Source organism: Salmo salar, chromosome ssa12 (assembly GCF_905237065.1).
Source record: "Salmo salar chromosome ssa12, Ssal_v3.1, whole genome shotgun sequence".
Lineage (NCBI taxonomy): Eukaryota > Metazoa > Chordata > Actinopteri > Salmoniformes > Salmonidae > Salmo > Salmo salar.
In genome coordinates, this window is record NC_059453.1 from 35,548,696 (window position 1) to 35,686,706 (window position 138,011).

General features: G+C 42.7%; 3 protein-coding genes and 1 long non-coding RNA gene across 8 annotated transcripts; 2 read left to right on the forward strand and 2 right to left on the reverse strand.

Moving 5' to 3' along the window:
• Nucleotides 1-36,168: 36,168 nt before the first annotated feature.
• Nucleotides 36,169-98,272, reverse strand: LOC106564821 (spastin). Of its 2 annotated transcripts, XM_014131250.2 has the most exons (17): nucleotides 97,915-98,272; nucleotides 94,225-94,308; nucleotides 90,317-90,400; nucleotides 81,988-82,071; nucleotides 79,957-80,147; nucleotides 79,460-79,599; nucleotides 78,979-79,072; nucleotides 72,670-72,744; nucleotides 70,454-70,525; nucleotides 70,141-70,216; nucleotides 69,827-69,918; nucleotides 68,049-68,128; nucleotides 66,153-66,195; nucleotides 65,961-66,040; nucleotides 63,693-63,763; nucleotides 63,551-63,591; nucleotides 36,169-36,468 (listed from the first exon to the last, which is right to left on the reverse strand). In XM_014131250.2, exons 1-17 carry the CDS (start codon nucleotides 98,270-98,272, stop codon nucleotides 36,343-36,345), a joined length of 1,791 nt encoding a protein of 596 aa, XP_013986725.1. In that variant the 3' UTR covers nucleotides 36,169-36,342. The 2 variants fall into 2 exon arrangements, with proteins under 2 accessions (XP_013986725.1, XP_013986726.1); XM_014131251.2 differs by lacking the exon at nucleotides 81,988-82,071.
• LOC106564823 (uncharacterized) lies at nucleotides 69,666-72,965 on the forward strand. Its single transcript, XR_001319553.2, has 3 exons — nucleotides 69,666-69,927; nucleotides 70,130-70,258; nucleotides 72,693-72,965. It is a non-coding gene; the product is annotated as an uncharacterized lncRNA (long non-coding RNA).
• Nucleotides 97,581-105,175, forward strand: LOC106564822 (protein dpy-30 homolog). 3 transcript variants are annotated; one of them, XM_014131252.1, is made up of 5 exons: nucleotides 97,581-97,620; nucleotides 99,066-99,106; nucleotides 99,215-99,262; nucleotides 104,631-104,773; nucleotides 104,966-105,175. In XM_014131252.1, exons 1-5 carry the CDS (start codon nucleotides 97,596-97,598, stop codon nucleotides 105,036-105,038), a joined length of 330 nt encoding a protein of 109 aa, XP_013986727.1. In that variant the 5' UTR covers nucleotides 97,581-97,595; the 3' UTR covers nucleotides 105,039-105,175. The 3 variants fall into 3 exon arrangements, with proteins under 3 accessions (XP_013986727.1, XP_013986728.1, XP_013986729.1); XM_014131253.2 differs by lacking the exon at nucleotides 97,581-97,620 and adding an exon at nucleotides 98,350-98,550; XM_014131254.2 differs by lacking the exon at nucleotides 97,581-97,620 and adding an exon at nucleotides 98,620-98,878.
• A 483-nt stretch (nucleotides 105,176-105,658) lies between these two features.
• Nucleotides 105,659-119,327, reverse strand: psn2 (Presenilin-2). 2 transcript variants are annotated; one of them, XM_045690430.1, is made up of 11 exons: nucleotides 119,192-119,327; nucleotides 118,679-118,853; nucleotides 118,051-118,271; nucleotides 117,077-117,218; nucleotides 116,794-116,861; nucleotides 113,233-113,453; nucleotides 112,541-112,639; nucleotides 111,836-111,904; nucleotides 108,902-109,024; nucleotides 108,461-108,576; nucleotides 105,659-107,455 (listed from the first exon to the last, which is right to left on the reverse strand). In XM_045690430.1, exons 1-11 carry the CDS (start codon nucleotides 119,212-119,214, stop codon nucleotides 107,300-107,302), a joined length of 1,413 nt encoding a protein of 470 aa, XP_045546386.1. In that variant the 5' UTR covers nucleotides 119,215-119,327; the 3' UTR covers nucleotides 105,659-107,299. The 2 variants fall into 2 exon arrangements, with proteins under 2 accessions (XP_045546386.1, NP_001133459.1); NM_001139987.1 differs by having other exon boundaries at nucleotides 106,773-107,455; nucleotides 118,679-118,843; nucleotides 119,192-119,299.
• Nucleotides 119,328-138,011: the final 18,684 nt, after the last annotated feature.

Genomic DNA, 138,011 nt, shown 5'->3' on the forward strand with positions numbered 1-138,011 from the left:
CTTATTAAATACTTTTTTCTTAACATAGTTGAATGTGCTGACAACAAAATCACACAAAAATAATCAATGGAAATCCAATTTATCAACCCATGGAGGTCTGGATTTGAAGTCACACTCAAAATTAAAGTGGAAAACCACACTACAGGCTGATCCAACTTTGATGTAATGTCCTTAAAACAAGTCAAAATGAGGCTCAGTAGTGTGTGTGGCTTCCACGTGCCTGTATGACCTCCCTACAACGCCTGGGCATGCTCCTGATGAGGTGGCAGATGGTCTCCCAGACCTGGACTAAAGCATCCGCCAACTCCTGGACAGTCTGTGGTGCAACGTGGCGTTGGTGGATGGAGCGAGACATGATGTCCCAGATGTGCTCAATTGGATTCAGGTCTGGGGAACGGGCGGGCCAGTCCATAGCATCAATGCCTTCCTCTTGCAGGAACTGCTGACACACTCCAGCCACATGAGGTCTAGCATTGTCTTGCATTAGGAGGAACCCAGGGCCAACCGCACCAGCATATGGTCTCACAAGGGGTCTGAGGATCTCATCTCGGTACCTAATGGCAGTCAGGCTACTTCTGGCGAGCACATGGAGGGCTGTGCGGCCCCCCAAAGAAATGCCACCCCACACCATGACTGACCCACCGCCAAACCGGTCATGCTGGAGGATGTTGCAGGCAGCAGAACGTTCTCCACGGCGTCTCCAGACTCTGTCACGTCTGTCACATGTGCTCAGTGTGAACCTGCTTTCATCTGTGAAGAGCACAGGGCGCCAGTGGCGAATTTGCCAATCTTGGTGTTCTCTGGCAAATGCCAAACGTCCTGCACGGTGTTGGGCTGTAAGCACAACCCCCACCTGTGGACGTCGGGCCCTCATACCACCCTCATGGAGTCTGTTTCTGACCGTTTGAGCAGACACATGCACATTTGTGGCCTGCTGGAGGTCATTTTGCAGGGCTCTGGCAGTGCTCCTCCTGCTCCTCCTTGCACAAAGGCGGAGGTAGCGGTCCTGCTGCTGGGTTGTTGCCCTCCTACGGCCTCCTCCACGTCTCCTGATGTACTGGCCTGTCTCCTGGTAGCGCCTCCATGCTCTGGACACTACGCTGACAGACACAGCAAACCTTCTTGCCACAGCTCGCATTGATGTGCCATCCTGGATGAGCTGCACTACCTGAGCCACTTGTGTGGGTTGTAGACTCCGTCTCATGCTACCACTAGAGTGAAAGCACCGCCAGCATTCAAAAGTGACCAAAACATCAGCCAGGAAGCATAGGAACTGAGAAGTGGTCTGTGGTCACCACCTGCAGAACCACTCCTTTTATTGGGGGTGTCTTGCTAATTGCCTATAATTTCCACCTGTTGTCTATTCCATTTGCACAACAGCATGTGAAATTTATTGTCAATCAGTGTTGCTTCCTAAGTGGACAGTTTGATTTCACAGAAGTGTGATTGACTTGGAGTTACATTGTGTTGTTTAAGTGTTCCCTTTATTTTTTTGAGCAGTGTATTATACATCATTTTAAAGATAAGATTCTCGTTAATCTAACCACAGTGTCCGATTTCAAAAAGGCTTTACGGCGAAAGCAAAACATTAGATTATGTTAGCACGTCACCTAAACAAGAAAAGCTAAACGGCCAAGTAAGGAGAGGCGTCACAAAACCACAAATACAGCTAAAATGAATTACTAACCATTGACGATCTTCATCAGATGACACTCCCAGGACTCAATGTTAGACAATACATGTATGTTTTGTTAGATAAAGTTCATATTTATATCCAAAAACCCCATTTTACATTGGCGCGTGATGTTCAGAAAATGTATTGCCACCCAAAACCTCCGGTGAATGAGCACATCAATTTACAAAAATACTCATAAACATTGATAAACTTTACAACAGTTATTGAAAGAATGATATATACACTGCTCAAAAAAATAAAGGGAACACTTAAACAACACAATGTAACTCCAAGTCAATCACACTTCTGTGAAATCAAACTGTCCACTTAGGAAGCAACACTGATTGACAATAAATTTCACATGCTGTTGTGCAAATGGAATAGACAACAGGTGGAAATTATAGGCAATTAGCAAGACACCCCCAATAAAGGAGTGGTTCTGCAGGTGGGGACCACAGACCACTTCTCAGTTCATATGCTTCCTGGCTGATGTTTTGGTCACTTTTGAATGCTGGCGGTGCTTTCACTCTAGTGGTAGCATGAGACGGAGTCTACAACCCACACAAGTGGCTCAGGTAGTGCAGCTCATCCAGGATGGCACATCAATGCGAGCTGTGGCAAGAAGGTTTGCTGTGTCTGTCAGCGTAGTGTCCAGAGCATGGAGGCGCTACCAGGAGACAGGCCAGTACATCAGGAGACGTGGAGGAGGCCGTAGGAGGGCAACAACCCAGCAGCAGGACCGCTACCTCCGCTTTTGTGCAAGGAGGAGCAGGAGAAGCACTGCCAGAGCCCTGCAAAATGACCTCCAGCAGGCCACAAATGTGCATGTGTCTGCTCAAACGGTCAGAAACAGACTCCATGAGGGTGGTATGAGGGCCCGACGTCCACAGGTGGGGGTTGTGCTTACAGCCCAACACCGTGCAGGACGTTTGGCATTTGCCAGAGAACACCAAGATTGGCAAATTCGCCACTGGCGCCCTGTGCTCTTCACAGATGAAAGCAGGTTCACACTGAGCACATGTGACAGACGTGACAGAGTCTGGAGACGCCGTGGAGAACGTTCTGCTGCCTGCAACATCCTCCAGCATGACCGGTTTGGCGGTGGGTCAGTCATAGTGTGGGGTGGCATTTCTTTGGGGGGCCGCACAGCCCTCCATGTGCTCGCCAGAGGTAGCCTGACTGCCATTAGGTACCGAGATGAGATCCTCAGACCCCTTGTGAGACCATATGCTGGTGCAGTTGGCCCTGGGTTCCTCTTAATGCAAGACAATGCTAGACCTCATGTGGCTGGAGTGTGTCAGCAGTTCCTGCAAGAGGAAGGCATTGATACTATGGACTGGCCCGCCCGTTCCCCAGACCTGAATCCAATTGAGCACATCTGGAACATCATGTCTCGCTCCATCCACCAACGCCACGTTGCACCACAGACTGTCCAGGAGTTGGCGGATGCTTTAGTCCAGGTCTGGGAGGAGATCCCTCAGGAGACCATCCGCCACCTCATCAGGAGCATGCCCAGGCGTTGTAGGGAGGTCATACAGGCACGTGGAGGCCACACACACTACTGAGCCTCATTTTGACTTGTTTTAAGGACATTACATCAAAGTTGGATCAGCCTGTAGTGTGGGTTTCCACTTTAATTTTGAGTGTGACTCCAAATCCAGACCTCCATGGGTTGATAAATTGGATTTCCATTGATTATTTTTGTGTGATTTTGTTGTCAGCACATTCAACTATGTAAAGAAAAAAGTATTTAATAAGATTATTTCTTTCATTCAGATCTAGGATGTGTTGTTTAAGTGTTCCCTTTATTTTTTTGAGCAGTATATATATACTACTCCTTAATGCAACCGCTGTGTCAGATTTTAAAATAGCTTTTGGCGAAAGCACATTTTTCAATATTCTGAGTACAGAGCTCAACCATCAAAGCAAGCTATACAGTTACCCGCCAAGTTCTGGAGTCAACTAAACTCAGAATTAGTATTATAAATCTTCCCTTACCTTTGCTGATCTTTGTCAGAATGCACTCTCAGGACTCCTACTTCCACAAGAATTGTTAGTTTTGTTCAGAATACTCCATATTTATGTGCAAATACCTCCTTTTGTTTGCACGTTCAGATCACTATCCAAAGGCATAATGCACGAGTGTAAATCCAGACACAAAAAGTCTAAATGTTCCATTACCGTTTGTAGAAACATGTCAAACGTTGTTTACAATCAATCCTTAGGGTATTTTTAACATAAAACGTCGATAATATTCCAACCGGACAATAGTGTATTCATTCCAGAAGAAAAATAAGTAACGGCGTGCTCGCGCATAACCAAGTCCTTTGTCCTCAGGCAGTCCACTGATTGACTGAGCTCCTATTCTCTGCCCAGTAACAGGAGAAGGATGAAACAACTTTCTAAAGGCTGTTGACAGCCAATGGAAGCCTTAGGAATTGCTACGTGACCCCACAGACACTGTAGTTTTGATAGGGATTCAAAAGAAAAACTACAATAGTCAGATTTCCCACTTCCTGGTTGGATTTTTCTCAGGTTTTTGCCTGCCATATGAGTTCTGTTATACTCACAGACATCATTCAAACAGTTTTAGAAACTTCAGAGTGTTTTCTATCCAAATCTACTATTAATATGCATATCCTACCTTCTGAGTCTGAGTAGGAGGCAGTTTAATTTGGGCACGTTTTTCATCCGAACGTGAAAATACTGCCCCCTATCCTTAACAGGTTTTATTGGGCAGGAATAAAAGCCTTGTCACCCTGTTGGTCTCCAGGACCAGTTGTGAAGAACAGGCAGAGCGTACTTTAAGCTTTTCTAACTGTAGCGACCCTGTGTTCAAACACAATATCAACCATTCCACTTCAGCATGTTTTCGACTGTGCCACGCAGGGCTACGGGCCGATGTTGAGAGTTCGCCATCCACTACGGGCAAAACTTGTGAGTCCTTGCTTTTCTCATTAGTTGGCTGCAGACAATGATCAGCTAGGGGGAAATACGATTTTTAACATTTTATGCTTTATTTAAAATTTTATAAAATATATGCAATGAATTTACCACCAACAGGTTTCTGTGCCAATGAACCACACAACAAATAAGCAAAGCATCACTACATACTGATTACTGGGGTGGCAGGTAGCGTTGGGCCAGTAATCGAAAGGTTGCTGGATTGATTCCCTAAACTGACAAAGTAAAAAATCTGTCATTCTGCCCCTGAAAAAAGCATTTAACCCATTGTTCCTTGGTAGGCTGTCATTGTAAATAAGAATTTGCTCTTAACTGACTTGCCTAGTTAATTAAATAACGTTTTTTTTAAACTATCAAATAGAGTATGTCAATCTCGACAAACAGGAAATGTATCACTCCCTACCCAGTTTCAAAGGCTTGGCTTGACAATCTCTGAATGTCATTCAACTTTCTGGTGTTTTGTAACAGATGTCTCTTTCCATTCCTCAAATGGCCAGTGCACAGTTTTTATGCTGGAATTATATTCGAGTGGAGTGGACAGACGTGTGTGCTGGTAGCATACAGGAGACTTTTGAAGTAGACTAATCAGATGAAAACATTGTGACTAATTGTGTTTATGACACGCATAAAGGGTTTCACAAGTTAATTTACAAATATTTATGCTATATTGAAATGTTATGTTTCTATGTGCAGAAAGAATAGCCGCTCGGATCGGAGACGAGGCAGAGCGTGCTTTAAGCTTTCCTGAATGACTGGGCAGGCAAAAGCATTAGCAGGCAAAAGACCATGTTCATAATCATTAGTGTTCCGCGTTGCCACTGTCTAATAACGGATGTAAAAAAAGAACGATAGCAAAAATTTGTTATGTAAAACTTATTTCATACTCCACATTTAGGGGGGCCACAAGGGGGTCCAAAATTGTTGTCACAGGGGCACTGCCCCCCCAGAACCGCCCCTGATCAGAAGTAAAAGAAATACAGCCAAACTCACCTGATACGGTTCCTTTTTAGACCTTATAAACTGTCGAGTACCAAAAACGGATCAAAATGGAATGAAACATTAAAAAAAGATACATAAAAACTATTAATTGCATGGTGGTGTTGTAGGCTAGTCTAGGTAGGACCATGTTATTGTCCCTAGACAAGTTCAATAGGGGAGCTTGTTGAGCTAGATGTCTCATGTCGTCATTGTTCTTTCATGTGTAATGACGCGCGTGGCTTCTCCGCTGCCTATCAGATATTCATCTGTTCTTGCGGATTTATATATAAAATTGGTGCAGCTTTGAATTATTTTTTTTGTGTGGTATGATTGCTAGTTAGCCTATTGCAGAACTGGACAAACGATCCACCTACCACTATTGTCACTAGGAATGTTAGATAGCGAGCAGGATAGACAGTTTGACTGGTATATACTCCCAAAAGCTAAAAAAAAGTTAGACAACCCTTCCCTATTGAGCAAGAGAGGCTCCGGAAATCAACATTTACAAATTTACTGGAAAAAGTGCTTATGCCTGCATCCTTCGCCACTCCCCCTCCTGCTATATAGGCTACTTTTTACCGTCACCTTTCCTCACAAAATAAACTTTTCTTCGGCTCTGTCACGGCCGTCGTAGGAAGTGGACCAAGGTGCAGCGGGTTGAGTGCTCATCTTAAACTTTTATTTAAATAAACTTGAACACTTAACAAAATAACGAAACGAACGACAGCTAAACAGTTTTGCAGGCTAACCCTAGCAGTGCAAAAACAACTTCCCACAAAACCCAAACAAAACACACCCCTCTATATAGGACCTTCAATCAGAGGCAACGAGGAACAGCTGCCTCCAATTGAAGGCCAAAAATGAAACATAGAACTACAAAGACTAGACTAGAACATAGAAATATACTAACATAGAACATAGCCCAAAAACCCCGGAAAACACTAACCAAACACCGCTCTACATAAACACACACCCCGAACCACATAAAACAAATACCCCCCTGCCACGTCTTGACCAAACTGCAATAACAGATAACCCCTTTACTGGTCAGAACGTGACAGTACCCCCCCCCAAAGGTGCAGACCCCGGATGCACCTCACACCAAAAAAATAAACACAAAATAAACCCCCCAAACTAAAGGGAGGGAAGGGAGGGTGGCTGCAGTCACCGATGGTTCCCTGCTACACCCCCCCCCCCCCCCAATCCTCCAGGCTCTGGCCTTAGTTCACCACCTAACCTGTCCACCCCCCTAAATACCTCTGAGGCACGTCGCTGTAGACCTCAGGCAGAAGGATGATTCTGGGAGCTCCGGACTGTAGGGCGACTCTGGGAGCTCCGGACTGTAGGGCGACTCTGGGAGCTCCGGTTCCGGACTGTAGGGCGACTCTAGGAGCTCTAGACTGTAGGACGACTCTGGCTGCACCGGTTCCGGACTGTAGGTCGACTCTGGCTGCGCCGGTTCCGGACTGTAGGGCGACTCTCTCGGCTCCTGACTGTGGGCCGTCTCTCTCGGCTCCGGACTGTGGGCCGTCTCTCTCGGCTCCGGACTGTGGGCCGTCTCTCTCGGCTCCGGACTGTGGGCCGTCTCTCTCGGCTCCTGGCTGTGGGCCGTCTCTTTCGGCTCCTGACTGTGGGCCGTCTCTCTCGGCTCCTGACTGTTGGCCGTCTCTTTTAGAGATGGAAGATGATTCTGTTGAAGTTACATTCAAATGTTATTTTCATCAAATATATATTTTTTGTAAATGCATTCCATTTGAGTTTTATAGCTATTAATGGTTGTGTCATGACATTGGCCTGTGGGTAAGGTTTATGACCCCCCCCCATAAATACCTTTCTCCCTTCCCCTCTCTTACTGACCCTACTGAAGGACTGCTGTCCTGTTAAATATAGAGAGTCTGGGAAAATCAAACAAATGGGGAAAGGAACCATATTTTGGTAATAAAACCAGTTGGAAATATGCTTGATAACGTAATGAGTATGGATGTCAGTTCATTGTCATCTGAGACATTATGACTGATGACAGGACGACATAAACTGTACCTGGGAAAGTATACACCCTCTAGTTATCAGAGTCACATGGAATTGTTATGCAATTGAAATGTTTGATATTGAAATTGTTTGTTAGGAGATTAAATGTAATTTTAGCTTCCAAATGAGAGAATTGGGTTTTCATAAGGAAAGTGCCCTGCTTGATCAGTGGCCCACCCCTGTGAAGAGGAGGGGTTATAAACGATGAAACACATCCTTCCCCCCTCTCCACTATATAAGCCTTTGACAAAAAGATAACCACGTGGTTCCAGCACGTGAGGTCTGCAGCCTCTACGTTAGAAGGACACACATGTCAAGAACAGAACTAAGCCAACCTCGGCGTGAGCTTTGGTTGTGAATGGTATGAACTTTGAGCTTATTCACTACAGAAGTGATACTTCCTAGCCGTTGAGTTAGCAGCGGCCGCTGTAGACGTGGGCTAAGAAAGGACGGACGACGGATCCAGTCTAACAGACGGACGAAGATACCACCACGTATCCAATTTACCACCAGAGACATTCTTCCAAGGACCGGAAGATCTGTTGGCCAACCCGGCCAGCATCTACGACCAATCTACCGAAGCGCAGCTCAGAGTAAATATTTATTGCATTTTCCTTTTCCAAATGGGCGGTAATTTAGAATGCATAAGATAATGTATTTACGATAGCATAGCGGCTGTTTGTTTGTTCCTAAATCTTCCCGCTCTTTCATTCAAGCCCAACGCCCTTTCCTTTGTGTAACCAGCTTTCATACAGGTTCCTTTCACCAGGGATGAATTCTGTATGACATCATTTGTATTCGGTGTATTTGTAATTCTGTGTGATTAGTTTAGGTATTTAGTAAATAAATAATTAAACCCAATTTTACAGTGCCTTCTCCACTAGTTAGCCCAGAGTATACTCTGCTTCCTAAGAATTTAACATTGTTCAATGATCCGAAAAGGGTCTGAACAGACACATTTGGCGCCCCCTGTGAGGACTCTAAAACTTAAACGCACGTTGGGTCATTTTGACGACATATGACGCCCCGTGCGAGGAATCTAAAATAGGATGAAGCTTTCATTTTGATTCAGCATATATAAAATTGAAAACCAGATTACATAATATACCAACTTTATTATATACATTATGGGAATTGTAGACCGGAATTATTGGTGCGTGTGTGTTCCGGAGAATCGCCTCCGTGTTGTGCTCTGACGTAGTCAGTGGGTAGCATAAACTATACATGTATGTATGATGGCTGATAAAGCTATCTGAGAAATAGCGCGTTTGGCCAAACGCAGTGCTATTTCTGCCTCGCGCGTTTCAGACGCGTGTTGGCTAGGTCATTATTAATTTCTCGAGCGAGGACAAAGAGCCAGCCGATTGAAATTTAGGAGAGATTAGCTTGACCAGCGATAAGTATCTCTCTGTCTCTCTCGCGTTTCGATGCGAGTAGACCACGGTGCATTTTGTTGTTTGCCGCGAGTTCCGGTTAAAACATCGTCAAATATCGCCGAAAAGGGTTTGAACATAATACGTTATAAGTAAAACCTTTCCCTTGCCAAGGGAATCCTATGTTGAGCATTTTTCCGGCATCAAGTAGCATTAGCTTGCTCGAGATGCTAAGCTAACAAAAGGGAAAACAGCCATTTTGTTTTGTGCCACATTGTAATTCATCCGACTTGAGTTGGATTTCAGCGTGTGCCAGCAGGGACCTCTGAAGAGTCACCAGTACTTTCCTTCAAGAATAATTAGTCAGGTGACACTCAAGTCGTTACTCGTGATATCCAGACGGATATCGATGTCTTATTCAATTGAACTAATAAGTGAAATTGCCAGATTTACATTCTCAAGTGGATCTTTTAAATAAGTTTCTAAATGAGACATTGTAATCTTTTTTCCACATTAACCTAGATGAATAAACCTCTCAGGTTAATTAAAGTTTAAATCCCAAATAGCCTATACAGGTTTGATTTATCATTACAATGGATCAATCAGTAAAATTTGGTTTTTGCAAAACCCATTCAGTAATCCAGTACTGACAGAAGTCCCGCCCCCGCGGGAATCCCATGTGGCTTCGGCCCAAGGAAGAAGTGTACCATAGTGGGGAGTGTTCCCAACATTTGAACTACTGTTTACACTTATGATATCCAATCAATGGAGATTGTATGGATTATCATCTCATTCAATTTAATAAGTTAAATTGTTGAACATACCTTAATGTTCTTGCAATCAAATGAGACACTTTTAAACTTCCCATATTAACCTGGATGAAGCAACCTCTCAGGTTAATTCAAGTTTAATACCCAGATAGCCTACCCAGGTATGATTAATCATTGGCATTGATTAATTAATTCAATTTGCTTTTGCAAATTCATTCACGTCCAACTTCCACATTACTGGTACAGTACTGATGGTTCGTCAACATCTATGAATAGATTAAACTTGTCTTTGCAGCTTCCAATGAATTCCAAACCCAAACATTGAAAAAAAAAATAGGAACATTTTTCCTCTAAATTTTTCTAATAATGTGCAAGCTACCAAAGGAGGTGGTCACCACTCCTCCGCTAATTAGTGAACCTCAACCCATAAAAGGATCGATCTCTGACCTCAGCAGGGATACCAACCCTAATTATGACATTAGCGAAAACACAGCCGAAATTGCGAACGCTCTCCAAAATCAACCATCAAACACAGGCTTTGTGACGGTTCTCTCCACTTTAGCACTTATGTATCGCCATCAAAGGTTGGATTCGATCCAATACCACAGTGCACAGCTGAAGCACGTGCAAGACATGGCTAACATGAGGGCAAAGGTGGAGAGAACTGAGCAACTATTGACAAAAGCAGGAAATGAAAACATTCTGCTAGCCGAGGAACTGCGTTTGAAATCGGAAGAATTAAAAGTAATTGCAAATACTTATGACGATGAACGAGCACAAACTCTCGAACAAAATCGTCATCTGCAGGAACAACTCGATTTAGCCAAAACTAAATACGATGTAGTCCACGCCAAACTAGATAAATCTGTCGAGTTATCTATAAACAGGAGCGCACAATTTGATAACATGCAGGCAGTTTTGTTGAACGTTACTCAAGGTAACAATGTTCTACTCCAAATTCTGCAGACCAAAGACGATCAGTTGATGAACACAATGACAAAGTTGGATGACAAATCAGCAGAACTTATTGAAGTCGCTGACCAAATGAATGATGAGAGAACTCAGGTGATGAGGATGGAAATATTGATTTCTAAGCAAGCAGAGGAAATCTCATCACTGAATCTCTCGCTCTGTACTCAAGACCTCTATCTGCAAACCATGACAGATAAGTTTGAGATCGAAAGGAGCAGGTGTGACACTCACGTGTCCAAAATTGGTACTCTAAGCGCTCAAGTGGACTCTGCAATGCAGCAGAAGACCACCCTTAGGTACCATCTGGAGGAAGTCCAGAATGGTCACGCTCTACAGCATGACTACCCATCCAAGCAACCGGAGTCCGGTACTCAAAGGAGTGAAGACGATGGGTTTCAGACATTGCCTCCATCATGTGTCCCTCAGTCTTCTCCTCTTGGCCATTCGGCACTGAGTAATATGGAGCCTCTTGGCCAACAAAGCCAAAGCTTGGCTTCTCCTCTTGGCCTGTCGGCCCCAATTTCTCCACAGGATGAAGCCAACCCTCTCCGCCCGCTTGGCGCGGAATACCTTGACAAACTCGTCAAGAATTTCCCCACCTTTGACCCCGTTCCAGGTCAGCCAAACGATACTGAGACGTTTCTAGCTGACATAGAGGACGCGTTGGGTGGCTACCCGAATGCTACGGGTTCTGACAGGGTTTACCTGTTGAAGCGAACGTCGAATAGACACGTGACGAGGTTCATTCGCCTACAACAGCAACACGTGCTAAATGACTACGATAAACTTGCCACAGCTTTGAAATTAGAATTCAGTGGTTCTGCGACTCGCAAACACGATAGCTCACTGGCTAGCACGGTCAAACAAGCTCGGAACGAACACCCACAAGCTTTCTATCATAGGCTTCGTTCAGTTTACTTTGGCCTACTCACGGAAACAGGAATGGAAGAGCTGTTACCATTCAAACAAATGTTTCTGTTGAACATGTATCCCACCTTCATTACCTACTTGGGCCCTGAAGCCCACGTTGGCTTGCCTATCTTACAACTCAGAGAGCTTGCAAGCACAGCTTTTGAGGCATCAAAAGCTCGCAACACTAAGAGCCCTGACCACTCGGTTTTGAAGTTTGACCAGGAGCACTCACTCCAGTTAGAGGGTGCATTATCAGGTATTGGAGCGTCGAGAGATGACGCACAACAACAGTTTCTACCACGAAACCATGATTCCAATAACCGCCGCGGTCGAAATAACTGTAAAGTACGTCGCCTTCAAAACGACTACCGCTACAATCGACCTGTTCGCTACGTTCCTGCACCCAACCCCCACAAAGTGTCAGAGCACAAGGGTAACAAAGGGTTGAAGGACGATCAAAACGTAGACCAATGTTCTCCAGAAGTCCCACTACGGGAAGAACTAAAGCGAGAACAATTTGAGAAAAGGGTAAAAGATAAGTCACAAGGACTAGACGGGGAATTACCGGACACCAGGTCCGCAGAAATTAACACCCATAGCAAGGACGTTAAAGTTCAAATTTCTCCCGCTCTCATTCAAGACCCTATCCAGGGCCCGCTTGATCAAGAAACAAGCCCCCGGGCTTTGTCTATAGACTCTGATACAAAAGTTGCGAAGAAAAAGGTCAAACGCTTCGTTAAAGCCAAGCCCACTCAAAATCGGAAAAGTCAATCTGCTTCCACCTTGAACAGAAATGGCACATCACGTCGTTGCGAACGACCACTCCACTTTGTGGGGAATATGTCCACTAACCACGAATCTAAACGGCCATACCTGGAAACAGTCCTGGAGGACTGCTTAACTTGTCATGCGCTAATTGATTCGGGTGCAACAATATCACTCATCTCTCAAACATTGTTTGATGATCTCAAAAGGGCTTTGAAGCCAACTAAACGTTGGTTAAAAGTGGAACGATGCGACACTACACCTCGAGGGGTCACTCAGACTACCTCGCCTCTCACATTGAGAGTCATGCTGAAACTACAGTTCAAGGACGTATCGCTCGTTCACCCTGGGTATGTTACCAGGCTCGAAACTGTACCCCTGCTACTTGGAGCAGACTTGATGGATCGATTACTCCCATTGATGGATTGGAAAACCAACCAGGTATGGTCACAGGCCACAGTGCCTTCTCCACTGACCACACTATCTTTCCCTAACGCTAGCTGCAACGCAGTCATTCACGAGGGGTATCTGTCGAAAGCACCCCTTGGGAAAAAGACGTTTAGAAACCTCTTGGTGCAGAATCCGATCCAAGGAGATATTATGATATCTCGACACATTCCATCAGCCAATCTGATTGACAATTCTTTTCATGATTTCGAGCCAGCTGTCTCTGTGAATGAGCAACTTCCCTCCTCCTTGCAGTCGTGCAATACGGTAGTTGAGATTAACTTCTCTTGCCCTTCGGACACTTCCGCAAGCACTGCGGCCGTCTCAGCAAGAAAAACATTGATGCGCAGAGTACACTCTGCTTCCGATGATACACCTTCTGCTTTGTTGGGGACTGTCACCCCTTACAATGACACTAATGGCGTCAGTCCAGCAACTGACCCGATGACTCCCACTGGTGAAACACTTTGCGATATCACAGACCGATATCCTCATCTCAGTTTGCAGGTACTGAAGAGGTTGCCACATGCGGACGCGGTGGTGACTGACAGACCTCGACAGCCACTGAGGGTGTTGAAGCACAAACACCAGGAGATTTGGTTGAAAGGTTACAGCCATTCTCATAATAACGCGGCCACTGACAACTCGTACAAAGGGTCCGACCTTTTCGTTTGCGCCTCGGACACCAACACCACCCGCTGGTGGGGGGGTCCCGAGACACAAAGGGGGGGAATAGTAGCCCAGACCCATGATGAGCCTCATCAAGGCCGGTGGGGGGGTCGAGACTACGGACAACACCGTACGAGGCCGCCAGAGCATAAATCAAATCTAGTTGTAAACTCCCCTATGAGAACAGTGAGGAGCAGACAGGCCCCTAGACGGGGATTATCTTAGAACACATCTAAGATAGTACTGAGGTGTACCACACTGGTCGTAAAGGAAGTCCAATGGACTTGTCCACCTCCAAAACAAATGGCATCAATAATCATTCTTTGCCATGTGTAGGTTCAACTACAATACAACTAGTAAAATGCTCCAATCATGTGTTCCGGTAGATAATATTTCAGAATAACTCGGTAGGATAACTGGTCCCCTTGAGTACCAGTACCAATACTAGCAACAGTCAGTCCAGCTACAATCAGTAAGAAGGTTAGAGATTTAACCAATCAAATTACCATTGACAACAGCGACATAGGAGTCACTCAGAGTGCAACACGTGGAGGGGAATCTCCAGTGCACTCTTCCAATGGTTAACACACATGTCACTAATAAATAGGACCCTCCATTCAGGAGGAAAATTATTAGAAGTCATGAACCATGATCACACCACGTATGACTGGTCCAATACTTAAAGAGTACTTCCGTCGTGAGGTTAGCTCCTCCGTGGATAACATAGCTATGAAATAGACTTCATACCTATCGCCACTACAATAGTGGAAGACACAGTGACTTGTAGAAAAACTACTACAGACTCCCTTGACACCAATTTTGACTGACCTCCAGGCATTGACCTGAAAATTACCTGACTACGTCAGACTCATTCTGAACAAGTTGTAATCTGCCCGGATACTTGGTTTTCTTCCCTTGACATGCGCGCTTGTGTAAGCATAAGCACACATGCACAACGGAACATCCAATTAGGATTTATGCTAGGACCACTTAAGGGCCCAAGCAATATAACAGCCTTAGTAAAGTTGAACATTTACTTCTAGGCCTTTGACTCTACAGCACTCACCAGTTTTCTTCCCAGAAGTCCATAGGTCATCCTGTAGACTGCCCAAAACTAGTGCCTTACAGCTGTAGACTTAGGATAGTACCCTAAGTGCCACCCCGCAAATTAGGAAAGCCCTAAATATGTCATTAGACAATGCCATGATAGGGTAATTTTGCCAAGACCATGGACGTAGATAGAATACAGTCCAATTAGATGATTAAGGTGGCATAACTATATTTTGTTTTGTTTATGCTTTCATTCATTTTGTTCATTTTCTTCGGCACATAGAAAGTGATAAAGCCATAAACAACTCCCCCATACAACCATCAGTTAGTGCCACAACGCTGCTCATTTGGGAGGAAATGTAATGATATATTTCATGAGTGTGTGTGCGTTGTTAACATCTGCCTAAGTTACTGCCCAGATATTCCAGTCTGGACGACCAGACGACGGGTCCGGAACGGCGATCCCAATCCGGACATCCGCTGCCGAGCCATGGAACGGACATCTTCATTTGCAGAGACCCTACCCGGGTCGACCACCAGAGGGGGGACTGCAATAGCAACCACCAACTGGACATCTGCTGCCCAGCCTTGGAGCGGACTTCTTCATTTGCAGACACCCTACCCGGGTCGACCGCCAGATAGGGACCACAACGATGATCCACAACCAGGACAACCCACGTTCATTTTTATGTTGGTTTATAACATGCAGGTTAATCGCAAGATTGAACCCAACATGGGGGGACTGTCATGACGTTGGCCTGTGGGTAAGGTTTATGACCCCCCCCCCCCATAAATACCTTTCTCCCTTCCCCTCTCTTACTGACCCTACTGAAGGACTGCTGTCCTGTTAAATATAGAGAGTCTGGGAAAATCAAACAAATGGGGAAAGGAACCATATTTTGGTAATAAAACCAGTTGGAAATATGCTTGATAACGTAATGAGTATGGATGTCAGTTCATTGTCATCTGAGACATTATGACTGATGACAGGACAACATAAACTGTACCTGGGAAAGTATACACCCTCTAGTTATCAGAGTCACATGGAATTGTTATGCAATTGAAACGTTTGATATTGAAATTGTTTGTTAGGAGATTAAATGTAATTTTAGCTTCCAAATGAGAGAATTGGGTTTTCATAAGGAAAGTGTCCTGCTTGATCAGTGGCCCACCCCTGTGAAGAGGAGGGGTTATAAACGATGAAACACATCCTTCCCCCCTCTCCACTATATAAGCCTTTGACGAAAAGATAACGACGTGGTTCCAGCACGTGAGGTCTGCAGCCTCTACGTTAGAAGGACACACATGTCAAGAACAGAACTAAGCCAACCTCGGCGTGAGCTTTGGTTGTGAATGGTATGAACTTTGAGCTTATTCACTACAGAAGTGATACTTCCTAGCCGTTGAGTTAGCAGCGGCCGCTGTAGACGTGGGCTAAGAAAGGACGGACGACGGATCCAGTCTAACAGATGGACGAAGATACCACCACGTATCCAATTTACCACCAGAGACATTCTTCCGAGTATGTACAGGAAGATCTGTTGGCCAACCCGGCCAGCATCTACGACCAATCTACCGAAGCGCAGCTCAGAGTAAATATTTATTGCATTTTCCTTTTCCAAATGGGCGGTCATTTAGAATGCATAAGATAATGTATTTACGATAGCATAGCTGCTGTTTCTTCGTTCCTAAGTCTTCCCGCTCTTTCATTCAAGCCCAACCCCCTTTCCTTTGTGTAACCAGCTTTCATACAGGTTCCGTCCACCAGGACGTTTTATGTATGACATCATTTGTATTCTGTGTATATGTAATTCTGTGTGATTAGTTTAGGTATTTAGTAAATAAATAATTAAATCCAATTTTGTATTGCTGATTCAACTTGTTAGCCAGGGTTCGTGAAGATTGCCAAGAATTTACAACTTTCATTATGAGACTGAAAATAAGATAAGGGTTAATATTACTAAGTATTTTAAGAGTTTATTCGGAAGATAACGGCTCTATAAACGTTCTTCCGTGGTGCCCCGACTTTCTAGTTAATTACATTTACATGATTAGCTTAATCAGGTAATATTAATTAGAGAAATAATTTTATAGGTTAGCATGTCATATCACTTAATCCGGCATAGCCAAAGACACGACAGTTGTTAACGTTTCTGTTTCACTCATCCCATAGACATACACTCACTGAATGAGACATGGCTTCTCTTTTTACTTTGTTGTCGCTCTCCAACAATGTTTAAGGCACAATCCGTACTATTTCTGGTTGCTAAAATTACTTGTCCTTGTGTGATATAAACATGTAGGAATTAGAGTATTTGAACAACTTTATCAACCCCAAGAATGAACTGTATTAGGTATTTTTAACTTATTACTCTGATATAAATTGTAAACAGATGTTGATGTAAAAGTGGAATTTCCAGCAATGTAAAAAGTCCAGGCCTAGTTTCCAGAGAAATTGCTGGCTGGCTGTCACAGTAGTCTTGAATAGCTTCTGAGTTGGATGAGGTTCAAAAAGGATTTTCACAGTCGGAGCTCGTTTTTGTTCAAGTTCCCAGATATCTTGAGGGCACTGAAGTCTGAAGTCGTACATGTCCAAGTTCCGAGTTCAGCTTCCGAGTTCCCAGTTGGTTTGAACGCGGCATCATACCTTTTATTTTATTCCATGTACAAATGTCAAATATCAGGCACAAGTATTAATTATACAAATGATCAGCAATCAACAACTTGCAATGTGTCTATCATGTCCAGATTCCCTTTTCCGCACTATATTCAAATGACAGTATGCATTCTACAAATGGTGGAATAGGCAAAATATGATAACACAACAACTGATGGCAGTAGCTAACTACTGTAGCTAACTAGCCAGCTAACCTCTGGAGCTAGTCAGCAAGCAACGCAAAAAGGATTGTATACGGGTTGGCATAACTCTAGCCAAACATTATATATATTTTTTAGCTAGTTGGCTAGCATTTATGAGGCTAGCAAACACGTTCCTCACACACTAGGAACGTATTTCCTCCACTGTTATAATGTAAAGGTGCCTCTTGGTCCCAAAACACAAGTTTTCTGGAAACTTGTGGGAGGGGTGCGGATGACGTTGCCCACTGTATGCATTTTTGGTAGCCTGATTTCGTCCAGACTGATGAGAAATCTGTACACAATGCATTCCTGACCACCTCCTGAAGTGGTCAGCCAGATCTGAACACGATCAGACCACAAATACACTTTTGTGAATCCAGACCTGTCTTTTCAATGCAATCTTCGTATTCTGATAGCAGAAGTCACATGTAAGTATCAAGTGTAGACATGACCAGAGACACAGGTGACAGGACTCGTGGCCCCGTTACTATGGTAACCAATCACCCTTAAAAGGGCAGCTGAACAATTTGTCGCTGATATTTCACTCATGTCACAAAAAATGAAATGAAATTGAGCAACATTTATTGTTTTAGAAACATTACAAAGCATGGTCATCTGTTTTTTGTGTGTTATTTCTATGTATGTATGTCACAAAAAAGATTTGGCTGGTAAAAAATGACTTGCTGGCAGATTTTTTTTCATCTACCTGCCACAGTGGCTGGTGGAACAAAACTTTTATTTTTTCCACTGGTCTCAAGATTATATACTCATTCATCAAACAAACTTTATTTATAGAGCACATTTCTTACAGTGAATGCATTGAACAGCTTCCTATCATCTCTTTTCCCTCTGGAGCAATACGCTGAGAAGGTTTGATGGGTAAAAAAAACACTATTCAACTGATGTTAAAATACTTAAATGTATCATTCCTTCTGTCCTTCTCCCTGCCTGATCTGACAAAGTTGGATTGGTGCTGGAGACTTTATCTATTTATACACACTGATTACTTAGTTCAAGATGGGAAGGAAACAGTAGCACTTGTAACAAGGCTGCATTTTAAGGGGATTTCCTCTTGTCAGTATAGTTTGCAATGGAAAGCAAATGAGTAGCGTGAGATGATCCAGATTGGGGCTAAAAGGAGGAGGAGACTATGGGTGAATGTTTATTTCCTAATAAGGTCTGCTGCATAATGTTTTTGACCAGAAATAGATTTGGATATGAAAACGCCACATTAGACAACTATGTTCCGTTAGCAGTTTGCTAAAAGGCATGAAGCTCAAAAGGCTAATTATTCTTCTGAGTCTCAAGCAGGGCATTAAATGAACACCCAACACATGCGAGTAGATTTAGGTATTGGCTGGTAAAAATGTATATTTCACCAGCCACGTTGGCGGGTGGTCATCTTGTAAAGCTCTACTGTGCAAGCATTACATTTGTGAATAAAAAGTCAAAAGTCAAGTATGTGCACGTGTAAGTTAGGGTAAGAAAATGCTGCAGTAGTTGTTTTCAAAGTATTTCTGCTGTTTTGTTTCATAGCTGGTAAATGCACAAATATATAGGAATCCTATGTCCCACCTCGCAGTAACACAGCCTGGCAGGGGAGCTATGCACACTGAGTGAAGTGCTGATAGATTCATTTTTGGAGGCGCTGCGCACAGGTGAAAGTCTACAAAAAAGCTATGATCCGTTATTGATGTCACCTGTTAAATCCACTTCAATCGGTGTAGATGAAGGGGAGGAGACATGTTAAAGAAGGATTTTTAAGAGACCATTGAGACCATTGAGACATGGATTGTACACTACCGGTCAAAAGTTTTAGAACACCTACTCATTCAAGGGTTTTTATTTTACTACTTTCTACATTGTAAAATAATAGTGAAGACATCAAAACAATGAAATAACACATATGGAATCATGTGGTAACCAAAAAAGTGTTAAACAAATAAAAATATATGTTATATTTGAGATTCTTCAAATAGCCACCGTTTGCCGTGATGACAGCTTTGCACACTCTTAGCATTTTCTCAACTGGCTTCACCTGGTATGCTTTTCCAACAGTCTTGAAGGAGTTCCCACATATTCTGATCACTTGTTGGCTGCTTTTTCGACTCATCCTAAACCATCTCAATTTGGTTGAGGTTGGGTTATTGTGGAGGCCAGGTCAAATGATGCAGCACTCCATCACTCTCCTTCTTGGTCAAATAGCCCTTACACAGCCTGGAGGTGTGCTGGGTCATTGTCCTGCCGAAAAACAAGTAATCGTCCCACTAAGCCAAACCAGATGGGATGGCATATTGCTGTGGTAGCCATGCTGGTTAAGTGTTCCTTGAATTCTAAATAAATCACAGACAGTGTCACCAGCAAAGCACCCCCACACAATAACACCTCCTTCTCCATGCTTTACGTGGGAAATACACATGCGGAGATCATCCATTCACCCACACCGTGTCTCACAAAGACACGGCGGTTGGAACCCAAAATCTCAAATTTGGACTCCAGACCAATGGACAAATTTACAGCAGTCTAATGTCCATTGCTTGTGTTTGAGTTTGAGTTTATTTTATTTTTACAGGGACAGTGCACATTAATCAACGTTTCAGTAAAAGTGCCGGTTTTAGCCAGCCGGCTAATTTTCAACCGCAGTCCCTGGGCAGGTTATTAAAAACAATTACAATATAGACAATCATTGAACAGTGAGCACACGCAGAGTAACATAGGACAAGCAAGACATAGCATACAGACAGAGCAACATAGGACAAGCAAGATGTAGCATACAGACAGAGCAACATAGAACAAAAAGCAACAAGACAAAATCTATAAAAACAACAAAGTGTTTCCACACCTCACAAGCTACAGACAACAGACAACATGGAAAGCGGCAATACACAGCTAGGGATTATGTTCACAAGTCTGATTGACCTTTAGCCATGTCTTCATGCATTTTGTGAAAGTGTGATATGTGGTGCAGTTATGTGTGTCTGATGGCAGTGTATTCCAGACATGGGAAGCTCTCACAGAGAAAGCAGATTTACTAAAGGTGCTTTTCCTTAAGGGAACTATACAGTCACCTCTCATGGCAGACCTTGTGGATCTGCTGCCATATGTTTGGGTTTTCTGTTTTACAAAAATACTGAGTGGAGGGGGAGCCAGGCCATTTAGGATCTTGAATACAAGACATGCGTCGGTGTATTGCACAAGATTTTCCCAACTCAGGAGCTCATGCTTTCTGAGGATGTAACAGTGATGATGGCTATTGGGCTTCCTATCGAGCACTTTGAGAGCCTGTTTGTAGACAGACTGAATAGGTTTTAATGTTGTATAGCAAGCTTGGGTCCAACTAGTCAAGCAGTATGTTAAGTGGGGGAGTATCATCGATTTGAAATACAGTTTTGCTACCTCTGTGGTCAAACAATTTCGTATAAATCGGAAATTAGCTAGGTTGAATTTGGTTATTTGAATTACCTTTTTCACATGCTTTTTAAAAGAGAGGTTGGAATCAAGGTACTTAACATCAGATACCACCTGGAGCTTCTCCCCTGACACATAGACATCTGGCTCAGTAGCATCTGTTGCCCTCTTTGTGAAGAACATGCAAACTGTTTTTTTGTCATTGAGATGCAAACACGAGTCACTGAGCCACTTTGTAACCTGGACCATTACAGTAGTGAGTTCTTGTGCAGATTGTTGTTTGCTCTTTGCATGCACATATATCACTGTATCATCTGCATACATTTGAACTTCAGACCCAGTGCAGACGGAAGGCAGATCATTAATGTACAGGCTGAACAGGAGGGGCCCCAGTATTGACCCTTGGGGCACGCCCACATCATAGCTAAGAGTGGGCGACAGCTCATTGCTCACTCTGACACACTGAGTTCTGCCTTCAAGGTATGATTTCATCCATCTCAAGGCATCGGGGGAAAAGTTGAACTTGGACAATTTTGTGATGAGAATCTCATGGTTAACAGTATCAAAAGCCTTCCTTAGGTCCAGAAACACAGCCCCAACAACTTTGTCCATCTTGGACTTCACATTTTCCAGAAGAAAGCAGTTGGCCGTTTCTGTGGAGTGTTTCGCTCTGAAGCCAAACTGCATGGAGTGTAATGTGAAGGGGCTGTTGTTGAGGTGGGAAATCAGTTGTTCTGCTACACACTTTTCAACAACCTTCGACACTACAGGTAGTATACTAATGGGCCTGTAGTTACGTCAGCAGGGTCGCCCGATTTAAAGATGGCCGTTATTATGGCTGACTTCCATACCCTTGGAAACACCCCCAGACCAATAGATGTGTTGGTGACCTTAGTAATGGGGCCAATGAGTGACTCTTTTTAGTTTTTAAGAAAGGTAGAGTCCAGCCCAAACACATCTTTGGATTTATAGTTCTTTAGTGAGCTAATCACCTTGTTTACCTTTGACTCAGAAACCTCCCTTATGATGAAGACAGGTTGAGCGTCATTCACTAGCACTGAGCCCAATAAACCAGTGGAGTGGTTCTGTGTCAGTACCTTGACAGAGTCAATAAAGTAGGAATTGAAGGCTATTGCTATTTCGACTGCATCCTGTGTTAGATTGTTATTCACCATGATTTCTAGTCTTTTTGCAGTATTACTATGGTCTTTCCCTGTTAACTTTTTTATATTCTCCCAGATCAATTTAGAATTTCCCTTTGCCTCACCAATTATGTTAATAAAAAAGTTTGCCTTGGCCTGTCTGATTTCTTTCATCACCTTATTTCTCAACATGGTAAACCTACGTCTGTCATGCTCTAATTTGGATTTTAGGGCTGTTTTTAGAGCATAATCTCGTTCTTTCATCAATTTCCAAATTTCTCCATTTAGCCAAGGAAGAGTGCTCTTTTGGCCAGGTTTGGATTTGATTTTCTTTAGGAAACCATTTATTGTAGCCTGGATTGTGGATAGAAAAACCTCACTATCAGCTTCCACGTCTGTATAGGACAAGAGATCATTCCAGTTAATTCCATTAATTGCTTTTTCAAAATAGTTTAATTCACTCTTAGGTATTCTTAGTTGATCCGGCTTTCTAACAGTAGAGAGCTTAAACCTGCTCTTAGACAACTTTCTGGCTATAAGTGTCAAATTGTTTCTTGGCCCAAGCAACTCTCTTCTTCTTATTGGCGTCCTTTAATAGTGCTTTCAATGCAGCAATTCGACCATGAAGGCCTGATTCACACGCACTCCTCTAAACAGTTGACGTTGAGATGGGTTTGTTATATTTGAACTCTGTGAAGCATTTGTTTGGGCTGGAATTTATGAGGCTGGTAATTCTAATGAACTTATCCTCTGCAGCAGAGGTAACTCTGGGTCTTCCATTCCTGTGGCAGACCTCATGAGAGACAGTTTCATCATTGCGCTTGATGGTTTTTGCAACTACACTTGAAGAAACTTTCAAAGTTCTTGAAATGTTCTGTATTGACTGAACTTCATGTCTTAAACATCAACAACTCATCCAGAACGCCGCAGCCCGTCTGGTGTTCAACCTTCCCAAGTTCTCTCACGTCACCCCGCTCCTCCGCTCTCTCCACTGGCTTCCAGTTGAAGCTCGCATTCGCTACAAGACCATGGTGATTGCCTACGGAGCTGTGAAGGGAACGGCACCTCCATACCTTCAGGCTCTGATCAGGCCCTACACCCAAACAAGGGCACTGCGTTCATCCACCTCTGGCCTGCTGGCCCCCCTACCTCTGAGGAAGCACAGTTCCCGCTCAGCCCAGTCAAAACTGTTCGCTGCTCTGGCACCCCAATGGTGGAACAAGCTCCCTCACGACGCCAGGACAGCGGAGTCAATCACCACCTTCCGGAGACACCTGAAACCCCACCTCTTTAAGGAATACCTAGGATAGGATAAAGTAATCCTTCTAACCCCCCCCCCTTAAAAGATTTAGAAGCACTATTGTAAAGTGGTTGTTCCACTGGATATCATAAGGTGAATGCACCAATTTGTAAGTCGCTCTGGATAAGAGCGTCTGCTAAATGACTTAAATGTAATGATGGACTGTCGTTTCTCTTTGCTTATTTGAGCTGTTCTTGCCCTAATTTACACTAGGTATTTTACCAAATAGGGCAATCTTCTGTGTTTACATTTTACATTTATATTTTAGTCATTTAGCAGACGCTCTTATCCAGAGCGACTTACATTGCATACATTTTTTTTTTCTTCCCCGTACTGGTCCCCCGTGGGAATCGAACCCACGACCCTGGCGTTGCAAACACCATGCTCTACCAACTGAGCCACACAGGACCAAGTGAGCCCCTTATCTTGTCACAACACAACTGATTGGCTCAAACGCATTAACAAGGAAAGAAATTCCAAAAATGTACTTTTAAGAAGGCACACCTGTTAATTGAAATGCATTTCAGGTGACTACCTCATGAAGCTGGTTGAGCGAATGTCAAGATTGTGCAAAGCTGTCATCAAGGCAAAGGGTGGCTATTTGAAGAATCTCAAATATAAAATATATTTTGATTTGTTGAACACTTTTTTAGTTACTACATGATTCCATATGTGTTATTTCATAGTTTTAATGTCTTCACTATTATTCTACAATGTAGAAAATAGAAAAAATTAAGAAAAACCCTTGTATTCTAAAACTTTTGACCGGTAGTGTATATGTGAGCCATTTTAAAGGTGAATGGACAAGACAAAAGATGTGTCTTTGAACGGGGTATGGTAGTTGGTGCCAGGCGCACCGGTTTAAGTGTGTCAAGAACTGCAACGCTGCTAGGTTTTTCACACTCAACAGTTTTCTATGTGCATCAAGAATAGTCCACCAACTAAAGGACATCCAGCTAACTTGACACAATTGTGGAAAGCATTAGAGTCAACATGGGCCAGCATCCATGTGGTACGCTTTCGACACCTTGTGGAGTCCATACCCTGACGATTTCAGGTTGTTCTGAGGGCAAAAGGGGGTGCAACTCAATATTAGGAAGGTGTTCCTAATGTTTTGTACACTGTGTATATTCACATACATACTTTTTGTATTGACATCACATGACTTCCAAACATAATCACTAGTTAACCTGTTGGGGCTAGGGGGCAGTATTTTCACGGCTGGATAAAAAAACATACCCGATTTAATCTGGTTACTAATCCTACACTGTAACTAGAATATGCATATACTTATTATATATGGATAGAAAACACCCTAAAGTTTCTAAAACTGTTTGAATGGTGTCTGTGAGTATAACAGAACTCATATGGCAGGCAAAACCCTGAGACAGATTCTGACAGGAAGTGGATACCTGATGTGTTGAATTACCTTTAAGCCTATGCCATTGAAACACACAGGGGCTTATTAATGTTTTGGCACTTCCTATTGCTTCCACTAGATGTCACCAGCCTTTACAAAGTGTTTTGAGTCTTCTACTGTGAGATCTGACCGAACAAGAGCCTTGGAACGGTGATGGCCGATTAGACTCTGGTGCGCGAGGTCATGTTGGGTACCCTCGTTCCAATACGTTTTAAAAGAGAATGCATTCGTCCACCTTGAATATTATTCATGTTCTGGTTAAAAAAGGCACTAATGATTTATGCTATACAACGTTTGAGATGTTTGAACGAACGTAAATATATTTTTTCCCCTCGTTCATGAAGTGAAGTCCGGCGGGCTTAGATCATGTGCTAACAACACGGAGCTTTTTGGACATAAATGATGAGCTTTTTTGAACAAAACTACATTCGTTATGGACCTGGGATTCCTGGAAGTGACATCTGATGAAGAGAATCAAAGGTAATGGATTATTTACATAGTATTTTCGATTTTAGATCTCTCCAACATGGCGGTTAGTCTGTATCGCAAAGCGTATTTTTCTGGGCGCAGTGCTCAGATTATTGCAAAGTGTGATTTCCCAGTAAGGTTATTTTTAAATCTGGCAAGTCGATTGCGTTCAAGAGATGTAAATCTATAATTCTTTAAATGACAATATAATATTTTACCAATGTTTTCTAATATTAATTATTTAATTTGTTGTGCTGACTTGACTGCCGGTTATGGGAGGGAAACGATTTCCTGAACATCAACGCCATAGTAAAACGCTGTTTTTGGATATAAATATGAACTTGATAGAACTAAAAATGCATGTATTGTCTAACATAATGTCCTAGGAGTGTCATCTGATGGAGATTGTCAAAGGTTAGTGCATAACTTTAGCTGATTTTATGGTTTTGGTGACGCCTGTCTTTGAATTGACAAAACATTACACACAGCTATTGTCAATGTACTCTCCTAACATAATCTAACTTTATGCTTTCGCTGTAAAACCTTTTTGAAATCGGACAACGTGGTTAGATTAAGGAGATGTTTATCTTTCAAAGGGTGTAAGATAGTTGTATGTTTGAAAAATTAGAATTTTGACATTTATTTGGTTTCAAATTTGCCGCTCTTGAAATGCACCTGCTGTTGATAGGGTGCACCACGGGTGGCACGCTAGCGTCCCACATAGCCCCAAGAGGATTTATGCACCAAAAGGGATTAGGCCCTAAATACTCCAGTGAATTTTTATTAAACCCATAATGGACACCCCAAAACATGTTTTAATACTTTAAATGACAGAATTAGTCAATTATGGTAAAAGTCCACTCAGTGGTCCCCCAAAGTTGTTTCAGAAGCTTCTCGTCATTCCACAGCTGGCTACAACATTATCCTGAGTCATGTTCATTCGGCACAAAACCTAAGATAACAAACCTAGACTTGTCCAATAAGAAATGCTAATTTTCATTTTGCGATGAAGGACGTTTTAAAACATTTCCCTAATGAACACGACCCTACTCTTGGTGTTTGATTTGTCCTGGTTGGACATGGCTGCTATGTTTGGCTTTGTTGCCTCAGACACTGAAATGTTGACAATTCTCTCAGCCCTACCCGATATGCCTCATTCTTGGATGTGGCAAGTCAATTTACTTAGGCACCATCCAGCTAACTTGACACAACTGTGGGAAGCATTAGAGTCAACATGGGCCATTATCCCTGTGGAATGGTTTCGACACCTTGTAGAGTCCTAATAATGCTGCCAAGAGGTAACATGTTAAACTAAACAGTAGAGGTCGGCCGATTATGATTTCATGCTGATACCAATTGGAGGACCCAAAAAGCCGATACCGATTAAATCGGCCAATTTCTTTTCTTTATTTGTAATAATGACAATTACAACAATACTGAATGAACACTTATTTTAATATAATACATCAACAAAATCAATTTAGCCTCAAATAAATAATGAAACATGTTCAATTTGGTTTAAATAATGCAAAAACAAAGTGTTGGAGAAGAAAGTAAAAGTGCAATATGTGCCATGTAAGAAAGCTAACGTTTAAGTTCCTTGCTCAGAACATGAGAACATATGAAAGCTGGTGGTTCCTTTTAACATGAGTCTTCAATATTCCCAGGTAAGAAGTTTTAGGTTGTAGTTATTATAGGAATTATAGGACTATTTCTCTCTATACCATTTGTATTTCATATACCTTTGACTATTGGATGTTCTTATAGGCACTATAGTATTGCCAGTGTAACAGTATAGCTTCCGTCCCTGTCCTCGCTCCTACCTGGGCTCGAACCAGGAACACATCAACAACAGCCACCCTCGAAGCAGCGTTACCCATGCAGAGCAAGGGGAACAACTACTCCAAGTCTCGAGTGACGTTTGAAACGCTATTAGCGTGCACCCCGCTAACTAGCTAGCCATTTCACATCGGTTACACCAGCCTAATCTTGGGAGTTGATAGGCTTGAAGTCATAAACAGTGCAATGCTTGAAGCACAGCGAAGAGCTGCTGGCAAAACGCACGAAAGTGCTGTTTGAATGAATGCTTACGAGCCTGCTGCTGCCTACCATCGCTCAGTCAGACTGCTCTATCAAATCATAGACTTAATAATAATATAATAAACACACAGAAATACGAGCCTTAGGTCATTAATATGGTCGGATCCGGAAACTACCATCTCGAAAACAAAACGTTTTTCCTTTCAGGGAAATACGGAACCGTTACGTATTTTATCTAACGGGTGGCATCCCTACGTCTAAATATTCCTGTTACATTGCACAACCTTCAATGTTATGTCATAATTACGTAAAATTCTGGCAATTTAGTTCGCAACAAACCAGGCGGCCCAAACTGTTGCATATACCCTGACTCTGCGTGCAATGAACGCAAGAGAAGTAACACAATTTCATCTGGTTAATATTGCCTGCTAACCTGGATTTCTTTTAGCTAAATATGCAGGTTTAAAAATATATACTTCTGTGTATTGATTTTAAGAAAGGCATTGATGTTTATGGTTAGGTACAGTCATGCAACGATTGTGCTTTTTTCGCAAATGCGTTTTTGTTAAGCGCATTTGCCTTCCCTGTGGCTTCCCTGTGGCTCAGTTGGTAGAGCATGGTGTTTGCAACGCCAGCATGGTGTGTGCAACGCCAGGGTTGTGGGTTCGATTCTCACGGGGGGCCAGTTCAAAAAAAAAAAATTATAATAATAAAATGCATGAAATGAAATGTATGCATTCACTACTGTAAGTTGCTCTGGATAAGAGCGTCTGCTAAATGACTAAAATGTAAATCATCCCCCGTTTGGTGAAGTCGGCATCTTTGTTAGGAAGAAATAGTCTTTACAGTTCGCAACTAGCCGGGTGGCCCAAACTGCTGCATATACCCTGACTCTGTTGCAAGAGAAGTGACACATTTTCTCTAGTTAAAAGAAATTCATGTTAGCAGGCAATATTAACTAAATATGCAGGTTTAACCATGTGTAGTTAACTAGTGATTATGATTGATTGTTTTTTATAAGATAAGTTTAATGCTAGCTAGCAACTTACCTTGGCATCTTACTGCATTCGCGTAACAGGCAGGCTCCTCGTGGAGTGCAATGTAAAGCAGGTGGTTAGAGCGTTGGACTAGTTAACCGTAAGGTTGCAAGATTGAATCCCTGAGCTGACAAGGTAAAAATCTGTCGTTCTGCCCCTGAACAATGCAGTTAACCCACCGTTCCTAGGCCGTCATTGAAAAATAAGAATATGTTCTTAACTGACTTGCCTAGTTAAATAAAGGTGTAAAAAAAAAGAAAACGGCCAAATCGGCGTCCAAAAATACCGATTTCCGATTGTTATGAAAACTTGAAATCGGCCCTAATTAATCGGCCATTCCGATTAAATCGGTCGACCTCTACTAAACAGTATTCGGCCCAAAATTGATCCTTGAGGGGGAAAAAATGAGATCTCTATTTTTCCTGAGGCATGGTCACCCAGGGCAATAAAATATTATCTGTCAGTCAGATATGTCTTAATCCAGTTCAGTACTGAGCCTGAGAGGCCATCCCAATTCTGTAGTCTGTCCAAGAGGACAGTGGCGTCAGTGCCGTTTATGATGAGGGAGGATTTCTATTTTTTTTCATGGGCAAGGCCTTATTTCTATTAGGGGAATGAATACATCCCTGATCATAGCAGCCACGTATTCATTGTAGCCTCTATGCACTCTCCTTCTCTCACCTTTTCCCTTCGTTTGTGGACTTCAGTGAACAACACATCAGCTGTATGTGACCAAGCGAAAAAACCTTTCCAAGCCAAACCATGTCATAACTGCTACACACAACCTACATCGTTGTCCCCATATTAGCTAAAGTAACGTCCTAGTCAACATAGATAATATAACTAATGTGTTAGTAAACCAGCTACAATCATGCAGCAACGTTACAGTGTATAGTCAGTAAGCAGTTACACCAGTGGGCCCCGGTGGCAATAAATTAATGAAACCAAAAGCTTACCTTGACATGGAAGAGTTCCAGTGTTGCGTTGGATAGTCATAGCCAGCTAGCTAACATAGCATCCCTCTGTTTGAGCCGGGTGTTTGAGTAACTAAACTAGTCAGCTGTATTTGCTAGCTGAATGTGGAAAAAAATGACACTCTCTCTCACTTCTCCTTCAGTTTAGAATAAAATGAATTTGTTGAAAACTGTTCAACTATTGTCTTTCTCTCTCTTTGAGTCAACTAATGTTACTCACCACATTTTATGCACTGCAGTGCTAGCTAGCTGTAGCTTATGCATTCAGTACTAGATTCCTTCTCTCATCCTTTGATTGGGTGGACAACATGTCAGTTCATGCTGCAAGAGCTTTGATAGGTTGGAGGACGTCCTCCGGAAGGTGTCATAATTACTATGTAAGTCGATTGAAGAGGGTGAGAACCAAGAGCCTCCTAGGTTTGTATTGAAGTCAATGTACCAAGAGGGGGACGGAAGCTAGCTGTCCTCCGGCTACACCATGGTACTACCCTACAGAGTGCTGCTGAGGCTACTGTAGACCTTCATTGCAAAACTGTGTGTTTTAATCAATGATTTGGTGACGTGAATATATTTAGCAGTTTTATCTAAAAGGGATAACTTTTCAATGTTTTACAATTTTTTTAAATGAAAAACACGACTGGAATTTTTCTGGAATTATTACTGAGGAAGTCATTGAGCCATTTAGAAATGCTGCTTAGAAAAGGGAGGTTAGAAATTGGTCTGGAATTGCTGAGGGCTGACGGATCTAGTGTGTTGTTCTTAAGAAGTGGATTCACTAAGGTAGGTTTAAGTGCTCGTCACGTTGTCCACCTAAGCTTATACTCAACCTCATTGACAATATCTTATCTCTGAAGTACCCTGCAAACTCTTCACATTTAGAAGCGGAAAGCAGATCATAAGGGGTAGAGGGGACAGGATTAATAGGGCTCTCAATGGTTGGGAAAAGCGCCCTCTGATTATTCTGATTGTCCGATATCAATATGCAGAAATGAGCTCCTCAAGCATTTCAAATTGTAATTAGCAATGTGTTCTATTAAAATATCAAAGTGGACCTGTAATTTCGACTTCCTACATACCCATTCAGCCTTTCTACAGTTTCTCTTGAGTTGATTTATTTCCTCATTCCTCCAAGGAGGTTTCCGTTTAGGGATGACCTTTCTTAATTTGGTTGGTGCAGCAGCATCAATGGGTACATTTAACTTGGTATAAAAGTAATTTACTAGATTATCACAAGAGGAGGGTAGAATAGGCAGTGGCATATCATTTATAGAACCTCTTAAATTCTTAGCTACTTCAGAGGTCAGACAACACTTTTAAGAATACTCTCTAACATATTGCATTGTGGGAGTCAATGCAGTGGAAAATACACAGTAATGGTCAGACAGTCTGTGTGTACTCACTAGGTCCAAAGTATGGCCACGGTTGTGGGGCCATTGCATTCAATAGACTCAAAAATGTCATAGTATTGGTTTGATTATCTTACAGTGACTTTAGAAAGTATTCATACCCCTTGACTTATTCCACATTTTGTTGTGCTACAGCCTGAATTCAAAATGATTAAATATTTATTTTTCTCACCCATCTACACATAATGACAAAGTGAAAACATGTTTTTAGACATTTTTGCAAATTTACTGAAAATAAAATACCGAAATATCTAATTTACATAAATATTCACACCCGAGTCAATACATATTAGAATCACCTTCGGCAGCGATTACAGGAGTCTTTTTGGGTAAGTCTCTATAAGCTTTGCACACCTGGATTGTACAATATTTGCCCATTATTATTTTTTTTTAATTCTCCGATCTCTGTCAAATTGGTTGTTGATCATTGGTAGACAACCATTTTCAAGTCTTGCCATAGATTTTCAGGCAGATTTGAGGCAAAACTAACTTGGTCACTCAGGAACATTCACTGTCTTCCTGTTAAGCAACTCCAGTATAGACTTGGCCTTGTGTTTTAGGTTATCCTGCTGAAAGATGAATTAATCTCCCAGTATCTGTTGGAAAGCATTCTGAACACAGTTCTCCTGTAGGATTTTGCCTGTGCTTAGCTCCATTCCATTTATTTTTATCCCGAAAAACATCCCAGTCCTTAATGATTACAAGAATACACATAATATGATGCAGTCACCACTATGCTTGAAAATATGGAGAAAGGTTCTCAGTAATGTGTTGTATTGGATTTGCCACAAACATAGCACTTTGTATTCAGGACCAAAAGTAAATTGTTTTAGCCAATTTTTTTGCAGTATTACTTTAGAGCCTCTTTGCAAACAGGATGCATGTTTTGGAATATTTGTATTCTGTACAGGTTTCCTTCTTTTCACTCTGTCAATTAGGTTAGTATTGTGGAGTAACAACAATGTTGTTGATCCATCCTCAGTTCTATCACAGCCATTAAACTCTGTAACTGTTTTAAACTTACCCTTGGTCTCATGGTGAAATCCCTGAGCGGTTTCCTTCCTCTCCGGCAACTGAGTTAGGAAGGACGTCTGTATCTTTGTAGTGACTGGGTGTATTTATTTTTTTATTCACTGCTCAACTGAGGGACCTTACAGATAAATGTATGCATGGGGTACAGATATGAGGTAGTCATTCAAAATCATGTTAAACACTATTATTGCACACAGAGTGAGTCCATGCAACTTATTATGTGACTTGTGAAGCAAATTGTTACTCCTGAATTTATTTAGGCTTGTCATAACAAATGGGTTGAATACTTATTGATTCAAGACATTTCAGCTTTTCATTTTTTATTTATATTGTAAAAATTTTAAAAATCCACTTTGACATTATGGGATATTGTGTGTAGGCCAGTGACAAAATTGTAAATTCAGGCTGTAACGCAACAAAATGTGGAAAAAGTCAAGGGGTGTGAATACTTTCTGAAGGAACTGTATACGTAAATGAAATCACCTGAGATCACAATTTTGTTATAATTTGTATGAATGACGAACAGAAATTCAGAGAAATCAGCTAAGCAAGTGGGACATGGTTTTCGTGGTCTATAGAGGGTTTCGAAAAGCACAGATGGTTGACATTTTAACAATACAGCATGATGTTAAAAGGAGCTGAGGTGACCGACAGATGTCCCTGCCATTTAGTGCATTCGAAAAATAGTGACTGTCCCTCCACCTTTTTTTACTTGTCTCAAAGAATGACAAAAACTATAGTTCAGGGGAGAAGCTTCAATAAGACAAGTTTCAGTTTGAAACATACAGTTCTAGATTGTGCTCTGAAATAAGATTTATTAGAGTGATCTAACATTAAATAGTGCCAACCTCATTAAGACAGGGCTGCCCTGTTTTTAAGGAACCTGCCTTGAAACAGTTCATGCAACAGGCACAAGATTTCTCAACATTTGATCCAGGCTGTTTTTGTTGTGTTTGTTATCTAGATAACACCTGTGTGAAGCTAGCCACAAAAAGGATTAACCACGATAGAGGAATTTGCAGTTCACCTTCAAAATAAAAGTGTGTGTGGGGGGGGGGGGGGGTGTTAAACAGTAAATATGCTGAAAAGGCAGGGCAAACAACGAAACACACACCAAAAAATATATAGAAATAATTGTACTAAACTCCCACACGCACTCCCACACATACAAATCACTTCTTTCACGTCACTTCAGTAAATAATTCCTTTAAAAAAAAAACAGAGGCAATAAATTCTACAGACACTCCAGCTTTACATTTCCAAACTGCTATTGAAGAATCATTAATTTATAGTTGACACATAACTTAAATAGTAATATCGTTCAGCGACGTGTAACGCATTGCTGTGAATGAAGCATTTCTGAATAGGAGGTCCTGTATGTATGCGACATGTATGAGTTCCTTATTCATTTTATTTTTTTAAGACTTTGAGAGCATGGAAACCCAAATCACTCTAAGTCACAATGGCCCTGTAAACACTAACGTTGTACAATACATTTGACACAAGGTTTGTTCATTTCTTTTTACGAGTTTGTCTGCACACCCTTGTTTCACACAATCATGTCAAATCTGTTGTAAGCTACATCAGTTCTACAACCTGAGCATGTACAGGGCGAATGTCTGCAAAATGTTGCCTTGAACAAATAAGCAACGTCCATTTCGATGTCTTCAATAGTCTAATGTACACACAGTCTAACTTTTGCTGCCCCCTCTTGGTTTGGAGTGGGACAACAGCATTACGTTCAACGAGAAGGGCAGGGGTATTCAACTCTTACCCTACAAGGTCCAGAGCCTGCTGGTTTTCTGTTCTACTTGATCATTTAATCGCACACACCTGGTTTCGCAGGTCTAAAATCAGTCCCTGATTATAGGGGAACAATGAAAAAAAGCAGTGGAACTGGTTTCGAGGTCCAGAGTTGAGTTTGAGGGGAATAGGTGATTCACTTCAAACAATGAAGTCCAAATGTAGCAATGAAATATTTGTGTAAACAAGCAACAAATAATGCAGTGGTGCACTGTCAAGCGGAGCAAGCAACTGGTTGCAACACATCTTACACAATAAGTGTTTTTTTTTTTTTTTTTTACTAAAAAGCTAGAATCATTCACAGCAAATCCTTCTACACACAGAAACACATACTTTGTAAAGTGGGAGGGGGTATGCTGTCATATTTTACACAAATGCATTACAAAAGCCCTGATTTATGTTTGACATCGTAAAAGTAGCCTACTGGGCACAGACGTCAATTCAATGCCTATTCCACGCTGGTTCAACGTCATTTCATTGAAATGACGTGGAAACAATGTTGATTCAACCAGTGTGGCCTAGTGGGATGCTACTCAAAACAGTTTAAGCTGGTTTACCCAAAGGACACACAAGACCCCTTTTAAATCAGTTGCAGATAAAGTTAAACTGCATTGGGGATTAATTCAGAATGTTTATGCTGTATCGGAAGTGTGAATCAAGTTTAAATCAACACCCCAATGAGCTGTTTTCACAGACATTGTTCTATATTGATCCCAAACCACACCTGTAACAGTGTTAACATTCTAAGAGAAGCCACATTGTGGTGTCCCTATCTGTCATTGATTGAATTGGAGTCTTGATAGCAAGCATCTTGGCACAGTATTCCAATGCGTCTCAGTCAAAAGGCAGTGTCCATTTTAAAAACCCTCCCTAAAGAATTTTTTTTGCAGTTAGAGTGCAGTATAGCTGCAGTATGTTTTTTTTACTGCAGTAATTTTGCAGAATAACTGCATTCGGCAATTACTTCGTCAAAAATACCAGGCGACTGCAGTTACTGCCCTTTTAATGCAGTTTCAAAACTGCAATATTTTTTTGTAAGGGCTGCTGTCACTAAGGTGAATGGCCAGAGAAAAGGGAAGAAGCACCATTTTGTTTTGAAAACCAAAAAACGAAGGCACAGATCCATGCTACCATGCACACGACTAAGGCCTCTCTTGTTGGAGGGACGTCACACACAAACGTTATGTACAATGGGATCGTTATGTACAGTGCATTCAAAAGTATTCAGAGCTCTTGACTTTTCCCACATTTTGTTAAATTACATCCTTATGCTAAAATACACATTTTTCGTCAATCTACACACACCACATAATGACATAGCGAAATATATATTTTTTTGTGCAAATTTATTCAAAATAAAAAAAAGATATACCTTATTTACATAAGTATTCAGACCCTTTGCTATGAGACTCAAAATTGAGATCAGGTGCATCCTGTTTCCATTGTTCATCCTTGATGTTTCTACAACTTGATTGTGGAGTCCACCTGTGGTAAATTCAATTGATTGGAAATTATGATTTGGCAAGGCACACAGCTACCTGTCTACTGTATATAAGGTCCCACAGTTGACATTGCATGTCAGAGCAAAAACCAAGTCATGACGTCAAAGGAATTGTTCGTAGAGCTCTGAGACAGGATTGTGTCGAGACACAGATCTGTTTAAGGTTACCAACAACAACAAAAAATCTGCAGCATTGAAGCAAGAACAGCAAGAACACAGTGGCCTCCATCATTCTTTAATGGAAAAGGTTTGGAACCACCAAGACTCTTCATAGAGCTGGCTGCCTGGCCAAACTGAGCAATCGGGGGAGAAGGGCCTCGGTCAGGGAGGTGACCAAGAAACCGATGGTCACTCTGACAGAGCTCCAGAGTTCCTCTGTGGAGATGGGAGAACCTTCCAGAAGGAAAACCATCTCTGCAGCACTGAAGCCACTCCTCAGTAAAAGGCACATGACTGCCCGCTTTGAGTTTGCCAAAATATTTTCTGGTCTGATGAAACCTAGATTGAACTGTTTGGCCTGAATGCCAAGCGTCAGGTCTGGAGGAAACCTGGCACCAGACTGGAGTGAAGGTTCACCTTCCAACAGGACAATGACCCTAAGCACACAGCCAAGACAATGCAGGACTGGCTTTGGGACAAGTCTCTGAATGTCCTTGAGTGGCCCAGTCAGAGCCTGGACTTAAACCCTATCAAACATCTCTGGAGAGACCTGAAAATAGCTGTGCAGCGACGCTGCACCTGACAGAGCTTGAGAGGATCTGCAGAGAAGAATTGTAGAAACTAACCCAAATACAGGTGTGCCAAGCTTGTAGCGTCATACCAAAGAAGATCCGAGGCTGTAATCGCTGCCAAAGGTGCTTCAACAAAGGGTCTGAATACTTATGTAAATGTTATATTTTTAATTTATTTTTTATAAATTAGCAAACATTTCTAAAAACCGTTTTTTACTTTGTCATCATGGGGTATTGTGTTTAGATTGATGAGGGAATAATAAATAAAAAAAGCTGTAACGTAACAAAATGTGGAAAAAGCCAAGGGGTCTGAATACTTTCCGAATGCACTGTACATGTGCCTTGTCTCAAGGTACCGTTTTATTAATCATTTCAAATTGAAGGACATTTATATGTATTTTCATAAAATCACTGTGACTATAATAGTTTGGAAGACAACAGCCGTATCATAACACACAATAAATAGTTTATTCGAACAGTCATATGACCATTAGAGTTAAACTTGAATGGGAAGAAGAAAAAAAATCTGTTTAAAACACTTTTCAATCCACTGCCTCAATGGAGGTTCAGGGTTAGGACAGGGTTAGGACAGGGGCTGTGTGTGTGTCCCCTCTCGTTTCATGCACCTGTTGTGTCCCCATAGTCCTTGTTCCAGCGCACATACAGGTCCAGCGTCTGTGGTCCGACACTCTTCTTGATCTTCTTCAGTGACTCCACGAAATCAGAAAACCTGATATTCCTCACCTGCACAAAGGCACAGAACAATACAGTGATGAAGAGTGCAACAACAGCAGGGTGGTTCATTCATTCACAGCAAACGGAAGAAAACAGACAAACTGTGAGGAAACACTTGTCCAATGAGAAGCGTTCGTTTTCTGTAGAAAAAAGTTTTGCAACCATTAAGAGTTCAAAAAAATGTCACCTTTATTTTACCAGGCCGTCAATTAAGAACAAACTCTTATTTACAATGATGGCCTGGCAAGAGGCAAAAGCCTCCTGTGGGGGAGGGGGCGGGGATAAAAAAAAATGGACAACACAAATGGAAGATACTAGGTTGGGACAATATATAAAAACTGGCAGGGTTTATTAAATGTATATATTTAACTTTGTGAATGCTGCACGTTGTGAATGCTAAAAATACTTGAGCTTGCCTGTTGCAATGGAGGTCCTGCATTTGCTACAAATTTCTAAAAAACGTTTTTTTGCTTTGTCATTATGGGGCATTGTGTGTAGATTGATGAGGGGGAAAAAAACGATAAAATCCATTTTAGAATAAGGCTGTAACGTAACAAAATGTGAATGCATTGTATATAAGAATGCAGTTCATCAACTACAGCTCAGCCTTCAACACCATTGTGCCCTACAAGTGTATCAATTTTATTTAACTAGGCAAGTCAGTTAAGAAAAAATTATTATTTACAATGACGGCCTCCCAAAAGGTAAAAGACCTCCTGCGGGGACAGGGGCCTGGGATTAAAATAAATACAATATAAATATAAGACAAAACACATCACAACGAGACAACACAACACTACATAAAGAGAGACCTAAGACAACAACGTAGAAAGGCAGCAACACATGACAACACGGCATGGTAGCAACACAACATAACAATATCATGGTAGCCACACAACATGGTAGCAGCACAAAACATGGTACAAACATTATTTGGCACAGTCAACAGCACAAAGGTCAAGAAGGTAAATACAACAATACATCACACAAAGCAGCCACAACTGTCAGTAAGAGTGCCCATGATTGAGTCTTTGAATGAAGAGATTGAGATAAAACTGTCCAATTTGAGTGTTTGTTGCAGATCGTTCCAGTCGCTAGCTGCAGTGAACTGAAAAGACGAGCGAACCAGGGATGTGTGCGCTTTGGGGACCTTTAACAGAAAGTGACTGGCAGAACGGGTGTTGTATGTGGAGGATGAGGGCTGCAGTAGATGTCTCAGATAGGGGGGAGTGAGGCCTAAGAGGGTTTTATAAATAAGCATAAACCAGTGGGTCTTGCGACAGGTATACAGAGATGACCAGTTTACAGAGGAGTATAGAGTGCAGTGATGTGTCCTATAAGGAGCATTGGTTGCAAATCTGATGGCCGAATGGTAAAGAACATCTAGCCGCTCGAGAGCACCATTACCTGCCGATCTATAAATTATATCTCCGTAATCTAGCATGGGTAGGATGGTCATCTGAATCAGGGTTAGTTTGGCAGCTGGAATGAAAGAGGAGCAATTACGATAGAGGAAACCAAGTCTAGATTTAACTTTAGCCTGTAGCTTTGATATGTGCTGAGAGAAGGACAGTACACCGTCTAGCCATACTCCCAAGTACATGTATGAGGTGACTACCTCAAGCTCTAAAACCCTCAGAGGTAGTAATAACACCTGTGGGGAGAGGGGCATTCTTCTTACCAAACCACATGACCTTTGTTTTGGAGGTGTTCAGAACAAGGTTAAGGGAGAGAAAGCTTGTTGGACACTAAGAAAGCTTTGTTGTAGAGCATTTAACACAAAATCCGGAGGGGCCAGCTCAGTATAAGACTGTATCATCTGCATATAAATGTATGAGAGAGCTTCCTACTGCCTGAGCTTTGTTGTTGATGTAAATTGAGAAGAGCGCGGGGCCTAGGGTTGAGCCTTGGGGTACTCCCTTGGTGACAGGCAGTGGCCGAGACAGCATATTTTCTGACTTTATACACTGCACTATTTGAGAGAAGTAGTTAGCAAACCAGGCCAAAGACACCTCAGAGACACCAATACTCCTTAGCCGGCCCACAAGAATGGAATGGTCTACCATATCAAAAGCTTTGGCCAAGTCAATAAAAATAGCAGCACAATATTGCTTAGAATCAAGGGCAATGGTGACATCATTGAGGACCTTTAAGTTTGCATTGAAACATTGATAACCTGAGCGGAAAACAGATTGCATACCCGAGAGAATACTATAGACATCAAGAAAGCCAGTCAGTTGATTATTGACACGTTTTTCCAACACTTTTGATAAACAAGGCAAAATAGAAATAGGCCTATAACAGTTAGGATCAGCTTGATCTCCCCCTTTAAATAAAGGGTGAACTATGGCTGCCTTCCAAGCAATGGGAATGTCCCCAGAAAGGAGAGAGAGATTAAAAAGGTTGGAGATAAGCTTGGCGATGATAGGGGCAGCAACCTTAAAGAAGAAAGGGTCTAAACCATCTGACCCAGATGTTTTTTTGGGGTCAAGTTTAAGGAGCTCCTTTAGCACCTCGGACTCAGTGACTGCCTGCAGGGAGAAACTTTGTAGCGGGGCAGGGGGGGAAAAAAGGGAGACGCATCGGGGATAGTCGCATTAGAAGGGGTGGGAGACGTTGGAAATGTTGGACGGGCTGAGTCAAATAGGAATCCTGACTTAATGAAGTGGTGATTAAAGAGCTCAGCCATGTGCTTCTTGTCAGTAACAACCACATCATCAATATTAAGGCACATGGCCAGCTGTGAGGAGGAGGGTTTATTCTCCAGGTCTTTAACTATTTTCCAGAACTTCTTGGGGTTAGACCCACAGAGAGAGAACTACTCCTTAAAGTAACTCACTTTGGCCTTTGTGGGAGCAAAACTCATGACTATGATTACATTTCCATTATTTGCAGTATCTGGACTGTCCACTTTGAAGTGCTGAGATAGAATGGCTATATAAGGAATGGAACATATAGGACCAGGGCCCCGCCACCATTATAACCTATACAGCTGTCAGATGTGAGCATTAACTTCTTACGGATTAGTGGGACGCTCCCATTTCGACAATTTCCTGTGAAATTGCAGAGCGCCAAATTCAAATTAAATTACTATAAATAAACTTTCATGAAATCACAAGTGCAATACATCAAAATAAAGCGTAACTTGTTGTTAATCCAGCCGCCGTGTCAGATTTCAAAAAGGCTTTACAGCGAAAGCAAACCATGCGATTATCTGAGGACAGCGCCCAGCACACAAATGCATAATAAATCATTTTCCACCAGGGAGTTGCGACATGAAAGTCAGAAAGAGCGATATAATATATGCCTTACCTTTGAAGATCTTCTGTTGGCACTCCAAAAGGTCCCAGTTACATTACAAATGGTCCTTTTGTTCGATAATGTCCTTCTTTATATCCATAAAAACTAGCTGGCGCGCTTCAGTCAATAATCCACTCGGTTTCCCTCCTTCAAAATGCATACAAAATTAATCCCAAACGTTACCAATAAACTTATCCAAACAAGTCAATCAACGTTTATAATCAAACAATAGGTACCCTAATATGCAAATAAACGATACAATTTAAGACGGAGAATCTCGTTAAAGGAGAAAAATACCAAAGAACGCGCTCTCATTCACGCGCTTGGAAACACTACGGCCAAAATGGGAGCCACCTAGAAAAACAATTTCTGGCTCATTTTTCCAAAAACCATCCTGAAACTCTCTAAAGACTTGACATCTAGTGGAAGCCCTAGGAACTGCAATCGGGCACAATTTCACCCTATTATAAAAGTGCCAGCCATTGAAATCAGTGGTAGGATTAATTTTTTGGGGGGGATGGTTTGTCCTCGGGTTTCGCCTGCCATTTCAGTTCTGTTATACTCACAGACATTATTTTAACAGTTTAGAAACTTGAGTGTTTTCTATCCAAATCTACCAATTATATGCATATGCAAAGACAGAATACTATAATGGCAGGGCTCTGTGATAAGAGAATTCAGCTGTTCCATGGAATTCCTCGGCTCTGTTACTTTGTAATAAAGTCTAACTGAATCTACAAGTTCCGGTATCTGTGCAAATATTTACCAAAATATTTTCAACAATATATTTGGCGAGCTTGCCATTAGTTGAAAAAAGGGACCAGAAGACGGTGACACATCTGTAGCTGGTGACGGGTCTTTTGGGCAAATCTCACAAACAGGTGGCCGTCTGACTATAAATCAGGTGAGCTTTGTTCTTACATATAGTTGTGTTTGTGTGATTTGCTCCAGAGGTCTTGTCTAGCGATAGAAGCACCAAGTAGGTCTCTCCAACTTTTAAACGAACTGAATGATACTGGGAACTTTTAAATTCAGTAACTGCATGCATGCTGAGTAAAATCCTTTGGGGGGTTAAAATAGCCATTTATAGGTATCTGTGTGGGCTGTGTGTATTGGGAGCCGTGTGTGCCTTGTGGGTGTCGGATGCCTCAGACGGGTGGGGCTGTTTGCCCTGGTTGGCTGGTCTACCTAGTCCCATCTGGGGTGCCGGCTGCCTCTGCATATTGTCAACATGAATAGAAACAAAATCCCGCGGCCACCACTTAGCTAAGAATAGCTAAGGTCTGAATGGGTGGGTCACCTGGGTAGGTGTATAGCTTATGATAGAACTTTGACCCGATTTTGCGAGCTCTTATCATAAGAAACAAAATCCCGCGGCTACCGCTTAGCTAAGAATAGCTAAGATCTGAACAGGTGGGTCACTTTACAATACCGCTCCAGAGGGAGGTCAGCTTGGGTGAAGTGTATAGCCTACGATAACGCTTTTACCTAGGGTAGTAAAATACTGTTTAAATAGGTGAATAAATCCTGTATAATAACGTCTCCCGGTGTTGAGGAAGTGTATCTGGGATAGGACTGAATTTGCAGGTCGTTTTAGGAAAAACGTGAATAAGTGTGTGTGAGAGTGAAAGTTGCCTGCCCTTGGAGGAGGGGGATTGCGCGACCTTCTTGTGACACCATTGGAGTGTGGCTTGACGGAGGGGGTGCAGCAGGTCCTCACGGGGAAAGGGAATGCAAATTATATGTGAGTAAGTCATGGAAATGTGTAAAAATAGGAGCTTGATGAAATACTATGTTAAATAATTATACTTACATACATAGGAATTATTAACAAGGGTTAAGTATGTGTGAGGTGAGAGGAGTATAAAGTACAGAGAAACATAGCTATAGTATGCATTTGAAGTAATCCTATACTGTTGAAAGAAAGAACGGCTGTAGACACATAAATATCAGTGCAGCAGTAGGATCCATAGTGACAGCTGTTAGAGGTATTCAGTAACGTGACTAGACAGTGAGAGGAAATAGAGTGCGGTCAAGCACTCCGCAGCTTAACGGGCTTTAGGGAAATATAACCCGGGAGGGTCAGATATAGCCCGGGAAGAACAGGAGTGTATGTCACATTGAGTAAGAGAAAGATTGGTTTTGAATAGGTGAATAGCACAGTAAAAATAGGAAAAAGTGCAGAAACTATAGATAGCTAAACTAGAAGTAAGAATATTAACTAACAATAAAACAGAATAAATAAGGAAGAACAAGCGATAAAATGAGTAGAACACCGGTAGAAATCCTAGGGGCTAGGCAACCCCTATGCAAAGAAGAAATAATAAAGATATCTGTGAAATGGGAGAAACGCACAGTGATGAGGCGCTATACTGGAATATGACATTAAGTCATCTGTATTATCCAGTAATACATTTGCAGACTATAGTATATGCTTTAATATGAGGTATTAAGTGCCGTGACTAATAAATCATTAAGTGGGTAGTCCTACCTTGGAAAATAGTTAATAGAAGGTGTGTAATATAGAAGGGAGGGTCAACGATGAATTATAAAAAAGTTACTAAACCTAAAATGAACTTTAAAAAGTGTTGTAGTTAGTTTATGAACATTGTGGTGGATTGAAACAAACATTTAATGATTGGAGTAAGGACAGTGGAATTATAATTATCATGTTCGGTTTATAAGTAATACTTTTGGCTTGCTGATTTAAAAAGTAACATTGTGAATGCTAATGAAATGTACACTTTCTTTTCCAGATGAAGGGGTTTCATTTTCTCTTGTCGGAATGTCCCTGGAGACTGCGGTACTGGGGAAAGCAGTCAGTGATATTCGGCAGTTTTAAGAGTAAAAGTATCTGGATTAGGCCATAAAACGGAGTTCCGGATAAGTGAGGCCGGTTCATGTGTGTTCTTGACCTACGGTTCACCAGCACGCACACACCATTTACCGGGTATGAATATGTGTTAGTGGTTGATAGAAGAATTTGTATGTTTAAAAGTAATGACTAAGATATTTCACCCTGAAACTGTATAACTGTGTGAAATGTATTAGAATCATAAAACTATAATCTGATGATGTGTGTAGTTTTAGTCAGAATTAGAACCAGGACATTTTGTTCCTTTTTAGCTATGTAAGCAGGGTGCAAGTGTGAAACAAATGATAAGGGGAGCTATCGACAGACAAGTTGTGCTACTGTGTTCCTTACAGGATATTCTGTCCCCACCCGTGGAGTGGAGAAACTGTTAGGCTTGCAGAAAATTATGAAACATGTTGCAGAATATGATAAACAATGTATGTGTGTAGTGGAAAAGCACAGACTGTCTGAGCAAGACGTAGCTTAAGATTTGAACTTGTTTGTGTGTGTGTATAAAAGATTCGCTCTGCACTTGAAGGGCAGAGCGCTCTCTGAATAAAGAATTTATCTATTGCAGGTTGAGACTTTGTCTATTTCTTTGAACTGGAGCTTTACAACCTTCAGGAATTAGACAGAAATATAAAATAGTTCAGTTAGAACATCGAGATAGAAATTCTCGTGACAGTGGTGTGAATACTGTGGGATTTATTTTGGAAGGGGTCTTTTCAATTCAGTTTCAAATTGGGTATGCAGAATGATAGAAATTCATTAGAAATGATCGAAACAGGTGGGCTGAAATTATAAAATGAATGAAAAACACCAGTCTCTATTCAAATTGTACAATTACTTTTAAATTCTACTATTTCTTTAGGAAATTATAAAGAGTTGTAATCTAAGCTGACTAGTTCTTCGAATATGTTTTTATTTTTTATTTAACATGTTGTTTTTGAATCACGTGTTCATAGGGAAAATTACCAGTTCCCTGGGGTTATGGTCTTTGGGTAAATATACAAATGTGCTTTGTTCAGTCTGCAAATAGAAGGGAAATATATGTTAACAAGGGATGACAGTCACTCCAAATGGATTGTGATAGAGTGAAATCATCATTACATATATCTCAAGGCCATCAGACTGTTAAACAGCCATCACTAACATTGAGTGGCTGCTGCCAACATACTGACTCAACTCCACCCACTTTAATAATGGAAAATTGTATGTAATCAATTTATCACTAGCCACTTTATATTATATATTGTTTACTTACACTACATTACTCATCTCTTATGTATATACTGTACGCTATACCATCTACTGCATCTTGCCATCTTGATGTAATGTATCACTAGCCACTTTAAACAATGCCACTTCATATAATGTTTTCATACCCTGCATTACTCATCTCATATGTATATACTGTACTCTATACCATCTACTGCATCTTGCCTATACCGTTCAGCCATCACTCATTTATATATTTTTATGTACATATTCGTATTCATTCCTTTACACTTGTGTGTATAAGGTAGTTGTGAAATTGTTAGGTTATATTACTGCATGGTCGGAACTAGAAGCACAAGCATTTCGCTACACTTGCATTAACACCTGCTAACCATGTGTATGTGACAAATACATTTGATTTGATTTCGACACAAATTTCGCCAGATTGGGATTTATGGAGTGTGGGATTCTAGGAAAGGTTAGGGCGATAACTCTTCCGAGAGGTCGCAGTACACAGTACAATACTGCTAGAATTGACATCTCCATTAAGGATTTAAAATGTTATTGTATTTATAAAGCTTTTATGTAGCTTTTGATTGTTTCCTCGTGTCATATTTTATTTTTATTTGTTTATTTGATTTGTAAAGAATAAAAGAGTTCTCATGGAAGGTGATGTCGAATTGTGCCTTAAGGCATGGTAGGAATAATTTGACCACAAACAGTGTGTGTGAACCTCAAAGCACTCCCTGATCGGCTGGAGAAAAGGCAACAAGGGCGTGCAATACGGCAGTGACTTTTAGCACTTCTGAGTCTATACAGTACCAACAGTCTGGACTAAGTATGCATTGAGTTACTGATCTTTCATTACCAGGCCATTCATGACAGGAAAACAGGGGGGCTGTAAGGAGAAAATATATTACTTGGAGTAAGTTTTATTTTTATATAAAAGTACATTTTAAAAAAGGGATGACGTGTGTTAAATTGAGAAGTTCGAATTTGAGTTATAGTAAGCACTAAGGACTGTTATTCTGAATTTGGGTTGGATAATTGATAAAATGTTTTAGTTCTGATTTGGATATAGAACTGTTTACATTTATTAGGCCTAGGGAAGCTCTGGAAACCTTATCCTTAGACAGGGAGGTTGTTAGAACTTCCAGGATGATAGCGTGGGTTAACAGAGGTTTTTGTTCTTTTGTTATGTCATTAGAATTCTAATGTTAAATTGGATTGATAAATAGAGATGGCTGGATGATATAATTAATTGCATAAAAGTCTGTTTTGCGATAACACCCAAGGATGGAGAAGAAGGAGACGGCATGGAGACCAACATAACATGGGCATAGAACGTAACGGATGGACGTTCCCCCCTCAGTTTTAGTTACATTACGAGTAGTGGGAATTTATTAAAACATGTATTTATTTTAACATTTATTTTTCTCTTTTCTTGTCTGGTCAATTTATTTTTGTTTTGTGTAACATAAGTGTGTTTATTGTTCCTGAGGAGGGACTGTTATAAAATGGACTAAATTGATTTGAGAATGTTTTAGTATGTATATAACTGTGGTAGTAAATTAGGAGTAGTGACTTATGTGTTATGGGTTAGAAGGACTGTGACTGCATTGGGGATCTGAGAGGGCTCAGAAATGAAGGTTATGGTAGTAGAGGGGTGTTGTTTCTAGAGACTATGTATATTATTACAGGAGATAGCTCATCGGAGAGGAAGGACAGCTGGCTGTGTAAAATTAGGGATGTAAAAAAATAGGGACAATTCTAAGTAAATTGAACATGACACATACCTAGACTATGGTGAGAGTAAAAGTGATAGTGGTGGCATTTTCAACACTATGGTAAAAGTTTAAGAAACTTTGACTTAGAGTTTTGTTAGGTTGGATATTCTTCCAACTCATAGGTATTTTTCTTATTTTTTAACAGCAGGAAGACACTTGACAGATTACATGCAGTAGTTATTCTTACGGCAGTTGCTGTAGGGACCATCATTTGGCTATTGTTATGTGTAAATGCATCTGTAGCAGGAGATGAGATGTTTGAGACAGACTGTTTACATAGAGCTGTTATTTAAAATATTACGAATTAGTGATCTTGCCATAAGAAGAAAGTCTGTTGTCAGGAAATGACCCATGTGTTGCAGTGTGTATGTCCTCAGGTGAAAGCAGCACATAAGGAGCCAGAGATAACCAAGGGCATAGGCTGAATTCTGGAGATTGATAGTACATCAAGATACACCAGGCTGGGGGTATACTCCTTACAGCACCTGCAGTGGTAAAGAACGTCATGTCTCTCTTCGGGGGGGGGGATGGATAATTCTCACAAGAAGTAAGGTCCAGATGCATAATGGGTGAGCTTGAAGACACCATGACAGAGAAAGTGGAACCAGAGAGAGAGAGAGAGAGAGAGAGAGAGAGAGAGAGAGACCAGATTCCACTGTAGACATGCAGACGGGTTGAATCTGGGAGCTACTTTAGCATCATAGTTGGGTTAGCTGATTTATTGGTTAATGCATCATATGAATGAGGATGTAATATTAATCAGGGATACGCACTTGCATATCAGGTAACTTGCCTATCAGATGAAATGGAGGAGATGGGGAACAAAGTGAAAATGACATGACTTGGGAAAACCTTTCGGAAGCTGGGGCCGAAAGGGGAAGACTGGGCGAAAGCATGAGGAAGCTTCTTTAGGGCTTTTATTTTTGTGGAGTCCAGCAGAAAAGTATCCTGGAGGCATAGTCAGGTGAAGAGAGAGTGGGAATTGTCATGGTCTCAGACTTTGGTTTTCATGAATATACTTTTGCATAACGTACCACATTGTTATTACTGCTTTGTTTTGTGTTTTTCGTTGCTTTGCAAGTCTGATGCTATAACTCTTAGGAATCAGAAGGAGAAAGTGGAGAAACTAAAAGCAGCTCAGCTGAAGTGAAAGAAGTCACCAGCTTCAGCTGGAATGTAATTCTGTTGTGTGATGAGAGGTGGACATAAGATGGTGTATGGCGTAGTCATAGAACAGAGGCCATAAGCCTCAGTTTGAAAACCTCACGGAAAGAAGGAAAAAACCTGAACCAGGACCAGAGGTTCCACGTCCGGTGATCCCAGGGAACCAGGACTACATCCAAGTGTTCTGGAGGAAGTGGAACTAGCCAAGGCGAGAGGGTCCCTACGAAGTGGTCCTAGCAACACCAACAGTCGTCCAGGTAGAAGGAAGAATGACGTGGTACCATCTAAACTACTGTTTCAGAGTTCCGGAGGGGATTGGTGAGCAACCATAGGGCCATGAGGAAGCAGAGGATGCTGATATACCAAGCGGGTGTCCGAAGGGAACGGGAGCAGAGGAGGTCGAGTCGACGTGCCAGGCAGGAGCCAGGAAGAAGCTGAAGGAGAGGCGGATCAAGGAGCAACTTCCAACAGCCACTCTCTCCTGAATATCCAGAGAGTCCAGGGATGGGGAGGAGTGACATGTTGCTCCTGATGACATACCTACTCTGGCAGATACCCCTGACAGAGGCGCTGTCCGAGGGGACGGCGAAACAACGACAGGAGAATGGGAAGGAGACTTTCTTACCAACAACTTCTCTGCCCTCACATGGTCTTTCTAACAGAAAGTGAAAACCAGGACAGATGAAGAATGGTAGAATGGCCTTGACAGCAACAAACCTAGAAGAAATTGTAAAATCACCTCCCACTAGAGACTAGTACACCAACTAAGACAATGCAAAACCACAAGGAAGTGGGTTGATGCAGAAAATCTGGACATCTGTTACCAACTGGGGTAGCCACAATGAAGAAATTACCCCAGAATCAAACATCTTGAAAAGCAATAACAAATGGCTGGTATAAGTGGGCTCAGTATACAGCAACCAGACATGGGATGGACAATTGTATATTGTGTAGCAAATCCCCTTTGGAAGATCTGTTAATTGTACCTGAACCTGCATCATTTAATGAATGTGCTAAATGTAAAAATGTTCACTGTACTCAGAGAAAATACTACATTCCTTTGTGTAACGTAGAATGCAGGTTGGCATTAGGTAGCACTAAAGGCAGGAGTATATTAAACAGAACTATGTTGGGAGAACATGAATGTGCAGCATATGACATACGAACTGAATTAAATGGTCCTCATAATGACAGGTTTACTATTGTAAAAGGAAAATATGAATGTTTCTACAGCTATGAAGATACTGGGATAGATGTGGGAAACACTACAGTTGATTGTAAACAATTTGGGTTTTTAGAAACTGCAGGAGTTCGTACATTTGATGATAAAGGAATGATTGTGAATCGCAAAGGTAAATGTGGTAATATAACTCAAGTAACACCATCTCTTACGATGTTAAAGAATCAGGATAGAGGTATAACTGTTTGTTCTGCCCACACATCCAGAAACAAACTCTTGAATGTTTTACCAGAAGACTGGACAGGTCTCTGTGCTTAAGTTAGAGCGATACAACAGGTGTCTATCATGAAATCACAGCAGGATGAGTCTGTGAAGCATAGAGTAAGGAGAGCCTACGAATCAGATCCAAAAGTATACCTAGATGCAATGGGACAGCCGAGAAGAGTTCCTGATGAATACAAAGCAAGAAATTAGGTTAAATCAGGGTTTGAATCAATATTTCTTTGAATAACACCTAATAAAAACTTAGAATGGATCAATTATATCTACTATAATCAACAGAGATTCATTAACTATACTGACTCTGCATTAACAGCCTTAGGAGAACAGGTACAGGCAACCAGCAAAGTGACATGGCAGAATAGACAGGCTTTAAAAATGGCCTTTTAGCTGAGAAGGGTGGTGTCTGTGTGATGTTTGGAGATGAATGTTGTACTTTTATTCCCAATAACACTGCACCAGATGGATCTTTTTCTTTTGCTATGACCAAACTGGGGGGATTGCGACAAGAGGTTAAGGACAATGCAGGATTTGATACCCATGCTTGGGACTGGTTGGACTTCGCTTCAGGTAAATGGGGTGCAATGTTTACTAAAATGGCTATCGTGGTAGGCCTTGAACTTGTGACAATGTGAATTGTTTTCTGTTGTGTCCTACCTCTGTTGAAATCTCTGTTGGTCCAAACTACGGTTAAACAGATGGCGATAGGTCAATACTGCCCTCCAGTGGTTAACCCGGTACCTTGGGCTCCTGGCCATATACAAATAGACATGGTGTAGCTTGTAATGCTCTTGGAGGACCACTTGACTGTCCTTTTGGTAACCCAAGTTGTCTCTATGGGGTTACTCCAGGAGGAGGATATGCTTGCCATGATTATAGTGATCAAGGTTTTCCTGTTTTCAGGAAAGCACCTGACTCTAATGACTTGGAAATTGCGCATGTACCCAAACCTTGTCGTAAAGTTAAAGTCGCAAGTGGTGTACTAAGGATGAGAGAGATGGACATGGTCATTACCCAGAACCATTTTCCTGTGCAATGTGCCAAAGAGGAGAATGACCTATATGTAAGGATGAGGAATGTGCTTGATTGTAAATAGGATTGGCACAATATATCTCACCTCGTAATAACTTACTATGGAGTGTATTTTCTATTTACTTTCTACATTTGATAATGGATAAATGAAGTTAGAACTTCTACATTTTGTTTACTTAAACTTGTAGGGAACATAGGGGATTCCGGTTCCAAGTGTCCACGGACCATGTCCTTAATCTTCTAACAGGTGTTTCATTTGTTACATCACTGTTTGTTAGAGAGGTGTCTGAGGGAGGATATTGTTTAAGTGTCTTATTTAGAATGACTTAAGGGGTTTTATTATTTACTTTATTATTCACACCATTTTGCTTATTTTTATTATTGTTTTATTATTTTTCATATATTTTACATAACTGAGATACCCTCAGGCAAGGCTATGTACTACATTCTCATGCTTTTACATAGTATTTTAAGTTTGCTTTTACTTTGTATTTGAATATTGTTACGGATACAGGTATCCTGTGTGTGTGTGTATCCTGTATGTGTGTTTCTTGTCTCTCCTTCTCCCCTCACAGGTGACAATCATCACTCCCCAATCAGTCATCAATCAGTCCCCAATCAGAAGACACCTGTTCCTTTTCCCTCAACCTATCACAGTCCCTTTCCCTTGGTTTAAAAACCCAGTCAGTTGTTTTCTCCCCAGATCAATCTTTGTGTTCATTCTCTCAATCACGCTTGTGTCCAATCTCTATCTCCCTGTGTCTCTCTCTATCTATCTCTGTATTGATCTCTTTTGTTTTTGCAACTACATGTCACATTTGTCCGGTAATCCTGTGAGTATTGTTTTGTTGTTTGACTGTTTGGTGGGAAAAGGGGGTACCAAGACAAGTCGCCCATGGGCATACATTACCCGTAGGAATACTGTGTCTAAGTACCCTAGTTAGAACTGGGCGGACCACCCTCTGTATTTTTGGTTAGTTAGCTAGCTGTTACTGAGGTAGGCTAGTCTAGTTTAGGGGTGTTTTTGGATTATTGTTTCTTTGCTTGAGTCCAGCTCAGCCCCTTTTCTCACACCCCTTTACCGTGTGTTTAAAATAAACCTTTTGAGTTTGACGGTAGATTTCAGTTGTCTATGGTTTTTGTTCTCACTGTTACTTTTCACTATTATAATTTGCATGATTTATGTTACGGGTCTCAGTTCCATCTCCCCTAGACTGCAGGGCCAAAGGGATTCGTAACAAATATATTGGATCTTGTACTCCTTTCCATTGTATATGTTTGGTCCGGTCTTTTCTTTGAGTTTGTGGAAGTCCCAATTGTTAGGATGGATAGGGGGAAGTTTGCCTCCAGTGCTTGATGATTGATGCTCCCTTTTCTTGGATTTATTTGTGTGATTTTTGGTGTGGGACTTGGTACGTCCCAAAGGGGGGTTTATGTGGGAGCAAAACTCATGACTATGATTCCGTTTCCATTATTTGCAGTATCTGGACTGTCCACTTTGAAGTGCTGAGACAGAATGGCTATATAAGGAATGGAACATATAGGACCAGGGCCCCGCCACCATTATAACCTATACAGCTGTCAGATGTGGGCATTAACAAGCAAGAACTGAGATGGAAAAACAATGGTGGCAAAAGGTCAAGGGGAGTTATTTTCATATAGACGGAGGGGACTCTGTACATTATGCAAAGACAGAATACTATAATGGCAGGGCTCTGTGATAAGAGAATTCAGCTGTTCCATGGAATTCCTCGGCTCTGTTACTTTGTAATAAAGTCTAACTGAATCTACAAGTTCCAGTATCTGTGCAAATATTTACCAAAATATTTTCCACAACACCTTCCGGATAGCCTGAGTGCACTTATTTCTCATTTGCCTGAACGATAGCCAGTCAGCTTGAGTGTGCCGAGCCTTTCGCCAAATGCAATACTTGAGGTTGAGTAACTCTGCAAGATCACAGTCGAACCAGGGGCTGAACCTGTTTTTAATTCTCATTTTCTTTATGGGGGCGTGTTTGTTAACAATATCACTGAAAATATCAAAAAAGAAGGTCCAAGCGTCTTCGATAGAGGGTATCAAGCTGATTCTATACCATTTTACAGAGGCCAGTTCATGAAGGAAGGCTTGCTCATTAAAGTGTTTTAGCAAGCGTCTATGACAAATCAGCACAGGTCGTTTCACTGAGCAGCCATTACGAACACAGGCTGTCAAACAGTGATCACTAAGGTCATTACAGAAAACACGAGACTGATACCTATCAGGATTATTTGTGAGGATAACTTCAAGGAGTAGCCTTTTCTGGGTGTTCGGAGTCATACCTTGTGGGATTGGTGATAATCTGAGAAAGATTTAGGGAGTCCCATTGCTTTAGGACTTGGTCAGGTGGTTTAAGCATGTCCCAGTTTAGGTCACCTAGCAGGACAAATTCAGACTTAGTGTAAGGGGCCAGGAGAGAGCTTAGGGCAGGTAGGGTACAGGCCGGTGCTGATGGAGGACGATAGCACCCAGCAACAGTTAACAAAGAGCTATTTGAAAGTTTAATGCTTAAAACCAGCAAATCAAATTGTTTGGGGACAGACTTTGAGGAGACAACCGACCACTGAAGGTGATCCTTGGTAAAGATTGCCACTCCCCCACCTTTGGAAGATCTGTCTTGCCGAAAAAGGTTATAACCAGAAAGGTTAACATCAGTATTCGAAACACTCTTTCTTAACCACGTCTCAGTAATGATCAACACATCTGGATTGGAGCTGTGAACCCACACTTTCAATTGATCCATTTTAGATAATAAGCTTCTAGTGTTAACGTGCAGAAAACCCAGGCTTTTACGAGAACAGAAATCAGTGAAGCAGATATCAGACCACAAGTCAGAATTGGGGCCAGTTACAGTAGATGGGCCAGGGTGTACATGCACATTTCCAGGTATCATCAACAGTAATACAATCAAGGCATGGCATAGGACAGGGAGAGCTCTGCAGTGCTGATTTATGACATCTGAATGTGCATCAGATGGCAACAAGATCATATTGTACAGCAATTTCATCAGGTAACATGAATACAACGCTGGCGAGAGGTGGTTAGAATAGGATGGGAGGCCAAAAGTCTGTGTAACCAATAGAGAGTCAGAGTCCCGAGTGTGGGAACAAACAATCTGTCCCACGGTTGGGTAAAGAAAGTTTGTAGTCAACAAAGCATGCAGGAGTCATGAGGCAAATAGCAAAATGCACAGTAAAAAAATAAAATCTAGAATGACTTGGGGCTAGCCATTGTAAGTTCAGAGTCACTCGCCCCAACAGTGCGTTGTGTGCTGGAGGCGAGCCAAAGCTCGGGAGAGAGGGGGGAGTGTGGTGGAGGTACCTGTACCAGACGGGGAGAAAGGCCAGGGCAGACGGTGAACAGATCGCCAGGTGGAATCCAAGCAGCAGTGCAGCAGGCCCATCAATAAGCTCAGGGCCCTGGGTCTGAACCCCTCCATGTACAACTCGGTCCTGGACTTCCTCACGGGTCGACCCCAAGTGGTCAAGGTAGGCAACAACACCCCCACCACGCTGACCCTCAATACGGGGCCCCACAGGGGTGCATGCTCAGGCCCCTCCTATATTCCCTGTTCAAGTATGACTGCGTGGCCAGGGACGTCTCCAACTCAATCATCAAGTTTGCTGATGACATAACAGTGGTAGGTCTGATTACCAACAATGACGAGACAGCCTACAGGGAGGAGGTGAGTGCCTTGGCGGAGTGGTGCCAGGAAAATAACCTCTCCCTCAACGTCAACAAAATGAAGGAGCTGATCGTGGACTACAGGAGACAGCAGAGAACACGCCCCCATCCACATCGACGGGGCCGCAGTGGAGAGGGTCAAAAGCTTCAAGTTCCTCAGCGTGCACATCACTGACGATCTGAAATGTTCCATTCACACAGACAGTGTGGTGAAGAAGGCACAACAGTGTCTCTTCAACCTCAGGAGGCTGAAGAAATGTGCCTTTTTATTGTATCTTTATTCGTTTTTCCTGTGAAGCACATTGCGTTGCATTCCATGTCTGAAATGTGCTGTATAAATAAAGCTTGATTTGATTTGATAGTGTTTTACCCACTTTATTTGTATATACTGTATTTTAGTCATGGTTCATCCTATATAGTGTAACTACTGCTATACACACACATTTTATATTCACATACTGTCCATACACACCATTCACATACATATATATTGATTATATTCCGGACTCAGGTTCTGAAGCTAATTTCCTAAAATACTATCCATTTTGCCATGGGGTTTTGTACTGTGTATTTATATAGTGTATTCACATTGGATTTTAGTTACACTGTTTATACACACTGCATATTTATTTACATACTGGATTCTTGACATAGCTCACTCTAATACAGCAGTTCCCAAACTAGGGGTCGCAACCCCATTTCCACGGTGAATGGCTAGGCCCACGACGCTATGAAATCACACACTATTGCAGAGACTTTGATATTATCGGCCGCAATTGCTATGGTGAAAACAATGTGTGGGGAGGCAGAGGCACAGAAACTCAGATCAATACCTTTGTCAGATAGCACTGTTAAAAGAAATAATGATATTGCTAGCAATCAAGAGGAAACTGAACGAATCAAACTCTCCAGCTTATGTTCTCCAAATGGACGTTAGCTGTGAGGCCTGAGATGCCCATGCATTGACTTTTGTTAGCTATACATGTTGGGGAATGCTCTTCACGAGGACATATTGTTCCGTCTCATGATTCCCGAGCATGAAACGGTACAGGGGATGTTCAGTGTGCTGCGTGGCTATACTGACAACAAACTGATTCCATGGGATCAAATGGTGGGCTTTTGCACAGATGGGGCTTAATACATGGTGGGACGGCACGCAGGCCTCTGCCCTCAAGTTATGAATGTGTCTCCCTCTACCGTATTGGCGCATTGTATTATACACCGAGAGCAACTGGCAGCACAAGAGCTGAGATTTTGCTGCAGGTAACTTCGATTGTAAACTACATCAAACCACATCCACTACGCGCACGCCTGTTCGCAAAAACTATGTGGAGATGTGGGACCAGAGCATGACAATGTTCTATTTCACATCGAGGCTTGGTGGTTATTGAGGGGGGAGAGTTGGAAAGATTTTCTGCATTGAGAGAGGAACTGTCGTCATTCACAATGTATGAAGAAAAAAAAACAGGCTTGGTTGACTTTCTGTGTAATGAAAATAAAATGTGTCTCCTATGTAACTGACATATTTGTGTAACTGAACGTAAGCCGGCAGGGGAAATACAAAAACAGTATACAGACGAGTGACCAAATTAGTGGATTCAGAGGAAAGAATTCTCATTGGAGAGTCTTTCAAAAGCGAACCACACCCCCTTCCTTTGGCTGTGCATGTTTCTAACAGAAAACAGCATCAGTAACTGTCCCACATGAGTGATGACTGCTCACCTCCAACACTTGGAAGAGCATTTTGGGACCTACTTCCCAATCCGTTTGACTGTGATCCTGACATGCCGGTAAGTGAAATCGAACAGCTGATTGAGCTGTCATGTGACCGAATGCATTCACAGGCCACAATGGAGGAGTTTTGGTCTCCCTCTGAGCATTAATGCAGCATTCAAAACAACTTGTAAATCTCTGACTTCAGTTCGTTCAAGACAACTGGGAACTCAGAAAAAACAAGCTCCAACTGGGAAAATCGATTCGAACAGTCATCCAACTCGGAATTCCAACTCGGGAACTCGGGCCTCTTCCTAGAGCGCCGACATTCTGACATCATGATTTGACCTCGTATTTTTCCTGAGTTCGCAGTTGTATTGAAAGCACCATAAAGCTCATGGTACCCTCATGGCTGGATTCATTGCTCTCGTTTGCATTAAAACCAAATATCGATCCAGGTTGGATGTGACAACAGAGATGAGGTGCGCACTGTCGACCATGCTCGCTAACTTTGAGAAGCTCCGATGCAACATGCATCAAACACACCCATCTTATTAGTGGTGGTGAGATAATGCATCTTATGTCAGACTAATTTGCAAATGACTGTCATAGCCCCATATTAAAAGTATGTGATGGTGAGTTGAAAAGACAATCAGAGATACTGTTAGAATATTTTTCAATTGACTCCCATAGCCCAAATAAAAAAGTAAACATTGGCTGTTATTTACCAAAACTACTTCACATGGTTGGGGTGTAGATATGTATATATTCCATTTGGATTACTGTTACAGTGCTATTTGCGTTGTTAATTGGATTTGTTTTGACATTTCTTAGTTTTAACTTTTTGGATTATGTGTGTATTGTTTTGTATTGCTAGGTATTACTGCAATACAATTACAGTTGGAGCTAGAAACACAAGCATTTCGCTGCACCTGCAATAACATCGTAAAAATCTGTGTATGCGACCAGTAAACTTTGATTTGATACGTTTAAAATTCCAATTCAAAAAGTCTAAACAGTCTAATTCCAATTCCATAACATTAAGATGTTTCACATTTGAATTTAATTCAATATAAATTCTCAACTTCATGAGTGAATTCAAATTTTTTTTTTTTCAATTTAATTTGAATTTTTCCTCAACCCTGGTAAATACACTTTAATTCAAGTGCGCACCAGCAAGAGGTAAGCAGTGTTTCTGTAGTGCACATGTTATTGCAGTTTGCTAAACAAATCGGCACTGGATTGACACAATAATCATGAAATCATGATGTCATGCTGCCAGGTAGGCATAGGCTACTTGTAGTTAATATTTAATTGAGGTTTTTGATGTCATCATTAGCATCATTGCTAACGGCTACACAAAGTAGACAAACGCGCACACACAGACCGGGGCATTCCCGTGTTGCCTCAGAAAGTTGAAGGAAAATACAAATCACTGATGCATTTTGTTCATGTTTTATAATAATCTTGGACAAATTAATACATTTTCAATTGATTTAGTTGATTTCCTACCAAGTTCAATACATTTTTGAATATTGTTGAATTCTGTTTTAAAATGTATGGATTCCGTGATGCCGTCCCCGTTCTCCGCATTTTATAGGGCCCTAGATAAGTGTGTTTTTGAGGAAAATTAAAGCCCTTTGCAAAAAAAAAAAAATGGAAATTTGGCTATAGAAACAGTAGAGTTTGTACATTATAATACATTATAAATGTATTATAATTTAGGTGGAATGAGAACATTTCTACCAGCCCAGGAAAAATGTCTAAAACCCAGGCCAATGTCCCTGATTGTCACGTCCTGACCAGCAGAGGGCGTAATTGTATTAGTTTTGGTCAGGACGTGGCAGAGTTTTTGTTTTTCTATGTTTAGTTAATTGAGGTTGGACTCCCAATTGAAGGCAGGTGTGTTGAGTTGCCTTTGATTGGGAGTCCTATATAGTAGTGTGTGTTTTTCTTTGGGGTTGTGGGTAATTGTTTCTTGTTTAGTGTGTTTGCACCTGACAGGACTGTTGGCTGTCGGTTTTCTCAGTTTGTTTGTACAGTGTTCACGTTACTTAATTAAATATTGATCATGAACACTAACTCTGCTGCATTTTGGTCCACTTCCTCAGACAGCCCTTACAGAATTACGACACCACAACAGGACCAAGCAGCGGAGGAATGCTGGCGAGGACTGGTGAACACAGCGGGTAAGGGAACCCGAGAGGCAGCCCCAGTAAATTTCTTTGGGGGGGGCACAAGGGCTGTTTGACGGGGCGAGGATGGAGCCACAGGCCAGCTCCCCGTACCCTGTTTAGGCTGAAACAGACTGGACAGGTCCCGTGCTTTGGGGTTGGGGCTGTGGTGAGGCCTGGGATTTTCAGGCCGGTAGGCACAATACCAGCGCCCCGCTTTGCCAGGGCGAAGTGAGCATCGAGCCTGAAGGGGTGATGCCAACCCTGCGCTCAAGACCGCCAGTGCGCCTATACGGTCCGGTGTTTCCCGCTATACGCACTAGCATGGAGGTGCGTGTCTCCAGGCTGGCACGTCCAGTACCAGCCCCACGCATCAGGCGTCTAGTGCGTCAGCCCAGCCTCGCCAGTCAGGAGTCGCCAGAGCCGTCCGCCAGTCAAGAGTCGCCAGAGCCGCCCGCCAGTCAAGAGTCGCCAGAGCCGCCCGCCAGTCAAGAGTCGCCAGAGCCGCCGCCAGTCAAGAGTCGCCAGAGCCGCCCGCCAGTCAAGAGTCGCCAGAGCCGCCCGCCAGTCAAGAGTCGCCAGAGCCGCCCGCCAGTCAAGAGTCGCCAGAGCCGCCCGCCAGTCAAGAGTCGCCAGAGCCGCCCGCCAGTCAGGAGTCGCCAGAGCCGCCCGCCAGTCAGGAGTCGCCCGCCAGTCAGGAATCGCCAGAGCCGCCCGCCAGTCAGGAGTCGCCAGAGCCGCCCGCCAGTCAAGAGTCGCCAGAGCCGTCCGCCAGTCAAGAGTCGCCAGAGCCGTCCGCCAGTCAAGAGTCGCCAGAGCCGTCCGCCAGTCAAGAGTCGCCGGAGCCGCCCGCCAGTCAGGAGCCGCCGGAGCCGCCCGCCAGTCAGGAGCCGCCGGAGCGGCCCGACTGCCCGGAGCCGCCGGAGCGGCCCGACTGCCCGGCTCTGCCGGAGTGGCCCGACTGCCCGGATCTGCCGGAGTGGCCCGACTGCCCGGATCTGCCGGGGTGCCCCGCCTGTCCTCCGGCCCAGCCCGAGTGGCCCGCCTGTCCCCCGGCCCAGCCCGAGTGGCCCGCCTGTCCCCCGGCCCAGCCCGAGTGGCCCGCCTGTCCCCCGGCCCAGCCCGAGTGGCCCGCCTGTCCCCCGGCCCAGCCCGAGTGGCCCGCCTGTCCCCCGGCCCAGCCCGAGTGGCCCGCCTGTCCCCCGGCCCAGCCCGAGTGGCCCGCCTGTCCCCCGGCCCAGCCCGAGTGGCCCGCCTGTCCCCCGGCCCAGCCCGAGTGGCCCGCCTGTCCTCCGGCCCAGCCCGAGTGGCCCGCCTGTCCCCCGGCCCAGCCCGAGTGGCCCGCCTGTCCTCCGGCCCAGCCCGAGTGGCCCGCCTGTCCTCCGGCCCAGCTCGAGTGGCCCGCCTGTCCCCCGGCCCAGCCCGAGTGGCCCGCCTGTCCCCCGGCCCAGCCCGAGTGGCCCGCCTGTCCCCCGGCCCAGCCCGAGCGGCCCGCCTGTCCTCCGGCCCAGCCCGAGCGGCCCGCCTGTCCTCCGGCCCAGCTCGAGTGGCCCGCCTGTCCTCCGGCCCAGCCCGAGCGGTCCGTCTGCCAGGGTCAGCCCGAGTGGCCTGTCTGCCCGGCGCAGCTATCGGCACCACCGAAGTGGGCGACGCCGAAGGTGGAGAGAGGTCCACGTCCCGCACCTGAGCCACCTCCAGGATAGGTGGGTTGGGGAGGGAGGGTGTAGCACAGTGCCGTCGTTGACGGCAGCCACCCTCCCTTCCCTCCCTTATTGTTTAGGGGGTATTGTTTATTGGTTTTGTTGGGGTATTTGGGATTTTTTGTGTTTGCTTTTTTAAGGTGCATTCCGGGGTCTGCACCTTTAGGGGGGGGGGTACTGTCACGTCCTGACCAGCAGAGGACGTAATTGTATTAGTTTTGGTCAGGACGTGGTAGAGTTTTTGTTTTTCTATGTTTAGTTAATTGAGGTTGGACTCCCAATTGAAGGCAGGTGTGTTGAGTTGCCTTTGATTGGGAGTCCTATATAGTAGTGTGTGTTTTTCTTTGGGGTTGTGGGTAATTGTTTCTTGTTTATTGTGTTTGCACCTGACAGGACTGTTGGCTGTCGGTTTTCTGTTTGTTTGTACAGTGTTCACGTTACTTAATTAAATATTGATCATGAACACTAACTCTGCTGCATTTTGGTCCACTTCCTCAGACAGCCCTTACACTGATAAAGTGCTTATATAAAAACAAACTAAAAAACACAAGCATTAAAAAAAAGGTATTATAAATTTAGACCCTGCCTTAAATCTTTGGATCAATTCAATGCAATTCAATCTGAGGATTGTAACCATAGACATACAATAGCTATATTTAGCGAGTCTTGAGACCTCTCCAGTGACTTTTATTGGTAAAAAAGCCTAGCAACAAATTCAGCTATTTTCAGGCTGCCTTGGAGGTTTGCACATAGAATTAGGAATTAGAATAGTAATTTAAAGCTGCAATACATACTTTTGGGCGAACTGACCAAATTCACATAGAAACGTGTTATAGATCTGTAATTCTCATTGAAAGCAAGTCTAAGAAGCGGTAGATTCTGCATAGTGCATCTTTAACAGGGATGACTATGGTTTTGCCACCAATGGTTTTGATAGCATCTTGTGACTTTTCCCACTCACAGCAACAACGCACACACAGACAGAGAAGCACAAGGAGAGAGGGTGTGCAACGGGAGATGCTAAGCGTAAATGCTAAGTTGAGGACCATAACTGTGCCGCAGCAAGGCAAATTTGTGCTTTGACGTCGACGCGGCAACAACAAAATGTCATCTAGCAACAAATCAAGCAGCCAACAGCAATTCTCACAAAAACAAAAATTGTTGGCAACACTGTTCATGCTACTAATAACCCATGCAGACCTGAGCAGAACATAGTTCGATTTTATTTTAGTTTATTTTAAAATACAAACTTTTCAAATACTCGAGGTAGTCAAATATAGTTTTTATAGCACAGTGGGTCACCAACCGCGATCTCCAAGGCATTTGTAGTCGATCACCAAATATTTCTGTAAAAAACATCAAGCTCTGTCAGGTTGGATGGGGAGCAGTGCTGCACAGCTATTTTCAGGTCTCTCCAGAGATGTTCGATCGGGTTCAAGTCTGGGCTCTGGCTGGTCCGCTCAAGGACATTCAGAGACTTGTTGTGAAGCCACTTCTGCATCGTCTTGGCTGTGTGCTTAGTCCTGTTGGAAAGTGAAACTTCGCCCCAGTCTGAGGTCCTGAGCGCTCTGGAGCAGGTTTTCGTTAAGGATCTCTCCGTCTCTTTGCCTCGATCCTGACTAGTCTCCCAGTCCCTGCCGCTGAGAAACATAACCCACAGCATGATGCTGCCACCACTATGTTTCACCGTAGGGATGGTGCCAGGTTTCCTCCACACGTAATGCTTGTCATTCAGGCCAAAGAGTTCAATCTTGGTTTCATCAGACCAGAGAGCAGCGGTGAGGCTGCCTATCACCCGACTCACAGTCCCCCCGCTCTCCCTCCCTCCACTGAGAAAAGGGGACACTGTCTTCCAGCTGACGGCGAAACTCAAGCCACACTGCATTATTTCTGCATCATGCACAAATTCATGTTATTAATCCGCTGTCCAGATAAAGTGAAATATTACTTGATCCAATTTTTTTTTTGACAAGCCGTTAAAAACAGCGCAAGCTTATCAAAACACTTTGCTACACTCATTCACTGCAGCTGCAGTGCTGGTTGTAGCACATTTGATAGCTTATAAAAGTTTTGAACAATATGTTGACAGTGCTGAATAAAAACTTAAACATGAACTTAATCATAAAAACAGAAACGCTTTGCTGTATGCGCGTTATCCCTACTTCCACTCATGATTTTGCACTCAACTATTTATAACTTTTACTTCACTACATTCCTAAAGAAAATAATGTACTTTTTACTCCATATATTTTCCCTGACACTCAAAAGTATTACATTTTCAAATGCTTACCAGGACAAGAAAATGGTACAATTCCTGCACTTGTCAAGAGAACATCCTTGGTCATCTCTATTGCCTCTGATCTGGTGGACTCACTAAACACACATGCTTTGTTTGTAAACGATGTCTGAGTGTTCCCCTGGCTATACGTTTTTTTTGGGGGGGGGGCTGCCGTCTGGTTTGCTTAATATAAGGAATTTTTTATTATTTACACTTTCACTTTTGATACTTAAGTATATTTTAGAAATTACATTTATGTTTGATACTTAAGTACTGTTTATTTAAAACCAAATACTTTAAAAGTTTTATTCAAGTAGTATTTTACTGGGTGACTTTCACTTGAGTAATTTTCTATTATGTTATCTTTACTTTTACTCAAGTATGACAACTGGGTACTTTTTCCACCACTGAGTGCTAATGCGCAGGTGTTATTGGCTCTGTAAAACAGATGACAGCAACCGCGAAACAGCATATGCGAATGTGAGCAGTTATGTTTTCACAATGGTCGGCCATCTTGGACGCTTTCTCCAGTTGTATCCTGATGTCGACAGCAGATGAGAGTTATATTCAAAATATAGCTAACTTAGCTAGCTAACATACATTTGGAGGAAACAAGTTATAATTAACTGGCTAGCTAGCTAACTAACTACTGTTAGCAGTGTTTTCAATGGTGGCAAGTGCAGCTAGCGAACCAGCTAGCAAACAATGGAACAAAAGTATAATTTCAGATTCGAAAACTAGTCCAAAACTAGTCCAACACTCATTTCAGGAATCACAATTGTGAGTACCCCTGGTGCACTGATAAATTATTTAGCCATTTAAATCATATATTTGTTGATGAAAACTCTGTTTTTGCCACTGCAGTCGTCGGCTTCCTTGCATTTCAAATGTGAGCTGGTCGGACTGGATTCTGGTTAGTGACGGTTGCTACCCAACGGAGCACTGTGATTGGTTGCACAAAATTCTGGGGCGGGCTTAGCGAAGGGGCAATTCCCACCCTAGTCCCTGCATCTAACGACTTGAGGGAAATCTATCAAATGCTCAGTCTGCTCTGGTCGTGTCTGGTTTACCAGAGACCTTAACAAAGAGTTAAGTTAAAGAGTTAATTATTAACTCAAACCCTGGTGTCTGCGACTAATTCAAAAATGATTGTATTGTAACGACCCCGGGTTTATAAGCGCGGATATCGACTCTGCCGCTCGAGCATGCTTTTGCGGCACAGTCGATAGCGCGCTTGACTTCGGGTTAGAAGGTCGAGGGTTCGAGACCTGCTCCCTGCTGTTTCATTACATTGGTGTCAGAAGTGGGATCGGACCTTGCATCCACGACAGTGCATGTGCTTGGCCGGTGAGCGTGTTCCTTATAACATGTTGAGTCACAAGCTAGCGTGAGGACGCGCTCTTTGAAGGAGGAAGTAGTGTAACGACCCTGGGTTTATAAGCGCGGATATCGACTCTGCCGCTCGAGCATACTTTTGTGGCACAGTTGATAGCGCGCTGGACTTCGGGCTAGAAGGTCGAGGGTTCGAGACCTGCTCCCTGCTGTTTCATTACAGTATCAAAAGGTTAAGGTGATGTCTCTAGCTGCTGTATTAAGGTTATTTAGTGTTTTTACGTCACTTTTCAATAAAAGTTTGTAAAACTTGTATGGCATTCTTTTAATGAGAATGTGACTATGATAAATAAGCACAAAAATAGCACAGTATGGAATTACAGGTGAGATAATATCAGATATTTGGAGAAGCATATCATGGAATAGGTTTTCCCAAATATCGCCCAATCCCAAATATACTCTAATAAATAACACACCAAGATTCATAAGTAAGACTTGCTGCCAAGGGCACCAAGTTGGCACAAGATGACCACTCTGTAGACAGGCTGCCGAATGGTAGACAGGCTGCCGAAGGGTACAGTCAACAACTAGCCACTGAATCTCAAACTGAACACTATCACTCAACATGCGCGTTCACGTGTCAATCTCAATTGCGAGTTGTCGAGTCTACGAGGGCTCCACTGAACCCGTTGGCAGCTTCTTTACCAACTGGGCATACTGTGCCGACTCGGCGCCCTTGGCAGCAACTTCTATCCATGAATCTTAACCCGTTACCTAGCAACAACATGGCCACTACTACTTTGCCCTCAAAATAGTCAGAATGAATCTAAAATGATAATTTAGTTTTAATTTTGTGCTTGAAGGAGTAGTATTTTTTAAGTTTTAAAAAGAGCATGAAAACTAGTCAGTGCAGTATAGTCTGCTGCGGTCAGCTGACCCGACACTTTAGAGAAACATGCCGTTCTACAGCAAGCTGTAATTAAAGGACAAGCTACACTCTGTTTATCAGTGCCCAACATCACTAGCATGTTAGGTTCCATCCCTGTGTTTGTCAGTGAAGCTAGCTGTTAGAACTAGCTAGCGGGCACTATGAGCAGGCAGGCTAAGTCAACTGGCAAGTTGCTTTTTTGTGCTGGAGTAGAGATGCCGTTTTGTTTTTCCAAGTGTGCGTCTGTCTGCCCGTGTTTCATAGCGTATTATGCTACAAAACAGGTCGCAGAAGGAGACAATGCTCGCAAATGGGTTTTGAATTTTGGAATATTGACAAGTGGCAGTTTGGATACAAGTGGTTGATTGGTCGAAGTGTTTGTTTTTTTATTCAGCCTTAGTGTGATGTATACAGTGAATAGTGTAAACGTACCTCGTTTGCGGCCATGTTCCTGACTTGTTCTGGATGCAACTCTGAGAATTGAAAGAGATTGCATTAGGAAACAATTAGACACGTTTTTAAAGAGACCAATTGCTGTATCGATTCAAAGGTTTGAATGAATTGTGCTGCTTACCTCTGATGGGACCGAGGGACGCATCTTTGGCCAGCGAGGTCAGGTCACTGCCAGAGTAGCCTTCTGTCAATCTGCAAGGATTACACATACACCAAGTATTTCCATTATACCACAATATCTTTATCTAGATCTCTTAGATCTCTATACAGACAGTTCCAAAATTATTGTCACCATTGATAAAGATGAGCAAAAACCGACTAAAATAAATAATACAAATACTGAGCTATATTGTAGGCTTCAGTTGTTATTTATTTATATTATTTTATACTAATACAATTGCTTAGATAAATAGATTTTGTTTAACAAGTAATATATACACATTTTATTTAAGACAGGTATCAAAATGATTGGCAACCCTAACTATTAATTCTAATCTGCATTTACATTCTACTTTTTTAAGTTAATCTAATTTTAAGGAACTATATTCTGGCTTCCTGTTTCACTGGGGTATAACAATGAGGTAACACACATGTAAAATCCCTTTGTCATCCATCACCATGGGAAAATTCGCAAACAAAAAAAGCAACAAATGGTTGTTGAACATCATAAAATCAGGCAATGGGTACAAAAAAATAGAAAAAAATATAACTATTAGGGTAACAATTAAGAAGTTTCAAACCACTGGAACAGCAGTAAACTTGCCTGGTATTGGACAAAAGTGTATCTTGTCCCCACACACAGTAAGGAAGATAGTTTGGGAGGCAAAGAATATTCAAGGGCCAAAGTTGGAAAATTACAGAACTTGGTCCCATCTTGGGGTCACCAAGTCTCCAAATCTACAATTAGACGCTACCGCCATGCCAATAAGCTCTTTGGAAGGGTTGCCAGAAAGAATAGCCTTTATTGAGAGCAACCAACTAATGTAAACTCCTGGAGTTTGCTAAAGGGCATTGGCACTGGGATTGGAACAGTTGCTATGGTCAGATGACATGAAAATACAGCTTGGCGTTGAAGAAGGATGCATATGAATAAAATAACCTCATACCTACTAGGGCTGGGAATTGTCATGGACCTAACGATACGATATTATCATGATAATTAGGTGTTGACAATATGTATTGCGATTGTCACTATTCTACATGTATTGCGATTCAATACTGTGACTTTATTGCGATTCCATGGTCCAAACATATTGCTCACAACATGTCTGCTGCAGAGTGACATGAGAGAGCCATGAGAAAACAAGTTTTGATCAGTCATGGAAATAAAAGTGATGAAAACAAATTGGCTCCCTATTTAAAAAGAAGATGGAGAACAAGCTATGAAGGAAAAATACTGGACTTTTGGTGCAGTTACAGCCAACTAGCACAAACATGTTGCGATAGTCAAAAAGAATATCACGATAAGTAACTATCAACCCCCCATCAATAATACCTACTGTAAAATATGGTGGTGGATCTTGGATGTTATGGGCCTGTTTTACTTCCACTGGTCCTGGGGTCCTCAACGGCATCATGAACTGTAGCAACTACCAGGACATTTTAGGCAAAAATCTGATTGCCTATGCCAGGAGGCTGAAACTTTGCCGTAAGTGGTTATTCCACCAAGACAATAACCCCAAGCAATAACCTTAAGCACACATCAGAATCCACAATGAAATGGTTAATTGACCAGAAAAATCTATTTTGCAATGGCCATCTCAGTCTCCGAAGTGAGAACCCCATTGAAAACCTGTGGTTTGAATTGAAGGGGGCAGTGCATAAGCGCAGACCAAAGGATATCAAGGATCTGGAAAGATTCTGTATGTGTTCTCCAATCTCATAAAACATTTGAGAAAAAGGCTCAGTACCATTATCCTTGCAAGGAGAGGGTGCCAGAGTACTGAAAACAGGGGTGCCAATAATTGACGCCAATCATTTTTAGATTACTTGTTAAACAAAATCTCTTTCTCTGAGCAATTATATACAAGAATATAGTTTTGCTCATCTTTATCAAGGTTGCCAATAATTTTAGACGTGACTGTATATCTCTCTCTTTATCTGTATGTGATTCTGAAAGCATAAAGAGATAGCAAACATTTAAAATATACCATTAGGTCTCTATTCTTCTTTATATATCAATATATCTATTGGTATCTCTTTATTTATCCATCATTTTGAAAGGATTACAGAGAACAAAACATTCTATATTATAAAGATACATGGATATCATGATCCATTGCTATATCTATAGCTCTATCAACTACCTATTGTACAAAGTTCATTCAAGCCATGGTAAAGGATATCTAAAAGTACATAACATACTAGGTAGATTTCAAAGTCAGTTTACCTGGCAAGCTGGGACAGTTCTTTCTGTGTGAGAGGATTCCCGTGCTTCCCTAAAAGGTTCTTGACCAGTTTTAGCCGTGTCTATACACAACACACAATTGTATACATTTTTGCAGGGAAATTGCATGGGGAATGTGATTTGTTTACTGTGTGGCTACAATTGTAAATGGAATTAATAGGTTTCTTAGCATACCTCTTCTGTTGGTAAAGCCACGTACACCCGTTTTGCAAATCGCCTGTGAATAGAAACAGTTTGAGAATGTGTTACCATTGGGTAAGCCTTGAAGACTTGAAGGACAATTCCACCACTTTAAAACCAGTTATTATGCTGCTAGGATACACTGAGTATCTGCTCTTTCCATGACATAGACTGCCCAGGTGAAAGCTTTGATCCTTTATTGATGTCACTTGTTAAATCCACTTAAATCAGTTTAGATGAAGGGGAGGAGACAGATTAAAGAAGATTTTTAAGCCTTGAGACAATTGAGACATGGATTGTGTATGTGTGCCATTCAGAGGGTGAATGGGGAAGACAAAATATGTAAGTGCCTTTGAATGAAGTATGGTAGTAAGTGCCAGGCGCACCGGTTTGACTGTGTCAAGAACTGCAACGCTGCTGAGTTTTTCACGCTCAACAGTTTCCTGTGTGTATTAAGAATGGTCCACCATCCAAAGGACATTAAGTCAACTTGAAATAACAACAATGGGAAGCTTGGAGTCAACATGGGCCAGCATCCATGTGGAACGCTTTCGACACCTTGTAGAGTCCATGCCCCGATGAATTCAGGCTGTTCTGAGGGCAAAAGGGTGTGTAACTTAGACCAAAGGATGTTTTGTACACTCAGTGTATATGAACTACTGTACAATTTCATACACAATGTTGTTTTATAGCTTTTGTTAGTCATACTGCACGATTCCTAGTTTGTCATTTTTTAAGCTTCTGCATTGCTCTCGTCTACAGTATACTCAAATCACATTTTATTTGTCAAATGTACCGAAATCAACAGGTGTAGACCTAACAGTGAAATGCTTGCTTACAAGCCCTAAACCAACAATGCAGATTTTTTTCAAAAGTAAGAAAATATTTGCAAAAAAAATATGAAAAGAAAAGGTATGAAGAAAAGTAAACAATTCCCAAGGTGCATTTCACCTCCCATGATGCAATGCTCTTCCCAGTCTGCTGTTAGCTTAGCTGGCTAGCAATCCCAGACGAAGCTTATGTCATAAGTTAAGTGCATTTCACATTCCTTTTGGCTTGCATGAATATCATTCTGAATATAGGTTAATGTCACTGTCACCAATCAACTGCATTACACTCAAAAATTATTAAAATGTAGATGCTAACCATAAGTTACTGTATCTGATGGTTAGCTAGCATGCTAGCTAGCCCAACTTCTACATCCGAAATAGTGATTCCAACAATAAGTCAAGTTTCATCATAGCAACTGTCTTAAACAAATGTCCAAACAATATGCAGGCCTGTTAGAACAACATTTATTATGACAGTAAGTTGAGATCACGACTGAGTTCCCCAAAATATATACTATATAAAAATACAAAAAATGTATTGGTCCAATGGCCTACAAAAGGGGGCACCATTAGACGAATACAACCAGAGCAACATATAGCAGGGAGTTCCAATAAGATCAGGAAACTACAGACATGTTATATAGATTGCTGAAAATAACGGTTCATCATTTATTTTATTAGTCATCTGAGGGATCCTACTAGAAAACATCACAGAGAAGCAATTTCCAGTTTTGCTCATCACTAAACAGTCAATAGCCATGAAATCATAAAAGTATACTAAAACTGTGTGTATGACATAACTAAATACTTCATAATAACAAACCAAATGTTAAATGTGGCGAAGTTGCCCTTTAACAGTGCTACCTTGTGGCAGAGGGACCTCATTCAAAAGTAAACCTGGGTTGTGTTCATTAGGCATACAAAAACTTATGAAACAGGTAGGGAGGTACTACCTAAACAATGTGCATGTTTTCCATTGCAATAGCCTGTGTCCTACTGAATACAACCCTGGCTTACTAAAACCAAACTGGACATCCCCAGCCACACTGGCCTACAGTACCTAAGAACAGCCTCGTCCAGCTCCTGAGGCCTGTTGGTGGCTCCCATCACCAACACCCGTTCATCCCCACCAGATTGCACCTAAACACACACCCAAATAAATATTATTGGCAGCAACACAACAGTTGCCTACAGAAAGTATTCAGACCCCTTGACTTTATCCACATTTTGTTATGTTACAGCCTTATTCTAAAATGGATTAAACAGAATGGAGAAAAAAAAAGGATGAAATGAAATGAATGAAATGTATGCATTCACTACTGTAAGTCGCTCTGGATAAGAGCGTCTGCTAAATGACTAAAATGTAAATGTAAATAGTTTTGTCCCCAATACCCCATAATGACAACAACAAAAAAAATTAAATATCACTATCAAGTATTCAGACCATTTACTCAGTACTTTGTTGAAGCACTCCTGCATTGTCTTGGCTGTGTGCCTAGGGTCATTGTCCTGTTTGAAGGTGAATCTTCGCCCCAGGTCGTGAGTGCTCTGGAGCAGGTTTTCATCAAGGATCTCTCTGTACTTTGCTCCGTTCATCTTTGCCTCGATCCTGACTAGTCTCCCGGTCCCTGCCACTGAAAAACATCCCCACAGCCTGATGCTGCCACCCCCATGCTTCACCGTATGGATGGTGCCATGTTTCCTCCAGACATTCAGACCAAAGAGTTTAATATTGGTTTTATTAGACCAAAGCATCTTGTTTCTTATGGTCTCAGAGTCTTTAGGTGCCTTTTGGCTAACTCCTAGAGGGCTGTCATATGCCTTTTATGGAGGAGTGGCTTCTGTCTGGCCACACTACCATAAAGGCCTGATTGGTGGAGTGCTGCTGGACATGGCTGTCCTCTTGAAAGTTTCTCCCATCTCCACAGAGGAACTCTAGACCTCTGTCAGAGTGACCTCTCTGACCAAGGCCCTTCTCCCCCAATTTCTCAGTTTTGCCAGAGGGCCAGCTCTAGGAAGAGTATTGGTGGTTCCAAACTTCTTCCATTTAAGAATGATGGAGGCCACTGTGTTTGTGGGGACCTTCAATGCCGCAGAAATGTTTTGGTACCCTTCCCCAGATCTGTGCCTCAACACAATCCTGTCTCGGAGCATTTACGGACAATTCCTTTGACCTCATGGCTTGCTTTTTTCTCTGACATGCACTAACAACTGTGGGACCTTATATGGACAGTTCTGTGCCTTTCCAAATCATATCCAATCAATAGAATTCACCACAGGTGGACTCTGAGTAGGTTTTCCCCTTTCCCTTTATCAAGTTCTAGAAACATCTCAAGGATGATCAATGAAAACAGGATGCACCTAAGCTCAATTTCGAGTCTCATAGCAAAGGGTCCGAATACCTCTGTAAATAAGGTATTGTGTGTAGATTGCTGAGGAATTTATTTCATTTATTCTAAAATGGATTAAGGCTGAAACATAACAAAATGTGTAAAAAGTCAAGGGGTCTGAATACGTTCCGAAGGCACTGCATCTCTTGGACAAATTTAATGTGGAAGAGGCCAAATCTTGATGCAGGATATGGACAAGACAAAAAAATTGAAGTTCATTGGGCGCGTACACAGTTTAGCAGATGTTATAGCGAGTGCAGCGAAATGCTTGTTACTAGCTCCTTATCAGACATGGCCAGATGCAGGATGTGGCCATAACAGACAGAAATCCTCCAGGGACAAACATGGCACACACGCTCATAAACAAAATTAAAAACAGGTGACAAAATTAACACTGGAACATGGACGCGTGCATGCGCAGAAACACACACACGGGAGAACTCCTTACCCCATCAAATTCAATCAAGAACTCGGTCTTCAGTCGTCTGCTGGCATCATGCTCTCCCTCTCTCCTTTCACAGAGTAGACTGTCGATCTCATCTGTGTGGGGTAAGTAACAGTAGTCACAATCTGAATGGAAGGGTCCCATTATCCTAGTATTCTATGCATAGTCCGTTTCCATCAGTTATTAAATAGCAAAGTCTTGCCAATATCTGTGCTTATTATTAGATTGCAGGTAATGAAACATCATAATCATTACGTGCTTTCTTGACCAGTTCATTGCAGTTATGTATTCTTCTATCTAACAAAGTCAAAAGATACCTATGAAGATGATCGAGGGTTGCAGTTCTCTGGCGACGGCAAACAGAGCTCGCACCAGCTTCTCTCCCTCCCCCACCTACAGGGAAAGACCAAAAGAATAGCGAGTGAACTCTGAATAGTGAGTTTACTCTTTTTCTACAAGGGTCTACTTGAAATAACTGATATGTTTATTTTTTTCTACTAAAAACTTGGTTGAATGCATTGACTAAGTTGCATTGGATAAGAGCATTAGCTAAATAACTAACATGCAAAGAAATGTAAAATGTAACAAATTAAAGTGTAAAGGCGATCTTTACGCTAATAATGTACTCACATATTTCGAGGTCAAGCTGGCTGCACTTATGTTGAAGAATGTGGCGTTGGACTCCATGGCCACTGCTTTAGCCTATCAGTAAAACATTTTTTTAGCTAAAATGTAAAATGCAGAACATTATACTTATTTTTAAAACATTTCAAATAAATGCTCTATCATTTATTTTCTACTGTTCACTTTTTTAACATTTCATAACAGCATATCCATATTCCTGCTCTATAGAAACACCCTTTGTTTTAATGCAGGTCAGACACATTTTGGGAGATGCTAAACTACATTCATGATGGATAATGCAATTTTGTATGAAAGAAAAACACACAAAAAATCAATTCCCTGGGATTTTGCCTATCGGTCATAGTACTCCTCTGTCAAAGTACTCACCGTGTACATTTTTTTAACAATAAATGTATTTACACATTTAGGCCTAAACCAACTCTACTCTTTGACAAAGCACCTTGCAGTTAGAGGATTTCAAAACCAGCTAATCCAGTGAAATGACTCTGTCTATATTATAAGTATTATATTAGTCGTGTATTATAAAGATTTTACAAATGTATTGTTTTGTGTGTTTTCTATGACAATGGTTAAGCTATTTCATGATCACTTGTAGTCTTTGTGACGCCAACCAAGACCCACTCTACAGTCGTGGCCAAAAGTTTTGAGAATGACACAAATATTAATTTCCACAAAGTTTACTGCTTCAATGTCTTTAGATATTTTTGTCAGATGTTACTATGGAATACTGAAGTATAATTACAAGCATTTCATAAGTGTCAAAGGCTTTTATTGACAATTACATGAAGTTGATGCAAAGAGTCAATATTTGCAGTGTTGACCCTTCTTTTTCAAGACCTCTGCAATTCGACCTGGCATGCTGTCAATTAACTTCTGGGCCACATCCTGACTGATGGCAGCCCATTCTTGCATAATCAATGCTTGGAGTTTGTCAGACTTTGTGGGTTTTTGTTTGTCCACCCGCCTCTTGAAGATTGACCACAAGTTCTAAATGGGATTAAGGTCTGGGGAGTTTCCTGTCCATGGACCCAAAATATCAATGTTTTGTTCCCCGAGCCACTTAGTTATCACTTTTTCCTTATGGCAAGGTGCTCCATCATGCTGGAAAAGGCATTGTTCGTCACCAAACTGTACCTGGATGGCTGGGAGAAGTTGCTCTCAGAGGATGTGTTGGTACCATTCTTTATTCATGGCTGTGTTCTTAGGCAAAATTGTGAGTGAGCCCACTCCCTTGGCTGAGAAGCAACCCCACACATGAATGGTCTCAGGATGCTTTACTGTTGGCATGACACAGGACTGATGGTAGCGCTCACCTTGTCTTCTCTGGACAAGCTTTTTTCCGGATGCCCCAAACAATCGGAAAGGGGATTCATCAGAGAAAATGACTTTACCCCAGACCTCAGCAGTCCAATCCCTGTACCTTTTGCAGAATATCAGTCTGTCCCTGATGTTTTTCCTGCCCTTCTTGACACCAGGCCATCCTCCAAAAGTATTCGCCTCTGCTTGCGTGCAGATGCACTCACACCTGCCTGCTGCCATTCCTAAGCAAGCTCTGAATCAACTTTAGGAGACTCTCCTGGCGCTTGCTGGCCTTTCTTGGGCGCCCTGAAGCCTTCGTCACAACAATTGAACCGCTCTCCTTGAAGTTCTTGATGATCCAATAAATGGTAAATTTAGGTGCAATCTTACTGGCAGCAATATCCTTGCTTGTGAAGCCCTTTTTGTGCAAAGCAATGATGACGGCACGTGTTTCCTTGCAGTTAACCATGATTTACAGAGGAAGAACAATGATTCCAAGCACCACCCTCCTTTTGAAGCTTCCAGTCTGTTATTCGAACTCAATAAGCATGACAGAGTGATCTCCAGCCTTGTCCTCGTCAACACTCACACCTGTGTTAACAAGAGAATCACTGACATGATGTCAGCTTGTCCTTTTGTGGCAGGGCTGAAATGCAGTGGAAATGTTATTTTGGGATTCAGTTTATTTGCATGGCAAAGAGGGACTTTTCGATGAATTTCAATTCATCTGATCACTCTTCATAACATTCTGGAGTATATGCAAATTGCCATCATACAACCTGAGGCAGCAGACTTTGTGAAAATTTACATTTGTGTAATTCTCAAAACATTTGGCCACGACTGTACTAATCATTTCTCATTGGGTCTCTTGCCAATACCAAATGGTACTGCACCACACTCACCAGCATCGTCTTTCCGTTGCCAGGAGGACCGAAGAGCAGAAGGCCTCGTGCTGGAGCCCTCAAACCTGTAAACAACTTGAAAAAGCAACACCTACTCAGCACTGGTTTCATGAAGTTCAAAATTACAGAGCCTATCGGAATCAATAAATTACTGATTTAACATTTACTGTATTTGGTATTTTATTAGGATCCCCATTAGCTGTTGCAAAAGCAGCAGCTACTCTTCCTAGGGTCCACACAAAACATGAAACATAATACAGAATGACATAATACAGAACATCAAGGAAGTTCCATGCAATAAAGGGCTCTATATAATACTGTACGCTTTCTTGAATTTGTTCTGGATTTGGGGACTGTAAAAAGACCCCTGGTGGCATGTCTGGTGGGATAAGTGTGTGTGTCAGAGCTGTGTGTAAGTTGACTAGGCAAACAATTTGGGATTTTCAACACATTAAATGTTCCTTATAAAAAAGAAGAAGTGATGCAGTCAGTCTTTCCTCAACTCTTAGCCAAGAAAGACTGGCATGCATAGTATTTATATCAGCCCTCTGATTACAATGAAGAGCAGAAGGTGCCGCATACATGGACACACATGCTGTGTTTAATGCCAGTGGCATAAAGTCACCCAACATCAAAGTAAAAGATTGGTGAGAGCATGCCAAGACACGTGAAAGCTGTGATTGAAAATCAGGGTTATTCCACCAAATATTGATTTCTGAACTCTTCCTAAGTTAAAACATTAGTATTATGTTGTTTAAAAATGAATATTAACTTATTTTCTTTGCATTATTTGAGGTTTGACAACACTGCATCTTTTTAGTTATTTTGACCAGTTGTCATTTTCTGCAAATAAAATGCTCTAAATGACAATATTTTTATTTGGAATTTGGGAGAAATGCTGTCAGTAGTTTATAGAATAAAACAAAACATTTTATTTTACCCGAACACATACAGTGAGGGAAAAAAGTATTTGATCCCCTGCTGATTTTGTACGTTTGCCCACTGACAAAGAAATTATCAGTCTATAATTTTAATGGTAGGTTTATTTGAACAGTGAGAGACAGAATAACAACAACAAAAAAATCCAGAAAAACGCATGTCAAAAATGTTATAAAATGATTTGCATTTTAATGAGGGAAATAAGTATTTGACCCCTCTGCAAAACATGACTTAGTACTTGGTGGCAAAACCCTTGTTGGCAATCAGAGGTCAGACGTTTCTTGTAGTTGGCCACCAGGTTTTCACACATCTCAGGAGGGATTTTGTCCCACTCCTCTTTGCAGATCTTCTCCAAGTCATTAAGGTTTCGAGGCTGACGTTTGGCAACTCGAACCTTCAGCTCCCTCCACAGATTTTCTACCCCACCGTCAAACATGGAGGTGGAAACATTATGCTTTAGGGGTGTTTTTCTGCTAAGGGGACAGGATACCCATCCACAACCCATTTTCAATGCCCTGGCTGAGGGAAGGAGGACAGGTGTCTTTTATACAGGTAACAAGCTGAGATTAGGAGCACTCCCTTTAACTTCATCGGGGTAGGGGCAGTATTTTGACGTCCGGATGAAGAAGGTGCCCAGAGTAAACTGCCTGCTACTCAGTCCCAGAAGCGAAGATATGCATATTATTAGTAGATTTGGATAGAAAACACTCTGAAGTTTCTAAAACTGTTTGAATGATGTCTGTGAGTATAACAGAACTCATACGGCAGGCAAAAACCTGAGAAAAAACCCAACCAGGAAGTGTGGAAATCTGAGGTTTGTAGTTTTTCAAGTGATTCCCTATCCAGTATACAGTGTCAATGGGGTCATTTTGCACTTCCTAAGGCTTCCACTAGATGTCAGCAGTCTTTAGAACGTTGTTTCATGCTTCTACTGTGAATGGGGTGAGAATAAGAGCCATTGGAATCAGATGACTGAGAAAATGACATGAGCTCAGTGGCACGCGCTCCCGTGAGAGTTAGCTGTGTTCCTTTTCTTTTTTGAAGAGAAAGGAATCGTCCGGTTGGAATATTATGGAAGATTTAAGATAAAAACAACCTAAAGATTGATTCTATACATCGTTTGACATGTTTCTATGAACTGTAATATAACTTTTTTGAGTATTCGTCTGAACTAACTGCGCGAGCACAGTGGATTTGGATTACTCGACTGAATGCGCGAACAAAAAGGAGGTATTTGGACATAAAGGATGGACTTTATCAAAACAAATGAACATTTATTGTGGAACTGGGATTCCTGGGAGTGCATTCCGATGAAGATCATCAAAGGTAAGTGAATATTTATAATGCTATTTCTGAGTTTTGTTGACTCCACAAAATGGCGGGTTTGGTTTTGAGACTGAGCGCCATACTCAGATTATTCAAAGTGTGCTTTCGCTGTAAAGTTTTTTTGAAATCTGACACAGCGGTTGCATTAAGGAGAAGTGTATCTATAATTCTTTGAATAACAGTTGAATATTTTATCAACGTTTATGATGAGTATTTCTGTAAATTGATGTGCTCATTCACCGGAAGTTTTGGGAGGCAAAACATTTCTTAACATTACACGCCAATGTAAAACATTTTTTTTTTTATTATAAACATGAACTTTATCAAGCAAAACATACATGTATTGTGTAACATGAAGTCCTATGAGTGCCATCTGATGAAGATCATCAAAGGTTAGTGATTAATTTTAGCTGTATTTCTGGTTTTTGTGACGCCTCTCCTTGCTTGGAAAATGGCTGTGTGGTTTTTATTGTCTAGGCGCTGTCCTAACATAATCTAATGTTATGCTTTCGCCGTAAAGCCTTTTTGAAATCGGACAATGTGGTTGGATTAACGAGAAGTGTATCTTTAAAATGGGATATAATAGTTGTATGTTTGAGAAATTTTAATTATGAGATTTTTGTTGTTTTGAATTTGGCACCCTGCTATTTCACTGGCTGTTGAATAGTGTGTCCCGCAGGTAGGACGCTAGCATCCCACATACCCCTGAGAGGTTAAGAGTGTGCTCCTAATCTCAGCTCGTTACCTGTATAAAAGACACCTGGGAGCCAGAAATCTTTCTGATTGAGAGGGGGTCAAATACTTATTTCCCTCATTAAAATGCAAATCAATTTATAACATTTTTGACATGCGTTTTTCTGGATTTTTTTGTTGTTATTCTGTCTCTCATTGTTCAAATAAACATACCATTAAAATTATAGACTGATAATTTCTTTGTCAGTGGGCAAACGTACAAAATCAGCAGGGGATCAAATACTTTCTTCCCTCACTGTACCTATAAATAGTAAAACTTGGTCTCTTAATTTTTTACAGAGCTGTAGATTGCCATATCGTGGATTAAGAGCTAAGGTTGAAAAGCCATAACACATACATTTTTTCAACAGGTTATGGCCAATAATATCAAAGGCTGCACTGAAATCTAACAGTACAGCTCCCACAATCTTCTTATTCTCAATTTCTTTCAACCAATCGTCATTTGTGTCAGTGCAGTACATGTTGAGTGCCCTTCTCTATAAGCATGCTGAAAGTCTGTTGTTAATTTATTTACAGAGAAATACATACAGTATAAAGTGGGTAAAACAGTACGTAAACATTACTAGAGTGACCAGTGTTCAGTGACTATGTACATACAGTTGAACAGCAGTCACTAAGGTGCAGAGCAGAGTACCAGGTGGTAGCCGGCTAGAACAGTGGCTAAGATTCAGGGCAGGGTACTGGGCAGAGGCCGGCTAGTGGTGACTGTTTGATGGCCTGGAGATAGAAGCTGTTTTTCAGTCTCTCTGCCCCGGCTTTGATACAACTGTACAGTCTACGGCTTTCTAGATGGTAGTGGAGTGAACAGGCCGTGGCTCGGGTGGCTGACGTCCTTGATCTTCTTGGCCTTTCTGTGACACCAGATGGCCAAGACTAATTTCTTCAGCCTCCTGAGGTTGAAGAGGTGCTGTTGCGCATTCTTCACCACGCTGTGGGGGACCATTTCAGGTTGTCAGTGATGCTGCATGCTGACCCTCTCCACTGCGACCCCATCGATATTTCCTGGCACAACTCTGCCAGGGCTCTCACCTCATCGTTGTTGGTAATCAGGCCTACCACTCTTGTCGTAACATGACTGAACATGGTGTTAATCGCCCGCAAATCGTTTAAGAATGGCTCGCGACACGGTCTATGAATGTAAAATGCGGCCTCGCCAAAGGAGATGCATCCAGCTGCAGCGCCAATGCACAATAGACGAAAAAAAACGTAGCGCCAGTAATATGATCACAACGTTTGTAGTAATGGTGCAACCGAAAGCTTTTTTCTCTATGGCACATGGAAACAGTGGTACAGCCAAGCCTAACCAATATAACAATTATTAGCTGGCTGATTATTTTTGTAGGTGCACCAGTGCGCCAAAATAAAAATAATTCCCAGTTGATCAGCAAAACAGCAAAATAGGCTCTCCTATGAAGCTTGAACACATTTACTCGTATCCACGGTTCCCCCCTTATTCATTATGATTGAAAAGGCAAAACCGATCCTAGATCAGCACTCATACTCTGAGAAACTTTTGTAGGCCGTTATTGTAAGTAAGAATTTGTTCTTAACTGACTTGCCTAGTTAAATAAAGGTTAAATCAACAAACAAACAAAAAATACAGACCATTATGTTAGGACTGCCCACATTAACAGTTGCTGCTCAATTTTTCTTTACTGACAATGTTATTGACAGGTGATACTTTGTAAAAGGCTGCCCATAACAGCCTGTGAAAAGACTACCATATACAGTCGTGGCCAAAAGTTTTGAGAATGACACAAATATAAATGTTCACAAAGTCTGCTACCTCAGTTTGTATGATGGCAATTTGCATATACTCCAGAATGTTATGAAGAGGGATCAGCTGAATTGGAATTAATTAAGTCCCTCTTCGCCATGCAAATGAACTGAATCCCCCCAAACATTTCCACTGCATTTCAGCCCTGCCCCAAAAGGACCAGCTGACATGCCAGTGATTCTCTCGTTAACACAGGTGTGAGTGTTGACGAGGACAAGGCTGGAGATCACTCTGTCATGCTGATTGAGTTCGATTAACAGACTGGAAGCTTCAAAAGGAGGGTGGTGCTTGGAATCATTGTTCTTCCTCTGTCAACCATGATTACCTGCAAGGAAACACGTGCCCTCATCATTGCTTCGCACAAAAAGGGCTTCACAGGCAAGGATATTGCTGCCAGTAAGATTGCACCTAAATCAACCATTTCTCGCATTATCAAGAACTTCAAGGAGAGCGGTTCAATTGTTGTGAAGAAGGCTTCAGGGCGCCCAAGAAAGTCCAGCAAGCGCCAGGACAGTCTCCTAAAGTTGATTCAGCTGTGGGATCGGGGCACCACCAGTACAGAGCTTGCACAGTGAGGCGAAGACTTTTGGAGGATGGCCTGGTGTCAAGAAGGGCAGCAAAGAAGCCACTTCTCTCCAGGAAAAACATCAGGGACAGACTGATATTCTGCAAAAGGTACAGGGATTGGACTGCTAAGGACTGGGGTAAAGTCATTTTCTCTGGTGAATCCCCCTTCTGATTGTTTGGGGCATCCGGAAAAAAGCTTGTCCAGAGAAGACAAGGCGAGCTCTACCATCAGTCCTGTGTCATGCCAACAGTAAAGCATCCTGAGACCATTCATGTGTGGGGTTGCTTCTCAGCCAAGGAAGTGGGCTCACTCACAATTTTGCCTAAGAACACAGCCATGAATAAAGAATGGTACCAACACATCCTCCGAGTGCAACTTCTCCCAACCATCCAGGAACAGTTTGGTGACGAACAATGCCTTTTCCAGCATGATGGAGCACCTTGCCATAAGGAAAAAGTGATAACCAAGTGGCTCGGGGAACAAAACATTGATATTTTGGGTCCATGGACAGGAAACTCCCCAGACCTTAATCCCATTGAGAACTTGTGGTCAATCCTCAAGAGACGGGTGGACAAACAAAAACCCACAGATTATGACAAACTCCAAGCATTGATTATGCAAGAATGGGCTGCCATCAGTCAGGAGGTGGCCCAGAAGTTAATTGACAGCATGCCAGGGCGAATTGCAGAGGTCTTGAAAAAGAAGGGTCAACACTGCAAATATTGACTCTTTGCATCAACTTCATGTAATTGTCAATAAAAGCCTTTGACACTTATGAAATGCTTGTAATTGTACTTCAGTATTCCATAGTAACATCTGACAAAAATATCTAAAGATACTGAAGCAGCAAACTTTGTGGAAATTAATATTTGTGTCATTCCCCAAACTTTTGGCCACGACTGTACACTCCATGGTCAAGTGAGTTGCTGTTCCTCTCTAATCTCACCTCTGGCCTCAGTGCAGGAAGGATGACTATTTCCTGTAGGGCCTGCTTAGCCAGCTCCTGGCCAGCAACGTCCTCAAACCTCACAGATGAGCCACTGGAACACACACACACACACACACACACACACACACACACACACACACACACACACACACACACACACACACACACACACACACACACACACACACACACACACACACACACGAGACTGGTCTGAGTGCTCATTCCCATACAGAAATATAGACATACTCAACTCTGCTTGGGTTGTGTTAATTAAACAGCAAAGACAGACTGAAACAGGTAGGCTGGACTTTTCAGTGTCAAAACGTTATAAAAAGTGTTGCATTGGTGTGCCCTATTGAACACCACCCACGTCAAGCAGTCAACGTCTATTGCATTCCAAACTGAGACACCTTGCAAAGCACATGCTTTATGTCCAGTGAATAATACACAGACACTCCAAATCATTGTCTCTCACCTGTCTATGATCTCGCTGAGGATGAGGTTGGCAAGCTTGCTGTCCACATTCTTCAAGTTCTTCATGTCCCTCTTCTTCAGTGGGGACATGGATGTGGGAGTGGTGGTGGGTTTACAGTTTTGCCGGTTGCCCGCTTTACTCTATAACAAAAAGAACCATAACTTCAGATTTGGTTACAATTTTCAACAAGCTAATCTCTTGTGATGATGATTGGAAATTCTACTATTTTCTTCTTATGTTTGTCAATTTTGTCTTCCCTTCAATAAAAATGGATATAGACTGGAGATGTTCTTTTAGTATAATGTTTTTCTTTATAGTCCATGGCTATAGTGCTAGTCTAGAATCAGTTATTCATTTTAGAGCATAATGAATAAGATTACATGGACAGGGAGGAACTGATCCTAGATCAGCTTTCCTACTTTTAGACACTAGCAATATGGGCCCTGGACTCTTGGCTAGATGTGGAGTTCGTTGAGGAAAGACAATCTGGGTCTCACCTTGTTTCTGTTGGACTGAGGGGCCAGTCTGTGCTGTGTGTGACTGCTGGAGGGCCCAATGAAGCTCGGGGAGCGCTGGAGGCCCCCGTGGCCTGCCGCCAAGGTTTTTTTTGGCGTATGCTTTGGTCGTGGGAGGGAGTGACTGGAGTGAGTAGTCAGGGAGTCCCTCTTTTTGGGTACGGCTCCACTTACTGCCAAGAGCAAGGAGACTGTTAGAACCATCGAGATATATTAGCGATTATTTATCAGTATGGTAGGTTAGGACATTTAATTAAGCTATGCGTGAGTTAATGTCCCTTCAATGGAGGCATTTGATTCTCCAGGCCTGATTTAGTCTTAGACTGCGTGAAAGATGAAATAAGAAAAAAAACTGGAAAAGTAAGGAAAAGTAGGATATTGGTTTGGAGGTAGATCAATTTCAATGATGTAAACTCAGCATAAAAAGAAACGTCCTCTCACTGTCAACTGCTTTTATTTTCAGCAAACTTAACATGTGTAAATATTTGTATGAACAAAACAAGATTCAACACCTGAGACATAAACTGAACAAGTTCCACAGACATGTGACTAACAGAAATGGAATAATGTGTCCTGGAACAAAGGGGGGGGGGAATCAAAAGTAACAGTCAGTATCTGGTGTGGCCACCAGCTGCATTAAGTACTGCATCTCCTCCTCATGGACTGCACCAGATTTGCCAGTTCTTGCTGTGAGATGTTACCCCACTCTTCCACCAAGACACCCGCAAGTTCCCGGACATTTCTGGGGGGAATGGCCCTAGCCCTCACCCTCCGATCCAACAGGTCCCAGACGTGCTCAATGGGATTGAGATTCGGGCTTTTCCCTTGCCACGGCAGAACACTGACCTTCCTGTCTTGCAGGAAATCATGCACAGAACGAGTAGTATGGCTGGTGGCATTGTCATGCTGGAGGGTCATGTCAGGATGAGCCTGCAGGAAGGGTACCACGAGGGAGGAGGATGTCTTCCCTGTAACGCACAGCGTTGAGATTGCCTGCAATGACAACAAGGTCAGTCTGATGATACTGTGACACACCGCCCCAGACCATGATGGACCCTCCAACTCGATCCCACTCCAGAGTACAGGCCTCGGTGTAACGCTCATTCCTCCGACGATAAACGCGAATCCGACCATCACCCCTGGTGAGACAAAACCGTGACTCGTCAGTGAAGAGCACTTTTTGCCAGTCCTGTCTGGTCCAGCGACAGTGGGTTTGTGCCTATAGGCGACGTTGTTGCCGGTGATGTCTGGTGAGGACCTGCCTTACAACAGGCCTACAAGCCCTCAGTCCAACCTCTTTCGGCCTATTAAAGAACAGTCTGAGCACTGATGGAGGGATTGTGCGTTCCTGGTGTAACTCGGGCAGTTGTTGTTGCCATCCTGTACCTGTCCCGCAGGTGTGATGTTCAGATGTACCGATCCTGTGCAGGTGTTGTTACATGTGGTCTGCCACTGCGAGGACGATCAGCTGTCCGTCCTGTCTCCCTGTAGCGCTGTCTTAGGCGTCTCACAGTATGGACGTTGCAATTTATTGCCCTAGCCACATCTGCAGTCCTCATGCCTCCTTGCAGCATGCCTAAGGCACGTTCACGCAGATGAGCTGGGACCCTGGGCATCTTTCTTTTGCTGCTTTTTCAGTCAGTAGAAAGGCCTCTTTAGTGTCTTAAGTTTTCATAACCGTGACCTTAATTGCCTACCGTCTGTAAGCTGTTAGTGTCTTAACGACCATTCCACAGGTGCATGTTCATTAGTTGTTTATGGTTCATTGAACAAGCATGGGAAACAGTATTTAAACCCTTTACAATGAAGATCTGTGAAGTTATTTGGATTTTTACTAATTATCTTTGAAAGACAGGGTCTTGAAAAAGGGACATTTCTTTTTTTGCTGAGTTTATGAAGAGAATAAAGCCAGAAAAACTGGAATTCCTGAATAATCAGGAACAATGACACCCCTGAAAACACTCATAAGAAACCAGTCATGACACCTGAAAGCAGATTCCCGGTAGCACCCACCTGAGCGTAGATAACCGTTATGGTATGACTGGTTTGAGCTCTCTGCATAGATGTCTCTCTGAGCTGGCCCTGAACGCAGCTTTTCTACACAACAGGAATGACAATAACAACAAAAACAAAATGAAATTGGGAAAGGGAATAGGCGAATCGGAGAAGGGAGGGAAAAGGAGAAGAAAAGGAAATTATATTTGAAATAAACAAATAAAATAAGGGGCGTCTACGCCATGATTCTTTGAATGGGGGACGAACAGCAATGTTATGGGATGGTGCCTAAGTTAAGTTGTCATGCCACATCCAAGAATGAGGCATATGGGGTATGGCTGAGTGGATTGTCAACATTTCAGTGTCGAGGCAGCACAGCCAAACATAGCAGCCATTTCCAACCAGGACGACTCAAACACCAAGAGTAGGGTTGTGTTCATTAGGGAAATGTTTTAAAATGTTCTGCAACGCAAAAGGAAAATTAGCATTTCTTATTGGACAAGTCTAGGTTTGTTATCTTAGGTTTTGTGCCAAATGAACATGATTCAGGATAATGTTGTAGCCAGCTGTAGAATGACGAGAAGCTTCTGAAACAAATTTGGGGGACCGCTGAGTGGATTTTTACCATAATTTACAAATCCTATAATTTAAAAGACTTAAAACATGTTTTGGGGTGTCCATTACAGGTTTATTAAAAAGGCACTGGAGTATTTAGTGCCTAATCCCTTTTGGTGCATAAAGTACATTGTAGTTTGGAAGTCATGTGATTTCAATATAAAAAGTATGTATGTGAATTTACACTGAGTGTACAAAACATTAGGAACCCCTTCCTAATATTGAGTTGTCTCCCCTTTTGCCCTCAGAACAGCATGAATTCGTCAGGGCATGGACTACAAGGTGTAAAAAGCGTACCACAGGGAAGCTGGCCCATGTTGACTCCAATGCTTCCCACAGTTGTGTGAAGTTGGCTGGATGTCCCCTGGGTGGTGGACCATTCTTTATTTTATTTTTTTGCCCCCCTTTTCTCCCCAATTTTGTGGCATCCAATTGGTAGTTACAGTCTTGTCTCATTGCTACAACTCCCGTATGGACTCAGGAGAGGCGAAGGTCGAGAGCTGTGCATCCTCTGAAACACAACCCAACCAAGCAGCACTGCTTCTTGACACAATGCCCACTTAACCCGGAAGCCAGCCGCACCACTGGCCCGCAACAGGAGTCGCTAGTGCACGATGGGACAAGCACATCCCTGCCGGCCCTGGTGGACCATTCTTGATACACACGGGAAACTGTTGAGCGTGGAAAACACAGCAGCATTGCAGTTCTTGACACACTCAAACCGGTGCGCCTGGAAGCTACTACCATACCGTGTTCAAAAGCACTTACATATTTTGTCTTGCCCATTGTCGTGGACTAATCAGAATTAGTTGGGTAACATAGATAATTAAGATGTTTTATTAGTATAATATGCTTATTTGAGGTACTTGTCATTAGAAAGTGTCCATTGGACTCTGGTGTCTTTTCAGTTGCACATCTCCCTTAGCTGGGGCTCAGACACTTGGGGCCCAGAGAGGGGAGAGGTCAGATTTGTCGTAATGGGAATGTGTCTTTACTTATTCTTAAACCATGTGAAGGGATGGCGTGATTAATGGGGAACCAATGACTTGTCTCCACAATGTCTGTGAGCAAGTCACTCCCTCATTTTCTTTATTGTGGGGAGGATTATGGCAGTAAATGGACCCTTGTATGTCCTCTCTTAGATCTCGCACTTATCCTGGGATAATATATGGCCTAGAGGCTCACTCCCCAGTGAGCCTGTCCAGGAGTAGGGTCAAGATGCTTGAGATGGGAGTATCTAGAGTTGACAATTGATATATGCCATTGGATGAAATTGTGTTTTTGTTCTATACCGTACCAGGGAGGGACGGTTCTAAGGAGACCAGATACTGGGCTATACAATGAACCAGGTTGACATAGCAGTTACTGTCTGCTGTGTTTTATGGATATCTGTCATACAAAACTTAACCTTTGTGAACTGTTACTAAGTATCTGTGGTTTGTCAATGTACGTTGAAGGGGGTGTATCGTTGCTATAAAAGATCCCTGTAGCGATTGTGTAATCACCTTCCTGGTTCATTCGAGAGACTGCATTATTGAAAGTCAAGAACTTTTGCAAAAGTATCTTAAGTATTAAAGATGTAGTTTAACTCGGACTGGTGTGTTTGTAACTCTTCTCATTTGGTAATGCAGAAATTAGCCACCACACCATTCACCCTCTGAACGGCACACATACAGAATCCATGTCTCTGGAAAAAAAAAATCCTTCTTTAACCTGTCTCCTCTCTTCATCTACACTGACTGAAGTGGATTTAACAGATGACATCGATAAGGGATCATAGCTTTCACTGGATTCCCCTGGTCAGTCTATGTCATGGAAATGTTTTGTACACTCAGTGTATACAGGCTTTACATGTTCTTTCTCCAAGAGATACAAAGCTATGGAGCGATTTCAGTGCCAACAGCAATTGTATTTGAATTCCCTAATTTTGAATTTGTATTTGGATATTTAATTTCGCTTAAATCATTTTGAATTTGTAATCGACAAATTGAATGAATAATTTCAATTGGTTTTAAAAATATATTTCAATTTAATTGAATATTCAAATTCAATATTTATGCATTCAGTTTCAATGTGGTAAATATTGCATTCATTCATTGTCTTGTGTACGAAGTTAAACTATAATTTCAAGTTGATCAAAGTTTCATATATTCAACTTCTCAGATGCAGTCAGATTCCCCCCCAAAATATTCAGCCCTCTAAATTCTGATTCAAAACCAGAGACAACATCATGTTAATTTGCCAGCCAGGAATGGTACAGGAGAACAGACAGAATCAAACACTCTCTGTGGTAAATAGAAGCTTCTGGTGGTTTCTAAAGGCAATGTGGCATGTTAGGCTCCCAAGTGGCACAGTGTTCTAAGGCACTGCATCTCAGTGCAAGAGGCGTCACTGGAGTCCCTGGTTCGAATCCAGGCTGTATCACATCCGGCAGTGATTGGGAGTCCCATAGGGCGGCGCACAATTGGCCCAGGGTTTGGACGGAGTAGGCCGTCATTGTAAATAAGATTTTTTTCTTAACTGACTTGCGTAGTTAAATAAATGTTTAATTTATTTTCTTCCTATGAATTGTGCTCTAGCGTTTGGGCTATAAAATATTACCTTGGGGATGTCATTTTGGAGTCAATTGTATTGTAAATAAGAATATAATATTTTTCTAAACACATCTATATTAATGTGGATGCTACCGTGAATAATGATGAGTTAGAAAGTTAGAGGCATAAATATCGTACCCCCCAAAAAATATGCTAACCTCACCCGTCTTAGGGTATGATATTTGTGCCTATAACTTTCTCACTCATCAATATTCACGATTCATTCAGGATTATCCGTAATCATGGTGGCATCCACATTAATGTAGAAGTGTGATGTGACAACGGTGGTGGGCCTGATCACCAACAACGATGAGACAGCTTTTAGGGAGGAGGTCAGAGACCTGGCAGTGTGGTGTTAGGACAACAACCTCTCCCTAAATGTGGGCAAAACAAAGAAGTTTATCGTGGACTACAAGAAACAGAGGGCCAAACATGCCCTCATTCACATCGACGAGGCTGTAGCGGAGTGGGTCGTGAGCTGCAAGTTTCTTGGTGTGCACATCGCTAAGGACCTATCATGGTCCAAACACACCAACACAGTTGTGAAAAGGGCACGACAACCCCTCTTCCCCCTCAGGAGGCTGAAAAGATTTGTCATGGGCCCTCACATCCTCAAATTGAGGGCATCTTGATTGGCTGCATCGGCATCCGACGGCAAGGCGCTACAGAGGGTAGTACCACTGGGGTCAAACTCCCTGCCACCCAGGACCTCTATACCAGGTGGTGTCAAAGGAAGGCCCTAAAAATGTTCAAAGACTCCAGCCACCCAAGTCACAGCAAGTGGTACCAGAGCGCTAAATCTGGGACCAAAAGGCTCCTGAACAGCTTCTTCACCCCCAAGCCATAAGACTGCTAAATAGTTAAGCAAATAGCTACCCGGACTATCTGCATTGACCCTTTTTGCACAAACTATTTTTCACTCTATGCACACACACTGGACTCTAACCACACACTCACACATATAGTACTTACACTGACACTCCAACACACACACACACACACACACACACACACACACACACACACACACACACAACACTACAGTCTTATCTATCCTGTTGCCTAGTCACTTTACCCCTACCTATATGTACATGCAGTATCTAACTCAATTTCCTCGTACCCCTGCACATCCACTTGGTACTGGTATCCCGTGAATATAGCCAAGCTATCATTGCGTATTTATTCCCCATTGTACAGTCATGGCCGACAGTTTTGAGAATGACACAAACATTAATTTTCACAAAGTCTGCTGCCTCAGTTTGTATGATGGCAATTTGCATATACTCCAGAATGTTATGAAGAATGATCAGATGAATTGCAATTAATTGCAAAGTCCCTCTTTGCCATGCAAATGAACTGAATCCCAAAAACACATTTCCACTGCATTTCAGCCCTGCCACAAAAGGACTAGCTGACATCATGTCAGTGATTCTCTCGTTAACACAGGTGTGAGTGTTGACGAGGACAAGGCTGGAGATCACTCTGTCATGCTTATTGAGTTCGAATAACAGACTGGAAGCTTCAAAAGGAGGGATGTGCTTAGAATTAGAGGCTCGACCGATTATAATTTTTCGACGCCGATACCGATTATTGGATGACCCCCCCCCCCCCAAAAAAACCGCTGCCGATTAAATTGGCCGATTTTTTTTGTTTATTTATTTGTAATAATGACAATTACAATAATACTGAACACTTATTTCAAGTTAATATAATACATCAATAAAATCAATTTAGCCTCAAATAAATAATGAAACGTTCAATTTGATTTAAATAATGCAAAAACAAGTGTTGGAGAAGAAAGTAAAAGTGCAATATGTGCCATGTAAAAAAGCTAACGTTTAAGTTCCTTGCTCAGAACATGAGAACATATGAAAGCTGGTGGTTCCTTTTAACATGAGTCTTCAATATTCCCAGGTAAGATGTTTTAGGTTGTAGTTATTATAGGAATTATAGGACTATTTCTCTCTATACAATTTGTATTTCATATACCTTTGACTATTGGATGTTCTTATAGGCACTTTAGTATTGCCAGTGTAACAGTATAGCTTCCGTCCCTCTCCTCGCTCCTACCTGGGCTCGAACCAGGAACATATCGACAACAGCCACCCTCGAAGCAGCGTTATCCATGTAGAGGAAGGGAAAAAACTACTCCAAGTCTCAGAGCGAGTGACGTTTGAAACACTATTAGCGCGCACCCGGCTAACTAGCTAGCCATTTCACATGGGTTACACCAGCCAAATCTTGGGAGTTGATAGGCTTGAAGTCATAAACAGCGCAATGCATTGCGAAGGGCTGCTGGCAAAACGCACGAAAGTGCTATTTTGAATGAATGCTTACGAGCCTGCTGCTGCCTACCATCGCTCAGTCAGACTGCTCTATCAAATCATAGACTTAATTATAACACGCAGAAACACGAGCCTTAGGTCATTAATATGGTCGAATCCGGAAACTACCATCTCGAAAACAAAACGTTATTCCTGTTACATTGCACAACCTTCAGTGTTATGTCATAATTACGTAAAATTCAGACAAATTACCCCAAGTGTTGCATTTACCCTGACTGCGTGCAATGCACGCTAAATTACACAATTTCACCTGGTTAATATTGCCTGCTAACCTGGATTTCTTTTAGCTAAATATGCAGGTTTAAAAATATATACTTCTGTGTATTGATTTTAAGAAAGGCATTGATGTTTATGGTTAGGTACAGTCGTGCAACGATTGTGCTTTTTTCGCAAATGCGCTTTTGTTAAATCATCCCCCGTTTGGCAAAGTCGGCTGTCTTTGTTAGGAAGAAATAGTCTTCACAGTTCGCAACGAGCCAGGCGGCCCAAACTGCTGCATATACCCTGACTCTGTTTGCAAGAGAACTGACACATTTTCCCTAGTTAAAAGAAATTCATGTTAGCAGGCAATATTAACTAAATATGCAGGTTTAAAAATATATGCTTGTGTATTGATTTTAAGAAAGGCATTGATGTTTATGGTTGGAGAAACGTGTACCTAAGCGATTATATGCAACGCAGGACAGGCTAGATAAACTAGTAATATCATCAACCATGTATAGTTAACTAGTGATTATGATTGATTGATTGTTTTTTATAAGATAAGTTTATTATAAGATAAGTTTAATGCTAGCTAGCAACTTACCTTGGCTTCTTACTGCATTCGCGTAACCTCGTGGAGTGCAATGTAAAGCAGGTGGTTAGAGCGATGGATTAGTTAACCGTAAGGTTGCAAGATTGAATCCCTGAGCTGACAAGGTAAAAATCTGTCTTTCTGCCCCTGAACAAGGCAGTTAACCCACCGTTCCTAGGCTGTCATTGAAAATAAGAATGTGTTCTTAACTGACTTGCCTAGTTAAATAAAGGTCTAAAAAAAAAAAAAAAAAATTGTTTAAAAAAAAGAACAATTAGAAATAAATCAAAAAAAGATAAAAAAATACAAAATTCGGCCAAATCGGCGTCCAAAAATACCGATTTCCGATTGTTATGAAAACTTGAAATCGGCCATTCCGATTAATCGGGCGACCTCTACTTGGAATCATTGTTCTTCCTCTGTCAACCATGGTTACCTGCAAGGAAACACGTGCCGTCATCATTGCTTTGCACAAAAAGGGCTTCAGAGGCAAGGATATTGCTGTCAGTAAGATTGCACCTAAATCAACCATTTCTCGGATCATCAAGAACTTCAAGGAGAGCGGTTCAATTGTTGTGAAGAAGGCTTCAGGGCGCCCAAGAAAGTCCAGCATGCACCAGGACCGTCGCCTAAAGTTGATTCAGCTGTGGGATCGGGGCACCACCAGTACAGAGCTTGCTCAGGAATGGCAGCAGGCAGGTGTGAGTGCATCTGCAGGTGTGAGTGCATCTGCACGCACAGTGAGGCGAAGACTTTTGGAGGATGGCCTGGTGTCAAGGAGGGCAGCAAAGAAGCCACTTCTCTCCAGGAAAAACATCAGAGACAGACTGATATTCTGCAAAAGGTACAGGGATTGGACTGCTGAGGACTGGGGTAAAGTCATTTTCTCTGATGAATCCCCTTTCCGATTGTTTGGGGCATCCGGAAAAAAGCTTGTCCAGAGAAGACAAGGTGAGCGCTACCGTCAGTCCTGTGTCATGCCAACAGTAAAGCATCCTGAGACCATTCATATGATGGTGCACCTTGCCATAAGGAAAAAGTGATAACTAAGTGGCTCGGGGGAACAAAACATTGATATTTTGGGCCCATGGCCAGGAAACTCCCCAGACCTTAATCCCATTGAGAACTTGCGGTCAATCCTCAAGAGGCGGGTGGACAAACAAAACCCCACAAAGTCTGACAAACTCCAAGCATTGATTATGCAAGAATGGGCTGCCATCAGTCAGGATGTGGCCCAGAAGTTAATTGACAGCATGCCAGGTCGAATTGCAGAGGTCTTGAAAAAGAAGGGTCAACACTGCAAATATTGACTCTTTGCATCAACTTCATGTAATTGTCAATAAAAGCCTTTGACACTTATGAAATGCTTGTAATTATACTTCAGTATTCCATAGTAACATCTGACAAAAATATCTAAAGACACTGAAGCAGCAAACTCTGAAAATTAATATTTGTGTCTTTCTCAACTTTTGTCCACGACTGTACAAATTTGTTTTTTATTAATTGTATTCTGCATTGTTGGGAAGGGCCCATAAGTAAGCATTTCAATGTTTGTCTACACCTCTTTACAAAGCAAGTGACAATTAAAATTTGATTTCAATATTGAATTTGAATATTCAATTAAATTCAAATCAAATTTTAAAACAGAATGCAATATTCATTCAATTCAGTTCCAAATCCTGAAAATACAAGTACAACTTATGAATTAAATTTTTTAATTTGTGCATTACAAATTCATAAATATTACATTCAAATTCAATATTGTTATACAAATTCAAAATTATGTAATTCAAATACAATTTCTGTTGGCACTGAAATCAGTCCATATAAAGCTAACAGACATATCTAAGCTAGCATGAAAAGCAACAAATGTCACACAATAAAACAATGTCCTGCCACGCATTCAACATGCATGCAGCCGTTCAGAAGGTGCCATGCGGTATCAATGTGCAAACGGAAGGCAAGACATTCAAAAATGTGTCCAAATGCTTGATTCTCACCTAAAAGCTCCAGGCGATCCTTTGCCATGATCAGATTGGTGATCATCTTGGCCTGTAGACGTTTATCACGTTCACATTTCTCGCCTGGAAGAGAAGAGAGAATAAAAACAAATCTATTAGTAAAATAGCAGTTTTCATCCTTGTTTTACACTCCTGTATTTATTTATTTTTTGCTACAGCAGAGTTCTCCAACTCCAGTCTTAGAGCTACTGGGTATGCAGGTTTTTGTTCCAACCCAGCAGCCACACACTAGGTGATTACAATAATCAGCTGAGCATGTTCTTCAATCAGGACCACGGTTAGCTGAACCATGTGTGTTAACGCTAGGCTGAATTAAAACCCTGCATATCACTAGCTCTCCGGGACCAGAGATGTTAAGGAAATCTGCACTACAGTCATGGCCAAAAGTTTTGAGAATGACACAAATATTAATTTCCACAAAGTTTGCTGCATCAGTGTCTTTAGATATTTTTGTCAGATGTTACTATGGAATATTGAAGTATAATTACAAGCATTTCATATGTGTCAAAGACTTTTATTGACAATCCTCAGAAGCTGGAGACTCATATCTCCCTCACTAGCTTTAAGCACCAGCTGTCAGAGCAGCTCACAGATCACTGCACCTGTACATAGCCCATCTGTAAACAGCCCATCTATCTACCTACCTCATCCCCATACTGTATTTATTTATTTATCTTGCTCCTTTGCACCCCAGTATCTCTACTGCACATTCATCTTCTGCACATCTACCATTCCAGTGTTTAATTGCTATATTATAATTACTTCACCACCATGGCCTATTTATTGCCTTAACTTATCTCATTTGCACTCACTGTATATAGACTTTTTGTTTTCTTTTGTTCTACTGTATTATTGACTGTATGTTTTGTTTAATCCATGTGTAACTCTGTGTTGTTGTATGTGTCAAATTGCTATGCTTGATCTTGGCCAGCTCGCAGTTGCAAATGAGAACTTGTAGTCAACTAGCGTACCTGGTTAAATATAAGGTAAAAAAAAAATTAAATACATAAAAAATTACATGAAGTTGATGCTAAGAGTCAATATTTGCAGTGTTGACCCTTCTTTTTCAAGACCTCTGCAATCCGCCCTGGCATACTGTCAATTAACTTCTGGGCCACATCCTGACTGATGGCAGCCCATTCTTGCATAATCAATGCTTGGAGTTTGTCAGACTTTGTGGGTTTTTGTTTGTCCACCCGCATCTTGAGGATTGACCACAAGTTCTCAATGGGATTAAGGTCTGGGGAGTTTCCTGGCCATGGGCCCAAAATATTGATGTTTTGTTCCCCGAGCCAGTTAGTTATCCTGTTAGGGCTAGGGGGCAGTATTGACACGGCTGGATAAAAAACATACCCGATTTAATCTGGTTACCACTCCTACCCAGTAACTAGAATATGCATATACTTATTACATATGGATAGAAAACACCCTAAAGTTTCTAAAACTGTTTGAATGGTGTCTGTGAGTATAACAGAACTCAAATGGCAGGTCAAAACCTGAGAGATTCCTTTACAGGAAGTGGCCTGTCTGACCATTTCTTGAACTTCTTTTCCATCTCTATCTTTTACTAAGGATCTCTGCTCTAACGTGACACTTCCCACGTCGTCCATAGGCGCTCAGAGCCCGGGAAAAAACAGAATGTCGTCATTCCAGCCCCAGGCTGAAACACATTATCGCCTTTCTCAAGTGGCCGATCAAGGGACTCTGGGCTTATGCGCGTGACCCCGACCGCCCCCGCCTTTGTGATTTTTTCCTCTGTTTGCCGAAAAGGAGATTCCCTGTCGGAATATTATCGCTTTCTCACGAGAAAAATGGCGTAAAAATTGATTTTAAACAGCGGTTGACATGCTTGAAAGTACGGTAATGGAATATTTAGAATTTTATTGTCACGAATTGCGCCATGCGCACGACACTTCTTTACCATTTCGGATAGTGTCTGGAACGCATACGAACAAAACGCCGCTATTCGGATATAACGATGGATTATTTTGGACCAAACCAACATTTGTTATTGAAGTAGACGTCCTGGGAGTGCATTCTGACGAAGACAACAAAAGGTAATCAAACTTTTATAATAGTAAATATGATTATGGTGAGTGCTAAACTTGCCGGGTGTCTAAATAGCGAGCCCGTGATGCCTGGGCTATGTACTTAGAATATTGCAAAATGTGCTTTCACCAAAAAGCTATTTTAAAATCGGACATATCGAGTGCATAGAGGAGTAATGTATCTATAATTCTTAAAATAATTGTTATGCTTTTTGTGAACGTTTATCGTGAGTAATTTAGTAAAATGTTAGCGAATTCCCCGGAAGTTTGCGGGGGGTATGCTAGTTCTGAACGTCACATGCTAATGTAAAAAGCTGGTTTTTGATATAAATATGAACTTGATTGAACAAAACATGCATGTATTGTATAACATAATGTCCTAGGGTTGTCATCTGATGAAGATCATCAAAGGTGAGTGCTGCATTTAGCTGTCTTCTGGGTTTTGGTGACATTATATGCTGGCTTGAAAAATGGGTGTCTGATTATTTCTGGCTTGGTACTCTGCTGACATAATCTAATGTTTTGCTTTCGTTGTAAAGCCTTTTTGAAATCGGACAGTGTGGTTAGATTAACGAGAGTCTTGTCTTTAAATAGCTGTAAAATAGTCATATGTTTGAGAAATTGAAGTAATAGGATTTTTAAGATTTTGAAAATCGCGCCACAGGCTGCAAGTGGCTGTTACGTAGGTGGGACGCCAGCGTCCCACCTTGCCCATAGAGGTTATCACTTTTGCCTTATGGCAAGGTGCTCCATCATGCTGGAAAAGGCATTGTTCATCACCAAACTGTTCCTGGATGGTTGGGAGAAGTTGCTCTCGGAGGATGTGTTGGTACCATTCGTTATTCATGGCTGTGTTCTTAGGCAAAATTGTGAGTGAGCCCACTCCCTTGGCTGAGAAGCAAACCCACACATAAATGGTCTCAGGATGCTTTACTGTTGGCATGACACAGGACTGATGGTAGCGCTCACCTCGTCTTTTCCGGATGCCCCAAACAATCGGAAAGGAGATTCATCAGAGAAAATGACTTTACCCCAGTCCTCAGCAGTCCAATCCCTGTACCTTTTGCAGAATATCAGTCTGTCCCTGATGTTTTTCCTGGAGAGAAGTGGCTTCTTTGCTGCCCTTCTTGACACCAGGCCATCCTCCAAAAGTCTTCGCCTCACTGTGCAAGCTCTGTACTGGTGGTGCCCCGATCCCACAGCTGAATCAACTTTAGGAGACAGCCCTGGCGCTTGCTGGACTTTCTTAGGCGCCCTGAAGCCTTCTTCACAACAATTGAACCGCTCTCCTTGAAGTTCTTGATGATCTGATAAATGGTTGATTTAGGTGCAATCTTACTGGCAGCAATATCCTTGCATGTGAAGCCCTTTTTGTGCAAAGCAATGATGACGGCACGTGTTTCCTTGCAGGTAACCATGGTTGACAGAGGAAGAACAATGATTCCAAGCACCACCCTCCTTTTGAAGCTTCCAGTCTGTTATTCGAACTAAATCAGCATGACAGAGTGATCTCCAGCCTTGTCCTCGTCAACACTCACACCTGTGTTAACAAGAGAATCACTGACATGATGTCAGCTGGCCCTTTTGTGGCAGGGCTGAAATGCAGTGGAAATGTTTTGGGGGGATTCAGTTCATTTGCATGGCAAATAGGGACTTTGCAATTAATTGCAATTCATCTGATCACTCTTCATAACATTCTGGAGTATATGCAAATTGCCATCATACAAACTGAGGCAGCAGACTTTGAACATTTATATTTGTGTCATTCTCAAAACTGTTGGCCACGACTGTAGGTCCTTGGAAATACTAAATACAGCAAAGTATGCACAGTCAACTCACCATTTTCAGCTACCTCGATCGCAATGCCCCTCTCGAGCTCTGCGATTCCGCGTTTGTACCACTGGACTGCCTGTTCCTTGTGCACTAGTAACACACAAACCACAAGGTCGGGCCAGTCAGACAGGCAGAGAAAAAAAGCATTTTGAGGTTAGAGTACATACAAAATCATTGCTCACAGTCAAATAAGAGCCAACGTAAAAGGATGAGATATTTAGTAATTTTGCAGGAGGCTAAGCATCCTTTAGTCTACAATACATATTTTACATGCTTTGGGCCTACATGTGTTTGTCTACATATTTTACATGCTTTAGGCCTACATGTGTTAGCCTACATATATTTTACATGCTTTAGGCCTACATGTGTTAGCCTACATATATTTTACATGCTTTAGGCCTACATGTGTTAGCCTACATATATTTTACATGCTTTAGGCCTACATGTTTTAGCCTACATATTTTACATGCATTATGCCTACATGTTTTAGCCTACAAATTCAACACGCTTTGTGTTGCCTAAAGGTATAGCATCTCAAGAGGCATTGGAAGAATAGCAAAAACAAACATTTGGCATGGCATGACAGACAGTCAATCAGGACCTCAAACAAAAAGTACAGAGATTCATGGATCAAACCATAATGACGTGAACTATAAGGTATCATTTCACATGACTGACCCAGTCTCTTAAACCCCTCTGGCATGGAGCAGTGTCAAGTCATAAGAATGATTTTCATAGCTGTGGGAATATACAGCATATCCACTCCTTATGAGTGATTCTGAGTATTATTGAGACCGGGGCTCCCTAATCCCCAAGGCAGGCAGACAGGCCTGAAATTCTATTGGGTTCAGCCGAGTTGTGGTCATTTGGCACTAAACTGAAAAACAGCCTGAAACAGGGAGGAATTGTCGAATAAGAATCGCTGATTCCAGTTTTTCCGTTGCATGCCCTGATGAACAGACCCTGCTGTGGCATATGCGTTACTTCTATTAGGATCTTATCAATATGAGAACTGTCATTGTACCCTCTCTAGCCATTTAAAGACAATGATAGCTGCCACTCCGGCCCTCCTCCATTTCAATATATAAATAAATAAGATGGATTTGACTTTCACTTCAAACCACCACACATCTCTACAGGTTTAGGTTACTTAGGGGCATGATATAGGCCAGAGCCTTTAATTGCAAATTAATAGACGGATGTGATATTCGGCTTAGCCTTCATTGAAAAGGTCATGACTTATGATAAGATATGAAAAACATTCCAGATCTATTTCCATATATAAGCTAATGTCCAACCATGATGAAAAACTAAGTAGGGCATTTAGACCAAGACAGTGACTGGGAATGCCCCATCTTTCAGTGAGACAACCCAACAAACCTAGATTTCGATAACACAGTTGTTTGTTTCAAAAGATGTGGGCCAACAGTGCGGCATTCTGGGGGACTCATGTTCAAAGTGATGGCATTCTCCACACTCCCAGAGGGAGAGCTAAGCGTACAAAAGCCTCACAAAAGAGTCCAAGGCCCTCGTTGAATCAGACCCTTTGTTCCGTGAGGCCAAAACCATTTTCTCTCCCCATGCAATCACAATGGTGCTACACAGAGAAACGGGATGTCTGATATGGGAGGGGCCTGGTTGAAAAAGAGCACAAGAGGCTTCCTACACTACAATATATGCCTACTCGAAAAAACACTGAGCGGTAGAAATATATAATATACAGTCAACCCTTGAATGTATGAAATGGTTTGGGACAGGTGTGACTGTGTGCACTAGGCTAAACCTGAGCAAGTACAGTATAGTGGTAGAGTACAGTAAGCCCTTTGGCACCTCACTCCAGCCAGTTCAGTAGGTAAATCGAACGTTGGCAGACAAGACGTGGATGCAGATGTGGGGGGGGGGGTCTCCAAAGCTGGAAGATTAGTCTGGTTTCAAGTATCAGGGAGGAACTCAATTCGTTCAGTTCGCCCATGCATGATGACACAGCCAACTCGGGAGAGGAGAGAGAATCGGATGGCATTTTCCACCCTGCTGACGATAACAATTCATGTCAGCTCACGTCATCCCAGCACATGTCTATTGATCCCCTGGGATCACACAGATTGGAGAAAGGCACATGCAGATAGGCAGTAGATCTCATGCTGTACTGTATATCCTACTCTGTGTGTGTTATGTGTGTGTGTGTGTGTGTGTGGACAGCAATATTGGGAATATAAACCATCCTGGTTTCCAAAAGATGGTGGCACAAAGGAGGACCAAGCCTATTTATTTGCTGGTTTTAGCATATCCACTATCATTGGCACCTTAATTTATACAGGCTAGCCCATCTTTGTTATTTTCCTTTTTTAACAAGCGGTAAAACATTAATTGGCACCTTAAATTATGCAGGCTAGTTAGACTAGATCATCATGATAAAAAAATAAAGCAGGGAATAGTGGGCTGGGTCTACTGGTGGGTGTCCCTAGCAATTGTCGTGGAAATATTGGTTTAATAATATCTCTCAGATACCGGAATGAATTCAAATAGACTTTATTACAAACTAACAAGCTGAGTTGGTCCATGGAGCAACTGCCGGACTCAGTCTCAGTCCACTCCTTTAAAACAGTTTCATGCTTATACAAGTTTCATAGTCCCTCCACTTTATGCTAATAACCATATCCCCTCGGCTTTACTCCACCATTTTTCCAAATCTAAGTTCTTTCCTCTATGCGGGGTTTCCCCTCCCCTCTAGTTCCTTGGATCAATTTTATTGGTGGTGGAGCCAATACATTATTTACCAAAAAATAATAAGTACAGATTACTATAGGCAATTATAAGATTGCTACATGCCATTATCGGACTATAATATTACTAATGGCCATTATAGGAGAAGTACATATAACTATCGGCCAATATAGAATTATACCAATAAATACACTTAATCCCAGGATTACACATAGTGCCTTTGCTTATTCCCTTTAGTGCTATTCAGCCTTTTAACAAGAAACACATTATTTTAACAGAAAACACCCATATATTCAGCCGCTAACATATTGCCGCCTATCACCGCTGTGGCTGGCTGCATTCAGCCAGTCTGAGACCTAGGTTGAGTAGGCAGGCATATTCTCCAAGCCATATTGAACGGTATACATAACTCTGTCAACCGCCTCAACAGTAAGTTATTGTAGTAATAGTGTGGTGGTATAATGGACAGATATGTATCTGTAGTCCAATAAGCTAATAACGCTATGTGGTTGCAGACAATGTCATTGACAGAACATCATTTCTCTCTCTGTCTGCATGATGACATTATAAAAACTATGTAGCGGTTTCTACGGAAAGTCCCATAAATACACAAGATATCATGGGATCAACACTTCTGCACCACACCTTTTATCATGCAGAAAATCACAACTTCAACCAGTAAGTCAACTGACCTCGCTCTTTCTTTACTTCCTCGTTTGCATTTAGAATATAATAATATTTGTACATGCTCCCGTTGCGTTGCTGTTTGGGTACAGAGCCTGAGTTTGAATCAATAGGCCTAGTTAAATGTAACCCGTTTTGTTTCAATCTGTATTGACAGTTTTATCTTTGTTTGCGTTATCCACACATGGGTTTATAACAGTTGATAACTTGACAACTGCTGTTAAACCCAGCTACACAACAGTCAGTGGTGCTGCTGCAAATAGCAGTCACACTACACTGAAAACATACCTTTGTCATCCTCGTCAATTCTCAGAGCCACTGAGATGTACTCGAATGCTTGTTTGTGGTGGTTTCGGATCTGCTCGCCGATGTCCTGCTCGCATACCTTGTTCGCATGCTCGTCTGCTGCCCGTTGTTTGGGTCTCGCAGCCATAGCACGAGACATCCGCTCGTACAGCCAGGCGAAGAGTTCGCCAAAATGCAAGACGAGGACACGGAGCACTGCAAACAACGCCAGCAGTGGGTATGAGAAGTAGTACAAATTTCGTTTATGTAGTGACACCTGGTCGCAGGTGGCCCCTCCGTCGGGCGGGGACCCTGCAGGGCCTCGCTTCTTTCTGCTGCCTCTTCCTCCCGGAGAACTCATTCACCCGATGGCTCGCTATCGTATCCATAACATAACGGTCTTGCCTTTTGCTTGGGTTGCCTCTCAACCTTTGCAGCGTCTACAGTTGCCACATATTCCCAGACATGGTGGTCCAAATGTTGATCAAATTGGACGGGGCGGTTACCAAACGAACAAAAGGGAACGAGAGGAGGGGTACGCTCACTCTTGTCCTATCATAAACAGTACGTAACTGAAAACAAGATTGTACGTAGAGACCACGCACATTGCGTAAATACTCACAACAAACATGGCGGACGGTAAGTGAAATGTTGTTCGTTTATCGGCACTTTTTGCGTTCTATTATAGTTGTTGCGGTACATTTAGCTTGAAATATTTTCGTATACCCCAACAATTTGTTTGATCCAGTCTGTTCTGTCGGCAACAGTCCTTGGTTCACGGTGGAAGGTCGTTGCTAACATGATAACGTTAGCTAGCCAACGAGCTAAAGTGACGTTAGTTTACCCGCCACTTGAATTCATATATTCATTCGACATTACTGTAGCTAGCCTGCCTGTAGGGTACCTTCTTTGGCTTGTAAGAATGGATGGTACTGCTATGTGGTTATCTACCTGAACTTAATCTGGAGTAAGTGTGTGTATTTTACGTTCTAGTTAAACGATGACAGAACCACCGTCCTTGCGGTTGTTGACATTTTGATATTGTTGCTGATCTGTCTCCGAATGATTCTGAAGACTTTTACGTTAACTGACTGACTATCCTCTTCCTGTTGCCTAGAATGTAGGTAGCTGACGTTAATGTATGTTTCTCTCAGATCACACGGACGCAGACCAATCTATGGAGGTGCACACGCCAGTAAGTCTAATACGGATGTAGTTAGGGATTTTAAGTGGTTCTCTTCATTTAAATGGCGTGTTTGATAGACCATTTTTAAATAAATACATATTTCTGCTCTTTTTTTAGACAGCTGAAACCCCCCATTCTGAATATGGACTGACGGAAAACATCCAGGTATGACAATCTATACGATTATTGTGCCTTTCAGAAAATCATGTCCTTGAAAAGGGGTTCATTTCAAAGACTCAAACATCACACTGCATTATGATAGTTATGGTAACCTTGATTGCAATTCTGAGCAGAGGTCGACCGATTATGATTTTTTTTTAACGCCGATACCGATTATTGGAGGGCACCAACAACAACAAAAAAGCCGATACCGATTAATCGGCCGATTATTCCCCATGTATTTATTTGTAATAATGACAATTACAACAATACTGAATGAACACTTATTATAGCTTAATATAATACATCAATAAAATAAATTTTGCCTCATAAATAATGAAGCATGTTCAATTTGGTTTAAATAATGCAAAAACAAGTGTTGGAGAAGAAAGTAAAAGTGCAATATGTGCCATGTAAGAAAGCTAACGTTTAAATTCCTTGCTGAGAACATGAGAACATATGAAAGCTGGTGGTTCCTTTTAATTAAAATGAGTCTTCAATATTCCCAGGTAAGAAGTTTTAGGTTGTAGTTATTATAGGACTATTTCTCTCTATACGATTTGTATTTCATATACCTTTGACTATTGAATGTTTTTACATTACATTTAAGTCATTTAGCAGACGCTCTTATCCAGAGCGACTTACAAATTTGTGCATTCACCTTATGATATCCAGTGGAACAACCACTTTACAATAGTGCATCTAAATCTTTTAAGGGGGGGGTTAGAAGGATTACTTTATCCTATCCTAGGTATTCCTTAAAGAGGTGGGGTTTCAGGTGTCTCCGGAAGGTGGTGATTGACTCCGCTGTCCTGGCGTCGTGAGGGAGCTTGTTCCACCATTGGGGTGCCAGAGCAGCGAACAGTTTTGACTGGGCTGAGCGGGAACTGTGCTTCCTCAGAGGTAGGGGGGCCAGCAGGCCAGAGGTGGATGAACGCAGTGCCCTTGTTTGGGTGTAGGGCCTGATCAGAGCCTGAAGGTATGGAGGTGCCGTTCCCTTCACAGCTCCGTAGGCAATCACCATGGTCTTGTAGCGGATGCGAGCTTCAACTGGAAGCCAGTGGAGAGAGCGGAGGAGCGGGGTGACGTGAGAGAACTTGGGAAGGTTGAGCACCAGACGGGCTGCGGCATTCTGGATGAGTTGTAGGGGTTTAATGGCACAGGCAGGGAGCCCAGCCAACAGCGAGTTGCAGTAATCCAGACGGGAGATGACAAGTGCCTGGATTAGGACCTGCACCGCTTCCTGTGTGAGGCAGGGTCGTACTCTGCGAATGTTGTAGAGCATGAACCTACAGGATCGGGTCACCGCCTTGATGTTAGTGGAGAACGACAGGGTGTTGTCCAGGATCACGCCAAGGTTCTTAGCACTCTGGGAGGAGGACACAAGGGAGAAGTCAACCGTGATGGCGAGATCATGGTACGGGCAGTCCTTCCCCGGGAGGAAGAGCAGCTCCGTCTTGCCGAGGTTCAGCTTGAGGTGGTGATCCGTCATCCACACTGATATGTCTGACAGACATGCAGAAATGCGATTCGCCGCCTGGTTATCAGAAGGGGGAAAGGAGAAGATTAATTGTGTGTCGTCTGCATAGCAATGATAGGAGAGACCATGTGAGGATATGACAGAGCCAAGTGACTTGGTGTATAGCGAGAATAGGAGAGGGCCTAGAACAGAGCCCTGGGGGACACCAGTGGTGAGAGCGCATGGTGCGGAGACAGATTCTCGCCACGCCACCTGGTAGGAGCGACCTGTCAGGTAGGACGCAATCCAAGCGTGGGCCGCGCCGGAGATGCCCAACTCGGAGAGGGTGGAGAGGAGGATCTGATGGTTCACAGTATCAAAGGCAGCAGATAGGTCTAGAAGGATGAGAGCAGAGGAGAGAGAGTTGGCTTTAGCAGTGCGGAGAGCCTCCGTGACACAGAGAAGAGCAGTCTCAGTTGAATGCCCAGTCTTGAAACCTGACTGATTAGGATCAAGAAGGTCATTCTGAGAGAGATAGCAGGAGAGCTGGCCAAGGACGGCACGTTCAAGAGTTTTGGAGAGAAAAGAAAGAAGGGATACTGGTCTGTAGTTGACATCGGAGGGATCGAGTGTAGGTTTTTTCAGAAGGGGTGCAACTCTCGCTCTCTTGAAGACGGAAGGGACGTAGCCAGCGATCAAGGATGAGTTGATGAGCGAGGTGAGGAAGGGGAGAAGGTCTCCGGAAATGGTCTGGAGAAGAGAGGAGGGGATAGGGTCAAGTGGGCAGGTTGTTGGGCGGCCGGCCGTCACAAGACGCAAGATTTCATCTGGAGAGAGAGGGGAGAAAGAGGTCAAAGCACAGGGTAGGGCAGTGTGAGCAGGACCAGCGGTGTCGTTTGACTTAGCAAACGAGGATCGGATATCGTCAACCTTCTTTTCAAAATGGTTGACGAAGTCATCCGTAGGGGAGGGAGGGGGGGAGGATTCAGGAGGGAGGAGAAGGTAGCAAAGAGCTTCCTAGGGTTAGAGGCAGATGCTTGGAATTTAGAGTGGTAGAAAGTGGCTTTAGCAGCAGAGACAGAAGAGGAGAATGTAGAGAGGAGGGAGTGAAAGGATGCCAGGTCCGCAGGGGAGGCGAGTTTTCCTCCATTTCCGCTCGGCTGCCCGGAGCCCTGTTCTGTGAGCTCGTAGTGAGTCGTCGAGCCACGGAGCAGGAGGGGAGGACCGAGCCGGCCTGGAGGATAGGGGACAGAGAAAATCAAAGGATGCAGAAAGGGAGGAGAGGAGGGTTGAGGAGGCAGAATCAGGAGATAGGTTGGAGAAGGTTTGAGCAGAGGGAAGAGATGATAGGATGGAAGAGGAGAGAGTAGCGGGAGAGAGAGAGCGAAGGTTGGGACGGCGCAATACCATCCGAGTAGGGGCAGAGTGAGAAGTGTTGGATGAGAGCAAGAGGGAAAAGGATACAAGGTAGTGGTCGGAGATTTGGAGGGGAGTTGCAATGAGATTAGTGGAAGAACAGCATCTAGTAAAGATGAGGTCAAGCGTATTGCCTGCCTTGTGAGTAGGGGGGAAGGTGAGAGGGTGAGGTCAAAAGAGGAGAGGAGTGGAAAGAAGGAGGCAGAGAGGAATGAGTCAAAGGTAGACGTGGGGAGGTTAAAGTCACCCAGAACTGTGAGAGGTGAGCCATCCTCAGGAAAGGAACTTATCAAGGCGTCAAGCTCATTGATGAACTCTCCAAGGGAACCTGGAGGGCGATAAATGATAAGGATGTTAAGCTTGAAAGGGCTGGTAACTGTGACAGCATGGAATTCAAATGAGGAGATAGACAGATGGGTCAGGGGAGAAAGAGAGAATGTCCACTTGGGAGAGATGAGGATTCAAGTGCCACCACCCCGCTGGCTCGATGCTCTAGGGGTATGCGAGAACACGTGGGCAGACGAAGAGAGAGCAGTAGGAGTAGCAGTGTTATCTGTGGTAATCCATGTTTCCGTCAGCGCCAGGAAGTCTAGGGACTGGAGGGTAGCATAGGCTGAGATGAACTCAGCCTTGTTGGCTGCAGACCGGCAGTTCCAGAGGCTGCCGGAGACCTGGAACTCCACGTGGGTCGTGCGCGCTGGGACCACCAGGTTAGAGTGGCAGCGGCCACGCGGTGTGAAGCGTTTGTATGGCCTGTGCAGAGAGGAGAGAACAGGGATAGACAGACACATAGTTGACAAGCTACAGAAGTGTTGTTTCTTGTATTATTGTCTCTATAGTAAAGTGCCTATAATATTCTTATAGGCACTTTAGTATTGCCAGTGTAACAGTATAGCTTCCGTCGCTCTCCTTGCTCCTACCTGGGCTCGAACCAGGAACACATCGACAACAGCCACCCTCGAAGCAGCTTTACCCAGACAAGGGGGACAACCACTCCAAGTCTCAGAGCGAGTGACGTTTGAAACGCTATTAGCGTGCACCCCGCTAACTAGCTAGCCATTTCACATCGGTTACACCAGCCAAATCTTGGGAATTGATAGGCTTGAAGTCATAAACAGCGCAATGCTTGAAGCACAGCGAAGAGCTGCTGGGAAAATGAATGCTGTTTGAATGAATGCTTACGAGCCTGCTGCTGCCTACCATCGCTCAGTCAGACTGCTCTATCAAATCATAGTTTTAATTATAATAAACACACAGAAATATGAGCCTTAGGTCATTAATATGGTCGAATCCGGAAACTATCATCTCGAAAACAAAACGTTTTTCCTTTCAGTGAAATACAGAACCGTTCCATATTTTATCTAACGGGTGGCATCCCTAAGTCTAAATATTCCTGTTATGTCATAATTACGTAAAATTCTGGCAAATTAGTTCGCAACAAACCAGGCGGCCCAAACTGTTGCATATGCCCTGACTCTGCGTACAATGAAAGCATGAGAAGTGACACAATTTCACCTGGTTAATATTGCCTGCTAACCTGGATTTCTTTTAGCTAAATATGCAGGTTTAAAAATATATACTTCTGTGTATTTATTTTAAGGAAGGCATTGATGTTTATGGTTAGGTACAGTCGTGCAGCGATTGTGCTTTTTTCGCAAATGCGCTTTTGTTTAATCATCCCCCGTTTGGCAAAGTCGGCTGTCTTTGTTAGGAAGAAATAGTCTTCACAGTTCGCAACGAGCCAGGCGGCCCAAACTGCTGCATATACCCTGACTCTGTGACACATTTTCCCAAGTTAAAAGAAATTCATGTTAGCAGGCGATATTAACTAAATATGCAGGTTTAAAAATATATACTTATGTATTGATTTTAAGAAAGGCATTGATGTTTATGGTTAGGTACACGTTGGAGCAACATGTACCTAAGCGATTATATGCAACGCAGGACAGGCTAGATAAACTAGTAATATCATCAACCATGTGAAGTTAACTAGTGATTATGATTGATTGATTTTTTATCAGATAAGTTTAATGTTTGCTAGCAACTTACCTTGGCTTCTTACTGCATTCGCGTAACAGGCAGGCTCCTCGTGGAGTGCAATGTAAAGCAGGTGGTTAGAGCATTGGACTAGTTAACCGTAAGGTTGCAAGATTGAATCCCTGCGCTGACAAGGTAAAAATCTGTTGTTCTGAACATGGCAATTAACCCACCATTCCTAGGCCGTCATTGAAAATAAGAATGTGTTCTTAACTGACTTGCCTAGTTAAATAAAGGTGTAAATAAATTTTAAAAATCGGCCAAATCGGCGTCCAAAAATACCGATTTCCGATTATGAAAACGTGTAATCGGCCCTAATTACTCAGCCATTCCGATTAATCGGTCGACCTCTAATTCTGAATACACTTTTAAGATGCTTACGTGCATGGATAGTGGCGTGAGTAGCGGTAACTGTTGATATTTCTGTATCTCTGCTTCCTCTTTCACCACCACATTATGTAGAGAATAGTGGAAAACGAGAAAGCCAACACAGAGAAGGTCTCCAAACAGAAGGTGGATCTGCAGTCGCTCCCCACGAGGGCATATTTGGATCAGACAGTGGTGCCCATTCTTCTTCAAGGCTTATCTGTGCTGGCCAAGGAAAGGTATGTTGAAAATGTCTGTGCAGGGGCTCAGATTTTTTTCACATTTCTGCATGACATGCTTGGAAATGTATTTGTAAAAAATGTATAGAACAAGTAGTACTATGAAAAGGGAAGAGCATTTGGGTTTCAAGTAACTTTCAAGCTACCAGACTTTGTTAAAAATGTCATTCTCAATTTTGTCTTCTCTTTCAGACCTGCAAATCCTATTGAATTCTTAGCAGCCTTCCTTCTCAAGAACAAATCACAGTTTGAAGATCGAAATTGAGCTCCAGACGGATGGAAATGTGCACTTTGAGGCCATCTGTTTAAAATCAAGGAAATGGTTGTTTGTCATTGGTTATGTTTGCTAATGATACTGTATGTAGTTTTTTAAACCAGAATAAAGATGGTGCTGCAGGGAAATATGGTACTCTTCTTTTAGGGCAAATGTCAGAGGTAAACTAATATATACAGAAGACACCAACTATGTTGCACCTCAAGTTTCCTTGCATCATGGTCCCCTTCAGGGCAAAATTTTCTATATTCAAATTCAGTCCATTTTACCAAAATGATTACAAGAGGAAACATTGCTTGCTAATTAACAATGTCATGTTTTCATATTGCCAAATGACACATATCATTCCAGTGCCATGTTTTATTCTACCACTAGTTGAGCTACAGAGCTGGTGATGAACCCCTTTGTTAAAAGGGTCAATCTAGGACGCACCAAACTCCATTCTATTAATCATAAGAAATACAAACAGGGAAGTTGGTGCTAAATAACCATAAACTCTAATTTTAGAATCACCCTTTCATCCGTTGTTAGATTTCTGCTCTTGGAATTAATTTAGCAGATGTACCACTTTATTGCACACCACAATGAAAAAAGTACAAAAAAAGAATCCATCAAGAGTACTTCATTTAGGTGTATTAAGATAAAATGTTACACCATTATTACATTCTATAAAATATATATTTTCAATATAAAGACTACGCATTCCAAACAGCAGACCAGTATTTTACTACCAGCAAGTTGGTCTTCAGTGAGCAGTTAGAAACTAGACTGCAATACAAACTGATAAACAGAAAACATCAGTTTGGATTTCAGGCTAGTTAGGACCAGCATGCTTCATGTTTGTTTGAGCACCCCGGGATAATGTTTCCCCTATGTACAGATCTAGCATCAGCCTCTCCCCAATCCTAAACTTAATCATTAGTGGGGAAATGCAAAACTGACCCAAGATCAGCGTCTATGGGCAACATCACCCTACACCTTTTGGCGCCCTCCTTCACAATACATGGTAACTCTGCAGCAATTAGCAAACTGGAGTATGCTTTGACTTCCATTTGGATTTTTTTTTTTAAAGATTAGAAAATAAAAAAATGTTAAGTTAAATAATTTCCTACGAGTCATACAAGATTGAATCAATTGTTGAACAGAGTGCCTCAAACAAAACTTTCATTTTAATCTATGCTTGTTCTATTTATTTAATTCACTTATTTACAGAAGGGCAATAGGGGGTTGGAATCTTGATACCTCATTCATCAAGTAAAAACTACTCTCGAAGTGAAGCCCTAAAATATATTTGACATTTTGGGTTTCTGCTTTCTCTAGACATTAAAAGCTCCCATGCAGTCTTAATGTAATTTTTAAATCACTGTCTAATAAATTACTGTTTTATTTTATGAAAATAACACAAAATACACTCCGTGACCTCAATGCCTGTCTGCCTGCTTTATATAGCAAGCCACAGGATTCACTCTGTTGGAACGAACCATTTTTGGTCAGAATAATCAGATCAGATTGTGATGTCATGCTGTGGGCCAAAAACTCCATCCCACCTGAACAGGCTGAAATTCCAGGTGTAAAATAAATAAAAACTCTTACACTAAGAAAGGCATCATTATCATTTTCACAATTTCAGAGTTATTTTGAACTCAAACTGAAAATATAAAAAAATTGGAAAATCAAGTTTCGGACTGCACTGCCCCTTTAAAAACCAGTAGCCTTGAGCAGATATTTGAGGGGGAATTGATTTTAATGGATCACTGCAGTATGTTTTGACTGTTCAAGTTACCACTTCACTTGTGATCTATTGAAGTTCGAGTGCCAAGTTATCCTCAAAATAACCCAAAGTTGGTTGAGTGGAACATAAATGCCTAATTCAAATTGATCTATAGTGAGTAATAACAAATGTGATTTCTCCTGATAATTCACAATGTCCTGTTTCTGACCTGCATCTTATTGAAATTGACCTATCTAATGAGAAGAAACAACTTGACGCCATCCTATATCTGGAAAATAAGAACTGAGACAGACCGATACACCCGTCTTGTATCACTGAACATCTGCCACATGAAACAATCCTAGATGCATTTTACCCTCATTTGTGGTGACCTGTTAGCAAAATATACGCAATCTGATTAAAAAGCATTATAGTCCCCCCAATCAAATCCTTGCTCACAGACTACCATTGGTGGAAAACACGAGACCAGGCGTGGGGGGAAAAAAATTGTTGTGCGTTCCATTGACCCCCAGACGGGAAGTCAGATGTAGAACTGGTGGGCAGCAAGGTTGTCCATAAAGGGGCGGACCAGGTTGTCTGTAGAGAAGTAGAAGACCAGGCCAAAGGTGATGGAGATAGGGAGAGCTGGGAGGGCCTTCTTGAATATGGCCAGCAGCAGAAGAGTAAGGCAGAGTCCCTGTGAGACACAGAAGGGGTCATTAAAGAACATTTCAAATCCACAAATGGGCCACATTTGGTGCTTTATCATACAATTTTTAGGGCTCTCTCAGCTTAGCCACCACACTAAATAGGCTAGCAATCGACACCCATTCCAAAGTTTCTGCTGAAACTACCTTTCTAGTTTACTATGAGTATGCTTATCTTGAACATTCGTTCAGACATGCAACTGAACAGTTAAACATACATAAATACAATTGGAAAAAACAAATAAAGTTATTCACTATAATTTTAGGCTCACTCTTTAAGCCATCCTGCACAATCAATGAACCAACAGCATCACCTAGGCCTATACTTTCACTCCCAGTCTCATGGATAGAACGTTTGGAGTGTAGAATAAGGTAACCAATCCATCCAGTATGCATAATAATAATAATAATAATAATAATAATAATAATAATCCACACTCATAGGTGATTACTAGAATTTGTGTTATTTCAGATTACAGGTTAGACCACTTTTGTACCAAAGACATCTAAATCATTTTTTAAATGTATAATATGCAGTAGACTGTATTGTATAATGGGGGGGGGCATGGGCTCATATATAGGCCTATGGATAAGCGCTAATAAGCTTATGGGTGTTTTGAATTAATCATCACCTTAGAAAGTGCTATCCACATTGAAACAACATCCGCAAAGACTGTTTTCCACTCAGTTTCAACCTGTTGTTGAACTTCACAGTGAGGTGAGTTTTAAAAGCACGATGCTGTTTTGATGATAGGTGTTTGATGTGATTTTACATTGATGTCAGAGTGGTTAGAGGGACAATAGAGCCCTGAGTACCAGGCCATTAGCAACCTGATGGTCATTAGCGAGTTGAATGCTACCAATGCATGTCCAAAGTGCATAAAAGGAGATTACTTAATGGTCACGTGGAATTCTACTGCGGTCATGACTCATGACTGCCGGTGTGGCGGTAATACGGCCACCGCAACAGCCCTAGGTCTGACTGCAACACTCACTATGAGAATGGCCACGAAGCAGGCCAGCGTGGTGTTCCAGTCTCCTCCGGTGGCGGCAGCCTTCCCCACCAGCACACTGTAGAAGATGAAGTCCCCCAGTCCCAGCTTGACTCCTCCTGCAGATTATACCACACGACAGCATGTCCATTTGGATTAGTTTCACACCATAAGAAACCACATTTATTACAAAATTCTAAAAATAACTGAGGAACATTTTTTTTGCTACAGGAGATGTTTGTCCAATCCCCAATCAACCCCTAGAACCCTACCCCCTATGCATTTGTGGAGATCTGAAAGGATTGGCTAGAAATGGCAAATGGCTGCATTTTGATAGGCTTGGTGTAATATTCAACACCATTGCTTACACCTATCCGATCCTTTCAGATCCTGTGCCTAAGGGGTAGGGGCTAGTGGTTGATTTAGGATTCAGAAAGTGCTCACGGTCTTCCTCGTCTAGGTCATCCTCGGTTGAGTAGGACCTGTTCATCCCAGAGGACACTTGAGTCTCTGGCTCCACCCAGTCTCTCGCCAGGGCGCTGCCCTCACTCTGATGTGCCTCCTCATCTGAGGAACCAAAAATGGCAAAAGTTTACTCATTTTAAGTCCTGCATTCAAATCTACAGTGCACTCATCCAAAAAAACATTACAAATGTGAAACTGTTGAAACCATAGACACACACACACACACACACACACGTTGAAGTTGGAAGTTTACATACGAGTTTTAATGACTCCAACCTAAGTGTTTTTCAACCATTCCCCAAATTTCTTGTTAATTAACAAACTATAGTTTTGGCAGTCGGTTAGGACATCTACTTTGTGCATGACACAAGTAATTTTTCCAACAATTGTTTACAGACAGAATATTTCACTGTATCACAATTCCAGTGGGTCAGAAGTTTACATACACTAAGTTGACTGTGCCTTTAAACAGCTTGGAAAATTCCAGAAAATTATGTCATGGCTTTAGAAGCTTCTGATAGGCTAATTGACATAATTTGAGTCAATGGGAGGTGTACCTGTGGATGTATTTCAAGGCCTACCTTCAAACTCAGTGCCTCTTTGCTTGACATCATGGGAAAATCAAAAGATATCAGGAATTGTGAAAAACTGAGTTTAAATGTATTTGGCTAAGGTGTATGTAAACTTCTGACTTCATACATACATACATACATACATACAAGTCGGAAGTTTACATACACCTTAGCCAAATACATTTAAAAACTCAGTTTCACAATTCCTGACATTCAAGCCTAGTAAAGATTCCCTGTTTTAGGTCAGTTAGGATCACCACTTTATTTTAAGAATGTGAAATGACAGAATAATAGGAGAGAGAAGGATTTATTTCAGCTTTTATTTCTTCACATTCCCAGTGGGTCAGAAGTTGACATACACTCAATTAGTATTTGGTAGCATTGCCTTTAAATTGTTTAACTTGGGTCAAACATGTCGGGTAGCCTCCCACAAAGTTGGGTGAATTTTGGCCCATTCCTCCTGACAGAGCTGCTGTAAGTGAGTCAGGTTTGTAGGCCTCCTTGCTCGCTCATGCTTTTTCAGTTCTGCCCACAAATTTTCTATGGGATTGAGGTCAGGGCTTTGTGATGGCCACTCCAATACCTTGACTTTGTTGTCCTTAAGCCATTTTGCCACAACTTTGGAAGTATGCTTGGGGTCATTGTCCATTTGGAAGACCCATTTGCGACGAAGCTTTAACTTCCTGACTGATGTTTTGAGATGTTGCTTCAATATATCGACAATTTTCCTTCCTCATGATGCCATCTATTTTGTGAAGTGCACCAGTCCCTCCTGCAGCAAAGCACCCCCACAACATGATGCTGCCACACCCGTCCTTCACGGTTGGGATGGTGTTCTTTGGCTTGCAAGCCTCTCCCTTTTTCCTCCAAACATAATGATAGTCATTATGGCCAAACAGTTCTATTTTTGTTTCATTCGACCAAAGGACATTTCTCCAAAAAGTACGATCTTTGTCCGGCTAGATTCTCAATTGGATTGAGGTCTGGGCTTTGACTTGGCCATTCCAAGACATTTAAATGTTTCCCATTATTAAACCACTCGAGTGTTGCTTTAGCAGTATGCTTAGGGTCATTGTCCTGCTGGAAGGTGAACCTCCATCCCAGTCTCAAATCTCTGGAAGACAAACAGGTTTCCCTCAAGAATTTCCCTGTATTTAGCGCCAACCATCATTCCTTCAATTCTGATCAGTTTTCCAGTCCCTGCCGATGAAAAACATCCCCACAGCATGATGCCGCCACCACCATGCTTTACTGTGGAGAAGGTGTTCTCGGGGTGATGAGGTGTTGGGTTTGCGCCAGACACTGCGTTTTCCTTGATGGCCAAAAAGCAAAATTTTAGTCTCATCTGACCAGAGTACCTTCTTCCATATGTTTGGGGAGTCTCCCACATGCCTTTTGGCAAACACCAAACGTTTTTTCTTATTTTTTTCTTTAAGCAGTGGCTTTTTTCTGGCCACTTTTACGTAAAGCCCAGGTCTATGGAGTGTACGGCTTAAAGTGGTCCTATGGACCGATACTCCAATCTCCACTGTGGAGCTTTGCAGCTCCTTCAGGGTTATCTTTGGTCTCTTTGTTGCCTCTCTAATTAATGCCCTCCTTGCTTGGTCCGTGAGTTTTGGTGGGTGGCCCTCTCTTGTCAGGTTTGTTGTAGTGCCATATTCTTTCCATTTTTTAATAATGGATTTAAATGGTGCTCTGTGGGATGTTCAAAGTTTCGGATATTTTTTTTGAACCCAACCATGATCTGTACTTCTTCACAACTTCGTCCCTAACCTGTTTGGAGAGCTCCTTGTTCTTCATGGTGCTGCTTGCTTGGTGGTGCCCTTTGCTTAGTGGTGTTGCAGACTCTGGTGCCTTTCAGAACAAGTGTATATATAGTTAAATAAAGTCCACCTGTGTGCAATCTAACTAATTATGTGACTTCTGAAGGTAATTGGTTGCACCAGATCTTATTTAGGGGCTTCATAGCAAAGGGGGTGAATACATATGCACGCACCACTTTAATTCTTTTTTTTTTTTTTTAAATAGTTATTTTTTTCCATTTCACTTCACCAATTTTGACTATTTTGTGTATGTCCATTACATGAAATCCAAATGAAAATCAATTTCAATTACAGGTTGTAATGAAACAAAATAGGAAAAACGCCAAGGGGGGTGAATACTTTTGCAAGGCACTAATATATATACTTTTGCAAGGCACTAATAAATAAATAAATAAATAAATAAATATATATACACACATACATACATACATACATATACACACACATAGTTGAGACTAGGAACAAACTGAGCATTGTTAAAGCCAAAGGGTTATAAGCAGAAATTTGACAAAACGTACCTGTATCTTGATTTGTGGGCTCTGCATTTCTTGCTGGGTTGGCCATCCCAACCATCCATATCATGGCAGCTAAAAATAAATTAAAGTCCTATTAGTAAACTGGTGCAATTCTGCAAGACTCATAATTTTGGTCGAAAGGCATCCTTATGGAAGGAAATTACGAACCATACCAAAGGCTCGAGAACCAACTCAAAGAAACCGAACAGACATTTTGGTCAAATCTGAATTGAACTAAAACAAACACACATAAAGGGCCCCCGTGCACCAAGACAAGGAGCCGCTGCTTTGCATGATGCCTATTCCCTCAGAGTTGGGTCGTGTTCATTATGTGCCCTTAAGCAAAGCACATAACCCTAAATTACTCCAGATGATAATGGCAGACTGTGGCCATGACCACACTCTCGAGGGTGTCTCAGGGGGAATAGGGAGATAAAAAATAATAATAAAAAAAAAAAAAAAAAAAAATGACAAATATAAGCGACCAACATAAAAAAATTTTATAGAATTGTAAAAATGAAGAAATGCTCTTATGGTAGCAAAACATGTTTGCAACAAAAAATGTAATGAATTTATTGGACTAATTCAGGTAGGTCTCTTTGTTCTGTTTGAAGAGAATACACCCCCTGAACTTGTTTAACAAGATACACTTTCTGTTGCGAAACAGTTTGCTATGGTGTGCCCCAATGTACAAAACCTTGTACTTACATGAATATATGAGAGCAGGGAAGATTGGCTCGTTACGCTCCTGTGCGGTCTCTACAAGCATCCTGAGAGGACCTTTAGGGCACAAGACCGCAACCAAATCTGCAAACAAAGGACAGTAGCATGACACAGGAATTTCTGAATGAGCAAAAAAAAAAGTACTGAACTACTGGAGAATGATTGCAACATTTATACATGATGAAATCGCACACTTTTTGACAGATGGTGCTCAGCTAATAGTCGAGGTCTGTACAGCAGCATGATAACTGGTCTACCATCACAGTTAAAAAGAAGCGTCAATTTAACACCTATGCCATTAAATCAAAGGTCCCGTCCAGAAACAACCTGTAGTCTCTACCCCTCTTGGCTATTCACAAAGACCTGAAAGGAATAGATAGGTATACGGAATTGGATAGTACATTCACCTTACACTGGCATAGGCTAGTTGGAATTTATACCCATCCAAGGACCTTGCACCACCAAATCTTCTACATTTCTAGACAAAAGATGGAACCTCCACCTTGTCTAGGGATATGCTAAGTGGAAATTATTATCTATCAAGGTCCTTATATCTATCCAATCGTTTCAAATCACCTCAGTGTCGAGACTAGAGACTAAATTGCTAGGGGTTGTTTCCAGATGATGCCAGACAGTATAAACCAACAGCAAAATGTAGTCTGAGCCCTCCTACTCACCGTAGACAGAGATGGCTCCCAGGATGACCCAGGCGGACCACTCGGGCAGGTACTTGATGAACACCAGGGCCATGAGGGCCGAGATGGCGATGAGGTAGGCCTGCTGCAGCTGCAGAGGCCCCTTCCAGTGTATACAGATCATTCCTACTGCCCCAAAGTTCCAGATGATCATGGCTACTGTGGGGTAATCCATGGCCAAGTTGTAGGTTTTAAATACCTCCCTGGATAGGAGGAGAGAGACCTGTCAAATCGAACTTAATGTAAAGTGCATTCAAACCTCAAACCGCTTTACAGACAAGGGATGCATCTCAATGATCACTAGTGGCTTCCTTTCCTCACCTCCTATCCTTCATCCATAGTGATCTGAGTAGGACAGATGAATACCCTTCCTTTCCTCTGTACTATCTTTTAAGATGAGGAATTCACATTAAACTGTTGAGATGCTCCCATCCAGAGTGTGAACTGAGTAATTAGAATGCTTCTTTGATGTACAGTACCAGTCAAAAGTTTAGACACACCTGCTCAAAGGTTTATCTTTATTTTTACTATTTTCTACATTGTAGAATAATAGTGAAGACTATGAAATACGAAACTATGAAATAACACATATGGAATCGTGAAGTAACCCCCAAAAAAGTGTTAAACAAATCAAAATCTATATTTTGTGTTTTAGATTCTTCAAAGTAGCCACCCTCTGCACGCTCTTGGCATTCACTCAACCGACTTCATGAGGAATGCTTTTCCAACAGTCTTGAAGGAGTTCCCACATATGCTGAGCACTTGTTGGCTGCTTTTCCATCACTCTGCGGTCCAACTCATCCCAAACCATCTCAATTGGGTTGAGGTTGGGTGATTGTGGAGGCCAGGTCATCTGATGCAGCACTCCATCACTCTCCTTCTTGGTCAAATAGCCCTTACACAGCCTGGAGGTGTTTTGGGTCATTGTCCTGTTGAAAAACAAATGATAAGCCCAAACCAGATGGGATGGTGCATCTCTGCAGAATGCTGTGGTAGCCATGCTGGTTAAGTGTGCCTTGAATTCTAAATAAATCACAGACAGTGTCACCAGCAAAGCACCCCCACACCTCCTCCATGCTTCACGGTGGGAACCACACATGTGGAGATCATCCGTTCACCGACTCTGCTTCTCACAAAGACACAGCAGTTGCAACCAAAAATCTCGAATTTGAACTTTGAACAAAGGACAGAGTTCCACCGGTCTAATGTCCATTGCTCATGTTTCTTGGCCCAAGCAAGTCTCTTCTTCTTATTAGTGTCCTTTAGTAGTGGTTTCGTTGAAGCAATTTGACCATGAAGGCCGGATTCACGCAATCTCCTCTGAACAGTTGATGTTGAGATGTGTCTGTTACTTGAACTCTGAAGCATTTATTTGGGCTGCAATTTGATGCTGGTAACTCTAATGAACTTATCCTCTTCAGCAGAGGTAACTCTGGGTCTTCCTTACCTGTGGTGGTCCTCATGAGAGCCAGTTTCATCACAGCGCTAGATGGTTTTTGCAACTGCACTTTTTATTTTTTTTATTTTTATTTTACCGTTATTTAACCAGGTAAGTTGACTGAGAACACACTCATTTACAGCAACGACCTGGGGAATAGTTACAGGAGAGAAGGGGGGGGGATAAAAGAGCCAATTGTAAGCTGGGGATGATTAGGTGACCATGATGGTATGCTGGACAGCTTGGGAATTTAGCCAGGACACCGGGGTTAACACCCCTACTCTTACGATAAGTGCCATGGGATCTTTAATGACCTCAGAGAGTCAGGACACCCGTTTAACGCCCCATCCGAAAGATGGCACCCTACACAGGGCAGTGTCTGGGGCATTGGGATATGTTTTTTAGACCAGAGGAAAGAGTGCCTCCTACTGGCCCTCCAACACAACTTCCAGCAGCATCTGGTCTCCCATCCAGGGACTGACCAGGACCAACCCTGCTTAGCTTCAGAAGCAAGCCAGCAGTAGGATGCAGGGTAAAGAAATGTTCAAAGTTCCTGGAATTTTCCGGCTTGACTGACCTTCATGTCTTAAAGTAATGATTGACTGTCATTTCTCTTTGCTTATTTGAGATGTTCTTGCCATAATATGGACTTGGTATTTTACCAAATAGGGCTATTTTCTGTATACCACCCCTATCTTGTCACAACACATCTAAATGGCTCAAACGCATCAAGGAGGAAAAAATTCCACAAATGAACTTAACAAAGCACACCTAATTAATTTAAATGCATTCCAGGTGACTACCTCATGAAGCTGGTTGAGAGAATGCCAAGATTGTGCAAAGCTGTCATCAAGACAAAGGCTGGCTACTTTGAAGAATCTCAAATATAACATTTTGATTTGTTTAACACTTTTTTGGTTACTACATGATTCCATTGGTGTTATTTCATAGTTTTGATGTCTTCACTATTATTCTAAAATGTAGAAATAGTCAAAATAAAAATAAAAACTAGAATGAGTAGGTGTTTCCAAACTTGACTGGTACTATAAGTGAAGACAGTGGGGTTCTCTGGCCCAGGGACTAAGGTGATCTTTCAGACCGGTCAGACAGTTCTTTAAATAACAAAAGCTGAGGGGGGGAGAAGTTTGAGCCAACAAAGTTACTTAATACACTAGTGTGGTGGAAATTTCTTTAAGGCAATATTTTTGGGAAAATTGTCAATAACCACAGAGAAAAGTAGCATCAAAATACTGATGGATTCTGGGTACTAACTTGGGATAGGGTTAATTATCAGGTATCCTGTTGAAATGTTGAGTGATTAGGTTTAGAGAACCAGAAGTTAATGGTTATCTGTAGGAGGAAGGTATATGCGTGTGCAATTAAGCTTGGAATGTGCTGAGTGTAGGGAAAACGATCACGTGGCAGCATTGACAAGGGGAGAGAGCCATGGATTAGTGATGAAGGGGGTCGAGGTCAGGTCAGGTCACATTAAGGGAGAAAGAAAAGTTTATTACCAGTATCACTTTGTATCTTTATTGCTAGGCAGGAAACTAAGTTGAGCAAAAAGGAGGAGACTCCACCCAAAGTGGGGTACATATACCACAATTATTCGAAACATGTCTTTGTCTGATGCAGCTGTATTGACCCTCTGGGAAGAATATACTTGGTTTGAGCTTTCATAGTGTCCGTCGAGTTTTTAACTCTGAAAATATGTGTTGTTAGGTTCTAATTAACAAGTTCTGCTTCCAACGAAGCAGCAGTATCAGTTCCCCTTGCTGTGTGTATCAATAACACCCGGCTAACGCAAGCATTGTGTGGCCACACACACACACAATTTAACTAGCCCAGAATAACTATAGTGCAGAGAAGCACTTCCAGTTTACTGTCCCAAATGCATATGGTGCGTTGGGGTGTAAAACAAGTGACATCCTATTCCCTATATAGTGCACTACCTTTGACCAGAGCCATGAACTAAGCCTATATAAAGAGCCTATATATTATGAGACAGCCTTCCTGTCCCGCTCTCTCCTCGAAACAACCCACAACAGCAAGGCAACATGATACCATATGGCTGACTACAAACAATTCCAGGGATGTACACTCACCCCAGGTACATGAAGCTGAACCAGAAGAGCAGCATCAGCGAGGACAGGATGAGCCATCCATGAATGAACTAGGATGACACAGAGCATTAGAACACAGCACTCCAAGCTTGGGGCCTGTTCAAGATGTAACGTTACAGAACGTTTAGATAGAAATGTACGGTGTAAAACAACAGATATGATTACCTGTTAGACAGAATGAATAGAGTGGACACAATTCCCTGGTATTCTATCTGCAATGTTTAGAATGTCTCACATTACTGAATACACTCTTGGTCTGTCTCACCTTGTAGCAGCGGTACTTGTAGAGCACGACCAAGAAGATGGTCATGACCACGATGACGCTGATCATGATGATGGTGTTGAGCACCGAGTTGAGCAGCCGCTCGCCCACTGTGTCTGTGTCCTCTGTGAACGGCGTGTAGATCCTAACAGGGCCAGAGTCAAATCAACAATCATGAAAAGCGGCCTGACGCAAATGCTATCCTCCGTGGTGTAGTTTCCCCCTAGGTACAGATCTAGGATCAGCTTCCCCTCCCCCAATCCTAACCTTAACTATTAGACGGGGAAATGTAGAACTGACCTTGGATCAGCATCTAGAGGCAACTTCACTCTAAACCTAATATTATCTACACCTAATATTTATCTCATGAGTGGCCAACCCTCCTTCTCAGATTACTAGCTAGCTACCCTCCTGCAGGATTTTGCTCCAGCCATACTCGAACACACCTTATTCTACAAAATCAGGTTCTGGATTTCAGGCTGTTATAGTAGGGCTGGAGCAAAAGCCTGCACACCCAGTAGCTCCCCATGACCAGAGGGAAGGCTGGCCAACTCTAATTTAGCCTTAGTTCCAGCGAGATAGATATGAATTTAGCTTCTACTAAAGTGTGGGAAAACCTGTCGCATAACATACTCAAGTTATAAAGACTTTCGTGTCTACTAAGTTCTAAGCATGTCAGATCACAGGAAAAGTTCCCTTAAGGTTCTGTCATAAAGATATGCGAGAACCACCTCTTCTCATAATGTCATGCATAGAAGCAGCTCATCTCATATTATCACGCAAAGAAGCATCTCTTCTCATATTACACTGGGTTGTGTTCATTAGGGCACAACAGAAAACGTTTTGAAACGGAACACAAAAATGTGCAATTCTTATTGGACAGGTCCAGGTAGCAGCCCCTCCCCGCTTCTGTCCGTTTTATACCTCGGAACATAACCCAAGCTAGGCTACTAAACAGAAGGAAAAAAAACACTTACAGCTGCTGTCCATTCTTCTCAGTGTAGAAGCTGACCGACTTGATGGTGGCTACGACGACCACCATGCAAAGGGTGACGGGGACGAACAGCATGATGACATGCTTGGCGCCATACTTGAGGGTGAGTTCCTCCTCTTCCTCCAGGTCTACGGGCTCCCGCTCCACGGCACTCCTGTCCAGGCTGGGGGGTTCAGCTGCAGGCTCTGGGGCCACCGGGCGGCGCTGCAAGGTAATGAAGCACTTTCTAGCATTGCTTATTACATCAAAATAGTACATGGTGTGAATAATAGTGTTATTATTGCACTATGAAGGTTTCAACAGAAAATAGCAAGTAGTGGCTGTGATACCCACAGTATATATTCATCACAATCACCACTATCTAAGAGTTGCGGACACTTGATTCAAAGGCTCATTCTCAAGTCATCCTAAATTCCTTGCCGACTTCTCAAAATGCGTTGGGGAGGGTACAGGGAGGGACCTTGGACCATCTCCTCCAATACATTTGCAAAGGAGGTGAGGAGATAGGATACAAGGAATCGCAAAGACCAATTAAGATAGAGCCATTGAATTGATCCAAGGTGTCCCCGCTCTGGGAAGGGCACTTGCCCAACAGTGCAGAGGACACCTACCCTGGGCTCCATGTCTGCAGGCTGGGGTTGGTCAGGGTCTTGTTGGTAAGATGGCACAGAAGGTATCTCGGATGCAACCAGAGCTGTCCTCTCATTGTAAGAATCCTCGTCACTGTCTGAGGTACTCATGGATGGAATGTTAGCGACGGCAGAAGTGGGACACAGCTGCAAAATTCTACAAATTAGTCATGACAAAATTCATTTGCGATGTTATTGACACAAAAAAGAAGAGAAACTGCAACTTTACTGACGCCCAATCATTATAGTTCCGCAGGGACTGACTGGATTATCGAGTACGTTGATGTCGAAAAACGTAGCCTAAAACTACATACATAATTTCAGGATACTCTAACGTTACTGTAGCTAGCTAAAAGGAGGTTTACCGCAATGGCACTACAGTCTGGTATTTAGATCAGTAAAAGTTAGCTTGCTGGCTAGCTAGCAAGAGCATTAGTATAAGAAAAAAAGCTGTACGTTCTATATTAAAGTGAGTTATTAAACGTGTCAAAGTACCTTCTTAATCCACAATTTGACATAAACAAGACCAAGGAAACCGCGTCTGTTCTTGGATGTAAGGAAGAGATTCTGCAATTGCTCTTATCTCTGACGACAAGCAGAACGGCAACAAGGAAGTCATCAGCTGATGCCTGGTGGACCACGTGATCCGTGCTTCTGTAACGTCATTAGACAACTTTTGACTTCAAATACTTTTGCTTTGTAAAAATACAAAAAAAATAATAACCTTAAAAGTAAATATATATATAAAAAATATGTTTATGAAACTTGCAAATACAAGCCACTCATCTTACAGTGCCTATAGAAATTCTACACCCCCTTTCAAATGTTTTGTTGCCTTAAAGCCTGCATTAAAATGTAGCCTTTGAACAAGTTGAGAAAATTCAATGACTTGGTGTTACCTTAGATTGTAAACTGTCATGGTCAAAACATGTAGATTCAATGGTTGTAAAGATGGGGAGAGGTCTGTCCATAGTAAAGAGATGCTCTGCTTTTTTGACAACACACACACACACAAAAAATAACTCCTGCAGGCTCAAGTGCTGCAAAGAAAGACCGAGTTAGGCTGCAGCTGGCCCAGAACAGAGAGGCACTCTTGCTTTTTATTGTAATCGGAGGGCTAATATAAATACTATGCATGCCAGTCTCTCTTGGCTAAGAGTTGAGAAGAGACTGACTGTAACTCTTATTTTTATAAGAAACATTAATGTGCTGAGAATTCCAATTTGTTTACATAGTCAACACAGCACTGACACACACGCTTACCCCACCAGACATGCCACCAGGGGTCTTTTCACAGTCCCCAAATATTGAAAAAATTCAAGAAAGCGTACAGTATTATATAGAGACATTATATGGCACTCCCTTCCATGTCATATTGCCCAAATGAACAGCAAATATGGTTAAAAGAAACAGACAAAGCAACAACACACACCACCCCTATTTGGCCTAGATATTATGTTTGTATGTATTGATATGTAGGCTGCGTATGCCATTTTTTAATTTATGTAGTTCTGACCTTGAGCTGATATTGCCTATGAATGTTCTGTATTGTGTCTTTCATTGTCACTTTCCAGCCCACACTCTCAAACACATAGATCCCCTGAACGCAGCTCACTGTCCAGATCCCAATCACCTGAGTTCTGATCACCTGTTCACACACCTGTATGTCATTATCACACACTATTTAGTTAGGTATTGTGGGGTTTTGTGACACACTTGTAGTTGGAGTGGTGGGTTTCCCGTAATTTAATCCCCCCGTGTATGATAGTTTTTGCCTGCCTCACTAATGATGCCTATTCCCTGCCTGTACCTTAGCCTATTGGATCTCCTGGACAACGTTACTAGCCTTAACCCTGCCTGTACTATTGCCTTGTTGGACCCCCTGTGCATGACCTTCTGCCTGCCCCTGACCCAGCTACCTCCTGTGGTCCATTACAAATAAACACCTGCTGCGCCCTGTGCTTGAAACCAACTCTCTGTCTCCCATTGTGTTCATTACAAAAGTATCTTTACTTTTACTCAAGTATGACAATTGTGTACTTTCCCCACCACTGCTAATAAAATACTAAATTCTAAAATTTTCCCTATGCCCATCATGAGGTTGCTACAACCTAGCCTACGAATGAAATGTTTTAGTAATCAAGGTGACCGTGACACAATATCGCCTTGCACACTCTTGCCTGCATCTAGCTGATCTCGGGTGTAATCATCAAATCAAATGGTATTTGTCACATGTTCTGAATACAACTGGTGTAGACCTTACTGTGAAATGCTTACTCACAAGCCCTTAACCAGCAATGCAGTTCAAGAAAAACAAAGTAACACAAAAATGAGGCTATACTGTATACAGGGGGTACAGGTTAGTTGAGTTATTTTGTACGTGTAGGTAGGGGAAAAGTGACTATGCATCGATAATGAACAGCGAGTAGCAGCAGTGTAAAAACAAAAGGAGGGGCATGTCAATTTAAAAAATCCAGGTGGCCATTTGATTAATTGTTCAGCAGTCTTATGGCTTGGGGGTAGAAGCTGTTAAGGAGCCTTTTGCTCCTAGAAGTGGCGCTCCGGTACCACTTGCTGAGATGTAGCAGAGAGAAGAGTCTATGACTTGGGTGACTGGAGTCTTTGACAATTTTTTGGGGCCTTCCTCTGACTCTGCCTAGTACAGAGGTCCTGGATGATAGGAAGCTTGACCCCAGTGATGTACTGGGCCATACGCACTACCCTCTGTAGAGCCTTACAGTCAGATGCCGAGCAGTTGCCATACCAGGCGGTGATGCAACCGGTCAGGATGCTCTCGATGGTACAGCTGTGGAACCTTTTGAGGATCTGGGGACCCATGCCAAATCTTTTCAGTCTCCTGAGAGGGGTGGGAAAGTTGTTGTCGTGCCCTCTTCACGACTGTCTTGGTGTGTTTGGTCCATGATAATTTGTTGGTGATGTGGACACCAAGGAATTTGAAGCTCTCAAGCTGCTCTACCACAGCCCCGTCAATGAGAATGGGGGTGTGCTTGGCCCTCCTTTTCCTGTAGTCCACGATCAGCTCCTTTATCTTTATCACATTGAGGGAGAGGGTGTTGTCCTGGCACCACACTACCAGGTCTCTGACCACCTCCCTACAGGCTGTCTCATCGTTGTCAGTGATCAGGCCTACCACCAGGCCTGTGTCGTCAGCAAACTTAATGATGGCGTTGGAGTCGTGTTTGGCCATGCAGTCGTGGGTGAACAGCGAGTACAGGAGGAGACTAAGCATGGACCCCTGATGGGCCCCAGTGTTGAGGATCAGCGTGGTAGATGTGTTGTTGTCTACCCTTATCACCTGGGGGAGGTCCATCAGGAAGTCCAGGATCCAGTTGCAGAGGGAGGTGTTTAGTCCCAGGGTCCTTAGCTTAGTGATGAGCTTTGTGGGAACTATGATGTTGAACGCTGAGCTGTAGTCAATGAACAGCATTCTGTTATAGGTGTTCCTTTTGTCCAGGTGGGAAAGGGCAGTGTGGAGTGCGATTGAGATTTCATCATCTATGGATCTGTTGGGGTGGTATGCGACTTGGGTCTAGGGTTTCCGGGATCATGGTGTTGATGTGAGCCATGGCCAGCCTTTCAAAGCACTTCATGGCTACCGACGTGAGTGCTTCGGGGCGGTAATCATTTAGGCAGGTTACCTTCACTTCCTTGGGCACAGGGACAATGGTGGTCTGCTTGAAACATGTAGGTATTACAGACTCGTCAGGGAGAGGTTGAAAATGCCAGTGAAGACACTTGCCAGTTGGCCCGCGCGTGCTCTGAGTACACGTCCTGGTAATCCATCTGGCCCCGCGACTTTGTGAATGTTGACCTGTTTAAAGGTCTTGCTCACATTGGCTACCGAGAGCGTGATCCCACAGTCGTCTGGAACGGCTGATGCTCTCATGCGTCCTTCAGTGTTGCTTGCCTTGAAGCGAGCATAAAAAGGCATTTATCTCATCTAATAGGCTCGCGTCATTAGTCCAAACAGTTGCAAACGAAAGTTTCTATTGGACAAATTCAGGTATGTTTATCCCTGTTTCGTTCGCTTCCGTTTAAGAAACGTTTATCAACAGAATTGGTGGAATCAATACACCCAATCACCCGCAAACACAGTTCACTTTCATAGCAGCAACATACAAACAGCATGATCACTTTGCTCATTGTATAATTCCTTCTCGCATCTACACGCTATCCTCGTCTCACCTTTTCCCTTTGCTTGTGGACTTAAGTGCACAACACAAAAGCTGTCTGTGACCAGGCGGGAAAAAAACGTTTCAAACCTTCCTACCATAACCGCTAACTGCTACACACAGCCTACATGGTTTTCACCATATTAGCTAATGTCATAGTCAACATAGCTACTACGCGTTAGTAAACCAGCTAGCTGCAATCATGCAGTACAGTGTATAGCAAGCATTTTAGAAGTTACACTGGTGGGCCCCGGTGGCAATAAATTAATAAAACCAAAAGCTTACCTTGACTTGGAAGAGTTCCAGTATTGATAGCTAGCTGACTATGGCTAACATCGCATCCCTCTCTAAGCCGGGTGTTTGAAACTAAACTCAGTAAAAAAAGAAACGTCCTCTCACTGTCAACTGCGTTTGTTTTCAGCAAACTTAACATGTGTAAATATTTGTATGAACATAACAAGATTCAACAACTGAGACATAAACTAAACAAGTTCCACAGACGTGTCTAACAGAAATTGAATAATGTGTCCCTGAACAAAGGGGGGGTCAAAATCAAAAGTAACAGTTAGTATCTGGTGTTGCCACCGGCTGGATTAAATACTGCAGTGCATCTCCTCCTCATGGACTGCACCAGATTTGCCAGTTCTTGCTGTGAGATGTTACCCCACTCTTCCACCAAGTCACCTGCAAGTTCCCGGACATTTCTGGGGGGAATGGCCCTAGCCCTCACCCTCCAAACCAACAGGTCCCAGACGTGCTCAATGGGATTGAGATTCGGGCTCTTCACTTGCCATGGCAGAACACTGACGTTCCTGTCTTGCAGGAAATCATGCACAGAATGAGCAGTATGGCTGGTGGCATTGTCATGCTGGAGGGTCATGTCAGGATGAGCCTGCAGGAAGGGTACCACATGAGGGAGGAGGATGTCTTCCCTGTAACGCACAGCATTGAGATTGCCTGCAATGACAACAAGCTCAGTCTGATGATGCTGTGACACACCGCCCCAGACCATGACGGACCTCCACCTCCAAATCAATCCCACTCTAGAGTACATGCCTCGGTGTAACGCTAATTTCTTCAACGATAAACGCAAATCCGACCACCACCCCTGGTGAGACAAAACCGTGACTCGTCAGTGAAGAGCACTTTTTGCCAGTCCTGTCTGGTCCAGCGACGTTGTTGCCGGTGATGTCTGGTGACGACCTGCCTTACAACAGGCCTACAAGCCCTCAGTCCAGCCTCTCTCAGCCTATTGCGGACAGTCTGAGCACTGATGGAGGGATTGTGCGTTCCTGGTGTAACTTGGGCAGTTGTTGTTTCCATCCTGTACCTGTCCCGCAGGTGTGATGTTCGGATGTACCGATCCTGTGCAGGTGTTGGTACATGTGGTCTGCCACTGCAAGGATGATCAGCTGTCCATCCTGTAGCGTTGTCTTAGGCGTTTCACAGTACAGACATTGCAATTTATTGCCCTGGCCCCATCTGCAGTCCTCATACCTCTTTGCAGCATGCCTAAGGCACGTTCACGCAGATGAGCAGGGACCCTGGGCATCTATCGTTTGGTATTTTTCAGAGTCGGTAGAAAGGCCTCTTTAGTGTTACATTTTCATAACTGTGACCTTAATTGCCTACCGTCTGTAAGCTGTTAGTGTCTTAACGACTGTTCCACAGGCGCATGTTCATTAATTGGGAAACAGTATTTAAACCCTTTACAATGAAGATCTGTGAAGTTATTTGGATTTTTACTAATTATCTTTCAAAGACAGGGTCCTGAAAAAGGGACGTTTCTTTTTTTGCGGAGTTTAGCTAGCTGCATTCGTTGGCTAAATAAGTGAAAGTGAAAAATATATAGCAAGCTCTCTCTCTTGCTTCTCCTTCATTTAAGAAATTAATTTAACTATTGTCTTTCTCTTTGAGTCAACTACTCATCACATGTTATACACTGCAGTGCTAGCTATCTGTAGCTTATGCTTTCAGTACTAGATTCATTCTTTGATTGTGTGGACAACATGTCAGTTCATGCTGCAAGAGCTCTGATAGGTTGGAGGATGTCCTCCGTAAGTTGTCATAATTACTTTAAGTATATGGAAGCGGGTGAGAACCATGAGCATCCTAGGTTTTGTATTGAAGTCAATATACCAAATATCAGCCATGTACAGCCATAAGCACAAGTTCACTCAACTTTCTGTCAACGTTTCCCTTTACTGTGGGAATTGTGATTGAATCAACGTAATATTAGCTACTTTCAATGCAACATACCGAAACACAACAAACTATTCAAGACTTTGTATGCAAAACTAACTTTGAAAGAGATTTTCTTGTAGGCAGAATGCATCGGAGTAGGATTCTATTGACACACATGACTCAGCCTATACTCTACAGACTGGTGCGGCATAACCAATCAGAGCTGCAGTGGGCCTATATGCAAATCGACCATTGCCATTTATGGATCTGTGCCATTCACTTTGAACTGGACTGTGCTTACAGCATGAGTGGTCATGAGTAGATTAGCTTGTTTTCAGATCAAAGTGAGAGCTGCATGTAGCCACGTGCACATTTGTTCATATCCATAATTTGTCTGATTCTCTGTAATAATGGCATGGGAATAATAATGCAGTTTATTTAGTAAAGTGCTTTCTTGCATCAAACAACAACATTTTCAGTCACCTCCTTGTCTGAAGAAAAAGTTGATACACAGGTTCATGTCAAGCCCTGCATGTCTTTTTCAAAAGTTTCATAGAATATAGGCCTACATTGAACACCACACATTGGCTGCTACTGTAGGCTGAAGGATAGAACAGCTGTTTCTATGTTAAAATATTATATGATGCATTTTATTTAATGGGACGCGGCTCTGGTAGGTCTACATTATGATCAAATAGCCACAGTAGCCTACTTAACCACGGTCTAAAACTGTAACTTAAAGTGGGTACAGCCTAAGTATTCACAGTAAACGCACGCTGGAAGTTGCACAGAATTTTCACAACATTCAAGGTTGTGCTCAGCAGACCTGAAATTTGCTCAGTGCCGAAAAAAGAGGAGGATGGAAACTAGCTGTCCTCCAGCTACACCATGGTGCTACCCCAGAGAATTATGTTGAAGCTTCTGTAGACCTTCATTGCAAAACAGTGTGTTTTCATAAATTTTTTATTTGGTGACGTGAATATATTTAGTTTTATCTAAAAATAATAACTTAATGTTTCACTATTTTTATGAAATTCACTGAGGATGGTACTCCCCTAACTCCTATGAGGAGCCTCCACTGATCTACACATCCTACCCCACAACTTCCAACTGAAGGGGGGAAAATCAATAAAAAAATCACACTGAAATAGCTTGGTTGGATAAGTGTCCACCCCTTTGTAATAGCAATCCTAAATTAGCTCAGGTGTAACCAGTCACCTTCAAAATCACACACCAAGTTAATTGGCCTCCACCTGTGTTAAATTGTAGTGATTTCACATGATTTCAGGATCATTTCAGCAGTTCCTGTGTAGTGAATTGCAAAGCAAACACTCAACATGAGAACCAAGGTGTCACGTCTACTCCCGCTCCTCCCCTCCGGCGTTCAACGTCGCCGGTTTACTAACCACCCATTCTGGCAACGGTCAGTGAACAGGGATACCTACTTCGTCAACACCATGACAAGCTGGCGCAACTGGGGACGGCTATGGAAGAGGTCCTTCGCAGTGTTCAACGTCTTTAACATACCCGAGAGGTGTTGACTTCAACTAGCGGAGGACACTTTACCACCAGTCAACCCAGCAAGCATCACACCAGCCCATTCAGCAACCCGCCCAGGTCAGTGAATCCTGTTTGCCCCTCCCGGATAAATATGGCAGCACCCCATCTAAATGCCGTGGCTTCCTACTACAGTGCTCTACTTTACGCACTAGATGGGAGCCCCAACCACAGAGGTCCAAGGTTGCCACGGTTATTTCTCTGTTAACTGGGAGGGTGTTGGAATGGGGCACAGCCATCTGGGAGAGAGGAAAGGAGGAGCTGGATTCGTATGAGGGGTTCATGGCTCTGTTCAGAGGTATCTTCGACCATCCACCGGAGGGCAGAGAGGGGGGTGAGCACCTACTCCAACTATGGCAGGAGGACCAGACGGCTGCTGAGTATGCCCTCACCTTCCGGAAAGTAGCAGCATCCAGTGGATGGAATGAACTGGCACTTCGTATGCTATTCAGAAGAGGACTGTGTGAGGAGGCTGTTTCATCAGGAACTTTAGCTCCATCGCCACTCCTCTCACCTCTATCCTCAAGGGTAGTCCCCATAGGTTGGTGTGGAGTCCAGCAGCTGACGAGGCCTTCCGCCTACTGAAGGGACTTTTCACCTCCGCCCTATTGCTAAAACATCCAGATCCCACGATACCCTTTGTGGTGGAGGTGGATGCTTCAGAGGTGGGCGTGGGGGCAGTTCTGTCTCAATGACAAGGTAATCCACAACATTTTTATCCGTGTGCGCATTACTCTAAGAAACTGTCCCCTGCAGAGAGGAATTACGACGCCTGTGATCGAGAGCTCCTGGCTGTGAAGTTGGCATTAGAGGAGTGGAGACTGGCTGGAGGGCGCCAAGGACCCATTCGTTATCCTCATTGACCATCAGAACCTGGAGTACATAAGAACAGCGAGGAAGCTGAATCCACTTCAAGCAAGGTGGGCCCTTTTATTTACGAGATTTGACTTCACGCTGACCTATCGCCCAGGTTCAAAGAACACCAAAGCCGATGCCCTGTCCCGTCTACATGATTCGGGAGAGGGTCCTGTCCTGAATGCCCCCTTCCTCTCGAGTCACAGCCCCTTCCTCTCGAGTTGTAGCCCCTGTGGTCTGGGATGTAGATGTGGACATTTGCCAGGCTCTGGAGAGGGAGCCTGCACCAACTACCTGTCCTCCTGAGCGCATCTACGTTCCCACGGGGATAAGGGATCGGCTGCTGACCTGGGCGCACTCAGCTGTTGTCGTTGGACATCCATGTATTTCTCGTACTACTCAATCTATCTCCGAGAAGTATTGGTGGCCTACCTTGGCGCAGGACATTATTCAATATGTCAACTCTTGTAACGTATGTGCTCAAACCGAATCCCCCCTGGCACGCTTCAGCAGGGAAACTCCTTCCCGTGCCTCAGCATTCCTGGTCTCATCTATCCATTGACTTTGTCACTGATCTCCCCTCCTCTGACGGTTTCACCACCATTTTAGTGGGTGTTAATAGATTTTCCAAATCCTGTTGTTTCATCCCTCTCTCTGGTCTCCCTACTTCTCTCCAGGTCACGGAGGCACTATTCCAGCAGGTCTTCCGGAATTATGGCCTTCCGGAGGACATCCAATTCACATCACGGGTATGGAGAGCCTTTATGGAGAAGCTCGGGGTCATGATCAGCCTCACTTCCGGGTATAGGTCTCAGTCTAACGGGCAGGTGGAGAGGATGAACCAGGAGCTGGGGAGGTTCCTGAGGAGTCACCGCCAGGACCGGCAGGGAGAGTGGGCCCGATTCCTTCCATGGGTGGAGTACGCCCATAATTCTTTATGTCACTCTTCCACTGGGCTGACTCCCTTCCAGTGTGTTCTGGGTTTTCAGCCAGCCCTGGCTCCATGGATCCCGGGACCCCGGCACTGTCAAGCCAATTCCCGCTCTTCCCCTCTGGCGTTGAACCTTGCCGGTCCTGGCAACTATTATTACGCGCACCTGCGCATCATGAGGCACACCTGGACTCCATTACCTCACTCATTACCTCCCCTTTATCTGGCACTCCCTTTAGGTTCATTCCCCAGACAGTATTGTTTCTGTGTTTCATGTCAAGACGCTACTCCTATGTTGTATCGTTCTCTGTTTTATTAAACTTACCATCTGCACCTGCTTCTCGACTCCCATTGTCAAAGTTACACAAGGAGCTTTCAAAAGAACTCTGTGACAAAGTTGTGGAAAGACACAGATCAGGGGATGGGTATTAAAAGATTTTCAAAGGTCTTGAATATCCCTTGGAGCAGGGTCAAAACGATTATTAAGAAGTCAATGGTGTATGGCAAGACCCTGCATAGATCAGGTCGTCCCTCAATATTGTAAGACCGAGAAAGTAGGAGACTGATCAGAGGCTACCAAGAGTCCAATGGCAATTTTGAAAGAGCTACAGGCTTTTATCGCCAAGACTGGTCAAAGTGTGCATGTGACAACAATATCCCAAGCACTCCACAACAGTGGAGGCTGGTGGGAGGAGATATAGGAGGACAGGCTCATTGTAATGGCTGGAAAGGAATAAATGTAACGGTATCAAACATGTGGTACCATCAAACATATGGAAACCATGTTTGTCTCAGTTTCCATTTATTCCATTCCAGCCATTACAATAAGCATGTCCTCCTATAGCTCCTCCGACCAGCCTCCTCTGCTCCATAAATCTGGCATGTATGATAGGGTGGCAAGAAAGAAGCCATTACTCATGATATCCCAATTAAAACTGAACTTTTTGACCTAAATGCAAACCGTAATTTTGGCCCAAATCCAACATGGCACATCACCCAAACAATACCGTCCCTACTGTGAAGCATGGTGGTGGCAGCATCCTGTTATGGGGATGTTTCTCATCATCAGGGACTGTGGCACTCATCAGGGGCCTCATTTATAAACGTTGTGTAAGCACAAAATATGCCCCAAAACATGCGTGCGCCAGTTCATGCAAAAGTTGCCATTAATAAAAACTGAACTTGACGTAGGCTACACACAGTTTCTAGTGTAGTATAGCATTGCAGGAAGGCAAAAGTAGCCTTTTAACATACAGTATAATTTACCAGGTGAACAGACAGTTGATATTTTGCATGGAAGTGCACAGGCTACCACTGTAAGTAGGCCTAATGTATAGAAGAAAAAAAATTGCAGACAATGTTTCAGAATTCGAGGGTATTGTAGCATATTTAGGTTCGGGAAAAAGTTAATGCAAAACATTATTGAATTCATACCATAGGTTTACAGATCCACAACAATTTGCAATATTTTTGTCTTTCAGATACAGCAAATGTCACTGCAATAGAAAATATTATTTCAGCACCTCTGTCACCTGTGCTCCCTCTTCGGCCTCTAGGTCACCAGGCTGCTCGTTATGACGCACACCTGTCACCATCGTTATGCGCACCTGTGCGTCATCAGACTCACCTGGACTCCATCGCCTCCATTACCTTCCATATATGTCCCTCCCTTTGGTTCCTTCCCCAGGTGTTATTTTTTCAGTTTCATGTCTGTGTGCTGTTCGAGTTTCTTGTTTTGTATTATGTTTATTTATTAAAACACTCACTCCCTGAACTTGCTTCCCGACTCTCAGCGCACATCATTACAACCTCGAAAGACATTTGATCAAGTTCGCAATTGCTATATACTTTAGATCCTGTGTTGGCCTAATTACAATACTTCCAAAGTATACAGCAAATAAGGGTGTTATTTTCACCATAAAAGGTGAATGGTGGTCATTATTCAGGCGGAGTCATAATGTTCATTCAAGCACGCAGTTTTACGACAGGTCTGAAACATGCATATGTATGATATGCGGCAAGTTTATAAATCAATGTATTTGTGCGTGCAGTCTTCAAAGAAATTGATATTTAATTACTTTAAAATGGACACAACATTTATAAATAAGACGCCAGGATATAAGGAAACTAAATGGAGCAATGTACAGAAAAGTCTTTGAGGAAAACCTGCTGCCCTCTGCAAGAAAGCTGATACTGATACACCTAAGGCCTCGCACTGTCCTCACCCAGGATGACCCGACGAGGGTAGTGTATGAGCCCATCGAATCAATTGATCACGGACACCAAGCGGAACGTACTTACGGCCTGTAGGACAGTTAGAAGGCGCAGGCTGTGGTGGCTAATTTCTGTATTTCCAAATGAGGAGAGTTACAAACACACACAGTCCGAGTTAAACTACATCTTTAATACTTAATTAAGATACTTTTGCAAAAGCACTTGACCCCCAATAATGCACTCTCTCGAATGAACCATTGAATGAGGGTAATTACACAATGGCTACAGAGATCTTTTATAGCAATGATACACCCCCTTCAACGTACATTGACAAACCACAGATACTTAGTAACAGTTCACAAAGGTTACGTTTTGTATGACAGATATCCATAAAACACATCAGACAGTAACTGCTATGTCAACAGGATTCATTGTATAGCCCAGTATCTGGTCTCCTTAGAACCGTCCCTCCCTGGTATGGTATAGAACGAAAACACCATTTCATCCAATGGCATATATCAATTGTCAACTCTAGATACTCCCATCTCAAGCAAACCCCTTCTTGACCCCACTCCTGGACAGGCTCACTGGGGTGAGTGAGCCTCTAGGCCATATACTACCACAGGATAAGTGCGAGATCTAAGAGACCATGGTCCCAGACACTGCCATAAACCTCCCCACAATAAAGAAAAGGAGGGAGTGACTTGTTCACAGACATTGTGGAGACAAGTCATTGGTTCCCCATCAATCAGCAATCCCTTCACATGGTTTAAGAACACATTCCTATGACGACAAGTCTGACCTCTCCCTTCTCTGGGCCCCAAGTGTCTGAGCCCCAGCTAAGGGAGACGTGTAACTGAAAAGACACCAGAGTCCAAAGGACACTTTCTAATGACAAGTACCTCAAATAAGCATATTATACTAATAAAACATCTTAATTATCTATGTTACCCAACTAATTCTGATTTGGCCACGACAAGGCTCTACCTGTAGCGCCCGCTCAATGTTCGCGTCCACCTCCCATACCACCGGTGCTACCAGCTTAGAGGCTGGAAGGATGGGAGTAGGATCGATGGGCCGATCCTCAGTGTCATAGAGACGGGACAGCGTGTCGGTCTTGGTGTTCATGGAACCTGGTCTATACGAAATAGTGAACTGAAATCGGGTGAAGAACATGGCCCACCGTGCCTGACGCGGGTTCAGTCTCCTGGCTGCCCGTTTATACTCCAGGTTCCGGTGGTCAGTCCAGATGAGAAAAGGGTGTCTAGCCCCCTCAAGCCAGTGTCTCCACACAGTCAGAGCCTTGACCACAGCCAACAGCTCCCGGTCCCCCACATCATAGTTGCGCTCCGCCGGACTGAGCTTCCTAGAAAAGAAAGCACAGGGGCGGAGTTTCGGTGGTGTACCCGAGCGCTGTGATAGCACGGCACCCACCCTAGCCTCGGACGCGTCCACCTTCACTATGAATGGTAAGGAGGGGTCCGGGTGCGCCAACACAGGCGCATCAGTGAACAGTGCTTTCAACTGGTTGAAAGCTCTGTCCGCCTCTGTCGACCACCGTAAACGCACCGGCCCCCCTTTCAGCAGTGAGTTAATGGGAGCCGCTACTTGGCCAAAACCCCGGATAAACCTCCGGTAGTAATTGGCAAATCCCCAAAACCGCTGCACTTCCTTCACCGTGGTTGGAGTCGGCCAATTACGCACGGCCTTAACGCGGTCACACTCCATCACCACCCCCGAGGTGGAAATGCGATAACCCAGGAAGGAGACGGCTCGTTTGGAGAACTCACAATTCTCAGCCTTGACGTATAGGTCATGCTCCAGCAGTCTCCCAAGCACCCTGCGCACCAGGGACACATGCTCGGCGCGGGTGGCGGAGTAAATCAGGATATCGTTGATATACACTATCACGCCCAGCCCATGCAGGTCCCTGAGAATCTCATCCACAAAGGTTTGAAAGACGGCTGGAGCATTCTTCAACCCATACGGCATGACGAGGTACTCATAGTGGCCCGATGTGGTACTAAACGCGGTTTTCCACTCGTCTCCCTCCCGAATACGCACCAGATTATACGCGCTCCTGAGATCCAGTTTCGTGAAAAAACGCGCTCCGTGAAATGATTCCACCACCGTAGGGATGAGAGGTAGTGGGTAACTGAACCCCACTGTAATGGAATTGAGACCTCTATAATCAATACACGGACGCAGACCTCCCCCCTTTTTTTCACGAAAAAGAAACTCGAGAAGACGGGTGAAATGGAGGGCCGAATGTACCCGTCTCAGAGATTCCATGACATATGTCTCCATAGCCAACATCTCCTCCTGGGACAATGGGTACACGTGACTCTTGGGAAGTGCAGCGTTTACTTGGAGGTTTATCGCACAATCCCCCTGTCGACGAGGTGGTAATTTAGTCGCCTTCTTCTTACAGAAGGCGAGAGCCAAATCAGCATACTCAGGGGGAATGCGCACAGTGGAAACCTGGTCTGGACTCTCCACCGACGTGGCACCGATGGAAACTCCCAGACACCTACCTGAACACTCCTCTGACCACCCCTGGAGAACCCCCTGTTTCCACAAAATCTTGGGATTGTGACTGGCCAGCCAAGGCACCCCCAGCACCACTGGAAACGCAGGTGAATTGATAAGGAAGAAACTAATTCGCTCCATATCCAGTGGCACCGTGGTCTCCCTGACCAGCCCTGACCCTAACGGCCGGCTATCTAAGGAGTGCACGGGGAAGGGGGAATCTAACGGCACCAGTGGAACTCCCAGCTTGAGGGCAAGTCCGCGATCCATAAAGTTCCCAGATGCGCCTGAATCTACTAGTGCCTTATGCTGGGAACAGGGAGAATAATCAAGAAAAAAAATATGAAAACAAACATGTACCAACAGAGGGTTCTGGGTGAGTTTGATGCTGACTCACCTGGGGTGAACGAGAAGTGTTCTGCCTGCCCTCTCGACTCCCAGAGGGACCCCCCCAGCACCGGTCGGCCGTGAGTCCTCGGCAACCACAATTGGTGCAGGAGGAGCGCCCTCCTTGGGGTTCCCTTTGACGCGGCCCCTCCTAGCTCCATGGGAATAGGCGCGGGAGGGGCAATCCCCCCCCTTCCCCTTGGCCTTCTGGAGGGTGGTCGAATACAGCCCGGAAACGGCGGGTGAACTCAGGGTAGTTCTCCCTCGCTGAGTCTGGGCCATTCCATACAGTGTTGGCCCATTCCAATGCTCGGCCCGTCAGGCAGGAGACGAGGAGGCTCACACTCTCCTCCCCCGAGGGAGTCGGCCTCACGGTAGCCAGGTATAAATCAATCTGTAACAGAAACCCCTGGCACCCTGCCGCTGCTCCATCGTTCTCCCTCGGGGGCGCAAGACGAAGTGTGCCAGATCCAGACCGTGAAGGGAGCGGAGTAGGTGGACTCATCGGGTGAGCCGGAGGTGAAGAAAGGAGACCACTCCTCTCCCATCGATCCATCCTCTCCATCATCTGGTCCATAGCTGACCCAATCTGATGGAGTACGGTGGTGTGATGGAGGACCCGTTCCTCCATCGATGGTAGAGGGGTAGCGGCTGCTCCTGCTGACTCCATGCTTAAAAGGTGCAGGCTTCTGTAACGCTTGGACGTCGTGGGTGTGTAATCAGGCGCAGGAAGCAGAAGCGTTTAGAACAGTGCTTTTATTTATGCACCACCAAGAGAGTATTCGCCCAAACCAACAGGGCGTATCAAAATACAAAGTCCCAAGAAACACGATCCACTACACAACACACAGTGTAAATGAAAGAAACAAGCCCACACACAGAACAGGTGGGGAGATGGGCTTAAATACTCATCTAATAACTTAACTGAAAACAGGTGCAACAAATAAAGGCATAACCAACAGAAAAGGAAAAAGGGATTGGTGGCAGCTAGTAGGCTGGTGACGACGACCGCCGAGCGCCACCCGAACAGGGAGAGGAGTGTGGTGGCTAATTTCTGCATTACCAAATGAGGAGAGTTACAAACACACCATTCCGAGTTAAACTACATCTTTAATACTTAATTAAGATACTTTTGCAAAAGCACTTGACCTTCAATAATGCACTCTCTTGAATGAACCATTGAATAAGGTGATTACACAATGGCTGCAGAGATATTTTATAGCAAAGATACACCCCCTTCAACATACATTGACGAACCACAAATCTTAGTAACAGTTCAGAAAGGTTAAGTTTTGTATGACAGATATCCATAAAACACAGCAGACAGTAACTGCTATGTCAACAGGGTTCATTATATAGACCGGTGTCTGGTCTCCCTAGAACCGTCCCTCCCTGGTACGGTATAGAACAAAACCATTAGCTCATGTCCTCTGGAATGCTTTTTAGGCGTGCAATAATAGGCCTTTGATTGTGCAATAATAGGCCTACTACACCGAGCTGGCCAGTAAAAGAGGAAATGGTCATTTGAATATATGACTCACCCTAACATAGCTGTCTGGTATGATAAAGACTTCAATAACAAAAGATGCAACGAATCCAAGAGATTATTTCATGATTTGGATGATCAATTGTGCAAACGCAATTGCAAAAACACGTACACTACCGTTCAAAAGTTTGGGGTCACTTAGAAATGTCCTTGTTTTCCATGAAAACATACATGAAATGAGTTGCAAAATGAATAGGAAATATAGTCAAGAGATTGAAATAATAATTGTGTCCTTCAAACTTTGCTTTTGTCAAAGAATCCTCCATTTGGAGCAATTACAGCCTTGCAGACCTTTGGCATTCTAGTTGTCAATTTGTTGAGGTAATCTGAAGAGATTTCACCCCATGCGTCCTGAAGCACCTCCCACAAGTTGGATTGGCTTGATGGGTACCATACAGTCAAGCTACACCCACAACAGCTCAATAGAGTTGAGATCCGGTGACTGTGCTGGCCACTCCCTTAAGACACAATACCAGCTGACTGCTTCTTCCCTAAATAGTTCTTGCATAGTTTGGAGCTGGCTTTGGGTCATTGTCCTGTTGTAGGAGGAAATTGGCTCCAATTACGCGCCGTCCACTGGGTATAAACGGTGTCACGTCCTGACCAGCAGATGGAGCTGTTGTAGTAGTTTTGGGGTCAGGACGTGGCAGTCTTGTGTGTGTGAATGTTCTGTGTTGGTCTTGTGACTCCTGATCGGGAACAGCTGGGGATCGTTGTTCCTGATTGGGAGTCATATATGTAGGAGTATGTTTGTCACTTGGTTTTGTGGGTAGTTGTTCTTGCACTGCGTTTTTGTATGCCTGTTCCTGTCGTGTGTATTGTTTTTCCAGTGGATGCTTTACTCCTTTTTTGAATTAAAACATGAGCATCCATATTCCCGCTGCAGTTTGGTCTATTCAACACGGCACCTTTTGTGACAAAGGGATAGCCTTCCTTCTTCAAGATCCCTTTTACCCTGTACAAATCTCCCACTTTACCACCACCAAAGCACCCCCAGACCATCACACTGTCTCCACCCTGCGTGACAAATGGCGTAAAGCACTCCTCCAGCATCTTTTCATTTTTTCTGCGTCTCACTAATGTTCTTCTTTGTGATCTGAACACCTCAAACTTCCAATCTTCCTCTGTCCAGTGTCTGTGTCCTTTTGCCCATGTTAATCTTTTTTTTTTATTTGCCAGTCTGAGCTATGGCTTTTTCTTTGCAACTCTGCCTAGAAGGCCAGCATCCCAGAGTCGCCTCTTCACTTTTGACGTTGACTGGTGTTTTGCGGGTACTATTTAATGATACTGCCAGTTGATGAATTGTGAGGCGTCTGTTTCTCAAACTAGACACTCTAATGTACTTGTCCTCTTGCTCAGTTGTGCACCGGGGCCTCCCACTCCTCTTCCTATTCTGGTTAGAGCCATTTTGTGCTGTTCTGTGAAGGGAGTAGTACACAGCGTTGTACGAGATTTTCAGTTTCTTGGCAATTTCTCGCATGGAATAGCCTTCATTTCTCAGAACAAGAATAGTCTGATGAGGTTCATAAGAAAGTTCTTTGTTTGTGGACATTTTGAGGCTGTAATCGAACCCACAAATGCTGATGCTCCAAATACTCAACTAGTCTAAAGAAGGCCAGTTTTCAGCTGTGCTAACATAATTGCAAAAGGGTTTTCTAATGATCAATTAGCTAACACAACGTGCCATTGGAACACAGGAGTGATGGTTGCTGATAATGGGCCTCTGTACGCCTATGTAGATATTCCATAAAAAATCTGCCGTTTCCAGCTACAATAGTCATTTACAACATCAACAATGTCTACACTCTATTTCTGATCAATTTGATGTTATTTTAATGGACAAAAAAAATGATTTTCTTTCAAAAACAAGGACATTTCTAAGTGACCCCAAACTTTTGAACAGTAGTGTATATCTCTCTGCAAAAACAGACAGGTAGGTTTTAGTGTACACATTTTCAAGGAAAATAGAGATTTAGCTGAGTAAGCTAAGTCGAGTTTCAAGGCCCTTGGTGTCCCCATCACCAACGAACAATCATGGTCCAAACACACATTGACTCGGTACTGGTACCCCCGGTATATAGCCTCTTTATTGTTATTTTATTGTGTTAGTTTTTATTATTTTTTACATTAGTTTATTTCATAAATATTTTCTTAACTCTTTCTTGAACTGCATTGTTGGTTAAGGGCTTGTAAGTAAGCATTTCACGGTAAGGTCTACACCTGTTGTGTTTGGCGCATGTGACAAATACAATTTGATTTGATTTGTCATGTGTTGCATCCCAGTGCATGAGAAGTGAACTGGATGGAGCTGTGTTGACTACTGTCCATTTGACACAAAGATCCTGATGAAAGGTGGGACGATTCAGTTCTCCATAAGTGGGGATATGACGTTTTTGGTTTAAAAATAGTTTCTGTGGAAAGCAACCAAGGAGAGCAAATTTGGCCATTTTTGAGATTTCAAATAGATTAGAAAAGATCAAATTCCCAGGCTGTGTTGCTCAGCACAGCTTTCAGAAAACCTGCCATTTTAGTGTGTTTGAGGCAAATACTTGCATCTTGATTTTATATTAAGTAATAATCAAAAATGTAATCAGCTGTTTTTAAGAATGTAACTGTTATCCGATTAAACAATTTATTTTAAGTAATTTGGTCCGATTACAGTTACTTAATTTTTGTAATCTGATTATGTAATCCCTGTTATGCGTTAGTACCAACACCTGCTCTTCTCTCACAGTACAATGTCACTGACGTTGGAAGACTACCGAGCTCCTTTTGAAACAATTTACCCCTTTCCAGACAGAGTTCCTCATGGCAAATTTTATACATTCTTGAGGAGATTGAATGGCCAATGGCCAACTCTGACCAACTCTGATCAAAAACATCAGTATAGTGGTATATCTGGTAGGCAAAGACTGGAGG

Coding starts and splice junctions, on each gene's coding strand:
- LOC106564822 (XM_014131252.1), top strand. CDS start 97,596: ATGCAGAAAATCACAACTTCAACCA. Junction 97,621..99,065: donor GAAAATCACAACTTCAACCA/GTAAGTCAACTG, acceptor TGTTTCTCTCAG/ATCACACGGACGCAGACCAA. Junction 104,774..104,965: donor TCTGTGCTGGCCAAGGAAAG/GTATGTTGAAAA, acceptor CTTCTCTTTCAG/ACCTGCAAATCCTATTGAAT.
- LOC106564821 (XM_014131250.2), bottom strand. CDS start 98,272: ATGAGTTCTCCGGGAGGAAGAGGCAGCAGAAAGAAGCGAGGCCCTGCA. Junction 79,073..79,459: donor CTCAGCGAGATCATAGACAG/GTGAGAGACAAT, acceptor TGTGTGTTCCAG/TGGCTCATCTGTGAGGTTTG. Junction 63,764..65,960: donor GAACTGTCCCAGCTTGCCAG/GTAAACTGACTT, acceptor TAATCCTTGCAG/ATTGACAGAAGGCTACTCTG.
- psn2 (XM_045690430.1), bottom strand. CDS start 119,214: ATGTCAAATTGTGGATTAAGAAG. Junction 108,577..108,901: donor TGACCTAGACGAGGAAGACC/GTGAGCACTTTC, acceptor TATAATCTGCAG/GAGGAGTCAAGCTGGGACTG. Junction 107,456..108,460: donor GCTTCGTGGCCATTCTCATA/GTGAGTGTTGCA, acceptor TGTGTCTCACAG/GGACTCTGCCTTACTCTTCT.